The sequence below is a fragment of the Vicia villosa genome, linkage group LG3, assembly GCF_029867415.1.
Source record: "Vicia villosa cultivar HV-30 ecotype Madison, WI linkage group LG3, Vvil1.0, whole genome shotgun sequence".
NCBI classification, from domain to species: Eukaryota; Viridiplantae; Streptophyta; class Magnoliopsida; order Fabales; family Fabaceae; genus Vicia; species Vicia villosa.
Window position 1 is genome coordinate 100413016 of NC_081182.1, and position 144179 is coordinate 100557194.

The window sequence follows — 144179 nt, forward strand, 5'->3', positions numbered from 1 at the left end:
ACCTTCAGACAAGGCCTTTAACAGCGCTTTTGTAAAAAAGCGCTATAGTAAGTGAACCCTAATTCTGCAAAATAACGAATAGGGGTAAACAAGCAAATAAATTTGGCGCGATGGTACCATTCAACTCGTCTTGTTCCACTGAGTTTAACCATGTCTTTAATTTGCTTTAATTTTGGCCCTATTGAAGAACCCTAATTTTGAGCTAAGAAAACCCTAAAATGGTATATGCTACAAACAGCCATTAAAATCCAATTGAAGCTCCAGAAACGACCAGAGCTTCAAACCAAACACAATTATGCATCTACATCTTGTTAAATATGCGTGTGTTATGAGATATAAGTTGGTTTTAGTTTGAACAAACCGTGGCCTATATAGCTCGATTCAATGAGGTTTAAGACTTGCAATTGATTGGAATAGCTTCAGTGAAGCTCAGAGATGATGTTTGAATGCTTAGTTTGTATTGAAATGGACTGAAATTAAAAACTCGAATTTGAATTTTCTTTGAATTTTTTCAAGTGGTTACAAGTGTATATGAGCAAGGCTTTGTTTCTGATTCGTGTCCCCTTATGTTACTGAAGCATGCTAGCCTATTTATAAGCATTGAGTGCTTAGAATTGAAGCTAAGAAGCAACTAGTTGCCTTTGTGGAATTCTTGCATTTTTTATATTAAAAAAGCTTTGAATTATTGACCAAGTCCTCTTGTCTTCAATGCATCTGCCTTGCTCTTCAATTCTCTGCAGAAAGATGAAGATTCCTTGGGTGAGTCATGCTTGGAAGTTAAGCTACCATTTATCCATCCATTTTCCTTTTAATTTTAATCTTAAAATAAGATAAAATCAAGAAAAAAATGAATAAAAATGGTGTGGGCTTAGTCTTGGTCGTGGGAGGCCCATAACATCATGGAAATGATGTTTGAATGCTGAAAACTTGGCCCCATTTGGAAAAAATACATTTTTGAGCAATGTTGATTTCATGTATTTTCCCAAAATTTAGCCAACTTCAACAAGGTGTAAATCCCTCAATTTTTGTCATATGAAGGAGATCTTGCACTTTTTGGAAACCTCAAAGAGTCCTCTAACCAATGTCTTTGGTCTCATGTCAAAATGAGTTTTGGTGCTCCTTGTGTGTCCTTTTGAAAAAAGTGTCTTTTTGTTGACTTTGAAAATGACCTGTAATGTCTTTGATCATATTTTTCAAATGGTGAATCCAATGACCATGGGATCAATGGCATTTGAAAGATAATTTAATTTCCTTCAAAATGAGCTTTGGTTTGAATTTTTTGGATGAAGGATGAGAGAGTTATGATCAGTCAAAGTTGAGTTGACTTTTCAGGTAAAAACCCTAATTTTGAATCTTAGGGTTTTGTTGATTTTTGATCTTTCCTTGATGAATTATGATCATCCAATGATCAAATGATGAATCCTTTGACAAAATATGGACTTTGACAAAAAATTTCATTTTTGACTGTCTGTTGACTTTTTTGGTCAAACGGGTCGTCTGTTGACTGTTTGAGCTGCTGACGGTGCGTCTGAGTGAATTGAAGTTTGAAAATTTGTATGATGGTACTTTGAGATATATGGATGTGTATGAAATCCATTTGAGCTCTCAAAAACTTGTTTCTCCTGTAAAAACAAGAAAAACCCTGATTAGGGACTGTTTGTGTAGGAGACAGTTAAGCGTACCTGATTTTTGTGCAGTGTTGAGTCTCTGCTAATCGCGTGATATTCAGAAGACTTCTAGCACAAAGATCTTGGAATTTTGAATTGTGAAAGATTGATTTGATTGATGGTACAAAACACTGAGAATTGTACTGCCAGCAGTTTGGCTGTCAACTGACTGTTCAGATATTGACGTAGCAGTTAGAGTGAAAAATCAACAGTCAAAGTTAATTTTCTTTTTTTGTTGTTTTTGTTTTTGTTTTATGTGAAAAATGAAAGTTTATTTACATGACTTGTTAAAAAAACATAGACATAATAAATAACTAATATTTACGGTATGCGGGCAAAATTACCGATAATAACCCTGAAAATCATTTAATGCACAGAAATAGGAATATTTGACTGGCAGAAAACACACAAAATATTATCTTAGTAATTAAGCAATATTATGACAAATAGTACAACATTTAATACTGACAGTACAAATATTACATACTATATTGAACAGTACGACGAATAAACGGTACATTTAAGAAATAAGAAATACGGCAAATTTTAAGAATGACGATTGATAACCCATGCTATGAACAATAACATGTAGATGATTAGGAGTGCAACCATTGCAGGTCCACACTCTTCAGGACTATGCAGGCAGAAGAAAGTCATGATCACCGTAGCAATGGTGATGATTGTAAGAAACAGTGTCTCTATCCACTTTGCCATTCTTGTCAGGGAAGAAGAGAAAATAGATATGAGGTAGGAATTTGAAAGATGAGTTAGAATTTGATGTGAGATTTTATGGAAAAAATGAGAGGTATTTATAGAATGGAAAGAAGGATAGAGACGTTGGGGAATGATGTGATTCCGTACAAAAGGAAAATTTGAGTGGAAGTAAGATTTGAAAGAAAGTGGAGATAGTGTTGGGAAAAAGAGAGATTTGATTTTTGAAAAAGAGATTTGAAAAGATTTTTGAAAATAATGGAATATAGTACAAAAATTAGTGGGAAACAAAAGATAATAATAATCTACTTGTTACCAGTACAGTCTGAGTTTCCTGATTCTGCGCCTGCAAAAAAAGATTTAACTCTGTACCAATTGTGTCAGTACTATTTATCTGTAAATAAATAAATAGCATGTGTGAAGTAATAAACAGTATTTGGCGTTTGCGTAAGAATAAATTCAACTGCAAGCCAAATTACTGTATAAGAAAAATTCTAAAAACTAAGTGTTTCATATGTTAGGATATTTGTTGAAATAATCCATAATTATATGAGACTCTTAATTTTCAGATTGGAGTTTTCTTGAAAAAAGATGCGGGCAAATTTTGGGGTATAACACATGGCCAGGTGCCCCAGAATGGAACTCGCATCGAGCATTGACATCAAAGTTGGGAGGAAGCTTTTCAGGCGTAGCCAAATCTCGTAGCTCAATCAACTGAAGTTCCAGCAAGCGAGGAAGTAACTGAGCATAAGGCAACGGGATAGGATTGAGAACTTTCTGAGGTATCTTAGGCTTTTTCCCACGCATTTGGCCCCCTTGATTCATTCTAGGGACATGAACAGATTGACGTGGAGATAATGGCACTTGAAATTGAGGGAGAGCTCCCTGAGGCATCCCATGAGTGAAAAGAGATCCTATTGAAGAGAAGGAGTCAACAATTTCTGTTGCAGCAGCAGGGACAACATCACCTTCCTTTCTTAGTACCGTTTTCAGAACTTCCATGACCAGGCTCACTTGAGTCTTCAACTGACTGTTTTCCTCTTTTAGTGCATCCTGATTACAGATCAATTCTTGCATCTCCAACATAAGATGACCCATTTGTTCCTTCATCTCATCCATTTCCTCTTGGAGTTGTTCCATAGTTGATCTTGGAGTTGTGGCGGTGAGAAGTCAAATCTGTTGTTGATCTTGAAATCTGAGTGGAAAGGGTCCCATAAGTCTCTGAAAGAACTATGAAATGCATGATAGTATGAATGCATGTTTCATTTATGAGAGATCCTAAAGTCTTTTCGCACTTTCCTTTTTCTTTTTCGGAATTAAAGCTTCTTTTTTTTTGTATAAAATATCTTTTCTTTTCTTTTTTTGATTTTCTATTTCCTTTTCTTTTACATATCTTTTCTTTTCTTTTCTTTTCTCTTTTTTTTGGAAATAGACTTTAGGATCTTTCATAAATGGAGTGGACAAAGCAATGATGTTATGCAATGCAAAAGCATGGGATCAACGGTCCATATAATCTTAGTAACCACTGTACAATCCTCTAAATAACTGATACAGGTCAAATGTCACAGGATCAAAGGTCTGACACCCTTTTTGAATACCAGGAAAACCAATAGTCATCAACAGAACAGAATAATCACCAATGGTACCTGTCATGTATATCCCTCCCCACTCACAGGTGAATCTAGGTCAAGGTAGGTCGATGGCTTCCAGCGTTATCATTTCTCCTGAAACACCATCATTGTCGCAAATACATGCCAACAACGGTATCTCATTTGAACCTCGACTGGTCGTGGGTCTCATGATCGCAATCAACAGAACCTGACATTCTGTTGGCGTCATGACTATCCACTCTGTCCTAGGTATCCTATGTGTCACTCTGGCCTGGGTATTGGGCCTTTTACCTCATAGAACATCCCACCCAACCTGCAAACAGTGAAAATATATGATCCCGAAGGGGATCCCAATCTAGTCCAGATGCATGCGGAAAATAAACATGATATGCAAGCGGGAAAGTAAACAGGACATGCGAAACATAAAATAAATACATAAAATAAATAAAGGCACGTATAGACAAAACATAGCACACCCAGTAAATAAACAAACAAACGGATAGGCTAGGATCGACTCACTAAGGATGGACCCGCAATAGGTCTAGCAACCTCCCCAGCAGAGTCGCCAGCTGTCGCACGCTCGCGAAAAATGAACAGAGTCGCCACCAATATATTTATCCCATAAGGGAAAGGAATATCAGAAAACCTAACAAAGGAAGGACAAGGGTCTTGCGACCAGAGAATCAAGGTACGGGAGTCGGTTACGCGAGGGGAAGGTATTAGCACCCCTCACGCCCATCGTACTCGATGGTATCCACCTATGTTTGTTTCTATCTAAAGGGTGTAAAACTATGTCTATGTCTAAATGCGAATGAATGCAAAATGTAGGGAAAATAAAGAATTGTACTCGCACGGGCCCTACCCCGCTGCCTACGTATCCTTTTCAGGAATCAGAGTTACCGTAGCTCGGCTCACGATTTTCTGTTTGTTTTTGTGTTTTTTAGTTGGGCGGCGTTAACGCTCGCGCTCTTGCATAAGGGATTGCCTAGGATGCAATGGAGCGGAGATAACGGTGCCCTTAGGCAAAAGAAAAAGAAATGATTGGTTTGTGTCTTTTAGGGTAGATGAGTGATGAACAGTTCCTAATACCGGGCCACTCACCACTTTCTCTACTTTGTTTTGAATTTGAACCATTGTTAGGTGTTTTAAGTGTTTTTGGTTGTGTGTTTTTTAAGGGAATTTACTTTGCGATTCGAATCACATAAAATGTATAATGATCGAGAAGCAGATTAGGGAATGAATCCCACTCACTTCCACCCCATTATGTAATGCTTGAGAAACAGATTAGAGAATGAATCTCACTCATTTCTCTCCCATTAATTAATGTTTGAGAAACAGATTAGGGAATGAATCCCACTCATTTCTCTCCCATTAAGTAGTGACCGAGAAACAGATTAGGGAATGAATCCCACTCGTTTCTATGCCACTAAGTGATTGAGAAACAGATTAGGGAATGAATCCCACTCATTTCTCTATCACTTTCTTATTGTGATTCGCATCTTCCTTTTATTAAGTATTTTAAAGAGTTGAAAAGAAAAAGAATGCAATAGGGAACTAATCCTAAATTCTAATCTAAGTCATTATATTCTAAGTCTAAGTCTTAATGATAACATGGGATAGGTTCTAAGAGAAGCATACAAGCGGTATAACAACATAGGCCTAAAATAAGGCCAAAAACTAATCAACAAAGTCACGCAACAAATATACAATCTCAACATGTAAATGATACAAAAGCAATTCAAACATTAGTGCAAAATTAAACTAAAAACTATTTTTTATGAGCTTTTTATGAAGGAAATTAAATGTTAAAATCAACCTAAAAAATTTCTACTATTTTTATGGCGTTTTTTATGAAGGAGAATTCAATTAAATGTCAAAATTAGTACTAGCCTAAAGCCTAAATTCTAATAAGCCTAAACTAGTATTTTTTATAAGGTTTTTATGAGAAAATTCTAAGACTAAAAATTACTCCTAAAATCATCTAAATCTACCTAGAAAATCATGACTTTTATTGTTTTATCAAAAGAAATTTAGTAACCAAAAACTATGTCAATACCTAAATTTTAACAAGAAAAAATGTGATCAAAGGGGGGTGCAATACTGAAGTCATGTTAACAAAGTAATTCGGACACTGGCCCACAGGAAAGGCCCAACAGAATTGTTTTTTTTGTCTCAGATTTTCTTTATGCCAAAAATATGATGGGCTTAGGGGGTGGCTATAGTAATTCGTTCTACACATGGCCCAAGCTGTTAATCCGTGGTCACTATTTCCCTTCAATTTGATCTACTCAGATTATTATTACCAACTATCCCCAAATATTTGCATTAATCCCAACTAATCTCAATTAAAACCAGCTAATTGCAATTAATCTCCTTAATTAATAAAAAAGATAGCAAAAGGGATTAGGGTTACCAATTGAGACGTATCAGCTTCCTTCCCCTTTCAGACTCAGATGCGGCGAAATTCTTCTCTTCTCCGATCTCGATCTCGATTCGCCGCCGTGAGAATGTAACAACTTTGTCCCTCATCTCCCTTTGCTCATTTCTCTTGATTTCTCCCTTCATACACCTCCGATTTCGTCTCAATTCTCTTTCGTCTTCGACTCAAACCCTTCGCTTCTCCTATGTTCCGACCTCAATAATTTGCGAACCTACCGTGCTTATGGACCGTTGGATATGCGGAGGATGATATTGGATTCTTTGTCGCAGCGGTGTTGTTATAGATGAAATACCACGAGCAAAATCAATGGATGAAAATTTTTAGTTATGCCGTGCGGATGCGAGTGAGGTTGAAGATTTGTTCTCGAATTTGACACAAGTTCACGTGAATGTCGATGCGTTTCTAGAGATCGCTACGTGGAGGAATTGAACTCGCAGGTATTGCAAAGTTAACGTTGACGCATAGATGAGATTAAAGATTCAATCGGAACCAAATTCTTTCATGCTTCTGTTAGGATTTTCTTCTCTTGAAATTCTGCCGTGAGCTTTATCTTGCAATTTTCTGTTTCTTGAATTTGTTACAGGTTGGTGTATGGTGATGAAGATGATGAGTGAACGATGAAGGTTGAAGGTTGATGATGGTGGATTCTGTTAGAGGTTCAGAGAGAGCATTGAAGGTGGAGGATTGAGAATGAAGAAGAGGGGATTGAGATGGAGCGAAGCCGAGTGAAAAGAAGGAGAAGTGAAGAAGATGGTGAGGAAGTGAAGAAGATTGTGAAAGTGATGATGATCAGAATGGTGGAAGTTCAGAAATGGTGAAGAAATGGTGAATGGCTCGAGAGACTGAAATGAAGGTCAAGGGGAAGATTATATAGAGGTTAGCTCACTTCGTTTTTCTGTTATACTCCTCAATAATTCTGTTAGTAGCTGTTATGAGAGACTTAGAAAAATCGGTTACAATTCTGTTATGTTGGTTGGGAGTTGGTTACAGATCTGTTTGGACAGTTAGGAATTCTATTATTTTTGTTTGATAACTGTTAGCTACATTGGGAAATGAAAGTTAGTTAGGTTGTTTTCTGTTTTGTTAGTTATAGGAGGTAGGAAGTTGCTGGCTGAATGTTAGTTACAAGTGGTTTTTCGGTTATATTCTGTTATGGGTCTGTTGTAAAACTGTTAGAGGTTAGTTAGATGGAGGTTATTAGTTAGAAACTGAAGTTACTTGAAGGGAAGGGGAAGTTGGTCACATGGCAGTTTGTTAAAGGTTTGTGAACTAACTATTATTATTTTTGAGAGGAAATTCAGTTGCAAGCTCTGTTAGTTAGGAGAGGTCAAACAAGATAGTTTAGTAGAAGGTTAGAAATTGTTAATTGAACTATCATGAAATTGATTTATTGTATCAGTGGTGCTGAATGTATTGGCTGCAACTTGTTGCACTGTTTTTGTTTTCAAATCACCCTTGTTCTTGAGTGTCTACGGATGCATAAGCTGATGCCGTTCATGTTACAGTTCTGTTTTGAATGCAGAGTTCTCTAACGACAAGTTTCTTTTGCTTTTCCATTCTCGCTTTCTGAACTAGTGTATGTTGGATCCTGTTGAACATATTCGGATTTGTCATGAGATGAGGTTTTGAATTGTGAATGTATGGATTTTGGTTCTTTGTAATGAACTCAGTGCGGTTCGGTTAGTGTGGTAAATGGGCAATGTATTTTGACTTGTATGCTGATTTTGAAATGGTATGGATCATGGTGTATTAATATGTCGAGTGTATGATTTGTGGGTTATGCAGGGTTATGTATATGGATGTTTGTGGAACTGTTGTGAACGGAAATAGTTGTTTGTTATGGTTTGAACTAGTACTGATGCTGTTTGAATTTTAGGTTAGAGTGAAAATGATGTTAGGATTATTGTTTGGGTAGTTTGAAGGCTGGGTTCAAGTTGAATATGGTACAGGGACTGATTGTGTATTTCAAATGCTGCTGTTAGTTTATTTTTGGGGTTCTGGTTTGATGTATATTTTTTTGAGTTTTTTGAACTGAATCAAGGATGCAATGATGTGGCCTCTCAAGTTGGTTCAAATGGTGATCCGAAACATGGTCTAACATAGGTGTATATGCATTGTTTTGCAGGTTCCGTATTTTGGCGGAGTGCACTTGGCATGACAAAGCTCGAAGTGACTCATTGAGCTTTAAAGCTTTGAAGATCATGGAACGAACCTTGATGTCGGCGCGTTATAAGCATTGAATCACTTTCGTTGATGAAGCATGAATTGTGCCATGAAGGATGAAGCTGAAGCCGAGATTTTTCTAATGTACTTCCCATGTATTGGTGGTGAAATATGGTGTAAACCTTCTATTCAATGTAGCTTCGTGATGGAATATATAATGTAATTTGAATCTTGACTTTGTAATGGAATTTTGACATTCGTGAAACTGTAGCAACCTTTCTTTAAACTCCAATTTGGGAATTGTCACTTTTCTCCAATGATCAAATTTATTAGAACTTTGAACATCCTCACTTGATGGTGTGAATGCCAAACATAGCCCAGAAACATAATGATAGCCAATCCTCCAACATATGGAGGATTAAAATAAGCGGTCAACCAAAGTCCATTCACGAGTTTATATCCTCAACTGTTCTCCTCTTTTAGATGCTAAACAAAGCGATCATAAACAGGACAAACGTAGTAAAATTTTACTTTAACCAAGAGGTCCATTGCAACACTTTATTCAAACTTTGATCAAGCAACTTGCATTACAAGTCACAAAAACCTTAACCCTTTTTCGCCTTGGCCGTATATAGATGAAGAAAAGTAACTTGAGGTGTTTGAGAGGAAATAAACCTTAGCTCCTAAGATCCTCAGTTGAACCTCTTATTCCATAGTCAAATGTCCAAAGATTAAACAGATGAATCAAGCTGGAGAGGAGTAGAAACCCTAATTTCCAAGACCCTTGATCTTGAGCCAAATTTATTGATCAATGAATGCATGAGTCATGTTAATGTCCTAATGGAGATATGCACATGAATGAAAAGCCTAAGCCAGTTAAAAATTAAAGGGTAGGACAAATTTGGGGTATGACAGAAAGTATTTTGAGTATTGTACAAACAAAAATTTGGGAATTAGTCCGAAGATTAATTTATATATAGGAGAATCATGAGTATGCTACTTAAATAAAATATTAATTTAGAATAAAATTTTGTTTGTTAATGTTCTAATTATTAAACTGCTATCATAACAACTAGTTTTGTTTGTGAAGTGATCCCAAGAATTGTTTGTTGTTCCCTAATCATGGAAGCAATCAAAAGCAATAATATAAGAAAAGGAATAGAAAATCCATATCCTATACTGCTAGATTTCAATAATATAAGAATTATTTGTTTGCTATACTGTTATATCATTTTAGGAGATCGGTGTTACGCAACGCTGTCCGAGATTCACATAAACTCTAGTACTTTACACCAACAATGCACTTGGAACATGTGTATATGAAGTTAAAACTGAATTTGACTGACAAATAGAAATTTTTAGGTAACATAGTTTACATCATCATTAGTTTTCTCGCAACAACATAATTGGGATCCCTAAATGGTTTTATGTTAATTATTTTATATTGTTGTATGATTATGATAGATACAACTGTGTTATTTTGAACAATGTTACTGTGTCACTACATGAAGAAACTCGTGTAAATATGGTTGCATAGTTTAGTATTAAATTTGCACATTATTTAATTAGATAAATATGCGTTAGTGTTTTATACTGCTATATCATATGAAAAACTTGGTTTTTTGGTTGTGTTATGTTTTCCTTGTTTGGTGATAGAGCAAGTAAGGAAAACCCACCTTCTTTGTGTTATCTCAATTTTCTTGATTGTTAAATTTATTGTGTAATTACATTGTTGGAGTACACTTCATTAGTAAGGTGTGTGAATGGATCGTTTGGGGCTGAGTTGCTTTGGTCAATAGCAGTTACTGCCTATTTAACTAGTAGGAGGTTTTGTATTGATATTTGATTTTACTCAACTTGTTCTAATATTGTATCTGTAGGCTTAGTTTTGGGGTAATCTGCCAGCAATAGAATTTTGTATGATATATTATATTGATCAGTGTGGGTCTGTTTATTTAATGTAGGCAAAATCAGAAGTTGCACAATGGATGACAAAACTTATTTCTAATTATGACAAGTTGTCCATTGCATGTGGAGATGACAGGGCCACTGGAGAAAAAGTTATGAAAGATGAAGATATTCGACAAAATCATCCACTCAATCGTGAGTCAGAGTCCATTGAAACTAGTGAGCAAGCAACATTAGAGAGTTTGCAAGAGGGAGGAAATGATCAAGATGTTACTTCTCCTGAGGTGCGAATTCCACAAGAACCTAAAGCTAAAAGATCTAAAAAGGCTCAAGATGAAGCTGAAATTGAAATTTTGTGAACAAGGTTGGAAACGATCAAGATGTTACTTCTCCTTATGTTTGGTCAAGGTCGTTCATCAAGGTAATTCATCTATTTTTTGAACATTTTTCCATATACTTACTAATTCTATTGAAAGCATATATTGATGGTAACTTATTATTTTTGTTTGAATATCGAAGGAATTTGTGAGATGATGGAAGAGAGAAGTCAAGAATATGTGACTGATGTTGCAAAAGTTGTATTCGAATACATTATCTTGAATTGTAACTAATTTTGACCTATGTGATGCTTATGAAAATTGGAAAAACTTTCTTGAATTGTAACTAACTAGTATGTAACCCGCGCGTTGCGCGGTTGGTCCATAATATATTATTATTGTATATAATACTTTAAACTTCAAAATTCTAGATTATTGATTTGTTTGTAGAACGTTTTAAATGAATTTATTTAAGTAATTATTATATGTAGTTTTATAAACCCTAACGAAAAAGTTGATTTTTAAAAATAATAGAGGATCAATTGATTATGTTTATAGTATTTTTTTTATAATGAGTTTATTCGAATAATTATTATATATAAGTTTATTACAATATTTGAGAATATGTTGAATTTTAAGGAGTAATAAAAAAGATAGATGTAATTGTAAATAATATAAAAATTACATTAAAATTTATCAATTAGTTTATATCTTAAAAATTTAATTATTTTAGTGAATGAATAATATATATAACAACAACTTGATTGGTTGTCACTTAAACAGTTAAAATTTCTACCAATAATAATTAAGAAATATAATTACAAATTTTTTAATAGTCATCAATTATAGGTTTAGAATTTGAATTGATATATAATTGTCATTTAAACGTTTAAATTTTTATCAATAATAAGTAAGAAATATAATTTCAGAATTTCTAATAGTAATGAATTATAATTTTACGATTTGAATTGATATTAAATTATAGTTTGGTGGTAACTCCAAAGTATAGTAAAGTGAAATTTTAATTTTTTTTAGAGTTACAATTTAAATTGATAAATAATCATAAATATAGAGAAAAATATTTTAATATCTTTAATAAATCATTAATGGTTGAATAGAAATGTAGATTCATAGAATACTACAATTACAATGAAAAAAAAAAAACAAAACTTCATAACAATTAAAATGAAAATTAAATATTGTCAATATGCACTAATTATAGTGTAAAAATCTTGATTGTTAGAAATAGTTTGTCTAAAACAAATAGAATTTTTTTTATAAAGAATAAAAACATCAATCATTTCATGTTGTTAAACCACAAAAATATATTGAAATTAAGATTAAGAAAATTAATCCAAAGAAAAATAATACGTGGAAGAAGTCATAATCTAATTGGTATGGTTATATTAGAAAGAAATCATAAGTGGAAGCATGAAATTAAACAAAAATAATAATCTAACTGGAATGATTATATATGGACGAAGCATGTGTATTATAGTTCTAAAAACTTGGCTATCTAAATGATTACAAAAGTCATATATTTTAATATTCATTTTAAGGTTATTCATAGAAGTCGATAAACTTTTAAATTGGAAGGCCGATAAATTTATGTGCATCTTTATTATAAAGACACTAAATAAAATATATGTATATCCTAAAGAAAATATAAGTAGTGTCATTCTAGAATTGTGAAGAAAGAGGAAGGTAATTAAAAAAAACTAAAAATCAATACAAAAAATAAAAATATCTTAACATAAGCATATGTATTATAGTTTCTAGAATTTAGATTCTCTAGATGATTGCAAGAGAGTGTATTTCAATATTCGTTCTAAGGTTGTTGTTTGTAGGAGCTTGTACCAATTAGAGTGTCATTCAAATTGCAAAAGGTTAAATATGTAACCCCTTGTAATGTTAGCGAGTTTTGTTTTTAGCCCCTGGTAAAGTTTTTTTTTGCAATCCCCCCTTGTAATTTCTAGATTCCCTCAAGGGACCCCCTTGACTGCCACATTGCAGCAAAGATTCTCTCTTGGTGCCTACGTGGCAGTCCACGTGGATTTTTTAAAATTATTTTATAATTCCACGTGGAATAATTTTTTTTTTAATTTTTTAAATTTTTTTGTAACATCCCTAATTACTAGTCACCACTAATTATGCTAATGTTGGTAATTAGACGTGATTATGGTGGTTGATAATTAGAGGAGGGTGATTAGAATGGAGTTAGTAAGATTACTCTTGTGTAAGATTTAAGAGAAGATTAGTAAGGTAATGACTTGGTCAAGTGAAGATAACATGATTAGTAAATAAGGATTAAGTCTTAATCCAAGAGCTAATCTAGAAGTGGCATCATTAGTAATTAAGCCTTAGTGTCAAAGGCATTTGGGTAATTGAATGGAATATTATTTAAGTCAGAAACCAAGAGAAAAACCTCATTATCTCATTTCCATTATCTCTCTAAAAATCAGAATTTAAAGAGAAGAAAGAGTTTAGAGAGTGAGAGATTGGGAGAAGGAGATGAAGAAAAGAAGAAGAAGAAGAAGATGTCCATTTTCATCAAACCTCTATGGATTCATGTGCAAGATGTTTGAGGATAACAAGGTTTTGACCTCATGAATCAAGCTTGGTTTAGTAGTCACCTTCCTCTCTCCATCAATCAACAGAAGTCGGAATCTTCATCATCAATAAGGTGAGTTCCATTAGTTAGGAACTTGGGGTAGAATTTGGGAACCTAGCATGATTAAGGGTTTAGATTATGATCAATACTTTACATGTTGATTTTATGGATGAAATATGTGTTCTTTTGATGCTTTTGTATGTCGTGGAATGTTAATATATGATGAGATTCGTATTTGGATTGTTGCGGAACCTATGGATGAGTTAGAACACTATTGGAACTAGTTTTATGCAAGAAAAATGTGATTTTTGCTTCTGGTTCAGTAAGCAATCGATTGCAGGGGTCAAGCAATCAATTGCACTGTGAAAAATTGGCATTCTGTGCTTCTGGTTCAGTCAGCAATCGATTGCACACCAGTGCAAATCGATTGCACACCAGTGCAAATCGATTGCACCTGACAGAAAATCATCCCTTTACTGTTTCGACCATAACTGGAGTTCCGTAACTCATAATTGGGCGCCGTCGGAGGCATTGGAAAGCTAACGGAAAGGGCTACGAGATACTTAAGCTTCCACAACATTATCATACTATTAATTATTAATCCAATCCTTGTGAATATTCTTGTACATTGATTAGTAAAGATAAGGCTTGGATAATTGATTTGTTAATCATTCTAAAGGCCTTCGTGCCCGAGTGTTCCTTCAACTAGGTTGTAGACATCATGGAATGAGCGGTGATAGAAAATAAAAGCTAGCTACGTACACTAAAGATGTTGAGGTCTTATAGCTTGTGAAGCTAACCATGTGAAACCAATAGGCGAGGAGGTCTTACAACTTGGTGAAACTTGTGTACGTCGATTAACAAAATATGGATATGGTAAGGTGAACCTTAGGATACCTAAACCAATATATATGAACAGATGCTAACTTGATATTCCTTTTTTCTATCAAGCGACGACTTCCAAAATCCTACAATCTAATGGTGTAGTAAGTATGAGACGAGGGGTTAGAGAACAAACATAAGGATAGTAACTGCGAGTAGGAATGTTACATATATGTTGGCTATTTCTTGTGAAGTATTTCCAAGGATACCCCTGTGCCACATATATTGCAGGCATTCCTCGAGTGTGTGATCTCAGGAACGGGCCGTGCTCCGTAGTTCAGGAGCTATTCTTCGGGGATGAACTCCCGGAGATGTGGGCCACACCTTCTCCTTTTGTCATCTCCTTGAGGGTGAATTTCTATGTGAGATTCGGGCCCTGGGATATTGGAGAAGTTGAATCGTGCGATGCGATTCAATGTCGATTCCATGGTTCTCTATAGTCATATGATTTACTTACCATGTAGATTGAAAAGGTATGCTTTTAGGTCTTGTTTCCGAGAGCAGATAGGCAGGTAATCCCGGAATACCAGACCTTGAGGGTAGCTCCTGACAGAAGGTTGGCAGGTAAATCTGGAAGACCTATTCTGGAGGAAACATGTACCTGATATCCGAACAAGTGATAGGTTCTCAGAGAATCCAATCGGGTGGTCAGTGGACACTCAATCGTGGTGCTACGAGTTAATAGGCTTTCCTGTACTTGATAGTGATGAAACCTTAGAATCTGAGATGGATCTGTAGTTTATGTATGTACCCAGTAGAGCCGAGAGGACCCGTAAGATAGGGGAACTCACTGAGATTTAGTAATCTCGCCCCATTCATCTCATTATTTTTCAGGTACTGTGCAAGATCGAGTTTTTCTAGATGCTTGGATTGAGAGCTTTTGATCGGATACTGTGAAGATTGTACCTGATCCTTTCTTCCGCTGTGTATCTTTATCATTGTGTAGACATATTCATTGTATTGTATCCATCTTCGTGATTATTTAGAAATGTATACAGCTTATATTCATATTTCTGACTTTTGTATGTACTCAATACCAGTTATTAATTTGTTTCAGAATAGCCGTTTCATAAAACTCTTCATTTTATACACATTAATTTTGGCAATAATTAAAAAAATTGTAACAGATTTTTGTTTCAGAAATAAATTGTAATTAAAATACAATATAATGAAACTCTTTATGAATGGCCTTTCATAAGACTCTTCATTTTATACTCATTAATTTTGACAATAATTTTAAAAATTGAAACTGATTTTTTTTTCAAAAATAAATTGTAATTAAAATATCATATAATGATGATAACATTAAAAAATAAAATAAAATAATTATATAAGTTAGTAATTATTAATCAAATACTTTATATAAATTTTAAATTACTTAATTTTTAAAAAAATATGTGTAAAACTATTATTAAAAAGTTTATTGATATTTATCAAAAAAATATTATTGGTAGATTTTAAGAATAGAATAATATAATAACAATGTAAATAAAATTAAAAGTTATAATAAAAAATTAATTAATTATTAGATTAAAATCTACCTTTTAACATTCTTTTTTATTTTATATACTTATACTTGATTTCTTTTATTTTTTTAATTTTTTTACGGAGTATTCATTGTTAATTTTTTTATTTTTTATTTTTTTATATTATCATAATTGTAGTGTATTAGTTATAATTTTAGTAATTATTAATATAAAATTTATAAAACATTTTTACTTTTTGAATTAAATTAAAAAGTATGAAGAGTTTTAAGCAGTGTTTTAAAACCGGATCGGTCATCAAACCGGTGAGGGTATTAGGTCAGTGGTTCATTGGTTGAATCATTGGGTCACTAGTCGAACAGCATGACTAAATCGGATTTAACCAGATAGTCGATTGAATAAACCGGTCTCTATTGTAATACTATATATTTATTAAATCGATCGAACCGGATGACTCAGTCTTTAAAAAATATCACAAAACCTACAAAATTTTAAATTTCTAAAATATCATAATTTCACATGTTTATTTTTTACTTTCAAATTTTAAATGTAATCATCGCTCACAACAAAATAATACAAAATATAAATTTAAATAAATTTTAAGCCAGGTCTAATTTCAAACAAGGGAAAAGTTGTTCCAAATAAGGTTTGAACAAAGTCTAATTATATTTTAAAAATTTAAAAAAAACTCATGAAAACGGCATTGTTTTGTGCGGAAAAAAAGAGCATGCATTTGAACCACCAGTTCATCAATTTTTTTCGATTTTGACCGATTTTGCCCGGTTCTCATCGGTTCAATAGCATATATGGTTCAGCAATGAGACCAGACCGGTGACTCCTCCGATTCCCAGTTTGACTGACTGGTTCGGTCTGATTTGTAAAACAGTGGTTTTAAGAGTTTCATTTTTTTTAATTTATAACTAATATTAAAAAAAAATATATGAATCGTATTATTATCATTATTATTATTATTATTCATATCTCATAAATTATATCAATTTTAAGATATTAAAATAATATCAATTTTTTTTTAATTTGAAAAGAATGGGAGATTGACACATATGCTAATTTGTCTAGGGTTGCCGTCATGAAAACTTTAAATTTAAAATTAGTTATTAAAATTATTTTTACATTTGTCATTTGTGGTTTAAATTTATTATTTTGATTAATTAAGTATTTCAAAATCTATATAAAAATATGAATAAAGTAGTAAATAATTTTATTCTTACTTGATTTCTTTTTTTTTTAAACTTTTTACTGAGTAGTAATTATTAATATATTTAGCTTTTGTTTTTTTTTCTACATTTTATATTATTATAATTGTAGTGTAATAGTTATAATTTTAGTGATTATTAGTATAAAATTTATTAAATATTTTTATTTTTTGAATTAAATTAAAAAATGTGAAGAGTTTTGTGAGTTTTATTTTTTTAGTTTATAACTAATATTTAAATAAGAATATGATTTGAATTAAATTAAAAAGTGTGAAGAGTTTTATGAGTTTTATTTTTTAATTTATACTTAATTTGAAATAAGAATATGAATAGTATTATTATCATTATTATTAATCATATCTTATAAATTGTGTTAATTTTAAGATATTAAGTAGATATCAATTTTATTAATTTTTTAATTTGAAAAAAATGGGAGATTGACACATAAGTTTTTAGCTAGGATTTTATCTAAGGTTGTCATCATAACAACCTTAGATTTTTATTAAGTAGATAGATAGATAGATTTTGACCTATGAGATGCTTATGAAAATTGTGAAACTCTTTCTACATTGCAGAGAGTTATCAAAAAGAAAGATGTTATCTGAAATAGTATTATTTGTCTTTGTCAATTTAATTGATTTTAAGAAATTTTTACTATATTTTCACTGATTTTAAATTTCAAGAATAAAATAAGAAATATTGTCAATAGTTTTATTTAGAGAAATTTATCAACTTTTTTTTTGTATTTTTAAATTAATAATGAAATAAAAACAATATATGTATATATATATTTAGAAAATTTAAATTTTTTTATTATTATTTTATCAATTTTTTTTCGAATTATATGTAGTTAAATTTTAAATTTTTTTATTAGATATCATTTTTAATTTTATCTAAAAAAATTTATCAGTTTTTTGAAGTTTTCAAATTAATAATAAAATAAAAAATAATATAATTTTTAAAATATATTACTATTTTATCAAGTTTTTTTATATTTATTTTAAATAATTTTATCTATAACTATATATAAAGGGGATACAAGATTTTGGGCTGGCTCTTTTTTCATTCCTATAATACCCTATATTTTTTAGTTAATTACAGTAAATAAACAATTATTTAATTTATTTTTTATTAAAAAAAACAAAAAAAAAACAAAAAACTGGCATAAAAAAGTAAAACTGCTTCAAGTTACTCGGTGGTTTTTTTTTATCACATTTATAACAACAAAATAATTGTTAAATTCATCTATTTCTTAATCAAGTCATTGGTAGTTATAACCATTCTATTTCTTCTCAATATCCTGCTAGTTGCTTCCATTTTGAGCTATGGTTCTCCGCCTTCTCTCTAGGCTTCTTCCCCATCTTTAACCTATCTTCTAACCCTATTGCCGCCATGAACTTCCTAGATCTCTTCCCTGAAGCTGTTGCAACTGACATACCACCCTCCTCCATCTTAGTTACAGATCCATATTCCAATCCTGTTTCAGAAGAAAATAAATTGAAATCCAAAAAATCTTTTGTCGAAGCCATCTCTAATGTCTGTGTCATTCCTACCAGTCAGCTTCCCATTCCCTGTGTCAAAGGAGATAGAATCTCGATTATGATTCCTGAAGATGAATACCTTTTGGGGCTGGAATCATGTAAGCACAACCTACATGGTAGAATCCTCTGGCCTAAAGGTTCCACACCCTTCACAGTTCAACAACTCAAGACCAAGCTTCTGTCTTTGTGGAGTTCTCTCCAGAAATGGGGAGTCACCTCCCTTGGCAAGGGATTTTTCGAGTTCTCCTTCTCCAGTCTGGAAGATGTTCGTCGCGTCAGAGCTTCCCCTGCTTGGAACCTTAACCCGGGTATCCTCAAGCTTTTCCCCTGGACTAAAGATTTTGTTCCATCCAACATGAATCAGAGTTCTGCACAAGTCTGGGTCCGCATTCATGGCCTTGCCCAGGAATATTGGAGACCAAAAATTCTGTTTACCATTGCTAGTAGCATAGGTACACCCATTTGCATTGATTCATCTTCTAACAAACCCCTTCTGGATCGTCCTTTCGGTCACTTTGTCCGCGTTTTGGTTGATATTGATCTTATGAAGGAGCTCAGGGACAAAGTTCTTATTGAGCGAACCGGTTTTGCATTCTTCGTAGACTTAGAGTATGAGAAGCTTCTGGATTTTTGTGATTATTGCAAATACCCGGGTCACACAGTTCACTCCCGCAGAAGAAAGAAAGCTGCTGAACAACAGTCCACAGTAAAAAATGATGCTCAACAAAACTTTGCCAAAGATAACAATCAGAACAAACACAATTCTCAACCCCCCTTGATGAATAAAGGTAAGGAGCCTTTGATCGATAAGACCCCTCAGCTGGGAGCTGAAACTAGTGGAGTTCTCAAAGACAAGGTTGCCTTTCGAGACCCTAATCTCTCGACGCCCGTGGAGATCAGCAAACATGTCGGACCTTCTTCTGGAGGGGTGCTGAACAATAATGCGATTTTAATTCCAACTGCAGAGATAGATGATCCTATTTTAGTTGATTTAAATGCGCAGGCAAAGATTCTTAAGGCTGCTGCAGTTCTCAACCAGCTGGAGATTTCAAGTTCAGACTCTGAGTTCGTGGTGGAAACTCAGTTGGCTGCCACAAATAACCTGATCGATAATAATCATAATACTGCTAACAATTTTCTCAATGATTCTTGGGATAATTTGGCTTCTAAGGCTCATATTTAGGGGTCTTCAGGAGAGGAGGATGGGCTTTTCAAAGAAGTTATCACCAAATCTCAGAAGAAGAAGACTAGGAAAAAAACAAAATCTAAGGAGGTTTCAGTCACCAGATCTAGAGCTGGTTCTGGCAAATCTTCCCAATGAAGTGTCTTTTCTGGAACATACGGGGAATAGCTAACTCCCCTTCAAATTAGCTCTTAAGGACCTCATCAAAACTCACAACCCGGATTTCTGTCTTATTGCTGAACCGTGGATGAATCTTGTTCAGTTTCCGCCTTCTTTCTGGCATCGTCTTAACATGAAGTTGTTTGCCGTCAACAGTAGAGACAACCTCATTCCTAACCTTTGGTGCATATGCAAAAATAACATTGACCCTATGATTCACAGTATTACAGATCAACTCGTTTCCTTTTCCTTTATGGCTGACAACAAATGTTACGGCATTGCCGCTATCTATGCTTCTACCTGCCACATTAAAAGAAGGTCGCTTTGGGAGGATTTAAACCAGGTTCTCTCTGCAGCTTTACCTTGGGTTCTCGTTGGAGACTTCAACGCAATTCTCGGGGCGCATGAGCACAGAGGATCTTGTTCCCCCAGTCGTATTCCCATGTTAGATTTCAAGGCCTGGATTGATAGCAACAGTCTTATAGACTTGCCTTCTAAAGGCAATTTCTTCACCTGGTACAATGGGCGTTCTGGCAGAGGCTCTATTGAAAGAAAATTAGACCGTGCTCTTTGCAATCTTGATTGGCAAAATGCTTGTGTTACGTCCTTCTCCACCGTTCTTCCTCGTTACCGTTCTGATCACCACCCCATTTTGGTGGATTGCTCTTTCTCGCAAACTAAGCGTATCACTCAATTTAAATTCTTAGGAATGTGGACCCTCCATACCTCCTGCAGGAATCTGATTGCTGATGCTTGGTCTCAACCCTGCGTCGGCTGCCCTATGTGGGTTCTTTCAAAAAAAACTTCAGATGCTCAAGAGTAAGCTAAAGCACTGGAATTGGAATACCTTTGGTAACATTCACCACAGTGTTCAAAATCAAAAGGATATTCTGTCGGATATTCAGGAAAAAATTAATAATCTTGGCGCTTCTTCCTACCTCCGTGAGCAGGAAAAACAGGCTCAGACGGAGCTGGACACCTTCCTTAAACAGGAAGAGATTTTTTGGGCTGAAAAAGCGAACATGGAGTGGCACAGCGACGGGGATCGTAACACTGCTTATTTCCACAGAATTGCCAAAATGAAAAATTCCAATAGTGCCATCTCTTTGCTTATGGATGGTGACACAACAATTACGGATAAGGATGGTATGGCCAATCTGTCTGTGTCTTTTTTTACTAACCTTTTTGGTTTTGCAGGTGCCTCTTCCTCTCTTGACTTCGTCGGGGATGTCATCCCGCATCTGGTCTCCGAAGAGATGAACGCTATTCTTACTTTGCTGCCCTCTTATGAAGAGATTAAGAATGCAGTGTTCAGCCTTAACAAATTCAGTGCGCCTGGTCCCGATGGTTTCGGTGGTCTGTTCTATCACTCTTACTGGAGCATCATTAAAGATGATGTTTGTGCAGCAATTACTCAATTCTTTCAATTTGGCAGTTTTATTCCCAATTACAATGTGAGTAAAATCATCCTCATTTCGAAATCTCCGGACGCTCAAGCTCTGAAAGATTTTCGTCCTATAGCGCTCTCTAATTTCAAGTTCAAGATTATCTCTAAGATCTTAGCTGTCAGGCTTTCTTCGTTACTGCCTTCTCTCATCTCTAAGGAGCAACGTGGGTTCATTCCGGGCCGTAATATTAAGGACTGCATCTGTTTGGCTTCGGAAGCCATAAATGTTTTAGACAACAAGAGCATATATGGTAACATTGCCATGAAAGTTGACATTTCAAAGGCTTTCGACACCATAAGCTGGGATTTCATTTTGCAGGTTCTTCGAGGCTTTGGTTTCGGCAATGTTTTCTGTAAATGGATTAAGGCCATTCTCTCCTCTGCTTTTATGTCTATTAGTTTCAACGGGGAGCTGCACGGTTATTTTAATTGCAAGAGAGGCGTTCGTCAAGGAGATCCGCTCTCTCCCCTTCTTTTCGTTTTAGCCCAAGATGTTTTGAGTAGACTTATTTGCAAAGCGGTCTCCGATGGTGACTTGAATCTTATCAAGGCGTCTAAAGACAACTTGGTTCCCTCTCACATTATGTTTGCGGATGATATTTTGTTATTTTGTACCGGCAAACGTTCCAACCTTCTCCTTTTACAAAATCTTTTTTCCAGATATGCTTTAGCGTCGGGGCAGCAGATTAATCTCTCCAAATCTTACGTCTTTTTAGGAAAGATGTCTTTAAGATTGAAAAACCGTATTCTTGAGACCACGGGTTTCCAGCTGGGCGCACTGCCCTTCACTTACCTTGGCGCTCCTCTCTTTAAGGGTAAGGTCAAACGCAGCTATTTCGCTCCCATCATGGATAAAATTTCCTCGAAGCTTGCGGGGTGGAAAGGTTCCTGTTTGTCCATGGCAGGAAGATTAACTCTGATTAAATCTGTCATTCTCAGTATGACTATGTATAGCATTAACATTTACAACTGGCCGATTGGGTGCATTAGAGATTTAGAGAAATCCTGCAGGAATTTTCTTTGGTCTGGCAGCACTGACAAAAGGAAAGGTTGTACTGTTTCTTGGAAGAAAGTTTGCCAACCGTACTCAATGGGGGGTTTGGGTCTTCGATCGATTATTTGGTTAAATGAAGCTGCAAAGTTGAAATTGTTGTTTGATATGCGCAATAGTAATGAGGATTGGGCCAAACTTTTGAGAAATAGAGTGATTAAGTCTTACGGTTTTATTCGTTATCACATATTCTCCTCCATCTGGACGGGAATCAAGTCTCATATCAACACGGTTGCTAACAATTCTTGCTGGAATTTGGGCTCGGGTTCTTTGATTCGCTTCTGGTACGACGCTTGGAACGGAGACCCTCTTATTGACGATACTTCTACGGAAGCTTTGATGCTGAAAGATATTAACCCCCATGCCAGGATTTCTGATCTTGTTTCTCAGGGTCTTTGGGTTATTCCTCCGGATTGGTTTTTATGGTTCCCGTTTCTGATTTCCCGTTTGGCGAACGTTCTGGCTCCGTCTTCTGAGATCGATGATGCTTTGGGGTGGAAGCACACTGTAACGGGCAATCTTGATCTGAGGGATGCCTACGGTTTTGTGGCTAAGCCTGCCATGGATTTCCCTTGGTCTAAAGCTGTTTGGCATCCTATTATTCCTCCTCGTAGATCTCTCCTTGTTTGGCGTATGTTCCACCACAAGCTTCCCACGGATGATTTTATCGTTCGAAACGGTATCTCTTTAGCCTCTCGCTGCCCGGTTTGTCAGAAGGATGCTGAATCCTTCCAGCACTTGTTGTTCGATTGCTCTTTTTCCAAAAGTCTTTGGTCTTGGCTCAAGCTGAAATTAAAGCTTAATTCTACTCCTTCCACTGTTTCTGAATGGTTGGACAGCAGCCCCAGCAATAATTCATCGCAAGTGACGCTGATTCATTGTGCTGCTATTATTAATTCTTTTTGCATTCTCTGGTATGTCTGTAACGCTGCAAAGCATGAAAACCGTAAGCCCTCTCTCATGTTTGCAACGGATTGGATATTACACCAAGTTCAAATCTCCGGTAACTCGTCCCGTAAAAGTTCGTATATCAACATGCAGGAGTTTGAGTTCATTAAATCGTTCAAGGTTAATATTATTCCTCCAAAGGCTCCCGTTATTAAAGAAGTCATTTGGACTCCCCCGGCTATTGGTTGGCTCAAATGTAACTGCGATGGATCCTTTATGCCTGACATTGCCAAGGCGGGTGGAGGAGGCATTTTCCGCAATCACATAGGAGATTTCACTATTGCTTTTGCTGAGCCTATTCGGCATTCTTCTTCTATTCATGCTGAATTTGGTGCGGTAATCCGTGCCATGGAGATTGCCATTGACAATGATTAGAGTAAGCTTTGGGTTGAAACCGATTCTAGCTTGGTAGTCAAAGCTTTCTCCAATCATAATCTCGTTCCTTTTGTGTATAGGCTTCGTTGGCGCTTTTGCGTTCTTCATGCTAATTTTTCTCATCTAACTATCACTCACATCTATAGAGAAGGTAATTCTTGTGCTGATTTTTTGGCGAATTTCGCGCTCGGCATTAGTTCTACTGTTATTTTTAATTCCATCCCGATTGGGATTAGGAATGATTTTGTAAAGAATAGGTTAGGCATACCTTTCTTTAGGTTCTTGTAATCTTGGGGGCTAACTTGTTCCCCCTTTTGGTCCCTTTTCTTTTTATATATTACTATCTTATTCAAAAAAAAAAAAAATTATAACTAAAATTGCACACATAATTAATTGATTTACTATCACCATCAATTCTAATTCTGTACTCCTGCTTCATAGCAATTTGTATTCTTTGAGTTTCACCATTATGAGCAAATTTTTACTATAATTAAAATTGGTTATAACTACTAAAACAATTTGTATCATGTCGTTTCTGCATATATCACAACCAAATTTCGGATTGACACCATCAAGATTTTCCCATAAATTTACAATCTCAATCTCTCCTTTTCCAATGCATTGATTTGTGATTGAGAAGAGTGATTTAGCAAGACGACAATATGAATCAACAACACAACAATACAACATTTATATTTTATGATGATTTATATATTTTAAGATGGTTTATATATTTTTGTTGTCTATTTTATGGTGTTTTGTGTATTTGTATGGAAATGATGGTGATAATTAATAATTTTATGAATATTTAAAATAACCAAGACAATTATTATTTATATCCAAATGGTGCATAAATTTAAAATCACCATCAATTAAGCAGAGAGAAACGTGTTGCCATCATTTATTTTATATTTTGATTTTTTTTTTAAATAATCATGTTACACATGATAAGGAAAAATTGCTATATCATAGAGGAAGAAAGATAAAGAAAATCCACATTAAAAAATTCTTTTCATAGAAGAACATTATAAAAATTATTCTGCTTATAATTTATAATTTACATTTTTTAAAATTTTGTTTTCTAATTTCAACTCTCTTATGTTTTATTATTGTTTAAAAGAAGGTTGGATTAAAACCTATTGAAAAAGAAATGTCCTAAAGAAAAGAAATGAGAAAAAAAATGACATGGTCTATTCAAAACTTTTCAAATGAACTTTTAAAATGAATTTATTAATATTTGACATACAATAAACCTAAAAAGACTTGATGATGTTTTATTATTGGTTAAAAGAAGGTTGGATTAAAACCTATTGAAAAAAGAAATGTCCTAAAGAAAAGAAATGAGAACAAAAATGACATGGTCTATTCAAAACTTTCAAAATGAACTTTTAAAATGAATTTATTAATATTTGACATACAATAAACCTAAAAAGACTTGATGAAGAGACAATATTTTAGTTTGTATTAGATGTTTTATCATTTATATTTATTGTTCCTATTTTCTAAATATTTATGTTTAATTTATATTAACATTTACATAAAATATTAGATCATATAATTGAAAGGAAGTTACACTCACTTCCTTCGAAATCTATATATGCACGCGTCATTAGAGTTTAGTAAATCTAAAACCAATAAAGATAACATAAAATTGAGACAAAGACTTTGATGAAACTCATATTAGCAAATTAAAATAAAAAATAAATACAAAATATTCGTTTCTGCACACTAAAAAAACGGATGAGAGAGAGAGGGGGAGGGAAGGAGGGAGATATAGGGAGGGAGGGAGAGATAGAGATAGAGATAGAGGGAGAGAGATAGAGGGAAGGAGAGAGGGAGAGTTAGAGAGACCAGAGAGCGCGTGTGAGAGAGAGAGAGAGAGAGAGGAGAGAGAGAGAGAGAGAGAGAGAGAGAGAGAGAGAGAGAGAGAGAGAGAGAGAGAGAGGAGAGAGAGAGAGAGAGAGAGAGAGAGAGAGAGAGAGAGAGAGAGAGAGAGAGAGAGAGAGAGAGAGAGAGGAGAGAGAGAGAGAGAGAGAGAGAGAGAGAGGGAGAGGGATTGCATATCACAAAGTTTACACAAAAAATATTCATTTACATTTTGACGCTGTGCGCATTAAAAAAGCGGACAAACGGGCACTACACAAATTAATAACTTAAAAGAAAAAGGTAAAGAAAAGTGATATTATAACAAAAAAGAAAAAGGTGAAAAAAAGTGATATTGTAACAAAAGTTCTCTATGTCTTGTTTCTATTTTTTAAAGGGGTTTCTCTTCTTCGCATATACAATAGCTTAAAAAACAATGAGGTCGGAAAGCAAACGGACAGTAATGTTTTGGACAATCGTCGTCTTCTTCACATCTAAACCCTGTTGTATGACAAAAGAAAATAAAATAATGTCACTAAAATGGAGATATATCATGTAAAAAGTAAGAACAAATTTGAAAATGATACAGAAAATGGCTTGCCGTCAACATTTGTTACAATAATAATTAAGAAAAGAAATATGATCATAAGATAAACAAACTTAACAACTTCATTCATATTATTACTGAATCACTTTATAAAAATAATTTAAAAAATATATGAATTACTACTTTGTATTTATAAAACTCAGAATTTCCTTAAATCATTAAAGTAGTTTTTATGCTTATATAACCGTAAAAATAAATCCTAAAATTTAAATAGTGTTAAATATTATTTCAGTACATCAATGCGTTTTATTTGTCTCTTTAGCACATTAAGAAGGAGGTCACGTAAAAAAATTAACAATAGTACTAATAATAATAACTTTACCAAAATTTTATCCGTAACCTTTCATGGTAAAAGAGAAAATCAAGAAATATTTTTATTTTTATAAAAAAATTAAAAATATATGATAACGTTTAATCTTACATCAAAATATATGTACAGATAATAAAAAAGAAAGAGAAAAGGGATGATGTACTGACAGTGTAAAAATATTTTACACTGTCAACCAATCACGACCTTGTTAAGCGTCAAGTCATACTGTAAATTTTAAGTTACTTATATGATATGACAGAATAAAATGTTTCTATTGGATGACAGTGTAAAGATTTTTTACACCGTCAGTGCACTACCTTTTAACTCAAAAAGAAATACAATATACAATATAGTTAGAGTGGATAATCCACAAAATTATAGATATATAGGCCTATGGCCTTGTTTGACAAAAATTGCAAAGTTAAGGATTTAAACTATCAATATAACCATTAACCAATACACTATATTGTTGGATCATGAAATGTTATTTGCAGCTATAATACACTCATTAATATTATAAAATTGTCACCTTGGTTTCAATTTTGTTTGCTTTCTTTTACTTAAAGAAAAAGGAGAAATGTTTATTTGTTTGGTAATTATTAGCCAAAATAGAAAATGAAAATGAAGTATTTTCTCAAATTGAGCAAACTCTAAGATATGATGTTAACTTGAAATTGTTTTGGGATGGGAAGGGGCGTATTTTCTATCACTTCAATTTTTTAATAAGAAATCTGGATTACCAATAATAAAGTATACATACTGAATTTCTGACCTAAACTAGAAATAAATTTTTTGAATATAAGATGATATTTACAAAAAGTTGATTTTTTTTTTTTTTTCTTTATAGCACCGGTTTAGTCCGGTTCGGTGGCGAGTTCTGGCATCAAGTGGGGGATCGAACCGCGGTTCTCCCTACCAAATCCAACGCCAATCACCACTGAACCAACTAACAATTGGTTAAAAAGTTGATATTTAGTTTATTATTAATGTTAAACTATATTATTAGTGTTAATTTATAACAATTACATTACATCAAGACATTTTTTATTAATATTATTCTATTATATAATGTTATCTTTTATTTACCATAAAAATTGAATCATTCATAATTTTATTAATTTAATAACATAAAATTTTAATATTAATTTTAAAATTTTTTTGACAAAAGTATTTGTTTAAAAAACTCATTAAATGAGATTATTTAATGGTGGAATTGAGAAACTCCCTCTAGTTAAATGAGATTTTAATGGAATAGAATTCACAAATATAATAAATAAAATTTAATGACTTTACTTAAAATATTAAATTAATTAATTTGTTAGATGTCGAAGTGTAACCGACAAAATTTTTGAAATTGATGTGTGTAATGATAATTTTCCATTTTTAAAAAAATTAAAAATTAAAAAAATGTAGAAATAGGGTAATATTGAATATTAAATATTATAATAAAATTATACATAGACATATAAGGTTAGGGAAGATGCCATATAGATAATTAGGGTTAGGGTTGTGTCCAAGGTTGTCATTGTGAGAACATTAAATTTATATTAAGTAGAAATAAATTAAGATAATGAGTAACCGGATGATTATAAATAAAAAATAGATGAAATAGTAGTTAAAATGTTGTTGATATAAAAAAGGAAATAGTAGAAACAAAATTAACAAAATTTATAGTTTTAATCAATAATAAATAAAAATATAAAAATTATTGTAATAAGTAAAATAAATTTAAGTTTAAGGTAAATGACCATGAGTAATGGTAGCAAAATAATGAGTAAATAAATTTCATAAATGTTAATATAAACAGTAAAGTAAATGGATAATTATTATATAGATTGATGGTGCTCGATGACCAAAATAATGAGTAAATAAATTGTTGAGAAGTCAATATAGTAACTGAAAACGGTTCAAGCTACTCGCATGAATTTTGTTGGTTCTTCCGATTTTAGTTCTATTATCTCTTCTATTCGTATTTTATTGTTTAATTGTCCTAACTTTGAGGTAAAGTTTGTAAAGCGCCAAGCGAATTCGGTTGCTCACGCCATAACGAAGGCGGCCAATTCTTGAATTAGGCATAGTTTTTTTCATTTGGCACCTCCTTGTATTGAATCTTTGCTTATTAATTATATGAGTTGATTATCCTTTGGTCAAAAAAAATATAGTAACTAAAAACATAATTGATATTCTTTTTGTGTATTTTTACTAAAAATTTAATATCTGAAAAGGAAAAAATAAAAAATAAAAATGTTAAAAATCATGATAAATGATATATATAGTTGATTTAATTTAATAAATCTATTTAATTACAAATTTTTCTTATGTATGTAATATTTTTAAATTATTTTATTTTTTATTCAGCACTAAAAAAATTTATATTAGTATACAAAAATTATAATAATGTTAATAAGAATATTTATATAAATAATATAATAATATGTTAAAAATCATGATAAATGATATGTAGTTTTGATTTAATTTAATTAATCTATTTAATTACAAATTTTTCTTATGTATGTAATATTAATAAATTATTTCAATTTTTATGTAGCACTAAGAAAATTTATTTTAGTATACAATAATAATAATAATAATAAGAATAATAATAATAATGTTAATAATAATACTTATATAAATAATATTATTCTAAATAGTAATAGTTGAATATTATATTATTATTATTATTAGTCGATCAATTTTAAAAGAAACTAGCGAGATGTAAGTTTAAGAGTGCGTCTAAGAGGGGGTGAATTAGGACTTTGAAAATTTATCCGGTTTTAGTGTTGATGAAATTATTTTTCTGGTTTATGGTGAGATTATGAAAGCAATAAAGTGCAGAAAAATAAACGACACGGCGATATATCCTGGTTTCCCTCATAATCCGAGAGTTCTCCAGTCCGCTTACGTAGTAAGAGATTTCACTAATTGTTAGATATTTGTACAATCCTAATCCCAAGACTTATCCTACAATCTTCTAACACCCAAACCACCAAGAACAATCCTCTTTGATTTATCAAGTTGAAATGAGAACAATCCTCTCACTTTCAACTTCTTGTTTCCAACAATCCTGAAAACAAGGAATACACTTCACACAATCTTAATTCCAACAATCCTGGAAAAATAAGATGTGATACAAACAAGAATTTTTGAATAAATAAATTTGTAGTATATAAATCCTATGAAGGACTTCTTCTCTTTCAATATGAAATTTAATAACAAAATACTCTCTTAAGTGCTCAATGATGCTTTTGGAATGATATGAAAATTTTCTCAAAAAGCATCTAAATATGAAAGTTCTGTTGAAAATAATGCAGAGAGATTTTATGAGAATTTTGAAAGAGGTTACTGTAAAATAAAATTTTGAAATTAATTTATAGAGTGCAAGCAACCATTCAAAAATCATGGCAATGGTTGGAAATTATTACATAAAAAATTAAATTGAAATGGTGCCGTGAAATGGTTTGGTGAAAAGGTATTTACGTTACAACACTTTTCAAAATAACTTTGGTGCAATGGATTGCATCAAAATTGCGTTCACTTCTCTTATGCAATCGATTGCATTACCCTTTTAACCAATTGCATGCTAAATATTTTAAAAACAAATGCCAAGTTAAAAATGTCATACCCAAGACCTTTTAATTCCTTAATACATGTCATTCAAACAACTAAGCTAATTCACAATTCATTGAAAGAATGCATAAGATATATGTAATGGCAAAACAATATTTTCCAACACTTATAACAAATATTTGAAAATAATTTTTCCGAGGTTTATATAAAATAAATGCATGATAAATTTATAAATGCATGATTTTAAAAGATTGAGCACTAAGATTATATTTGTAAAAGATTTCATATACCTTGAAACTTGATCACAAAGCTTGAATAAAGTCGTGCATCTTTTTCCTTCTTCTTTGATATATGTACATGGTCTTGAGAGTCTTAAAGTTGTCTTCATCAAAACACAATGTTGGAGAAGCTTGACTTCGCAATCTCCCCCTTTTTGATGACGACAACCATTGAAAGTTGAAATGCTAGAATATCTTCAAACTTGAGAAGTTATTATGTGAATGCTCCCCCTAACTTTGATAACTCCCCCTTGATCAAAGATCTCCCTTGATTCATAGAGAATTTGACTTCTTTATGGCTGCAAAAAGTTAGAGACAAGCATACACATACACATATATCTTCTCCCCGTTTTTCATTAGCAAAAAGGATGGGAAAAAAATAAATTATTTAAATAAATAATGAATAATATTACTTCTTTACCTATGAGTTTTACCTCATGAATGACTTCATCAAACTTTCATCTTTGGTGAATATGATTTTGAAGCCTTTGTCACAAAGTTGACTTTTGCTTAGAAGATTTTGCTTCAGTCTTTCAACATAAAGTAAATCTTCAATTGGATGTGAAATTTAGTGCTCCAACTTTTCCAATGCCAAGAATTCTTCCTTTAAGGTATTCCCATATGTGAAATAACCCTTGGACTTTAGAACTAGATTTAAAAATTAGTTTATGTCTCCCATCAAATGCTTAGAACCACCACTCATCAAAAACACCATAGATTTTAAGTGGTCCTCAAGCAAACCTACAAAACAAATTAAGTTTAATTTGGTACCCAATGTGCTTTGGGTCCATCATAGTTAGTTCATTTCTTAACCCATACATAATGTCCACTTGCCACACTAAAGTTTCTAACATAGCAAGCATTAGGTGTATGGCCACTTATACCACAATAAAAACATGTAGGAACAAAATTACTTCTATATCTAGGAACATAAGATTTCTTTTTAGGAAATATTTTCTTAGGATGGTGATGAACCACTTTAGGCTTGTTAACTTTCTCTTGGGATGTTTGGTAACTAGCCTTAACAAAAATGGTTTTGGTAGTACTTGGTTTTGAGAACTTTGAATGACCTAGCCCACTTTTATCATTGGAATATCTGTGTTGCCTAAGGACACCCTCTAAACCAATTTGTCCTTTTTCATATCTTTCAAGGACTCTCTTTAATTTGACAATTTGAAAGGAAAGTGATTCACAATTATTACATGTAGACTTTTGTTTTTCTTTATCAACATATTGTTTCTTTTCAACCTCGAAATCTTTTTGTATAGTATCAATTTTCTCTTCAAGAGACTTGATTTGTTTCTCTTGTGTTGATACGGTTCTATATAACATTTTACATTCATTCAAGAGTTCATTTATGGCACCTTGTACATCATTATCATAAATGGAAAATTCATTACTAACCTCATCGTTTTCATCATCGGAATGGTGCGAAGCCATGAATGCTAGATTTGCATATTCCTTGCTTTTGGAATCAGAAGATGAACTTACTTCATTGTCATCCCATACTACATATGTTTTATTTGGCCTTTTGTCCTTCTTTCTCTTGAAGTATTTATTCTTCTTTTCAAGTGTAGGGCATTCACTTTTGACATGTCCTTTTTCTCCACATTCAAAGCATTTAACCTTCCTTGTTGGTGCTTCCTCTTTAATGATCTGCTTTTTCCTTTCTTTTCTTAGAAATTTTTCAAACTTTTTGATAAACTCATTATCTTCTTCACTAGTGGATTCATCCTCTTGATTGCTATCATGATGTTTGAATTTTGTTTTTAAGACAATGTATTTTGAATTTTTTACTTGAATTTCATGCTTCTCCAATCTTCCAAGTTCCGTTTCATATTCTTGAAGTTTACCGAACAATGTTGCTGAAGTCATTCTAGATAGATTCTTCTTCTCGAATATTGCCGTTACTTTCGGTTGCCATTCTCTGGTTAAAGATCTAAGCACCTTTAGATGTTGTTCCTCGGTAGAGAATTTCTTTCCAAGAGCACTTAAATGATTTATTAAGTGAACGAATCTTTTTTGTAAATCAAGGATGGATTCTCCGGGCTGCATTTTGAATAATTCATATTCTTGACTTAAAGTATTTAATCGAGATCTCTTAACTTCAACGGTTCCTTCATGAGTTTCTACTAACGTATCCCATATTTGTTTAGCCGTTGTACATGCCGAAACAAGAAAGAATTCGTCCATGCTAAGTGCTCCTTGAAGAAGATTGATAGCCCTTTTGTCAGCAAGAACTCTTCTCCTATCGTCGTTATTCCATGAGGCTTTAGGTTTATCTGATGCAATGCCAGCGACAATAGTTGTAGGAACAAAAGGACTTTCTATGAAAGCCTCCCATACTTCTTCTCCTTGTGCTTCTAAGTGAGCCTTCATACGAATTTTTCAAAAGTCGAAGTATTATCCACAGAACAATGGAGGTTTATTGTTGCTACCACCGTCTCTAAAATCCGGATCTTGATTTGCAGAAACCATCAAAATCTTTTAGGAACAGGTTACCTATAACCTGCTCTGATGCCAATTGTAAGTTTAAGAGTGCGCCTAAGACGGGGGGTGAATTAGGACTTTGAAAATTTATCTGGTTTTAGTGTTGATGAAATTATTCTTCTGGTTTATGGTGAGATTATGAAAGCAATAAAGTGCAGAAAAATAAACGACACAGCAATATATCCTGGTTCCCCTCACAATCCGAGAGTACTCCAGTCCCCTTACGTAGTAAGAGATTTCACTAATTGTTAGATATTTGTACAAGCCTAATCACAAGACTTATCCTACAATCTTCTAACACCCAAACCACCAAGAACAATCCTCTTGGATTTATCAAGTTGAAATGAGAACAATCCTATCACTTTCAACTTCTTGTTTCCAACAATCCTGAAAACAAGGAATACACTTCACACAATCTTAATTCCAACAATCCTAGAAAAATAAGATGTGATACAAACAAGAATTTTTGAATAAATAAATTTGTAGTATATAAATCCTATGAAGGACTTCTTCTCTTTCAATATGAAATTTAATAACAAAATACTCTCTTAAGTGCTCAATGATGCTTTTGGAATGATATGAAAATTTTCTCAAAAAGCATCTAAATATGAAAGTTCTATTGAAAATAATGCAGAGAGATTCTATGAGAATTTTGAAAGAGGTTACTGTAAAATAAAATTTTGAATTTAATTTATAGAGTGCAAGAAACCATTCAAAAATCATGGCAATGGTTGGAAATTATTACATAAAACATTAAATTGAAATAGTACCATGAAATGGTTTGATGAAAAGGTATTTACGTTACAACACTTTTCAAAATAACTTTGGTGCAATGGATTGCATCAAAATTGCAATGGATTGCATGGAATAAATATACTTGAAAAACACTATTGCAATCGATTAAATCCATATTTCAATCGATTGAATTGCTTTGATTTTGCATTTTTTTAATATGGCAGAAAGTTCACTTCTCTTATGCAATCGATTGCGTTACCCTTTCAACCGATTGCATGCTAAATATTTTAAAAACAAATGCCAAGTTAAAATGTCATACCCAAGACTTGAACCCAAGACCTTTTAATTCCTTAATACATGTCATTCAACCAACAAAGCTAATTCACAATTCATTGAAAGAATGCATAAGGTATATGTAATGGAAAAACAATATTTTCCAACACTTATAACAAATATTTGAAAATAATTTTACCAAGGTTTATATAAAATAAATGCATGATAAATTTATAAATGCATGATTTTAAAAGATTGAGAACTAAGATTATATTTGTTAAAGATTTCATATACCTTGAAACTTTATCACAAAGCTTGAATAAAGTCGTGCATCTTTTTCCTTCTTCTTTGATATATGTACATGGTCTTGAGAGTTTTAAAGTTGTCTTCATCAAAACACAATGGTGGAGAAGCTTGACTTCGCACGGGATACCCATGCGTCCGTGTAACACCCCACACATATTTGTCTAGAATAATATGTATGTAATGCTAATAATGGTACATAAAACATCATCATATAATACATGAAAGTATATAGCACCGAAACATAAGGTACATCATACAGTACATAGTACAATGACTCAAAGTACAAGTACAAAACAAGCACGATAAAAAGATAAGAGATAAGACACCTATCTACGTCAGCAGCACTAATCCATCTTGCCTTTACCTCGATCTTGTTGCGAACCACTTGAAAAAAATAAGAATTGGAATGGGATGAGATTACTAAATCTCAGTGAATCCTCCTATCCTATGAGTCCACTCGGGTCTACAAGGTACATGCTATGCCGAATTCACCATTGATTTGGGGTTAATCCTCACTTTCGGTAAAAGCACGGAGCAAACATACGACTTGTCCACCTTAGGACTCGTCGTGTCACAAATACACAAAGTATACAAACAAGTATGCCAAACCCGCACCCATGTACGGGGAATCCAGAAGCACGTTAACGCCAATCTACGAAGGTTGCACAACACACCCTCGGTGAGTAACTAAGTGCATATTGCCAAAGAGGCTCGCACAAGACCATCGCTAGATGAGGAGGATGCATCCTACATGGAATCCCATCTGTGACGAGTCATCCGAACTAAATCAGGCACAGAGTGACATTGCCTACATGGCGTCACAACCCCATCATCATCCATACGCAATATGGGTTCCGCAAGTGCGAAAACGCCTAATTGACTACACAAGCCCATTCGGGTGAGTTATCCGGGTGATATTGCCTATAGCATCACCACTCTACCATACCAAGAACGCCAAGTGTATTCCGCAAGTGAGAAAACGCCATTAAGACTCTCACAAGTACACTTGCAATGATAGCTCAGATGTGTTCTATCGTACCAAGAACGCTCGATGTATTCCGCAAGAGAGACATGCCCTATAGACTCTCACAAGTACATCTGTAATGGTACATCCGATAATAGCCCTTACGGCACGCGACTTACTACCTAGTATTGGGCCACTTCGATTCTAGCATACATCGCACGCCAAGCGTTAAATCACACAATACATCCAATCTCGAGTGTTTAACAAAAAAAAAGGGAAACAATATCTATCATGATTCATCATATGTAATTGTATCTCATCATGCACAACCAACATCCAACATAAATTGATTTATCATCAATTCTCATGTTATGCATACACATACATATAATAGGAATCACAAGCTCACATATCATAATTTACCGTACACACGGTCAACAGATGCTTAATAATAGTCAGAGAGGAGCCCGGTTCTGATTAGAGACCAAAACTGCACTCGGGGGAAAGAAGAATAAAATTTTGCTCAACACCGTGTCGCTACCGCGAAAAATGGATCAGAGTCGCCACTAATATATTTATCCCATCGAGGGAAAGGAATACCAGGAAACCTAACTCGAACAAGAACAAGGTCTTTCGACCAGAGAATAGGGCACGGGAGTCGGTTACGCAAGGGGAAGGTGCTATCACCCCTCACGCCCATCGTACTCGATGGTATCCACCTATGTTTGTTTCTATCTAAAGCGTGTATCTAATGTCTAAAACTAAATGCGAATGAATGCAGAAGAAATACGGGGAAAAGAAGGAATTATTTACAAGTGTGCTCGCTTAGGCCCCGCGACCCAATGCCTACGTATCCCTTACAAGGAATCAGAGCTACCGTAGTTCGGCTCAATAGTTTCCATTTGTTTTGTGTTTTTTAGTTGAACAGAGGTTAAGGTCGCAATCCACGATGCTCGACCTTTGGAGACTTATACGCCTAATTCTGGACTGGACTTAACTTGCTCTTAGCAGCAGAAAAAATTGGGTTTGTGTTTTTTATGTAACTACATGATGAACAAAACCCAATACAAGGCTTCGCACCACTTCATTACTTTGTTTTAATTTGAACCTTTATTAAGTGTTTTAAGTGTTTTTGGTTGGGTATTTTTTAAGGGGATTTACTTTGCGATTTGAATCACATAAAAATGTATAATGATCGAGAAACAAATTAGGGAATGAATCCCACTCATTTCTCTCCCATTATATAGTGATCGAGAAACAGATTAGGGAATGAATCCCACTCATTTCTCTCCCACTAAGTGATTGAGAAACAGATTAGGGAATAAATCCCACTCATTTCTCTCTCACTTTTAGTAAGGTGTGATTCGCATCTTTATTTATTAGTGTTTTAATGTTGAAAAGAAAAAAGGAAAAGGGGGAGACTATCTTACTTTCTAGCCTAATTGTTGTCTAATTCCTAATTATCATCTAAAGGGAATTAACTAAGAAGAAAGTTGTTTAAGTTGACTAAAGTCAACTTTAACAACTAGGGGTATTTTAGACATTTCTCAAAATATGAAAATATTCACAAAAAGAAAGAATTAAAATCTAAAATAACCATGAAAATATTCACAAGCAATTTGCATTTTTATTCATGTTCAAGACCATTTTCAACAATTAAAACTAAAACTATTTTTATTATGTATGAACCAATCAAAATTCAAAGAAAACCCCAATTAAAAATCTAATTAAAACAATTATTCCTAAAAATTCTAATTAGTAAAAAAACTATTTTTATCAATTTTATCTAAGCAAAAATCAATTAATATGCAAAAAATAAAAAAAATAAAATTGTTTTTATATTTTTTATTACCAGCATGGGGGTGTGTTAGCAAAAATGGAATGAACTAAAAATATGCTAAAAGCGCAATGGGCCCAAACTAGTGGTGTAGAAAACGAAATTAGCAAGCCCAGGTCCTTCAAAAATGGGCGTCAGTAGCAAAAGGGTGGTGCGCTCAGAAAGAAAAGCCAAAGCCCAAGCAGTGGCCCAGTTGTATCACTACCCACCTATTCCATTTTCACTTCATTTTATTCCATTTTCATTATTCCAGCATGTAATTAATATCAGACTATGGTTATCATGGAAATAACGTGACATGAAAGTATATCAATGGGGCAAGTTCATTTAAGTCACAAAAGGACAAAAAGCATGGTTTAGCCAATCACAGAGTGCCAACTCACTAACTAACCATATGAATAAAGCCAAAATAAGCAAAACAATGGGATCATGAGCCAAACAGGAGATGCCACGTCACCTCAACAGAAACGGGATCCTGAGTTTGATCAGACGCCGGAGACGGACTCCGGTCGTCTTCTCCGGCCGTTCTCACGGCGGAGCTTCAAGAAATTTTCCAGAAAAACGAAAAGATAGCCTCTCTTGACTCGGAATCCTGCCCTGAATCCGAATCTCCCATTAGATTTCTCTGATTCTAACCCTAACACGCAAACCGAACCACATTTCACAAACCCTAACTTGAACAAACCTTACTAAAACTAAACCTAAGCACATCAGTCTACTCCTAAGCATCCACAGGATATGAACACAAGGTTTAAACATGTAAACAACTAGCATACCAAACAGAACGAACCAGATCAAGAACAAGAGTTCCATAGCAACGTGATACATAGCAAAGCATACATATGAGTCTTATTTCAGATCTAAATGGCCTAGCACATGCGACTACTATGCTGAGAGAGTCTTGAAAACATACCTATTCAGATCTTGATTCAGCAATGTGAAGAAAACCGCTACTCTCCTCGATATCCTCGTTGATGCTGATACGAGTTGTCTTTGATCCAATGCGATTTCTTGAGGAGTATGTTCATTGTTCTTGAAGCTCAATCCAACTGAACCTCTTCAAAGCATGACGACGGAGTAATATTGGTGAAGATCTTCGGACGGAGCTTGCAGTGGTGGTGATTGAAGGTTGTAGAGATTGATGGAGATGTTATGGTGGTGGCTGAATGGAACTCGATGGTGATGGAGGTTGATGAAGTTTTTTACAGAGTGTAACAAACTTTTGTGGAGAGAGAATGAGGAGAGGGAATAGAGAGAGCGTGATGAGTGGAGGGAAGAGAGAATGGGAGAGTGAAGAGAAAATCTGGAAAAAATGAATCGCGTGTGTGAAATCAATGAGGAGTTTTCATATTTATAGTGAGTATACACATTGGCTTATGGTAAGGGTGCTTGTATGGTAGCTTTTTCTTCTCAACTCAATGAACAAGTGTGTGTACGTTTGTGGCAAACTTTGCATGGGCCTTTCACGTGACATTCTTGTGCCTGGCTTTTTTGTGGAAATATTACACTGCCTAGGAACCTTTCATGCTAGGATCGAACAGTCTATGTTCATGACTTTGCCCACATATAACTCCCTCTCTAGACCTCCATTTAATTCAAACTCAAGTCCTTTGTAAAGAAGTGATGGAAGTGACGAATTAATATGTTGAAAATCTCTTGAAATAACACCTGGATGGATGACAAAAAATGCTTGGAATATGGTGGTGTGCAACTGGACAATGGTTGCACGCGCATGACCTGCCCAGCTTTGGCCAAAGTCTATTTTCGTGTGCATAAGTTTGAAGCTTGCTATCTCACTCATAACATATTCAATGGGCATGGTTCTTCGACCATTCGGAAGAGGACATGTAAGAGAACATGGTTGAATTGAGATTGATTCAAATGGACGTTCACAACTCTCTAAAACTGACTTTACATATGACACGCAACCTGTTTGATCATTTGCTTACGCGTGCCCCAGATTTTAGTCCATATCTTTGGCAAAGCGTGACTTTGCGAGGGCATGACTTTGAGCCCTCACAATTTTCTCAATAAACCTCCAATTGGCTTGATTATTGGCTTGGTGAATAGAAGACATGGAGGGGAGACGAGTTATATCTTGTTTGGATTCATAACGTGCTTTAAATCCTCTAAAATGTGCCTTGAATATGGCACACCACCTGTTTGACGAAATGCTCACGCGTGACCTGGATTTGTGCCCAGCAATATGACTTGAGCGAATGTGATTCTTCAAACTTTGCACTTTTATAGCTCTCAAACCATGCTTCAAATGAAAACATTTCCAACTACAAAGTTGTTCATCTCCATGAGATATACAACTTTGATGTTGAACTTGTCTTGAAATAAAGCCTCTTGGCACGTGTAAATCAGTGTCAAAGTGGACTGCTCCTCCAATTCCAAAAGCTTCAAAAATTTTCTAAGTATTGGAATTTTCTCATTCTTTTTGGAAATTTTGTCAAACTCTCGATTTTATTTGTTTCTTTGATCTTCTTTGACCGATTTTCCACCAAAAATCATGAAATAACAAATGACCCTGATTTTGACCCAAAAGTCAACTTTTCTTGATTTTTCTGATTCCATATGAATTTCCCGATTAATTTGTTTCTGATCTAATTCTCAAACAATTTTCAACCAAAGAAGCTTCAACGAATATTTCTTCAAGGTAACCATATTTCATACTCAAAATCACCTCCTGATTAAATTTTGACCAAAAAGTCAACAGGATTGACTTTGGTCAAAACCCTAATTTGGCGATCCTGGTGAACCTGAAGCTTGCATTTTCCAAACAAGGCTCCGACTTGTAGATGATAAAATCCTGACCTCAAGAGAATGCCATTGGAGATGATGCCTGGGACCTCAGAAAAAATGTTTTTTTAATCAGGAATTTCTTCAGCCTTAGCTTCCCATTTTTTGTCAATTTTCTCGAACAATAACAATGATATGAATGAATGTATCAAATGAATGACCTACATGAAACATGCACATGGATGTGATATGAAAGCCAATTGGGGAATAAATAAGTGGGCCAATTTTTGGGGTGCAACAGCTGCCCCTATTCAATCTTCTTGGACCTGAATGTACAAACATCTTGGGTTTCGGACATTTAAGGTGCGAGTGGATTGAATACCCCGAAAGTACCATCAAAATTTGCATTCTATGGTACAACAAAGAGTATTGAGTATTATCAAAGGATACCAGCCGAAGGTGGACCTTAACCAGATTGCTAACCTCAGTTAGACTTGAACAAAGAAGAAACCAGCCGAAGGGGAATCTTAACCAAATTGCTAACCTCAGTTAGACTTCAAAAAGAGACACAGCCGAAGGGTGACTCGATAAAGGATGAAACCAGACGAAGGGGAATCCGATCCTAATTGCTAACCTCAGTTAGACTTTGAACAAAGAGACGTAGCCGAAGGACGACTCCAAAAGGAAGAAACCAGCCGAAGGGGAATCTTAACCAAATTGCTAACCTCTGTTAGACTTCAAAAAGAGACACAGCCGAAGGGTGACTCGATAAAGGATGAAACCAGCCGAAGGGGAATCCGATCCTAATTGCTAACCTCAGTTAGACTTTGAACAAAGAGACGTAGCCGAAGGACGACTCCAAAAGGAAGAAACCAGCCGAAGGGGAATCGTACCAAATTGCTAACCTCAGTTAGACTTCAAAGAGAGACACAGCCGAAGGGTGACTCGATAAAGGATGAAACCAGACGAAGGGGAATCTGATCCTAATTTGCTAACCTCAGTTAGACTTCAAAAAGAGACATAGTCGAAGGGTGACTCGATAAGGATGAAACCAGCCGAAGGGGAATCCGATCCTAATTTGCTAACCTCAGTTAGACTTCAAAAAGAGACACAGCCGAAGGGTGACTCTAGATATGAAAAGGTATGCCAATAATCATTGGACTTTACTGAAGAAGACTAGTAACGACTAGACTCTTATTGGAGATGTTGACGAACACTGAATTTGAAGGCGTGCCAATAACCATTGGGCTTGACTGAAAGAAAGGCTAGTGACAACTAGAATCAATCAGGGGATGCCAGTAAATACTGGGTTTTCAAGAAGGCATTGGTGCTTGCAGAGCACGAGAATTACATGAATCCCTAAGGCCAACAGACGGGGTGTAACCCTTCAAGGGTGGCAATCATTCGAATTTCCACACACATAGTATGGATTTCAAATGATTGAAAAATGAGATGGGTTGGATGCCCACCCTCATTCGCACTCTATTGTGCACGCAGCATGCGGGAAAATAACCAAAACAAGACTAGCAAGAAGCAAGAGATATCCCTTGTGCAAAAGGCAGTAAGGGGACTCACAAAGAGTGAATAAAGAGAGGACTGGTGACGACCAAACTCTATTAGATGATGCCAGTAAACGCTGGACTTTGAAAGAGGTATTGTTACTTGGGGCATAAGAACTACATGGTTCCCTCAGGCCAAAAGGCGGGGTGTAATTCTACAAGAGTGACAATCATTCGAATTGCCACACACAAAGTATGGGTTATCCAAACGATTGAGCTCAGCAAATGGGAAATAACCGTAGAGACAATGATCTTGACGAAGAAAAACTTTGTATCCAGTCCATATTGGAGAGAGAAAGTGAGACTTCTTCTGGGGATATATCAATTTGTCTATGTAACATATGTGAACTTGGCTTATGCATTGATGCATGTTTGGATTTTCCATGGTATAATGCTCCATATTTATGGAAATGCTACGCGTTTTTATATATGCAATGATTTCTATATGCAAGAGAGGATGGATGAACATCGGAGAACCTTTTGCCTAGAGAACTCTGTGGGGAATTCTTCTTGATGTCCTGACTTTTCCAGGCCACACTAGATGGTTCCTTGACCAACCCCAATATGTAACTCCTGCAGGGGGATGACTCGCACTAGAAGACTTGTAAGGAAGGAGGCATGATGGCATTTTTTAGAGACATTACCTTCATCATGTTTGGAAACTTGAAGATTGCACCTCCCCCTTTTGAACTTCCACATCTTTGTTGAAGGATAAGGGAATTTAATCAGCACTGCGTAGAACTTGGGCCACGGATGAGAGCTCCAAAGAGAAATAAACTCTGGTATTCGGAGGAAAAGAAATCCTGGGGTTCCATCTCGAGGGAGATGCCCGGTTGACACTCCTTGAAGCGTAGGTACTGGCATCTGACTGTGCTGAATGATCGGAGATTCCTGCAAAACAAATCAAACAAATATGCCCCAGGTATGATGGCTCGACCTCGTCCATCATCCCAAGTACTCAAAGTCTTAAGCAATTCTATCTGTTTTAGATCATGTTCCTTTTGTAGGACCTCAATGTTAGAAATGCAATGCTTACCAAAATAACTGGATGTTTTTGTAAACAAAACAGTAAAAGATAAAATGAGGTAGGAATTTTTTTGAGTGAAATATTTTTTCATTAATGAAAATTTGCCCAACATAGGCGAGTACATCAGGAAGTAGCCCCTTAAAGAGGTGGCTACCAAAAAATAAAACAAATAGCATTTACAAACATGGCAACGTAAGAAAAAGATTCCGTTAGGTTCCAATCTTGCTATGCCTTGTAGACCCTCGACGTTCCTTCTACTTTGCTTTCTGAAATGGATGAATGGATTGATCTTTACCCTTCTGAGTCCTCCAGTTGTGGTGACTAACTGTGCTCAAAGATCTAATGTGCGACGCAGTCATTCGCTTTTCGTCCCCCTTTTGCCTGGACTGCCCTTTCGGGTTTTCAATCCACCAGGACCCCTTTTTTGCCTAAGTCGCCCTTTCGGGTTTTCAACTTAGCTGGTGTACTTTATTTCTTTTTCATTCTTTTGCCTGATCTTTTCCTTTTCTTTTATTTTATTTTGATCAGGTTTATGCGAAGTATTTTTTAATTGCGTCGGCATTCACGGGAAGTGGGAAGTCTTCGCCATCCATAGTTGAGAGGATCATGGCGCCACCTGAGAAGACTTTCTTTACGACATAAGGCCCTTCGTAATTCGGAGTCCACTTGCCCCTAGGATCATTGTGAATAGGCAGGATCTTCTTGAGCACAAGGTCACCAACCTGAAAGTGTCGAGGACGAATCTTCTTGTCAAAGGCTTTCTTCATCTTCTTTTGATAGGCTTGCCCATGGCATATGGCCGCTAATCTCTTTTCATCAATGAGGTTCAGTTGATCAAATCTGGTATGAACCCAATCAGCTTCACTGAGCTTCACATCTATCAATACCCTTAATGAAGGAATCTCGACCTCAACCGGAAGGATTGCTTCCATGCCATATACCAATGAGAAAGGAGTTGCCCCTATCGAGGTGCGCACCAAGGTACGATAACCATGTAAAGCAAAAGGCAACATCTCATGCCAGTCTTTGTAGGTGACCACCATCTTTTGCACAATCTTCTTGATATTCTTATTGGCCGCTTCAACTGCGCCATTCATCTTTGGCCTGTACGGGGAGGAGTTATGATGCGTAATCTTGAAGTTCTCGCATAATTCCTTCATCATCTTGTTATTGAGGTTGGATCCATTATCAGTGATAATTTTCTCAAGAACCCCATAACGACAGATTATATTGTGTTTGATGAAACGAGTCACCACTTGCTTGGAGACATTTGCATAAGAAGCAGCTTCAACCCACTTGGTGAAGTAATCAATGGCAACGAGAATGAAACGATGTCCATTGGAAGCGGTGGGCTTAATTTCTCCAATCATATCGATGCCCCACATAGCAAACTGCCAAGGAGACGTCAACACATTCAGAGGAACTAGAGGTACATGAACCCTATCTGCATACACCTGACATTTATAACATACCACCACATGGCTGAAACAATCATGCTCCATGGTCGACCAATAATAACCTGCTCTCAATATTTTTCTAGCCATGGTGTGTCCACTTGCATGTGTACCAAATGATCCTTCATGCACCTCTTGTATGATATTTGTTGCTTCGTGTCTATCCATGTATCTGAGCAACACAGAATCAAAATTCCTCTTGTACAACACACCTCCAGCAAGGAAGAACTTGGAAGATAATCTCTTCAGAGTTTTCCTATCCGTAAGGGAAGCACCCTCATGATACTCTTGGGTCTCCAGAAATTTCTTAATGTCATAAAACCATGGTTTCTCATCAGGCACATTATCAACAACGTCACAGAACGCGGGCTCATCCAATATTTTAATCACAATTGAAGGTGCTTCATTGTCCCATTTAACTTTGAACATGGATGCTAAAGTGGCCAAAGCATCAGCCAAATGATTTTCCTCTCGAGGGATGTGATCAAAGGTGATCTCATCAAAATATTGAGCCAAATTCACAACATGTTCTCTATAAGGAATCAAGTTAGGGTGGCGTGTTTCCCAATCTCCATTGATCTGACTAATCACCAAAGCAGAATCTCCATAAACTGTGAGATTTTTAATCCTCAGATCAATGGCAGCCTCAATACCATATATGCAAGCCTCATATTCAGCCACATTATTAGTACAATCAAAACAAATCCTGGCTGTGAATGGAATATGAAAACCTGTTGGAGAAGTAAGCACAACACCAATACCATTGCCCAATGCATTAGAAGCACCATCGAACACAAGCGTCCATCGCGCCCCTGGTTCTGGTCCTTCCTCTTGATCTTGACTATTAGAAGTCTCTGCCACACACATTATATCCTCATCAGGAAACTCAAAGTGCATAGTCTGGTAATCGTCCACAGGTTGATGCGCAAGATAGTCAGCAATCACACTACTTTTAATGGCCTTCTGTGTAGTGTATTGTATGTCATATTCTGTCAAGATCATTTGCCAACGGGCAATCCTTCCTGTCAATGCTGGTTTCTCAAATATATATTTGATCGAATCCATCTTTGAAATCAACAAAGTGGTGTGAGTCAACATATACTGTCTCAGTCGGCGAGCAGCCCATGCCAAAGCACAACAAGTTTTCTCGAGTAGTGAGTATCTTGATTCACAATCGGTAAACTTTTTGCTAAGGTAATAGATTGCATGCTCTTTTCGACCAAACTCGTCATGCTGCCCCAACACACACCCCATTGAATTTTCGAGGACTGTTAAATACATGATCAACGGTCTACCTTCCACTGGAGGCATAAGGATTGGAGGCTCTTGCAAATACTCTTTAACTTTATCAAATGCCCTTTGACAATTGTTATCCCACTTTATTGCCTGATTCTTTCTCAATAGCTTGAAGATAGGTTCACACGTGGCAGTAAGGTGTGAGATGAATCTCGCAATGTAATTCAACCTTCCTAGGAACCCACGAACCTGTTTCTCAGTCCTCGGCTCAGGCATCTCTTGTATAGCTTTTACCTTAGCAGGATCGACCTCAATACCCTTTTCACTTACGATGAAACCAAGCAAATTTCCTGATCTCACTCCGAAGGTACATTTATTGGGATTCAACCTCAACCTGAACTTTCTTAACCTCTCAAACAATTTCTTCAGGTGAACAAGATGCTCCTCCTCAGTATGGGACTTTGCAATCATGTCGTCCACATAGACCTCGATCTCCTTATGAAACATGACATGAAACAAAGTTACCATAGCTCTTTGATAGGTTCCCCCAGCATTCTTCAACCCAAATGGCATGACCTTGTAACAAAATGCACCCCATGGCGTAATGAATGTTGTCTTTTCCATATCCTCGGGCGCCATCTTTATCTGATTGTACCCGGAAAAACCGTCCATGAAGGAGAAAACCGAGAACTGAGCAGTATTATCTACCAACACATCAATGTGAGGAAGCGGGAAATCATCCTTCGGGCTCGCTCTATTCAGATCTCGATAGTCGACACACATTCGTACCTTCCCATCTTTCTTGGGCACAGGCACAATATTGGCGACCCATGGCGGATAAACCGTTACAGCGAGAAAACCTGCGTCAAATTGCTTCTGAACCTCTTCCTGGATTTTCTTGGACATGTCAGGGCGTGTTCTTCTGAGTTTCTGTTTGACAGGCGGAGAATCTTCTTTAAGGGGTAACCTATGCACAACAATATCAGTATCTAATCCAGGCATATCTTTGTAAGACCGAGCGAAGATATCAGAATACTCCTTCAACATTCCAATCAACTTTTCTTTTACATCCTCTTTCAAAGAAGCCCCTATTTTAACCTCCCTTCTCATCTCTTCGGTGCCAAGATTCACCGTCTCAATAGGCTCTTGATGTGGCTCGATCACTTTCTCTTCTTGTTTCAACAATCTGGCCAACTCATCAGGGAGTTCACAATCTTCTTCATCCCCTTCTTCAGCGATGTAGATAGGATTGTTGAAGTCATAACGAGGCATAGCAAAATCGTTATCAACAGAATCTGGAGGAGAAGTGGATCTGCATGAATTATTATTTATGCCTTATTTTAGAATGGAGGGATGATGATGAATAAGAAACGTTGCCATTTTTTTATTTAACAAACCTAAAAGTAAAAAAGAAAATGAAAGACAGGGAACAAAAATGTTTGAATGCAAAAACGTCCTTTTATTAATGATTTTAACATTGAAAAACAACAAATGATGCCCTACATATGTTCACTGTGTCTTGGGTAAAACACAGGAATTATTGCATGATAAACAAAAACAAATAGTATTACTCTTGATCAAAAGCAATTGAGATGATGTCCTCGGATGACCAGTTGAGAAGCTTCTGTCCTGGGGCACATGGCTTGATCCATCCCTCGATATCATAATCGCTATCCATATCATCATCAGCAGCACAAATATGATCCTTGCCAATGCCAGCACTAGAGAACTTGATCGGAACGAAAGTTCCGGGCTTCTTGGGGGCCTCATTAGATGAACTCTGACCCACTTGATAACCAATCCCACATTTATCTTGCTTGATCGGTAAATCCAAGACTCGGCCCCATCCTTCAGGATGACCAAACTCAACCACAGCTTTAGCTTCCTTTAGTGAAGACATGGGGGCCTCCAACTTCTTATTTTCAACATAAGGGATCTTGATAGTCTGGACAGCCTCAAAAGCTTGGCATGGTGTCTCGTGGACCTCTCCTTCCACCTCAATATGCCTGAAAGACGCGATATGACTTACTACGTGTTCTTCTTCCCCACATATGGTGACTATCTTTCCTTGAGTTGCGAACTTGAGTTTCTGATGCAAAGTGGAAGTCACGGCCCCAGCAGCATGGATCCATGGACGTCCCAGGAGACAACTGTAAGACGCGTGGATATCCATCACAAAGAAAGTAATGGTGAAGAGCTGGGGACCTATCATTATTGGCAAGTCAACTTCCCCAAACACTGATCTCTTTGAGCCATCAAAATCTCTCACCATCAGTTCACTCGGCCTTATCTCAACATCAGAATAATCTAGCCTCATCAAAGACGACTTCGGTAATACATTCAAAGAAGATCCAGTATCCACGAGAACACGTGATAACATAGTCCCTTTACACTCCACTGATATATGCAAAGCTCTATTGTGGTTTCTACCTTCGGAAGGCAAGTCTGCATCAGTGAATCCCAATCCATTACCAGCGTTGATGTTTGACACCACTCCTTCAAGTTGATTCACTGAGATTTCCGGAGGGACAAAGGCAGTACTTAGAAGTCTCAAAAAAGCATTTCGATGTGTCTTCGAACACAGGAGCAACTACAAAATCGAAATCTTTGATTGAGTTTGACTCAGTTGGTCAACCACTTTATACTCACTTTTCTTGATGATCTTTAGGAACTCTTCCATCTCTTTGGCCACATTATCTTCAGAATTAGAGCTTTGCCCGTGATCCACTGTATCTTCTACCACTCTTTTCCCTTTTACTTGAGCTAAAGCTTCTGCATTATCATCGCGAGTATTCTGGGGAGGATTGAAAATACGACCACTCCTTGTCATTCTTCCAATGCCAACAACATTATCCACATCCTCTTTCTCAATCGGCGACTTGATCTCATACTTGGCCCCTTGGTAGAAAACTTCTGCCCCATAATTCCATGGGATTGCTCTTTCACTAGTATACGGGACGGGACCAGGCAATGTAATAACCAAAGGAGGTGCTCGGGCGGGAATTGGAATCTTGGCAGGAATATACGAAATGGATGCCACATTAACTTCGTTTTCAACCATTTCAGGACGACGCACACGCTCAAACTGTAGATACCCACTATCTATCAACTGTTGAACCCCACTTTTCACCTTATCACAAACTGAGGAAATGGCCATGCAATCAGCACAAAATTCCCCACAACCCGAGTATAGATCCATCCTCAATAATTCCTTCTTCAATAATGGCAACAGAGAGCCCAATTCGATCACATCCTTGACCAAGCGAGCATCTTCAACAACCTCAATGGCATTTGCAGCATGAGCTCCATGGGGAGGCATAGGATTCTAAACAACATTAGGTCCTTGAGTAGGAGTAAACTCGATGGCTTTAGAGTCGATAAGATCCCGGACCTTATGTTTCAATGCTTTACAATTTTCAATATTATGTCCAGGTGACCCAGAGTGGAACTCACATCTTGCGTTGGCATCCCAACTAGCAGGCAACTTAGCAGGAATGGCCAGAGTCGTCAATTGGAGCAACTTCAAATCGAGGAGATACGGAAATACTTGTGCATACGTCATCGGGATCGGGTCAAAAACCCTTTCTGGCATTTTCGGTCGTTGTTGATACTGACGTGGCGGATACCGTTGTTGTTGATATTGCTGAAAAGGTGCATTTGGTATAGTTACAGCGGTTACTTGTTGATGAGCATAGCCCTTGCCTTGACCATAGTAAGCAGCACTTGTTTCGCCCTCCCTTTTTTTAGCAAATCCATTGTATGGCTTCTTTCCACCAGCCCCAGAGGAGGAACTAGCAGCACTTGTATTTTGTATTCTTCCAGCCTTAATCCCACTTTCAATACGTTCACCGATCATAACCAAATCGGCGAAGCTCGAAGATGCAGAGCAGGCGGAGTAATATTGGCCCTCCAAAGTGTTAGTGAACATGTCTATCATCTCTCTTTCCAGCATAGGCGGTTGGACTCTAGCCGCCAACTCGCGCCATTTCTGCGCATACTCCTTAAAAGACTCATTATTTTTCTGGGCTAGATTTTGTAACTGAGTACGATTTGGTGCCATGTCGACATTATACTGATATTGCTTTATGAAGGCCTCGACTAAGTCCCTCCAACTTCGGATGTTAGCCCTCTCCAATCTCATGTACCATTCCAAGGATGCCCCAGTCAGGCTATCTTGGAAGAAATGCATCAACAATCCTTCATCCTCAGAGTACACATGTATTTTGCGATAGTAAGCTCGGACATGTGTCTTAGGACAAGTATTCCCCTTGTATTTCTCAAAATCAGGTACCTTGAACTTCGGTGGCACACGGACGCCAGGAACTAAACCCAAATCACTGATATCCATCCCCAGTCCTTGGCCTTCCATGGCCCTCATCCTTTCCTCCAGACCTCTAAACATCCTTCCAGCATCATGTGGAAGTCCCCATTCACTTTCAGGAAACAAATCCTCGTGTCGGTCCTCTTCCAACACAGGGATAGCAGCGGTCTTCTGATTTGTTGTGTAGGTTGTCCTTCAGGAGTAGGTTGAGGAGGCCCACACGGATTACCTTGATTGGCAGCAGGAGGAATTACACCAGGTCCTCCGTTCACAGGTTCACCATTGACACGGATATCAACAGAATTTCTTTGCGGGGGGGTCCGCAACAACCTGAGCAATTGTGTCCATTCGGATTCTGAGCTCTTCTTGGCGATCAGCCATGCCTTGCATGACCTCCATGAACTGGGCCATCTGAGAAGTAACCTGAGCTCTCATCTGGATAAGATCATCCCTTAACTGATCCATTTGCAGTGATTGATTAGCCCTTGTGTAGTAGCGATGTGTAGGTGGAGGTGCAATTGCTGAAAGAGAAAACCTGATCAGTCAAATAAGAACACCATCTGATGTACCTGTTTGTGCATGATGTGTATGAGGTGCATGTGTGCATATGATGTGAGGTTCCATTTCCAGAGTATCCAAAATTTTTAGTATTAATCAAGAATGTTTAACAATGTGACAAAGGATAAGCATCAAGAGAAACAAGGGAACTAGTTCTTTTTCATTCATAACAAAAATTTAAACTTGGGCAAAGCCATACATCAACAAGATAGTTCAACAAGGGAAATAAAAGACCCCATCCAACAAGTCTGGTGGTGGTCGAGACATACAGACTCAAACATCAATCCATCTGAATATAAAATAGAGGCCCTCCTTGTCTGAAGTGTTCATCACTCCACTTCTTGGTTTCGTTGAACAGTTTCTTGGTTACCTCTCGATCTCTTCCTTTGAGGAGACTCTGAATTACCACATCCTTTCGAAATAACTGGCTATCTAACTTCTCACAGTGGGCTACCAGGGTATCACATCCTTTGCAGTCAGGGAGGGAATCTTTCTCAGACGTACTTCCCATTTCTGCTATCTGGTTTTTGAGTTTCGCATTCTCTTCTATTACACGAGAGGTGCGGAGGTGGCTACCCTTAAGTTGAATCTCAACCGCCATCCTTTGGGTAGTTTCTTCTTCTAGTCTCTTTTTCAGACTCTTCACTTCAGCTCTAGCCTCCTTTTCTATCTTGAGTTTATAAGCCTTCAAGTCTTCTCTATACTCTCGCTTGAGTTTCTCTTCTGCCTCTTTTATTGCCTTTTTATGATCTTTTGGTGATCCTCGGCAACAACAGTAGTAGCTCTTTCACCCTTTTCAGTTCTGGTTCTCTTTTGAACTCTGGAAGATCCCCCTTTCAGCATCCCGGCTTCGTGTATCAACTCAACCCTTCTCTTATCCACAGGATAATGTCTTAGTTGTGTGTCTGGCCTCTTTTCACGCAACTGGGTGTTTTCCATATCCGCTTGGGTGTAATTCTCAGCAGGCACAGTGACAGTTAGAACCTTAGGTGGTTTCTCATACAATGGGTTAACCTTCGGGAAGGGCAATAGGCGGTCCTTAACTCTATCTTTGACCCAATCTGTATAGGCTTGTTTGGCAACGGCATTCTTCTCACCTAGAGAAGTCTGATCATCTGTATGGATGCTATTCCAGGCACTTCTTACTTTTTCCAAACCCTCTGGATCAGTTCCCTTCTCAAAGCAAACGGATTCGAATATCTCTTTGTCCAAAGGCTTGTCTTTAAGCACAAATCCCAACTGGCGTAACGCGAGCCCCGGGTTATAATTGATAACACCTTTCGTTTCTATGAGGGGAACGTTGTCAAAACTGCCACAACTAGTTATAACTTCCTCTATGTCCATTCCGATGTGACACCAGACGATGTCGTTTGCAGTAAGCCCCATGATCCTTTGAGGCCATTTCTGTGAGTCTCTTGTGGTGACAAACGCTCCGCTTTTAGGCAAATGTGAAGAAAACCATTCGTATAGTAGTGGTAAACAACCCCCAACTGACCCTTTCTTCCCATACCTAGAATGGACGGCATAATAAGTGTCGGCCAACAGAGTGGGCACAGGATTTTGATCCATAAAGAGACAGATAGCAGTAAGATCGACAAAGTTCAGAATATTCGGGAACAACACTAATCCATAGATCATGACGACAAGGAGAGCATTGAATTCTTTCCATTTTTCCTCAACAGCAAGGGCTTCAGCCTTCTTCATCAGAAATCTTACATAGAATCCATGAGTTCCACCATTAGGCTTCCAGTTATCCATAACATCCTTCATGCTCAAATAAAGAGCACCAGCAATGCGATCCATTTTTGGCTTCTCAGGTACGCATACAAAAGGGATTTTACGTTGAACCTTAATCTTGAGAATGTCAGCATACTCTTCAAGGGTGGGAGCCAGTTGGTAGTCTTGAAAGGTGAACCAGCGCAATTCAGAATCATAGAACTAAAGAAGAGTATAGAGACCCCACTCATCAATACGAGTAGTCAACATAAGCAGAATGTGGCCATAAGTCTTTCTGAACTCATCCAGATTGTGGCCAGTAACTAGGGCGCTCAATTGAACCAAAGGTGTTGCATCCTCACGGAAGAAACTGCAAGTGAAGGTACGCTTCGTAGCCTCTTTGTTGACGGTCACACTGTTAGCCATTCTTGATGAGAAGTGTTGACTTTGGATACCCTGAAAAATGGCATGCATATGAAGATTAATCTCTTTTTTCATCTTTTTTTTTTTCTTTTTTTCTTTCTTTTTTTTCTTTTCTTTTCCTTTTTTTTTTTTGAAATTAAATATGATATGATGAGTATGATGCAATGAAGACCCCTCCCCATATAGGAGAAGTGCATGTTGCTTCTGAACAAGATCGGACGTCACAGGATCAAAGGTCCGACGTAGGTACCACAGAACCATAAGAACAGCAGTCACCATCAGAACAAAATAGTCACCAACGGTACCTGTCATGTATATCCCTCCCCACTCACAGGTGAATCTAGGCCAGGGTAAGGTCGTGAAACGCAGTATACGGTCCGCCCGAAGGTAATCCATCCCGAGACGTACACCTCGAGACAAACCATGCTCCCACTCTATCCTAGGGTTCCTATGGTTCACACATAGCCTGGGTATTGGGCCTTTTACCTCATAGAGTCATCCCACTCAACCTGCAAACAGAGAAAATATGTGGCCCCCACGGGGACCCATAATATAGTCCAGATGCATGCGGAAAGTAAACATGATATGCAAGCAAGAAATAAACATGATATGCAAGCATATATACAGGATGTAAACATATAAATAAACAAATAAACACCCAATAAACGAAACAAACAATGGCTAGGATCGACTCGCTAAGAATGGACCAGCACAGGTCTATCACGTCCTCAGCAGAGTTGCCAGCTGTCGCTACCACGAAAAATGGATAAGAGTCGCCACTAATATATTTATCCCATCGAGGGAAAGGAATACCAGAAAACCTAACTCGAACAAGAACAAGGACTTTCGACCAGAGAATGGGGCATGGGAGTCGGTTACGCAAGGGGAAGGTGCTAGCACCCCTCACGCCCATCGTACTCGATGGTATCCACCTATGTTTGTTTCTATCTAAAGCGTGTATCTAATGTCTAAAACTAAATACGAATGAATGCAGAAGAAATACGGGGAAAAGAAGGAATTATTTACAAGTGTGCTCGCTTAGGCCCCGCGACCCAATGCCTACGTATCCCTTACAAGGAATCAGAGCTACCGTAGTTCGGCTCAATAGTTTCCATTTGTTTTGTGTTTTTTATTTGAACAGAGGTTAAGGTCGCAATCCACGATGCTCGACCTTTGGAGACTTATACGCCTAATTCTGGACTGGACTTAACTTGCTCTTAGCAGCAGAAAAAATTGGGTTTGTGTTTTTTATGTAACTACATGATGAACAAAACCCAATACAAGGCTTCGCACCACTTCATTACTTTGTTTTAATTTGAACCTTTATTAAGTGTTTTAAGTGTTTTTGGTTGGGTATTTTTTAAGGGGATTTACTTTGCGATTTGAATCACATAAAAATGTATAATGATCGAGAAACAGATTAGGGAATGAATCCCACTCATTTCTCTCCCATTATATAGTGATCGAGAAACAGATTAGGGAATGAATCCCACTCATTTCTCTCCCACTAAGTGATTGAGAAACAGATTAGGGAATAAATCCCACTCATTTCTCTCTCACTTTTAGTAAGGTGTGATTCGCATCTTTATTTATTAGTGTTTTAATGTTGAAAAGAAAAAAGGAAAAGGGGGAGACTATCTTACTTTCTAGCCTAATTGTTGTCTAATTCCTAATTATCATCTAAAGGGAATTAACTAAGAAGAAAGTTGTTTAAGTTGACTAAAGTCAACTTTAACAACTAGGGGTATTTTAGACATTTCTCAAAATATGAAAATATTCACAAAAAGAAAGAATTAAAATCTAAAATAACCATGAAAATATTCACAAGCAATTTGCATTTTTATTCATGTTCAAGACCATTTTCAACAATTAAAACTAAAACTATTTTTATTATGTATGAACCAATCAAAATTCAAAGAAAACCCCAATTAAAAATCTAATTAAAACAATTATTCCTAAAAATTCTAATTAGTAAAAAAACTATTTTTATCAATTTTATCTAAGCAAAAATCAATTAATATGCAAAAAAAAAAAAAATTTATTTTTATATTTTTTATTACCAGCATGGGGGTGTGTTAGCAAAAATGGAATGAACTAAAAATATGCTAAAAGCGCAATGGGCCCAAACTGGTGGTGTAGAAAACGAAATTAGCAAGCCCAGGTCCTTCAAAAATGGGCGTCAGTAGCAAAAGGGTGGTGCGCTCAGAAAGAAAAGCCAAAGCCCAAGCAGTGGCCCAGTTGTATCACTACCCACCTATTCCATTTTCACTTCATTTTATTCCATTTTCATTATTCCAGCATGTAATTAATATCAGACTATGGTTATCATGGAAATAACGTGACATGAAAGTATATCAATGGGGCAAGTTCATTTAAGTCACAAAAGGACAAAAAGCATGGTTTAGCCAATCACGGAGTGCCAACTCACTAACTAACCATATGAATAAAGCCAAAACAAGCAAAACAAAGGGATCATGAGCCAAACAGGAGATGCCACGTCACCTCAACAGAAACGGGATCCTGAGTTTGATCAGACGCCGGAGACGGACTCCGGTCGTCTTCTCCGGCCGTTCTCACGGCGGAGCTTCAAGAAATTTTCCAGAAAAACGAAAAGATAGCCTCTCTTGACTCGGAATCCTGCCCTGAATCCGAATCTCCCATTAGATTTCTCTGATTCTAACCCTAACACGCAAACCGAACCACATTTCACAAACCCTAACTTGAACAAACCTTACTAAAACTAAACCTAAGCACATCAGTCTACTCCTAAGCATCCACAGGATATGAACACAAGGTTTAAACATGTAAACAACTAGCATACCAAACAGAACGAACCAGATCAAGAACAAGAGTTCCATAGCAACGTGATACATAGCAAAGCATACATATGAGTCTCATTTCAGATCTAAATGGCCTAGCACATGCGACTACTATGCTGAGAGAGTCTTGAAAACATACCTATTCAGATCTTGATTCAGCAATGTGAAGAAAACCGCTACTCTCCTCGATATCCTCGCTGATGCTGATACGAGTTGTCTTTGATCCAATGTGATTTCTTGAGGAGTATGTTCAGTGTTCTTGAAGCTCAATCCAGCTGAACCTCTTCAAAGCATGACGACGGAGTAATATTGGTGAAGATCTTCGGACGGAGCTTGCAGTGGTGGTGATTGAAGGTTGTAGAGATTGATGGAGATGTTATGGTGGTGGTTGAATGGAACTCGATGGTGATGGAGGTTGATGAAGTTTGTTACAGAGTGTAACAAACTTTTATGGAGAGAGAATGAGGAGAGGGAATAGAGAGAGCGTGATGAGTGCAGGGAAGAGAGAATGGGAGAGTGAAGAGAAAATCTGGAAAAAATGAATCGCGTGTGTGAAATCAATGAGGAGTTTTCATATTTATAGTGAGTATACACATTGGCTTATGGTAAGGGTGCTTGTATGGTAGCTTTTTCTTCTCAACTCAATGAACAAGTGTGTGTACGTTTGTGGCAAACTTTGCATGGGCCTTTCACGTGACAGTCTTGTGCCTGGCTTTTTTGTGGAAATATTACACTGCCTAGGAACCTTTCATGCTAGGATCGAACAGTCTATGTTCATGACTTTGCACACATATAACTCCCTCTCTAGACCTCCATTTAATTCAAACTCAAGTCCTTTGTAAAGAAGTGATGGAAGTGACGAATTAATTTGTTGAAAATCTCTTGAAATAACACCTGGATGGATGACAAAAAATGCTTGGAATATGGTGGTACACAACTGGACAATGGTTGCACGCGCATGACCTGCCCAGCTTTGGCCAAAGTCTATTTTCGTGTGCATGAGTTTGAAGCTTGCTATCTCACTCATAACATATTCAATGGGCATGGTTCTTCGACCATTCGGAAGAGGACATGTAAGAGAACATGGTTGAATTGAGATTGATTCAAATGGATGTTCACAACTCTCTAAAACTGACTTTACATATGACACGCAACCTGTTTGATCATTTGCTTACGCGTGCCCCAGCTTTTGGTCCATATCTTTGGCAAAGCGTGACTTTGCGAGGGCATGACTTTGAGCCCTCACAATTTTCTCAATAAACCTCCAATTGGCTTGATTATTGGCTTGGTGAATAGAAGACATGGAGGGGAGACGAGTTATATCTTGTTTGGATTCATAACGTGCTTTAAATCCTCTAAAACATGCCTTGAATATGGCACACCACCTGTTTGACGAAATGCTCACGCGTGACCTGGATTTGTGCCCAACAATATGACTTGAGCGAATGTGATTCTTCAAACTTTGCACTTTTATAGCTCTCAAACCATGCTTCAAATGAAAACATTTCCAACTACAAAGTTGTTCATCTCCATGAGATATACAACTTTAATGTTGAACTTGTCTTGAAATAAAGCCTTTTGGCACGTGTAAATCAGTGTCAAAGTGGACTGCTCATCCAATTCCAAAAGCTTCAAAAAATTTCTAAGTATTGGAATTTTCTCATTCTTTTTGGAAATTTTGTCAAACTCTCGATTTTATTTGTTTCTTTGATCTTTTTTGACCGATTTTCCACCAAAAATCAATATTTAACAAATGACCCTGATTTTGACCCAAAAGTCAACTTTTCCTGATTTTTCTGATTCCAGATGAATTTCCCGATTAATTCGTTTCTGATCTAATTCTCAAACAATTTTCAACCAAAGAAGCTTCAACGTTTATTTCTTCAAGGTAACCATATTTCATACTCAAAATCACCTCCTGATTAAATTTTGACCAAAAAGTCAACAGGATTGACTTTGGTCAAAACCCTAATTTGGCGATCCTGGTGAACCTGAAGCTTGCATTTTCCAAACAAGGCTCCGACTTGTAGATGATAAAATCCTGACCTCAAGAGAATGCCATTGGAGATGATGCCTGGGACCTCAGAAAAAATGTTTTTTAATCAGGAATTTCTTCAGCCTTAGCTTCCCATTTTTTGTCAATTTTCTCGAACAATAACAATGATATGAATGAATGTATCAAATGAATGACCAACATAAAACATGCACATGGATGTGATATGAAAGCCAATAGGGGAATAAATAAGTGGGCCAATTTTGGGGTGCAACACACCGTCCGCTTAGCGGGCTGCTAGCGGGCTTTCCAGTGGAGGAGCTCAAACGTTCTTCCGCTTAGCAGACTCACGATTTTCTGGAATCACAAACAGCATCCGCTAAGCGACCTGAGTCCGACTAGCGAAGTAACGATTTCTCAGAAAAAATGTAGAACGCACCAGTTCTGCCAAGGGTGATCCAAACCCTCCCATTTCACCAAAAATGTAACGATTAACAACATATACAACCAGATTATAACATATATAAACAATATTGATCATCATGAACATGTTATTTGACAAGGAGTTATGGATTAACTCAAAACCCTTAACCCCTAATTTCTCCCGAACATTAAACCCCAAGTATCTAACTATGGACTCACCTTAGAGTTGGAATAGATGACAGAATCGAACGATTATAGCAGGAAAACAAGGGATGGAACTGAGTTGGGTTGCATGCAAGGCTTGAGATGGAGTTGGTCTTCTTCCTTTCCTCTCTTCCTTTCACGCTTCCTTCTTTTTCTTTCTCTAAACCATAAAATTCTGATTTGGACAAGTAAAAATGAGGAACCAAATAAACCCTTATTCCTATTTAAGTGGGGAAATGACCAAACTACCCTCATTGTTACTAATTGGCATAATTAATATAATTAACGTATTAGCCGGAATGTGTATCATATTTGTCCATTACTCATATCAATTTAAGTTAGAATTAGTAATTGGACAATTATAATACTGGGTATTACATTCTTCCCCCTTAAATAGAATTCGTCCTCGAATTCAAACTTACCATAACAAGTGGGGATAGGACTCCCGCATCCCTGACTCAAGCTCCCATGTAGCTTCCTCAAGACGCGTCTCATCCCACAACACCTTCACAAGAGGTATTTCCTTATTCCTTAGAGACTTACTAGCATGTTCCAAGATACGGCAAGGTTGTGGATCATAGGAAAGATCTGGTTCCACGGCAATAGAATCTGGTAGGATAGGATGGAAAGCAGCAGGCACAAATCTTCGGAGTTGGGATACATGGAACACATCATGTAGTCCGGATAGGGAAGGTGGCAATGCCAACTGATAGGCCACTCCACCTATCCGACTCACAATCTGATAGGGTCCCACGTATGTTGGACTAAGCTTACGTGTCTTGAACGGTCCTCCCAGTCTCAATCTCGGGGTGACTTTTAGATACACGTGGTCTCCAACTTCAAATTCCAAAGGCCTCCTTCGCTTGTCCGCATGATTCTTCTGTCGATCCTGGGATTTCTTAAGATTATCCTAAATCACTTTGACTTTCTCAGTGATTTCTTGTATAATATCTGGGCCAAGAATACTTTTCTCCCCTACTTCGGCCCAACATACGAGAGATCGACACTTCCTGCCATATAGAGCCTCATTGGGAGCCATACCCAAACTAGCATGGTAACTGTTATTATATGCAAATTCCACCAAAGGTAAATGATCCTTCCAACTCCCACCTTCTTCCAAAATACAAGCTCTCAACATATCTTCAATCGTCTGGATTGTCCTCTCCGTCTGCTCATCAGATTGGGGGTGATTAGAGGTACTCATATCCAGCCTATTCCCTAATTCCTTATGGAACATCTTCCAAAATCTCGAAGTGAACTTTGGATCTCGATCGGACACTATATTGGATGGCACACCATGCAATCGAACAATCTTCGCTATGAAAAGTCTTGCAAGGTGGATCACCTTGTGGGTCGTCTTTACAGGCAAAAAGTGAGCACACTTAGTTAACCTGTCCACTATCACCCATATAGAATCGTATCCACCTCGGGCACGGGGTAATCCCACAATGAAATCCATAGAGATAGAGTCCCATTTCCATACTGGTATCTCCAGAGGTTGCAACATCCCTCCTGGCCTCTGATGTTCAATCTTAACCCGTTGACAGATAGAACACTGCGCCACGTATTCTGCAATTTCTTTCTTCATTCCTGGCCACCAAAAGTTCTTCTTCAAATCTTGATACATTTTGGTCGAACCGGGATGAATAGAAAATTTACTCTTGTGCGCTTTGTCAAGGATTAGACGCTTTAACTCAGGATCATTTGGTACACAAACTCTCTGATGAAACAAAAGGATTCCATCCGGTGCCCTACAAAAATAAGGAAGGTTCTCGTCTGCTTGCAACTTTGCATCACATTCCTGAGCTAACCGGATCGTCTCCCGAAGCTTGTTCACGATGCTCAAATTGCTAAGCAGAACACCGTTGGGCATCCATTCGAACTGAAGGTTAAGGTTTCGGAACTTCTCTAATAAACCATGTTCTAACATCATCAACTCCGCAACCCGAAATTCCTTCCTACTTAAAGCATCTGCTACTTTATTAGCCTTCCCTGGATGGTATTTCAGTTCAAAGTCATAATCCTTAAGATACTCCATCCATCTTCTATGTCGCATGTTCAACTCCTTCTGATCAAAAAAGTATCTTAGGCTCTTATGATCGCTGAACATTTCAAAGTGGACTCCATACAAGTAATGTCGCAACACTTTAAGCGCAAAGACTATTGCAGCAAGCTCAAGATCGTGGGTAGGATAATTCTCCTCATGAGATCTCAACTGCCGAGATGCATAAGCCACGACTTGACCGTATTGCATCAACACTCCTCCTAAACCTTTCTTAGACGCAATACAAAATACTTCGTACGATCGATTTGGGTCAGGAATCACCAATACCGGTGCAAAAGTCAACTTCTCCTTAAGCTTCTGGAAACTTTGCTCACACTCGGAGTCCCATTCAAAAGCAACTTCCTTCCGGGTAAGCTTCGTCAATGGTAAGGCGAATTTAGCAAATCCCATGATAAACCTCCGATAGTAACCGGCTAGCCCTAAGAAACTTCGAACCTCCGTTACACTCTTCAGTCGGTCCCAAATCACTACCGCTTCTACCTTTGAAGGGTCTACTGCCACGCCTCCCCCAGAAATGACGTGACCAAGGAAACTTACTTTCGATAACCAGAACTCGCACTTGCTAAGCTTGGCGTACAATTGCTTCTCTCGAAGAGTAGACAACACGATCCACAAATGCTCTTTATGCTCTTCTAGAGAACGAGAATACACCAAGATATCGTCAATGAAGATCACCACAAACTGATCCAGATACGGTTGGAATATTCGATTCATGTAGTCCATGAAAACAGACGGAGCATTAGTCATACAAAAAGGCATAACTAAAAACTCGTAATGACCATACCGAGTTCTGAATGCAGTCTTGGGAACGTCTGAGCTCTTCCCCCGAATCTGATGATACCCCGACCTAAGATCAATCTCCGAGAACACACTGGCTCCTTTCAATTGATTTAGGAGGTCGTCAATCTGTGGCAAGGGATATTTGTTCTTTATGGTAACCTTGTTCAGTTGACGGTAATCGATAAACAAACGCATACTTCCGTCCTTCTTCTTCACCAAGAGAACAGGAGCTCCCCATGGAGAAACATTGGGCTGAATGAAATGCTTAGCTAGGAGTTCTTCTAACTGGCTCTTCAATTCTCTGAGTTCGATAGGGGACATCCGATACGGAGTTATAGAGACAGGGGCAGTACCAGGAACGAGGTCAATCGAGAATTCCGCTTCTCTTTCTAGAGGAAGAGAAGTGATGTCCTCAGGGAATACATCAGGAAATTCGCACACCACTGGAATCTCAGACAATTCCATCCTTACAGAAGGCTCCTTGGAAAGAACTAAAAGAAAGGATATTTCTTGAGAAAAGAGATAGTTAACCATTCTGATTGTACCTTCAATTAACTTGGTAATTGCATCATCGGAGGTAGTCTCTTCTGCAGGAATGAATATAGCCTTCTCCTTGCATCCAATATACACTGAATTAGGAGATAACCAATCCATTCCAAGAATGACATCGATTCTCTTGAGAGGTAAGCAATTCAGATCGATCGGAAAATCACGGTCATTAAAAAATACAAAACAATCCTTGCAAACTAGCCGAGCTTCCACAGAATCATCCGTAGCCGAGGAAATGACCATAGGATCAGGTAGAGGAGTTTCTTCCAACCCAAGTCGGTAAACACACTCTATAGAGATAAAAGAATGCGTAGCCCCTCAATCAACTAAAATACACAAAGGTTGGTTGTTTACGTAACACGTACCCGCAATGAGATAGTTGTTTCCCTTCGCTTTCCTTGCATCCAAGGTATACACATGACCTACGGTCTTCTCAGGAGCTTTCTTCTTTGGACAATGCCTAGCCATGTGGCCCATTTCACCACACTCATAGCAAGCAGCTCCAAAAGGCCTACAATCCCCACGATGTCTTCTCTTACATTTATCACACTGAGGAGGTATAGATGACTGGTCACCATGATTTTGCTTCTTCTTTGTCGGAAAGTTGCGGGGCTTCAGATAGTGTCCTGATCTTCCTTGCTCTCTAAAACTTGTCTTGTTCTGATTTCTCTCTTCTTGAACCCTCTTCAAACTGTTTTCAGCAATATAGTATTGCCTCAAACACTCAGCATAAATGGTGAACTCTCTCTGTAATACACTATGAGCAATGTCCGCCCTTAGTCCCATCATGAACTGATCAATCTTCCATAGTTCATCCTGAGCATAGGCAGCCTGTCGGGAGTAATCAGCCAGGTCTTCAAACTTCTCAGCATACTCCGAAACGGACATGTTGCCTTGCTTGAAGTTCTAAAATTCTCTTTCTTTCTGAGTCCGCACACTGTTAGGAAAGTACTTCTCCGAAAATGTTGTTTTGAAGTGTTGCCAGTCCGTAGGAATCCCTTGGGTAGTGAAGATTGTAGATGCCGTCTTCCACCACCTAGCAGCAGGTCCTGTCATTTTCTGAGTTGCAAAGATAACCTTCTCCTCTTCAGTACATTGGATGGCCTGAAACACTCTCTCCATTCCAGCCAACCAATCATGAGCCAATATCGAATCTAGACCACCCATGAATTCTAACGGATTCATTCTGAAGAAAGCACGAAAATCTGGTCCAGTTGCAACTGGTGGAACGGGAACTGGAGCAGGAGGTTGTTGCCCGTGTATACCTTGCATCATCTGCATCATCATCTGATTCTGCTGTTGCATCTGTTGCATTATCTGCTGCCAAGGTATACCTGCATTTCCCGCTTCTTGCTCGGGTACCACATTCCTTGTTCTGGGCCTTCTGGGACCTCTGCGTTGCTCAGCCATTTTCCCTGTCTGTCCTACACATGGAATTCAGTTGATCGGGCTCAAATACATAGTAAGACATACGGAACACTTCCGATTTACACATATGAGGAAGGATTGTACTGCTTTAAGATGTGTCGAGCAATGCCGAGAATCAACCTGCTCGGATACCAACTATAACACCCCACACATATTTGTCTAGAATAATATGTATGTAATGTTAATAATGGTACATAAAACATCATCATATAATACATGGAAGTATATAGCAGCGGATCATAAGATACATCATATAGTACATAGTACTTAAGCCGAATGTATCATGGCCAAAATAATACAACACAAAAGCTAGTAATATGTCTCAAAGTACGAGTACAAAACAAGCACGATAAAAAGATAAGACGCCCATCTACGTCAGCAGCACTAATCCATCTTGCCTTTACCTCGATCTTGCTGCGAACCACCTGAAAAAAATAAGAATTGGAATGGGATGAGATTACTAAATCTCAGTGAATCCTCCTATCCTATGAGTCCACTCGGATCTACAAGGTACATACTATGCCGAATCCACCATTGATTTGGGGTTAATTCTCACTTCCGGTATAAGAACGGAGCAAACATACGACTTGTCCACCTTAGGACTCGTCGTGTCACAAATACACAAAGTATACAAACAAGTATGCCAAATCCGCACACATGTACGGGGAATCCAGAAGCACGTTAACGCCAATCTACGAAGGTTGCGCAACACACCCTCGGTGAGTAACCAAGTGCATATTGTCAAAGAGGCTCGCACAAGACCATCACTAGATGAGGCAGATGCATCCTACATGGAATCCCATCCGTGACGAGTCATCCGAACTAAATCGGGAACGGAGTGACATTGCCTACATGGCGTCACAGCCCCGTCATCATCCATACGCAATATGGGTTCCGCAAGTGCGAAAACGCCTAATTGACTACACAAGCCCATCCGGGTAGGAGCCTAGTGGCGTAGCCTATGTGGCACCACTAGAGGTGAGTTATCCGGGTGATATTGCCTATAGCATCACCATTCTACTATACCAAGAACGCCAAGTGTATTCCGCAAGTGAGAAAACGCCATTAAGACTCTCAATAGTACACTTGCAATGATAGCTCAGATGTGTTCTATCGTACCAAGAATGCTCGATGTATTCCGCAAGTGAGACACGCCCTATAGACTCTCACAAGTACATTCGCAATGGTACATACGATAATAGCCCTTACGGCATGCGACTTACTACCTAGTATTGGCCCACTTCGATTCTAGCATACATCACATGCCAAGCGTTAAATCACACAATACATCCAATCCCGAGTGTTTAACCGAAAAAACGGGAAACAATATCTATCATGATTCATCATATGTAATTGTATCTCATCATGCACAACCAACATCCAACATAAATTGAGTTATCATCAATTCTCATGTTATGCATACACATACATATAATAGGAATCACAAGCTCACATATCATAATTTACCGTACACACGGTCAACAGATGCTTAATAATAGTCGGAGAGGAGCTCAGTTCTGATTAGAGACCAAAACTGCACTCGGGGGAAAGAAGAATAAAATTATGCTCAGCACTGTCCGCTTAGCGAGCTGCTAGAGGGCTTTCCAGTGGCGTAGCTCAAACGTTCTTCCGCTTAGCAACTTGTGTCCGCTTAGCGGACTCACGATTTTCTAGAATCACAAACAGCATCCGCTAAGCGACCTGAGTCCGATTAGCGGTGTAGCGATTTCTCAGAAAAAATGTAGAATGCACCAGTTCTGCCAAGGGTGATCCAAACCCTCCCATTTCACCAAAAATGTAACGATTAACAACATATACAATCAGATTATAACATATATAAACAATATTGATCATTATTAACATGTTATTTGACAAGGATTTATGATTAACTCAAAACCCTTAACCCCTAATTTCTCCCAAACATTAAACCCCAAGTATCTAACTATGGACTCACCTTAGAGTTGGAATAGATGACAGAATCGAACGATTAGAGCAGGAAAACAAGGGATGGAACTGAGTTGGGTTGCATGCAAGGCTTGAGATGGAGTTGGTCTTCTTCCTTTCCTCTCTTCCTTTCACGCTTCCTTCTTTTTCTTTCTCTAAACCACAAAATTCTGCTTTGGACAAGGAAAAATGAGGAACCAAACAAACCCTTATTCCTATTTAAGTGGGAAAATGACCAAACTACCCTCATTGTTACTAATTGGCATAATTAATATAATTAACCTATTAGCAAGAATGTGTCATATTTGTCCATTACTCATATCAATTTAAGTTAGAATTAGTAATTGGACAATTATAATACCGGGTATTACAGTCCGCAGGGGTACTGGTGTGGACCGCGCATTTGTCACCAGTTAGATTTTGAAATTTAAATAAAATAAAAAATGTTTAAATTTAATTTTAAAAATAAAACATAAAAAAAAACGTACTCAAAGATAAATATATAAATGAAAGACATAATTTTTAAATAAAAACAAAAGGTGACTCCTCCGGCTCCCAGTCTGACCGACTGGTTCAGTCCGATTTTTAAAATAGTGATTTTAAGAGTTTTATTTTTTTAATTTATAACTAATATTAAAATAAAAATATGAATCATATTATTATCATTATTATTATTCGTATCTCATAAATTATATCAATTTTAAGATATTAAAATAATATCTATTTTATTTTATTTTTTAATTTTAAAAAAATGGGAGATTGACACATAAACGGTTTTGTCTAGGGTTGTCATTATGACAACTTTAAATTTAAAATTAGTTATTAAAATTATTTTTATATTTGTGATTTGTGGTTTAAATTTATTATTTTGATTAATTAAGTATTTCAAATTTTATATAAAAATATGAATAAAATAGTAAATAATTTTATTCATACTTGATTTCTTTCTTCTTTTTTTTTTTTTAATTTTTTACTGAGTAGTAATTATTAATATATTTAGCTTTTGTTTTTTTCTACTTTTTATATTATCATAATTGTAGTGAATTAGTTATAATTTTAGTGATTATTAATATAAAATTTATTAAATATTTTATATTTTTTGAACTAAATTAAAAATTGTGAAGAGTTTTATGAGTTTTATTTTTTTAGTTTATAACTAATATTTAAATAAGAATATGATTTGAATTAAATTAAAAAGTGTGAAGAGTTTTATGAGTTTTATTTTTTAATTTATACTTAATTTGAAATAAGAATATGAATAATATTATTATCATTATTATTAATCATATCTCATAAATTATATAATTTTAAGATATTAAATAGATATCAATTTTATTAATTTTTTAATTTGAAAAAAAATGGGAGATTGACATATAAGATTTTAGCTAGGATTTTGTCTAAGGTTGTCATCATAACAACCTTAGATTTATATTAAGTAGATAGATAGATAGATTTTGACCTATGAGATGCTTATGAAAATTGTGAAACTCTTTCTACATTGCAGAGAGTTATAAAAAAGAGAGATATTATCTAAAATAGTATTATTTGTCTTTGTCAATTTAATTGATTTTAAGAAATTTTTACTACATTTTCTTTTATTTTGAATTTCAAGAATAAAATAAGAAATATTGTCAATATTTTTATGTAAAGAAATTTATCAACTTTTTTTTTTGTATTTTTAAATTAATAATGAAATAAAAGCAATATATATATATATATATATATATATATATATATATATATATATATATATATATTTTTATAAAAATTAAAATTTTATTTACTATTATTTTATCAAGTTTTTTTTTTGAATTATATGTAGTTTAATTTTAAATTTTTTTATTACATATCGTTTTTAATTTTATCTAAAAAATTTTATCATTTTTTTGAAGTTTTCAAATTAATAATAAAATAAACAATAATATTATTTTTAAAATATATTATTATTTTATCAAGTTTTTTTATATTTATATATATATTTATTATAAATAATTTTATTAAATATAAATTAAAAAGTAGAGAACACAAATTAATATCTTAAAAAAAAAAAGGTAAAAAGAAAAAGTGATATTATAACAAAAGTTCTCTATGTCTTTTGTTTCTATTTTTTAAACTCTCAAATAAGGGTTTCTCTTCTTCATCCTCCCCTCCCTTTCTTTTCTCTCCTCTCCTAAGTCTTTCTCTCCTCATATTTTAAAACTCTCAAATATAACCTAATAGAATTGAGCAGAACTTTGGGCGCGTTTACCACTAAAATGGAAATTCAGTTCATAGAAATCATATTGAAGGAACTAATTTGAAAAACAAAGTAGAAGATATCTCTCTCAATATATACTGCAGAAATATATCTCCATGGGAAAGACAATGTGAAAGCCATGAAGATATCTCTAAAATGAAGAGAGAAGGCAATCAAGATAATATATTGAGAAAAAGGGATATGTACGGACAGTGTAAAGTATTTTTACACTGTCAATCAATCACACCATATAATCAATTAAAACACAATATTAATCTAAAAAAAAATTATATGACATGTCCATGTAAAAATTTTAATTTATTATATGTATAAAGTTAGTTTACATACTCACTGCACTACATTTAAACTCTAATATATTTGATGTTTTATTTCATTTTATTACCCTCGTCATAAATTACAAAGGCATAACTACAAGGTTCTTTTATATTAGGAGAAAAATAATCATTGGGTGGCAACAAAAATAAAAATTTAATTGCTCATAGAATACTCTGTAAAGGTTCTTTATATGATCTATAGCATAAACCTTTCACATATACAATAGCTTAAAAAACAATGAGGTCGGAAAGCAAACGGACAGTAATGTTTTGGACAATCATCATCTTCTTCACATCTAAACCCTGTTGTATGACAAAAGAAAATAAAATAATGTCACTAAAATGGAGATAAAATATATCATGTAAAAAGTAAGAACAAATTTGAAAATGATACAGAAAATGGCTTACCGTCAACATTTGTTACAAAAATAATTAAGAAAAGAAATATGATCATAAGATAAACAAACTTCACAACTTCATTCATATTATTACTGAATCACTTTATAAAAATAATTAAAAAGATATATGAATTATTACTTTGTAGTTATAAAACTCAGACTCTCCTTACATCTTTAAAGTAGATTTATGCTTATATAACCGTAAAAATAAATCCAAAAATTCAAATAGTGTTAAATATTATTTCAGTACATCAATGCGTTTTATTTGTCTCTTTAGCACATTAAGAAGGAGGTCACGTAAAAAAATTGATAATAGTACTAATAATAATAGTTTTACCAAAATTTTATCCTTAACCTTTCATGGTAGAAAAGAGAAAATAAAAAAAAAATTATAAAAAAATTAAAAATACATGATACCGTTTAATCTTACTCAAAATATATGTACAAATAATCAAAAAGAAATACAATATACAATATACAATATAGTTAGAGTGGATAATCCACAAAATTATAGATATATAGTTTAACGGTATTCCCATTCTCAACCTGTTGGACATACATGAGACCTTGTACATAGAAAGTTATAATTCTCATTCCTATTTGAAAAACTTTGATTTAAAATAAAATCGTTTAGAAAATTATAATTTGAAAACTTTTTATAAAAAAACATAAAGAAAGTAAATAGAAAGTAAAAAAAATAAGGGAATAGAAATGACAATAGAGAGTTGTACAGGTTCAGTAAAGAAAATTTAATTCTTTCTCCAAAAATTAATCTTGAGCATCAAGTATGTTTGAGAGTTTTTAGAAGGTCATGAACCCTCTTATATAAGAAAATAAAATTTTAGACTAACTTCCAACCAAAGAGCAAACAGGAGTTTGAAGCGGTTAGTCTTCGAACCAAATAACTGTTAAAATTGATTAAAAATATACTATTGATACTCTTTATGGTGGAGTATGATTGTCGGTAAAGACAATGAAAGTTAATGTATTATTTTCAATCAAGGTGGAGATTGTTGGGTTTAGTTGAAAATATATATGTTGAAGAAGTCTCACGTCGCTTAATTTTGTGAAGGAAGAGGGGGTCCAAGGCTATATAAAGGATTAAAGTTCTTCGTTACAAGATGCATCAGTCAAAAGCACTTTAAGCTTGTATTTGATTTTCTTTTTCTCTTATGCTCTTGTATTAGAGTGTTGTGAGATGTAGTTAAATATTTGTTTTGGAATGTGTGGGTGTACTGGGGGGCCTGTGTTGAGGGTATATCATGTGTTGTAATAATTTTCACATGGTGTTATTCTCTGGTTGTCTATTGACAAGGGTCGTGGTTTTTTCTCCGGATTTGGAGTTTCCACGTTAATCTCTTGTGTTGTTATTGTGTTCCTATTTTTTCTCTATGTTTGTTATTTTCCCAACAACTGGTATCAGAACTTTTGGTTTGATCCGGGGATAGGAGTTATTAGTATGCTCTGTGGTTGCAGCTTTGTCTGATCTTCCACGTCAAAAATGAAGGGTGGTGTTGTGAAAGAGTTGTTGAGCTGCAGTCACAAGTTCCACTGTGCAGTTTAGGTTAGACAAATTCGAAGGAAGATGTGTTACTACAATCAAGATTACACAAGGTGCAAGATTATGTCGGTAGTTGAAGAGCTTCCTGCCAACAAAGAAGTTACACCATAAGTTTTCAACCTGGTTTTAGGCATGTGAAAACTCTTAGAGTGGTTTAGCTTCAAGTGAAATTTATTCTTCATGATAAAGTATATTATTGTCGGTGATGACAATGTGAAATTCTTGAAGTGGTTTATCTTCAAGTGAAATATATTTTTCATGAAAGAGTATGATAGTTTTTAAAACCATGATTTTCGGTGAAGACAGTGTGAAAATTCTTGAAGTGGTGTAGCTTCAAGTGACTATACTTTTATGGTAAAGTATGATTGTCGGTGAAGATAATGAAAGTTGATGTATTTTTTTCAATCAACATGGAGAAGACATCTTCAACAAAGTATGAGATTAAAAAGTTCACCAGAGTGAACGATTTCAGTCTGTGGCTCTTGAAGATGAAAGTCATACTGGTTCAGCCGGGTTGTTTGGAAGCGTTGAAGGGAGCGGCAGCTATGGACGATGCGTTAACGGAAAAAGAGAAGACGGCCATGATAAAGAAAGCCCACAGCATAATTTTGTTGAGCCTTGGTGATAAGGTTCTTCGACAGGTATCAAAGAAGACGACGATATCAAGATTATGGGTGAAACTTGAAAATTTGCACATGACCAAATCGCTGGTAAACCGACTCTACTTGAAGCAAGCTTTATATTTATTCAAGATGATTGATAATTAAGATTAACAGTTGGATATGTTCAACAAGCTGATTCTTGATCTTGAAAATATTGATGTGAAGATCGATGATGAAGATCAAGCGTTGTTGCTATTATGCGCTTTGCCTCGAACACATGCTCACTTCAAAGAAACTCTCTTGTATGAAATGGAGTCCCTGACCATTGAAGAAGTTGAATTAGCCCTGTATTCTAAAGACTTGAACGAACGAAAGGAGCATAAACCTTCGACTGTTGGTGAAGGTTTGGCCATTTAGGGAAAATGCTTGCGAAATGAGGGTAAGTTCGACAAGAAGAAGGGCAAAAGTCAGCAGAAGTCTTATAGTGGCGAAGCATCTGGTATTCGATGTTATCATTGTAAGAAGGAGGCTTACACAAGAAATGTTTGCTCTGAATTCCTGAAATATCATGAAGGTAATGATAATGGAAATGCAACCATTGTCCAAGATGAGTTCAAATCATCTGTTGTTCTTATGGTTTCAATCAGTTACTCGAGTAAGGAGTGGATTTTGGATTCAGGTTGCACTTGGCACATGACTCCAAACAAAGAGTTGTTCGAGGAATTATGTGATCAAGATGGTGGATTTGTATTGCTGGGAAATAACAAAGCATGCAAGATTACAAGTGTTAGATCTGTGAGATTCTAGCTCCATGATGAGTCAATAAGGTTGTTGACTGAAGTCAGGTATGTTCCTGATTTGAAGAGAAATTTGATTTCTCTTGGTGAATTCGACAAAAAAGGATATGTTTTCCAAGGAGAGAAAAGTATCCTAAGAGTCATGAAGGGGTCGAAGGAAGTCTTGAGAGCCATGAAGAAACAAAGCTTGTATACCCGTGAGGCTAAAGTTATAAGTTGTTTGACAAATATTGCATCCACGAAGACTAAGGATGAAACTTTTGAGAATTTAAAAAGTTGGAAGACTCTGGTCAAAAATCAAGTGGCAGAAAGTTCAAGAAGTTGATAACCGATAATGGCCTTGAATTTTGCAATGAGGCGTTCGACAGTTTTTGTACTGCCTCTGGTATTGCAAGGCACAAAACTACTGCAGGTACTCCACATCAAAATAGTTTGGTTTAAAGGTTTAATCGAACTATTTTGGAGAGAGTCAGATGCATGTTGACTAGTGTTGGGTTAAAGAAGGTGTTTTGGGCTGAGGTTGTTTCAAAAGCAACATATCAGATAAACAGATGTCCTACGATTGCGTTAGATATGAAGACACCTGAAGAAGTTTGGTCGGAACATCCACCAGATCTCGAAAAACTGAGAGATTTTGGCTGCGTAGCCTATGCTCACATTAGGCAAGACAAGGTCGAACCTAGAGCTCTGAAATGCATGTTCTTGGGGTATCCTGAAGGAGTCAAAGCTTATAGGCTATGGTGCCTAAAGTCAGGTCACAAGAGGAGTATCACCAGTCGAGATGTAGTTTTCAATGAAGCTGAAATGGCTTTTAAGAAAATTGATGATGTTGGTCGAAGTGCAGAAATATCTGACGAAGATTTAGAGCAGGTAGAGATTCCTATTGAAATGGAGCATGTTGATGTTGAATTGTATATCCCAGATGAAGTCAAAGAAGAAACAGAATATTCTGAAGAAGTTGAGGAAAATGTTGATGACTACCTATTGTTAATATATAGGTCGAGAAGAGTCATCAAGCCACCTCAGACACTTCGGTATGCATATCTTATATCTTATGTCTTAATCTCTGCAAGTGAGGTTCTAGACGAAGAACTTAGAGACTATAAGGAAGTTATGAGGAGTTGAAATAAGACTGAATGGCTGAAGGCCATGAATGATGAGATGAAATCTCTTCATGATAATCACACCTGGGAACTAATCAAGAAACCTGTTGGGGCAAGGTTAGTCAGTTGTAAATGGATTTTCAAAGTTAAGGAAGGAACCGAAGGAGTGGCGTCGAAGAGATACAAGATAAGGTTGGTCGCAAGGGGTTTCACTCAAAAAAGAAGGTATCGACTTTGAAGGTGGGGAAAAACACAAGAAAGGGGGAGATTGAATTGTGTTCTTTACCAAATTAAAATTTCCCTTTCTTAAAATCTTTTCTTTCTTCTAGTGTCTCATCTTCTAGATATGCTTTAATGATGCGGAAGCACGTTTGATATAGTGTTGCATAACCAATGAGACATTCTTTTTAACTTCTGTATATTATCAGAACTTCTGACTTGACTCAGTACAGTTCTGAAGATTTCTGCATGGATGTTCTGAGTTAAAAATGAAATGTACAGAAAGTAAAAGACACATTCATTTTATCCTGGTTCACCTTCTGAATAAGGCTACCTCCAGTCCACCCTCCTCAGGTGCTTTGCCTCTCAACAGAGGACTTAATCCACTATAACCAAACTTGATTACATCTGCACGATCAACCATCGTGACTAACAACCTGCACAGCCAACTGCTGTGACTAACCCTGCACAAGCTACCCGCGAGTGACTAACCCCTAGATGACTGAACCGTTCAGTGATTTCAGCGAGATATATCGTTCATCAATCTAGTAACCCTGCATAAGCCAACTGCTCGTGACTAACTGCAATGGACTTTTCAGTGATCTAATCCACAGATATAACATCCATTGACTCCTGCACAGCCAACTGCTGTGACTAACCCCTGCACAACCAAACTGTTGTGACTAACCCTGCACAAGCCAACTGCTCGTGACTAGCCATAGATGATGAACCGTTCAGTGGTCCCATCAGGATATAACGTTCATCAATCTTCTGGAGATTACAAGTGTGCTTCTTAGTTAAGCAGATTTTCTCCTATTCTTAAGTACATATGTTTACGAAACACTGACTAGAAGTCACTTCTGGTGCCTAAACAATCTATCAGAAGTTTCCTAAGATAAAACACAATATGAGCAACAACTCTATGTGTTCTTACATATTATTACAAGAAACAAAATATCTTGCAGTCTTCTTTTTTTCAACTTCTGGATGAAATCTTCGTATCTTTCTTTAAGACTCCATTGGAGCATACTGCTTAACAGCAAGATTTTCTCTTTTTCACTCTTTTGTATTTTCTTCACATAGGCTTATGATTCGTGTATAACAACACTATTGCTTATTTCATCACATACTGAGTACGTGTTGCCTCTAATGTATCTTCTGAAGCATGATCTCACATTTCTTCGTTTTATACTTTCATGCTCTTTCACTCTCTATAGATTCACAGATTGAGATCCACACATTCAAGTTGGAAGTTTGCTCTATATATATAGCTTGATGTGTTACCGTTGGAATCTAGCCGTTGAGATTTGTTTGAAGATTTCTTTGAATGCTTTGTCTCGATTGAATCAGTAATGATAAGTGTTGTTCACGGAAGAATCTTATCTCTAGTGAGATCATGACAGTTGGTAGCGTGTTTCCTTGGTTAAGCTTGTCTTTCCAACACGCTGCATGTGGGTTGCTTCTTCAATCAACCTTGGGAGTTGTTCCATTAATTTTTTGCAATCGTTTTGCTAATGATGATGCTTGTAACGTTTTTTCTTTTGATTCTGAACTTTTTCACTTTGTAGGCTGAGGTTGTATTTTCTTTTCTTGTCTGCGTGTGAATTTGTTGTTGTAGCTTTTTGTATGTCACTGCGTTACTTTATCAGAACTTATGATCTTCTATTCATGTGATCTTTTTGTTGTAAAGGATCTTCATGTATATTGATATTTTTGTTTAAATCCTTAACTCTTGTCTGAGTGATTTTCTTGTTGTGACTTTAGACTACATGTATCTGATATTAGATTTTACTTCCTTAAAGCTTGTCTAAGTTTCTTTCCGATGCTGTATGTTCCTGATGTTGTGCTTTTCTGATTGTTGTGCTTTTCTGATGTTATGCTTTTCTAATTGTTGTGCTTTTCTGATGTTGTGCTTTTCTGATTGCTGTCGTATAAGGCTTATAGCATAATATCTGCACACTCAATGAAATCATTAGTAATAAAATTGTTACTCACAAAATATATGCTTGTTATCATCAAACCCAGATTCTGAACATAGATTCTCAATCTTGTTCTAACAGACTTCAATGATGTGTTCTCTCCCGTTGTGAAGCACGGATCTATTCGAATGTTGCTTGCCATGATGGCACAATTCGATCTTGAACTGGAACAATTGGATGTGAAGATTGTGTTCTTGTATGGTGATCTAGATGAAACGATCCTGATGAGGAAATCTGAAGGGTATGTCGAAAAGGGGAAGGAAGATTATGTGTGAAAATTAAACAGATCTTTATATGGACAGAAACAATCTCCTCAACAGTGGAATAGGAGATTCGACAAGTTCATGACACGCATAAGTTTTGTTAGAAGTCAGTTCGACCATTGTGTTTAGTTCCTATTTCGACCTGGTAATTCATTTGCTATTTTGTTGCTTTATGTGGATGATATTCTCTTAGCAAGCAAAAATGTCGAAGATGTAATGAGGGTAAAAGCTGAAATCAAGAGGTTGAACTTAGGATTCTTGGGATTGACATCCGAAGAGATAGAAAGCAGACGAAGTTATGCTTATCTCAAGAGGCATACCTACGGAAGATTCTCTACAAGTTTGGTAAGTCAAATTCAAAGCACCAATTTGTTATGAAAAACGATGTCGGAATCACAAAGTATAATAGGTTTCTTTTGGCAAGAAACCCACAAGGGTAGGAAAAAGTATGGTAGCAATAAGAACATAAAGGAATTGGTTATAACTGTTATTCTTTACTTTCTCTTTAAATCAAGATTATAAGTGTTACAAGAATAACAAATAACTCTTTCACCCTAAATTAGGATTTGTCGTATGCAATGATGAGAGACTAGTAGGCTATTTATAATAAAGCTAGCATACTAAATTAATGGGTTTTTTCACAAATACCCATTATAAGCCAACTTAGGGTACAAGAACTTAAACAATTGGACATAACAAACAGGCTCAATTCGAAATACTAACAACCCTAGCATTTCAATACCCACACACTAGAACACACTTTGACTACAGTATGTAGGTCTTCGACACATTCTCTATCGAAACAGGAAGCTACACTTCGACCCACTAGAGTTCGATCAAATTCTCACAATAACAAATACAACTTGTAGCAGTTAGTCATTACAACAAACTGAGATTTTGCTCAGGTTGACCTCGAACCAAGATGAAGTTTTGAGTTGGCTATCCTCCAAACTGAATCGGGTTTCATACATGTTAACTACGAAAAAGAGCCAATATTTATATCTAGATAATCTCGAACCTACTAAGTTTTTACACCGGATTGAACTTGGAAATCAATAGATTGTATATCAGGTTGATCTCGAACCAATAGAGCTTTTAACGGGGCTGACCTCAAGAATCGTCGTGGAGATTTTTACTGATTGATTTTCACGAACCAAAAAAGAGATTTTTTAAGTATAAAACTTAGACACAATTATTTATGTGGTTTTTAATATTTTCTAATGAAAATATGACTAGTGTATAATTTCCTCTTACACATGCAATTTTCTCATATTTTCACTCCTTAAATTATATTTAAATACACTTGTCATATTTTCATTGGAAAAAAAGTAAGAACCACGCATAAAGAATTGTATCTAAATTTTCTCTATTTTTTAATGGCGGGGCTAATGAACCAAACATAGACTTAAATCAATTCTCTGAAAACAAACAAGAGCTTTTTCAATGGTTTATCTCTCAAACAAAAAGATAACTTCATCAAGAAGAATTATTTACTCAACCGAAAAATCTACTCTTGGTGAATTTTCAACTATGTCATTTCCCAAAATAATATTTCTCACTAATCCCAAGAACACTCTTAAAACACTATGACTAAAAATGAGAAAAAATTATGAAATATTTAAAGAGATGATGAGAGAAATAAAAAGTGAGATTTTTTCATGTTTTTTGGATGATAAAAAATGATATAGAAACTCTCTGTTTATAGATCAAGAAATTGTGTAAATTTAAAAACAATCCATGTGTCTCATTAATGACCTAATCGATTAGGCAGTGCAAATAATCAATTGTTGATTCGAATATCTTTAAGTTTTGGATGGAGATTATAAATTATAGATTCGAATATCTTTAGGTTTTGGACTGAGATGTGGTGTTTCCCTCCTCCTCTAATGGTTATGAAACATTGGTTCCATTATCGCCGTCGCCTCCCCGAATTCTCCTACAAGAGAAAAGTTCCCCCAGATTCTCCAACAAGAGAAAGAGTTATTTTGGTTTTTCTTTAATGTTTCTCCTTATAAAGAGCTTCACAAATTGTTGGATCCTATATATTCTCACACACAAAATCAAACATGATTATTGAATTTCTAAGGTGAATTGTCTTTTACTGTCATGTATAAACTATATTGATTCCATGAAGAAAAAGTGATCAAGAGTTCCTCTTTATGCAGGTATTGTAAAGTGTCTCTCAACATTGGCTCTCCGGTGTTAAATTTGGTGTGATGCACCATGTAATAGGTTGAATCAAGGTAAAATCAACATTTAGCCATTTTCTAAAATGTGAATAATGGCTAATCCTTACCACAAACTCTTCACAATGTGTTAACCAGTTGTGTGCTGAAGTGCATGGATCATGGATTTTTAATTCAATAATTAACTTTTTGCAGCACAATAATTCAGGATTGAGAACAAAATTCAGGATTCCCTATATATTGCAACACTTGTGCATATATCACAATAATTCAGGATTCTCTATAGTAATGCAGACACCCTTTAGGATGGAATGAATTTTGCAAAGGTTCTGCACAACAAATCATTGATATAGTAATGGCTGTGGCCTGAGAACTAAATGTATTTATACTAATACAACAAATGCACTTGATGAACCTGTAAAGTGATTAATTGATCCAAATAAGCCCTTTGCAGCACCAAAATGACTTATTCTGTACACACCAGGAGTCACGCCATGCGGTATCCTCCATTCCATGGTTGCTTTACTCATAGGACTGAGCTTAAAACGCCTTGACCACTTAAAACGCAGACAGAAATCGTCATCGTCATAAGCAGGAATCCAAGTGTCTTTTCCTTGGAGAATTTCCACCAGGGCATAGGTGCCTTCTGTCAAAAGGTCATTTCGAGGGCACGCAGACCAAAACGAAACTGTCACAATGTCACCGCTTGTAAAGGTGGAGTTCTGAGGTACGTCGGAGTAAACGTCGCCAAAATTTACTCCAAAAGGGGTTCCGTCCACCACAACCGGTGGTAGCAAGCTTACTTGCTTATCCAGAAGATCAGGGGGCAGTGGACCCGATTCTACTGGTTCACCGCTGATAAGAGCCTTTGCAAGCTTCCGAAACTCTTGAATGTATGCATTCAGTGTGTGCGGGCCGTATAGTGTAGAAGCACCCTGATAACATGAAAATTGAAGTCAGAAAGAAAGTTTACATAGACTAGATACACAGTAGAAATATTTGCTCCAAGGTATATGCAACTGACCTCATATCTTTGCACCTCGTATTCTTCATATGTAGTTGCATACTGCGAATAAGCATTGCTCAAAGATGCTATAACAACATGTACATTTTCAAAATCCTTGTGATTACTTAGTACTGTCTTCACTGCATCGCGTAGTCTCCTTCCAGCCATTGTTGAGATTTCTGTCAGAATTAGAAATGTTATGAAGTATGAACAAGTTGGGCTTGTGAAAGATAGAGATCCTAAAAACAACAATTACTCCAAATAAGAGTGTAGGAGACGATTTGGTACCTCCTGGTAAAGACAGAATAACAAACTGCCCAACTCGGAGGATCTGAATCGGAAGTATTGAAGGCTGCAAAATCAACATGAATGAAGAAACTTTAGACAAGTGAAAAAATGAATTTATATATGCACGACTGAAAACAGATGCGGTAAAATAAAATTGATACATGGAGCTTCTGTTGGGACAGAACATGATTACGAGGAAAGTTAAAACACATAACATTAATATTATAAGTGATGTAATTCAATACTACTAGATCAAAATATAGAGAAGAAAACTCGTGAACCTATGGGCGATAAAATCATGACTTTCAGATGAATGAATAACTTACCGCCCATTCATATGGTATGTTCATTTCACCGGTATCAAGCAAAATAGGCTTTGGGTGCTGACAATCAATTTGTTTCTTGCTTATTGTCTTAACTAGGTTGCGGACTAGCTTCCAGAAATGACTTCCCTGGTGTACAATCAGAACAAATAATAAGTATAAACCATAATACATTATTTGGATAAACAGCATAATTAGCCGCTTATAACATAAGTGCTTATCATATAAGTGCTTATATATAAGTTTTTTCTATAAAATAAAGTCAAATTGTTTTCATATAAGCTATAACTCATTTTCATAAGATATAGGGCCCGTTTGTTTTGGCTTTTTTTAAAAATGATTTTTAGTGTTACATAATTTTGTGTAAAATATTTTTACAAAGAAACTTTTTGTAAAAGTTTCAAATAAAAAATTGGTTTAAATAGTTATTCTTAAAATGTGATTTTAGGTATTTCATCTATTTATGGGGAAAAATTTTGAATATCAAAATTTCAAAAAAATCACTTAATTTTGAAGCTATTTCAAATAGATTTTTGTAAAAATCATTTTTGAAATACAATTTTTTTTAAAAATTACGATTTTGACTAAGTTTTTGTCTTCTTCAATAATGTATATTTATATTATAGGATGTCAAAATTAGTGTTTTATTTTAGAAAAATCAAATATAAAAAACTTGTAATGTTTTGAAAAACAGTTTTGAAAAATCTATTTTCACAAATACAAAGAAAAAATCCATTTTTTTAAAGTTGAAACAAACAGGCCAATAGTAGAAAAGATGGTGGAAAATAGACTTAGGAAAGTTTGGTCGTGTAGAGGGCAGACCTGTAGATTATGTGGTAAGGACATTAGATCAGATAGAGAGGAGTCAAACAACTAGAGGTAGAGGAAGACCTAGAAAAACTCGAGATTAACAATTTGGATAGAAATATGGTCGTGGATAGAACATTATATGGAAGATGATCAATGTAGCCAACCCTGCTTAAGGGATAAGGCTTGGTTGTTGTTGTTGTATCTTGAAGAGCTTATGGAAATAAGTTGAAAACAGCTTATGAACATGTCATAAGTTATTTTCATAAGCTCTCTCAATCATACTTACTAAGTCACAAGTGTTTCTATTACTAGATAAACTCAAATAAGTCAATTCAAATAGACCGTAAAACTACAAGTCATAAAAATTAATAGGCAAACATGAGGTATAAAACATTAATTACCTTATCGTCACCTTGCTTAAAATCAAAAGATCCAGGTCCATCGGTTGTTCCGGCAGCAAATGCAAAACCCATAGCGGCAGGGCATGTCTTAACAACCTTGTCAACTCCTTGATCAGAAATAGTCACCTCAAGTTTAGAGAAATCTATATAGGCATGTCGAAAATCAACCTCCCCATCAATCTCTTCAACTGCTGAACTGAAGAGATCCGCTGCTTTTCTAAATTGTCTTTCCCCTATAATACGGGTACTTTCAAATTCATCTGGATAACTGTCATGTAAGTTATTTGATGCAAATTAGTGATTTTATAGGATTTAAAAACATTGCGTAAACCAGAACAAGATAACAATTACCTAGGTCCTTGGCCGTAGCAGAATTCGTTCCTCCCTCCACATGTACTATGATTGAAGTCACAAGGTAGTCCAGTGTCTAAACAAAAAGCTCCAAGAACATTTGGACTGACATCTCCAGAATTCGATTGGCAGAATGCAGCAACAAATCGAGGCTTGTCATCATTCCTAGGAGCACCTCTAACCCGTCTGGTAACACTCGTACTTTTGGTAACTGGCCTACCAGGAGGAGACTGGAAAGACGAAGCAAGTTCCAGTAATTCATGATCTGCATCAATGTATTTTTAATGAGAATATAAATATGATTAATTTTTTATTTTCAGATACCCCTTGTACTAGTTACCTAATTACAATAATTAATACAAAGCAAGGTAGCACTCATTTATGTTTCATCAGGCTACTCGGTCGGTCACTCATAGCAAGCATATTAGGAGCTTGTTTGGATTGACTTAATTGAGCTTATCTACTGATATAAACACTTGTGAGAATGTTTAGTAGAGCTTACGAAAACAACTTATGACATTCCATAAGTTGTTTTCAGCTTATTTTCATAAGTGCAGTTAGCAAACAGGTCTACATAGTACTTAAAACTACAATCTTCGATGCTACTCATGTAAGATATTATTTTGTTTATGAAATCTGTAATGGAAAAGAAGCTAATAGTTTCATCAATGTTTGCATTATACCTAAAAGAAAAATGGAAGTAACATACGATTATCACGAAGTCCAGGAATTATACTTGAGATTCTTTGAGGCAAGCCATCATTTCCGACTACACCAGAATCCATTCTTCCAGAATCTTTTTCCTCAAACCAATCTTCCATAAACCGTGAAGCCGCACCTTTATTATCCCCGCTGATTAACGAGTTTCTACGACCCATTGAAGTCGGGTGAGTAGCAAACCAACTGAAGCTTCCAACAGGTCCCCTTTCATCATCAACAAACTTCAAAAGAGTCATTTCTTTATCAACATCATACTTATATTTGCTTCTCTCCGAAGCAGGATTATTGAGATAAGCACTCGGACTACGGTTCACACCAGCATCTAAAAGCTCTCCTTCATCAACAAATATTGATCCGGGACGGAGATTTTCATGAGCCTGAATAATACTTTTCTCAATTCCATCGACAATAACATCAAACGACTGACGCACAAATCCATAAGACGTTATAATATACAAAAAATATTGAAGATAACCCCCAGGACCCGCGTGAGTGTGAGTTCCGCTAATAGCTACATTCTTTTCCGTATACATCTCACCATATCTGTCAAACAAAACAAAATTACGAAATCAACACCGCGACTATTTCAGATCAAAACAACAGCCATCAACTAATCATACTAACTCTACCTTGCTTTCAGCCTCTCGATTACTTTGGTTGTCACAATCTGCGAACCCATACAAGCATCAAGGTTCACAAACACAACCCTATTACCCTTCGACGCTGCTACAATGAAAGCACGAGCGCGAAGCCTAAAGTGAATACCAGATGCAACTTGTTCTATTTTAGCATACCCCATCAAGTTAACATCAGCAGCAGGACCAGTAATGTCATAGCTTCCAAGACCAACCGAGTAACCCGAACCACAATACACAACAATAACATCACTCTTCAGTAACAGCAAGAGTAGCAAAACTGTCCAGATTCTCATTTTTGTACATACCCTCCAAATATTCAAATGACAAAAAGTATGAAACTCCATCACAGTCACAAACCCTTCAATCTCAGCAAGCTCTTCTCATTTTGCTTCACTAAACACACCACCAAAAACAAAAACAGCAACAATAACAGCAAATAAACAAAGATTCAGTTTTTATAAAAATGAATCACAAATAAACAATTTTTCAGTATAACAGTTTCATTATCAATCACCAAAAAAAACAATTTTTCAGAACTACATGATAAATGAATAGGGAATTATAAAGATGAAATTTTTAAGATACCCAGATAAGAAAAGTTGCGAAATTTACATGAAAATAAAGATGGGGTGGTCTTGAAGTGTGATTAACCGATTGCTGAAAGAGTGACCTGGGAGAGAAACTGAGAGAGAGGTTCCAATCTGAAAATGGGGGTGTGAAAGGTGAGAAAATGAGTTGGTGGAGAAGTTGGAGCGATGTAGAATGGTGAGGAGCATGAGATTTGGATGTTTCACAATTTGTCATTGTTGTTGTTCTTGTTTCATGTCAACTCAAACCAAAAGAGGAGAATTTAATAATATTATCTTATTTGATTTAATAATTTAATTTTCGGTTTTTACAATTAATTTAATAATTTATTATAAACAAGCAAAATATTCCTTTAAAACAAATATTATGATGTTTATTTTAGATCTATCTTTATGTGATTTGAATAGTATAGTAAATGTTAAAGTAAAAAAAAAAAAACATATAATTGGATATTTAACACAATTTTAATTGGAAATATGATATTATTTGTTTTTTAATGTGTGAAAATGATAGAAGATAAAATTAAAAATGTATTATGATATTCTAATTTAAATAAGATAAATATAGAGTTTAACGAAAATGCACTGAGTTTTACATTGTTAATAAAAATATAATATTATATCACGTTAAATAAATAATTTAAAAAATTTATTTGATTTAATAGAAAACATAATCATTATAATTAATGCACGTAATCATTCATTTATTATAAAAATATGGGTAATGCTAACTTGTGCCCTTGGAGCACAAGTTTAAAAATTTATAAATGGAATGTTTGTATTGAAAAAGTAAATAAATAAATTAACTATGAACTTGTAATCAAATTAATGCACAATTTTCAAACACAAAATTTCTATATCCAAACAGAAACATTCCATTTATAAATTTCTAAACATGTGCCCTTGGGGCACAAGTTAGCATTACCCTAAAAATATTATTGTATTCTTTATAACACTCATTGATTAGTATAAATAAATAATCATTTTAACACCATTTATAAAAGTTAATTAAAGATAATTAATTTTTTAAAATTGATGTAAAATCAAAATAAAATTTACTATAATTTAAAGTTAATAATCATTTTAATAATAATGACTAAAATTTAAAAAAAAAAGTATTGTTTTATTAACCGGAGAGAGAGTATATATGCTATAAAGATTTTCAAATTTTACTCTTTCCAATATTTTCCCATTCAAAGAAAAAAAATTTAAATAACTAGGTTTAATAAAAAAAATACAAAAAAAAACCATGTTTTCGGAGTATTTACCAAACTGTCTAGGTTTGGGATTTCAGTTAACTGAATGCGCCAAATGAAATGGCGTATAGGTGTTAATTAGGGATGCATGCGCCAAATGAAATGGCTAACCCTAAACTTCCTAAAGCTTGCGCCAAATGGAATGGCGCATAAGTCTAGGGTTTTGCCCTAGATGCCAAACCATTTGGCGCATAAGGGCAATACCTTTTTTTTTTCATTTTTTTTTTCATTTTTTTTTAATTTATTTTAGTTAAGATTTATGAAAATATTTATTTTTAAAAATCCTATTTTATTTTTATTTGTTAAGATATATACATAAATAAAATTGTAAAATATTTTTTTCGTCTTAAAAATGTAATGCAGAAAACGAAAATCGAAATTGTAACATCGATTACAATATAATTAAAAAACTAAACATCGGTTACAAATAATTTGAGAAACGATACAACAGATTAATGAAAATACAACAAAATGATCAATGACGTCCATCACCAAGATAGCCATCCGTTCCGCAACCTGGTCTTGTAATGACACGTTTACCGCGATTGTTGATTCCGCCGCGAATATTGACACCGCCTCTTTCCCTAGCTCTACCCCTACCCCTGCCCCTTTGTGCTTCTTGTTGGGTTTGTGTCACGGGGCCTGGTACTGGGATGTCGCGTGGATCGCTGTCTATGAATTCGTCGACGCCCCCATAATTATCCGGAAAACCGCTGTTGTAAAGTCGGTTACCCATTCCCTCAAATGTGTTTAGTCGTGGTGGTGGAGTGGGTTGGGAAAAGACTTCGGGTTCATAGCATCCAGCAGCACTAGAACTACCTTGATTAAAGCCGAATTGGTTGAAGGTGTTGCGAAGCCGGAGGGGGTGCCACGGTAAGAGGATTCACCATGAGGACCATCGTCGGGACTAAGATGAAGGCTAGATGAACCGGGAGTTAGGTTTTGGTCGAATCCCCTTGTGGACCCTGCAAATGCTCCAAATCCGAATGGTTGTGAATGGGTCTGATATTGGTCCGAGGAATGATGGTGGTCTTCATACTCTTGTAATGGTTGAGATTGGGATTGGAAAATATTCGATTGGCGGAAGTTGCGTGCGGAACGGGATGGAGTACTGAAAAGATTTTGTTGTTGTTGCTGGAGTTGTTGTTGTTCCTGGAGTTGTTGTTGTTGCTGTTGTAGGAGTTGTTGTTGGCGTTGTTGTAGGCGTTGTTGTTGTCGTTGCTGTTGTCGTTGTTGTTGCCGGAGTTGTTCTTGTTGTTCTTGTTGTTGTTGTTGTTGTTCCTCTTCCGGTTGTTGTTGTTGTGGCAAGATGTAGTTCTGTGCACGGGGATCAATTAAATAGAACGGAGCTGCAAGAAACAAGTTAGGGGATGTGGCTGTACGATACCAACTCATGTATTCAGGAGAAGGTTTCATTTCATGGTCACTAACGGGGAAGTTCAGGACATACTGGCGACGGTCCTTCCACATCTGGCGATGATCGGGTGCAAAATCCTTCCAGTGTTGGTGTGTCCATTGATGGTTAACTCTTCTGAGGTGCCACACTCCCAAGTCAACTGGAGGGTCGGGTATCCGTTGACGCATCCCAAACTGAAGCATTACCCGGTCACTTTGATGCATTTCTATGATGTTGTACCGGATTAAGCAACACTTTGTCGTCCAAATTTCTGCATCCTGAGCTCTAGGCTCATACTCGCACTCGAGATACGGTCGCCATATGAACTGCATGCATGAGAGTTATACATTACTTCGGGAAAAATTATTTATAGAAAATACTTAAAAAAAAGAAAAGAATTAGAGATAATACTTGATGGGGTCCAAGGTGATCAATTAACGTGCGGTACATTGTGATATTTGACCGCGGATTAAGTGTGAAGTCCATTTTTTTCACACAAAATCTACAACGAAAATATAATAATTTAGTTAGAATGGAGTAGAATGTGTAAGGAAAAAATGGTATACTAAAAACTTACCTCAGGGCATACGGAAAGTCCCAACTTCCATTGTTAACCGGGGCCAGTATGGGCATCCTCCACCACCCCCACACCTGCACCAACAGGGCACATCCATAGAATGTGCAGGACTCAGCTCTTGCGTTCTTGCACAGTGATTGGTACACCGTAGCCAGAACTACATACCCCCAGCTGTACAAACCAACTCTAGTAAAATCCATTAGTAAACGAAGATACATAAAGTTAACAGTGTTACCAGTGCTATCTGGGAACAAAACGTTTCCAATAAGCAATAGTAGGTAACACCTAGTTTTCTGCAGTATGGTCTCTTGGGGAGACGCATCATTCAAGTGAAAATTGTCATAATAAGTCCTTAACCTCTTAAGGTTAACACCTTGCCCCCTAGCACCAACTGCTCCTTCTATCAAGTCTATCCCAATTGCCTGAAAGCATAAGGAATTCGCCTGCATAACACAGCCATTAATTGCCTTACCGTCAACAGGAAGGCCAAGTAGCATATGAACATCTTCAAGGGTGATGGTGCACTCCCCTGTTGGAAGATGGAAGGTGTGTGTCTCTGGCCTCCAGCGTTCTAGCAACGCAAGAACAAACTTGTGGTCAATAGAAGACTCGACGATTCTGCTAATCGGACCGAAACCAGCAACGTTCAGGTATGGCATAATGCGGTCGTCCGGAGCGATGGTAGAGTGACTACGAGTGTGAAAACGTTGAGCGTTCTGAAAATAGTATGTATGCAAAAAAAATCAGTTAGTTGATCAAGGACAGTTGCATGATTTTAAAGTAATACTAATATACTTACGTAGGTAGCGATGTTCTGGGGGGTTCCTCTGTGTGTTTCGCCCATTGTTAGGAGAGACATGGTTGAAGGCTGTAAATTCGTAAGCTGATTGCAAAAGGATTGTTGTTAGAGTAGATGAGTGATAATGGTGAGGTTTCTCCAGAATTCTAAGTGCTTTACATATTCATGAGGCAAAAAACGGTAACATCCTGCATGCTGGACATGTCAACACATCCATAAGTGCTAGGTGTTGCTTCTGCAGAAATTGTTGGCATGCATGCAGTCAAACTTTCGGTGACAAGGCATGGTGTCATGCATGCAGCTCAGATCTAGGTGACAGCTCGGGTAGCATGCATGCAGGAGTAGGAGGAATCCTGGCAGGAATCTTATCATGAATCTTATCAGGAATCGTATCAGAAATTGTTGCAGGCGCATGCTGGTTAACAGTAACTCCTTTCAGGAATCATTTCAGCAATTGCTGCAGGCGCATGCTAGTTAACAGTAACTGTTTTCAGACGCATGCAGGTGGGGACCATGTGGGACCAGGAGTGGTCCACACCAACAACATATGCGCCATTCCATTTGGCTTTTTTTTTAAAAATCCTTCTTATGTGCCAAATGAAATGGCGACTTGCAGGAAATAAAAAACACTAATGCGCCAAATGGAATGGCGCATTAGAAGGACCTTTTTTTTTTTTCAAAATTAGGGTTTTCGTTTTTTGACCTGCATGCAAAACCCTAGATGAAACCCTAATGAAGAAATGGACCTAAGGCAAGACGTCCATGCCTCTATAAATTAGGGTTTCGTGCGCATCAGTACCCACACTGAAAAATGAGATCTCGAATAAGGCCAGATAGCTCGCACCGGACTTCTGAGCCTCCACCACCTGTGAGGCGTCTGGTCTATCAACCGGACGTTCGTAGAAGGAACGGATACGTTATCTTCTCTGCCGTCAAACCTCCCATGCAGGTGATGTTTTGGAATATCCAAACCATGGACCAGCTTAAGAGAAACATCCTTAGGTTTTTGGACGGGGAGTGCAGTCTAGGCGAACAAATCAGATCTATCAAGAGACTTCGAACAAGGGGAGGTGTTTTTCTCGAAAGGCAACGTTGGTGGGAGAGTATGGAAGACGACATCCAATGCACTCTAATGATGGAGGACAGAGAAGACATTGTTTTAACCGTTGTTATATCCTAGACGCTACAGTTTCTATTTCATTTCAGTAACTTCTGTACCGTTCAATTAAATGCTCTTAGCATATCTGTACCTTTCAATTAAATGTTGTTAACATATTTCAATGAAATGATATTTTATTGTTACAAAGTTTCCAATTATTATTTAAGTTATTAATAATTAACAATAAAATTTCCCTCTGCCTTGCACCCGCTATAAATAGAAGTGTGTGTGTGGAGTTGAAGTACTAACTCTTCTTTCATTCTTAGTGTAAACACTAAAAAATGAACTCAGTTTGGGTTGTGGTCTTCTTTGAGGAAGGTAGTCACATGCGGGTTTGCCTTAACCCTCACTGGAATTTCCAGAGAATTGTTAGAGCCATCAACACTGGGTTTCGTCAACTAGATGGTCCAACCAGAAAAGTTAAACAGCTAGATTACCGATGTCCATACATTATGTTGACGGATAATAACCCTGAAGGCACGTACATGTATTATTGGGATCGTGTGAAAGACGATGTGGACGTGGATCTAATGTTTTGGACACACAGTGGAGAAGTTAACCGAGGCGTTGAAGATCCCCTCGTTATTGCAGTGACACTTGAGTAGTTTAGATTAACTGTTGTTTTATTTGTTGCAAAGAGTGAGCGTGTACTACCAGTTGTTCTGTGTTCTTTTCTCTTCTTTTCTATTCTGTAACTTAACATCGTGATTTACCGATGGTTTTGTGTTGTCAACGCAGGGTCATTGAATTGAAATAAATGTGGTTGTTGTGTTAGTTGTTTTCGTCTGGACAATAATTACCCTAGCGGATGTGTACAATAATTAACATACATATAATTGGTAATTTATATACGTAATTATTAACTAAATTTATAATTAGTAATATATATTATTAAAATACATATAATTATTAATTACAATATTTACATTTATTAAATAAAATATATATACGTAATTATTATTTAAAATATATATACATCCTTATTAATTATATATATACAGACCTAGATCAGTGTGTCTGTCTTTTATAATCAATTTGGAATCTGGTGGCAGACATAGATCAGTGTGTCTGCCTTTTATAATCAATTCGGAATCTGGTGGCAGACCTAGATCAGTGTGTCTGTCTTTTACAATCAATACGGAATCCTGTTGCAGACCTAGATCAGTGTGCCTGTCTTTTATAATCAATTCGGAAGATAGTGGCAGACCTATACTAGTGTGTCTGTAAGAACCACCATATATTAACATAAATATATATATATATATATATATATATATATATATATATATATATATATATATATATATATATATATATATATATATATATATATAAATAAATATTTATATATGCATAAATAAAGATATATATATATATATAAAGATATATATATATATATATATATATATATATATATATATATATATATATATATATATATATATATATATATATATCTTTATTTATGAATATATAAATATTTATTTATTTATATATATTTATATATATATCTTTATTTATGTATATATAAATAAATATTTATATATATATATATATATATATATATATATATATATATATATATATATCTTTATTTATGAATATATAAATATTTATTTATTTATATATATATATATATATATATATATATATATATATATATATATATATATATCTTTATTTATGAATATATATATATATATATATATATATATATATATATATATATATATATATATATAAATAAATAAATATTTATATATTCATAAATAAAGATATATATATATATATATATATATATATATATATATATATATATATATACATAAATAAAGATATATATATATATATATATATATATATATATATATATATATATCTTTATTTATATTTATATATATATATATATATATATATATATATATATATATATATACACCTAAATAAACATGCATGCTCTGCTTAGGGGAATCGTTACAGGAATCTTATCAGGAATCCTTTCAGACGTGTGATGGGGTACAGGACATAGATCAGCGTGTCTATGTGTTGAGATAATGCAAGGATGTAAGAAGCACAATTTATAAGACATCCAATATATACTAAACATTACAACTCACACCAACAATTTTACCTAATCTGACTTGAGCTTACAACACCCACACACTTTCCCCGTCAAAATGACTTCATCTACCCAGTACCTTGTGCATGCCCATCTAAACGGTGAGACTTACTCTCATGAGATAGCCGGTTTTGTGATGAGAAACACTCAGGTTGTACCATTGTTGTTGAGCAAAAGAGCAACATTTTCATACTTCATTCAGCGACTATACTCTAAGATTGCAATGGGTCCCATTGCAAGCGTTTTTTACCAATGTCCCTCTTTCAATGAAGACAACACCGTCAAGTTTTACGAGATGGAGATTGCCACTGACGAAGACTTGCAAGATATGTTTACCACCCACGAATACTCTGGGTTGGATTCCATCGAGTTGTACGTTACTCTACAGGTTGAGACACAAGAAACTCATGTTGTCCAGTCACAAGTTATTGACCCACCAATCAACGAGCAAGACGAGGTTGACGTCATAGACGAGGAAGAAGATGATCTGGAAACTGAATTTGACGACATGGTCAACGAGGAATCCGACGACGAGCAACAAACGTTGGTGCCTCCAGCTCATACGTACGCACCTCCAGCACATATGAGTAACTTGAACCTGCAAGGTGACGAACCATCATCTGACATCTTCTTCACACCCTACATCCAAAATGACGAAGAATTAAAGGAAGGAGACAAGTTTCCTTCTAAGGAGGCTTGTCTGAGAAGAATAAAAAAATGGCACATGGCGAACAACGTTGATTTTGACGTAGATCGTTCAAACCTTGAACGGTATGTAATCACTTGTAAAAATCCAGAGTGCGGGTTCAGACTGTTGGCTTCTTATAGGAAGAGAAGTAATGTATGGAAAATAGGGTCGATTACGCAGAAACACACGTGTGTCAACCCTAACAATTCCCAGGATCATACAAAACTCAGTGCCGATCTTATATGTCAGGAGATCTTGCCTCTCATAAGCTCTGATCCGTCTCTGAAGGTTAAAAATATAATATCACACATCGTTACAACCTTCAACTACACTCCATCTTACAGAAAGGCGTGGGTTGCAAAAACAAAGGCAATTGAGACAGTCTACGGCAACTGGGAGGAGTCATACAAAATTCTTCCCTGATACCTCAATGCGCTACATAGTTACGCACCTGGCACTGTTACTATTCTAGAGACACTGCCCGCGCATGCCCCGGATGGAAACCCTGTCCAAGGAAACGGAATATTCCATCGGCTTTTTTGGGCGTTCAAACCTTGCGTCCGAGGGTTTGCACACTGTAAACCCATACTTCAAATTGATGGGACATGGTTATACGGCAAATACAAAGGAACCATGCTCATGGCGGTTGCACAAGACGGGAACAGCAACATATTTCCAATGGCATTTGCTATCGTCGAAGGTGAAACTGCGGCGGCTTGGAGTTTCTTTCTAAGGAACCTCCGAGAACATGTTGCTCCCCAGCCTGACATATGTTTAATCTCTGATAGGCACGCTTCCATAGAGAGTGCTTACAATAATCCAGCGAACGGATGGCATGACCCCCCTTCAAAACACGTCTATTGTATTCGCCACATCGCCCAAAACTTCATGCGGGAGATCAAGGACAGACATCTAAGAAAGGCCCTGGTCAATGCTGGTTATGCATTGACCCAACCCACATTCCAGCATTATCGGAGTGAGATTGTAATGACAAATCCAGAGGCAGGTACTTGGGTAGATAATCTTTCCAGGGACAAATGGACAAGGGCTTACGACAATGGCGTGCGATGGGGCCATATGACGACCAATCTCGTGGAATCCATGAATGGCGTTTTCAAAGGCATTCGTAACCTTCCAATCACAGCACTGGTGGAGGCCACATACTTTAGGATGGCTTCACTCTTCTCAACAAGAGGCAGGAGATGGGGTGATGTTAGGCAAGCTGGTCAACTATTAAGTGATAGTTGCATGAAATTTATGCAACAACAATCGGCAAAAGCAAACACTCACCAAGTAACTTCTTTCGACCGATTCAATCGCATGTTCAGTGTGCGCGAGACAATTGACCACAATGAGGGACTGCCAAGGCAACAATATAAGGTTCTTCTTGACAAAGATTGGTGCGACTGTGGAAGGTTTCAAGCTTTTCGTATGCCTTGCTCGCACGTCATAGCTGCATGTGCGTATGCCCACCGCGACGCTATATCACTACTGTCTCCGATTTACAAGACTCAGACATTGCTCAGAGTTTACAGTGTTGCGTTTCCTGTGGTGGCCAAGGAGGATTACTGGCCTGAGTATGATGGAGAGGTGGTTTGGCACAACGACGCAATGCGGCGAAAGAAAAAAGGGCGTCCCAATAGTACACGGATTAGAACCGAAATGGACGTCCACGACAAAATGGAACGAAAATGCAACATTTGTCGTCAGGTGGGGCACAATAGAAAAAGATGCCCTAATCGTGGCTCGACCTCGTCGCAAGTTTAGTATAATCTGTATTTTTTTTAAGGCAATGTATCAGTTTCGCTTACCACCTCTTGTAACCGTTCATCGGTCTTTCATCAATAAACTGAGCTTTAGTGAAAAACCGATATCGGTAACGCAAACATTATATAGGGTTAGTAAAAATTTTACGAACTCGATTTCTCACACGTTTTTACGAAAATAAAATACCGGAATAAAAAACGGTGCGCGAAAATACCCAAAGGGGTTTTTTTTAAAAAAAAAATAACCCAACACATAGGAGCCAAATGAAATGGCGCCTATCTGTGGGAACCAATACCCATGCGCCATTTGAAATGGCTTAAAACTTTTGCCCTAATTTTTTCTTCTTTTGCGCCAAATGATTTGGCTTGCAACACATGAATGCGCCATTTCATTTGGCGCATCCACTTGTCTGGGGTCCCAAACCTAGACAGTTTGGTAAATACCCCGAAAACATGGTTTTTTTCGTATATTTTTTATTAAACCTAGTTATTTAAATTTTTTTTTCCCATTCAAAAGTCATTAAATAGAGGATGATTGTTTCAAATATACTATTACAACATTATATGTAGTGTTATTATTGTTTTTTGCTCCACTCTTCGTGCAACATAAATGAAAGGTAAAAATAGTAGATGAATTTGAAGTTTGATTTAGAGAAAGCTTATGATGACGTTTAATGTAGTTTGTCAAGAACACTACGTGGCTAATGAGATTCCCTAATACTTCTCTGACTTTGCACTGTACTCTATGTCCTACTTGGCTACTAGTATATGCGAGATGAACGGTTCAGCAAAAAAAAAAAAACAAACGGAGGTGGATCCACTTTAAAGTTTCCACTCTACAAGAGTTTTTCCGTAGAAAAGATAAAAGACATGTTCCGAGAAATGGATAATTAGGAAGAAGTTAGTTCTTCTTATTCGATGAAGAAAGTTAATCAAGTCACATAGATGTATTCTCTCAATCTCAAAATAAAAGTCTTTTAAGATTATTACACACACATCAAGAAAAATAATTAAGAAAAATAATAATTGAGTCAATAAAAATAATGTTTTTATAAAATTACTCTTAATTACTATTAAATGTTGTATACTATTGTTATAAGTTACTCCATCCGTCTTATAATAAGTGTTTCATTTGCATTTTTTCTATGTCTCTTTAGAATATTAATTCAACATTTATTATTTTTTCCACTACTATGCCCCGATTTATTAACATTCACGTTTTTCAACTACACTACCTATAATAAATACGAGTATTTTAGTAAATGACACTAATTTTATCATTAAAATCAATCTATCTAATCATTTTCTTAAAATCTGCGCAGAGCTCAAATCAGACACTTATTATGAGACGGAAAGAAGTAAAAAGAATGTAGACAATAATTATTAGGGGTAAAGTTGGTAAAAGTTAATTAATATTGCATTGGAAAAGTAAATAGACAATTATTTTGAGACAACTTTTTTTTGCTAGAAAGACACTTACTTTTGGACAGAGAGAGTAATTTATAAGAGGGAATGAGGTCATACCTAGTATGACATGAGGTATGGCTTATAACCCGATCAGATCTAAGAGTGGCCAATGTAGGAGTAGTTAAGATCAGGTGTCTAATTCTTTGACGGGGTTCCACCTGTTTACATGTCTTTCGTTATGACGTTTTGGATTAGATCCTTGTGATTGGGCCTGCTTCTTTGAGCATTTGGTCAGTTTTGAATAATTGTCCCCTAAGTCCTTGCTACCACTTGGTGAAACAAAGATTGTACTGGCGGATATTGTAACACCCAAATTCTACTCGGAAAATATAACGAAAAATCAGAGTATTTTTAAAATTTCATACTGCACATGGGATGTCACATTTCAACAACACAATCAGATCAGATACATAACACTTTTTAATTTCGGAGGATCACATAACAACTTACAACAACTTTCAAACAAAATAGCCTTTTTATTACTAAGCAGCGGAATTCATAGTTATACAACTTAAAACAACTGATCGTCTTCATCCACTTAAAAACAACTTGAAACATCATGGTACTTTTAATAGTATTCAACTTAAAAATGCAACAGTAATAACAACAACTAAAACGACATAGACAAAATATTCCCCCCGAGTGCTACGTATTAGAGCAAGACCCTCTTGACTTATCAAAAGGCAACTCAACGACTTCATAAAAATACTTCAACATCCACAGCTATGCTTGAGTACCTGCCCATTTCTCATGGTAGGGGAAACATCAGCAGAAGGGGTGAGATATCGAAAAATATAAATAGAAGAATGATAATCAATATGTATTAGATGAGAATCATACAATTTTACTACATTACAACAACGACAAGTAATCACCAAACAACAACATAATAACAACAACTTTATCACAACAGCAACTACTCAATAACAACAGCAACTTATACAACAATAACAACTTAATAACAACAACTTAGTAGTAACAACAAAATAACATACAACCCATTATGCGACTCAACTATGCATATGCATGTGGTACCATTGGAGCAGAACTCCCAACTTAAAACATGTCAGGTTATCGAGGCATCAACAAGGCATAAGCCTTCAACTTAATTTTGTCAATACAGACCAACGTGGTGAGCATAGCTCCAACTTAAGAATTTGTCAATCCAGGCTAACTTAGTATGCAAATGTTATGAATGCAACAATCACAAACAACAACAATCAACGCCACAACATAACAACGTATCCACATTGTACCAATAAAAGAGGTACTCAACGTTGCTTCAACACTGGCCATAGGCCTACAACTTAATCAACAACAACACAACAACAGCTACATAACAACAACATATCAACGCGATTCAACAACAATTCATAGCAACGACATAATTCACCATATATTCACTAAAATTCATGTAACACTCTATTTATTTTCATAATTTAATTTAATTAATTTAAATAAATTATGGGGAATTATTTGGAATTATGGAAGACTATGAGGAATTAAGCAATTGGGCTTGTGTTGTAGTTAGTAAAGAGAGGGTGCATTGGTAGGCCCTATTACTAATTAAAATAAGTTTATTTCAATTTTAATAAAATAGGAGGAGTTGTGGAATAGAGAGGGTTACAGCAATTTGGAAAAAAAGAGTCTGAACGTGAAAAGAGAAGAGGAGTGGAGAAGGCGACGCGAGGAAGAACGAAGAATCAACCTTCAGGTAAGGGGGGACTCTTCCGTTTATCTTCTATTATGGGATTATAGGTAGTATGATAGAATTTGATCGTGTTATTCGGATCAATTGGGTTGTGCTTAGGTTGTAGAAATGTTAGGTTTTGGGAGGATTGATGCATAATGATTATATTGATCATGTATTGGTGATAATTGGATGGTTGAATGTATTATAATGTGTTATAATATGTGTTATTTCACTGTATGCGAAATCTGGTTGGAATGAGACTTGTATGGTAGTGATTCGGTGAAAGGGGGACGAAATCGCAGGCTGTTTTCTGCTATTCGGAGCGCAGGAAATCGCCAGTTCGCGCCGCGTCCAGGAGTTGGCGCCGCGAACTGCTTGGCAAAGGCCAGGAAGTTTTGTTATGCTCAGTACGCGCCGCGAGAGAATGGTCGCGCCGCGAAGGCGTAGTTTCTTCTCGTTCCGCGCCGCGAAACCTTGTTTGCGCCGCGAAGGCGTAGTTTCGATTCGTTCCGCGCCGCGAACGTGTGTGGCGCCGCGTGCTGTTAGTTGTTGCGACAGGTCATTCTGGAAATGTTTAAAAATGTGTAACTTTTAAACCGTAAGCCGGATTTTGGTGCCGTTTCGAGTACACTGAAGCTAATAAAATAATTTATATGCTCAAATGGTGTTTTGTGTTGTGGCTTGAATTATTTTTAAAACACTCGATCTTATTTGTTGTGGTGGGATATGTTTACAGGTACACTAATGAATGTCTTACCTGTATGATGTTGTGGTTATAACTGGTGTTTATTATACATGTATTGTTGGTATGAAATATGTGTTTTATTGATGATTATGACATTGATCGATGTATGTGGGTGATGAGCATGTTATGGTTGATGCATGCATTCATAATCATTTGTGGCTGGTCCTTGACGATGGTGGATCAGTAGTAGCTAATTCCCATTGTGTGGAATTAGTGAGTGGGTGTTGCCGTATCCTTGACGATGGTGGGTCGGTGAGTTGGGTTATCCCAGATTTTGGTACCACATGCATGTAGTTGCATTGCATTAGGCTGTTTTGATGTTATAACATGAATGGAAGATTGTCCAATGTTATAATATGTGTTAATTTGGTCGTTTGCTTACTGATTGTATGTTTTGAATCTGATCATAACTGTAATTGGGTGAATTGCATGTGAAATGATATTTTATTATCTATATCTTATAACATTAGTTAAATGTGAATGAGACTCACCCTTACTGTTGTTATTTTTCAGATTAAGGAGTAGCTCTCGTACTTGGTGAGGATTAGCTCGTCAAGTAGTTCGTTAGAGTCAGTTGGGTCCGTGTCATGCTCTGGTCGTGTAACACTGGGGGCGTCGTTTAGAGTTACTTGTTAAACTTTTTATTTGGATGGATTTTATGTTAACGCCTTAAGTCTGTGACTTGGCTGTTTGTTATTCAGATGTTAAAGATAATTCCGCTGTGTTAACATGATGAATCTGAATAAATTTGGTTGACGTTCTCCTTTATGGCATGACATGAGTATTATTGTTTAATTATTTGGAAGTTGTAATGCCCTTTTCATGTTTACTCTGATTATTATTTATTATTTATGCGGGGTATTAGAAGGGTGTTACAATAGTGGTATCAGAGCATTGTTGGTCGTTTGAGTCAGAGTCTTAGTGTCGGTTAATCCCTCGTATACGATTAGTGTAAGGTTGACACTGTCGATACTTCTTGTTCTAATAGATATTGTTTGATATTAGCAGAACAATGGCCGGAAGAGGAGGAAGAAACGATGATGCTATCGCTGAGGCTCTGGGCATGATTGCTGGTGTGTTGGGAGGGAATGCCAATGGAGCTGGAATTGGTGCTGACAGGCAGCTGAATAGTTTTCAGAGGAACAACCCTCCGTTGTTCAAAGGCACTCACGATCCCGAAGGCGCCCAGAAGTGGTTGAAAGAGATTGAAAGGATCTTCCGGGTGACTGATTGTGACGAAAATCTGAAGGTGAGATATGGGACTCACATGCTGTCTGAAGAAGCCGATGATTGGTGGATGGCTAGTAGGGACGAACTGCAAGCTGCAGGTGTTGCAATCACTTGGGCTGTGTTCAAGAGAGAATTCTTGCGGAGGTACTTTCCTGAGGATGTTAGGGGCAGGAAAGAGATTGAATTTTTGGAGCTGACACAAGGAAACATGACTGTGCCAGAGTATGCGTCCAAGTTTGTGGAGCTAGCAAAGTATTATGTCCACTACAATAATGATGAGGCTAGTGAATTCTCGAAGTGTGTCAAGTTTGAGAATGGTCTTCGCGATGAGATTAAACAGGGTATCAGATACCAGAGGATTCGCAGGTTTGTCGATTTGGTTGACTGCAGCCGAATCTTTGAAGAGGACAATATTAAGCTGAAGTCGTCGTACTCTCGCGAGTTAGTCGACAGGAAAGGGAAAAAGCATATGGATCGTGGTAAGCCGTATGGTAAGGGTAACCAGAAGGCTGGAGGTTGGAAGAAGCCTAGTGGGGGAGACTCTAGTGCCCCTATCAAGTGCTTCAAGTGTGGAGAACCTGGACATCGCATTCACGAATGCAAGAGTGAGGAAAAGAAGTGCTATAGATGTGGGAAGGCAGGTCACATTGCTATTGAGTGCAAAGGGAACACTGTAACTTGTTTCAACTGCGGGGAAGAAGGTCATATCAGTCCTAAGTGTCCTAAGCCGAGGAAGAATCAAGCTGGTGGTAAGGTGTTCGCCTTATCTGGTTCAGAGACTACTCCAGATGATCGGTTGATTAAAGGTACGTGTTTTATCCATGGCACTCCTTTAATTGCAATAATAGATACTGGGGCAACTCACTCGTTTATTTCATTGGATTGTGCTAAACGTCTGAACTTGGAAATATCTGAGATTAATGGAAGTATGGTCATTGACACTCCTGCGTCGGGTTCAGTGACTACTTCGTTTGCCTGTTTGAACTGTCCAATTGATATTTTTGGTAGAGAGTTCGGAATGGATTTAGTATGCCTTCCGTTGGAACAACTTGATGTTATCTTGGGTATGAATTGGTTGCAATTTAATCGGGTTCATATCAACTGTTTCACGAAAACGGTTATTTTCCCCGAAGATGTCATTGTCGAGGATTTAGCAATGACCGCTAGACAAGTGGATGAAGCCATGAAGGGCGGGGCCGCCGTGTTTATGTTGATTGCATCCATGGAAGTGAAGAAGAAAGCGGTGAGTAGTGATTTACCAGTAGTATGTGAATTTCCAGAAGTCTTTCCAGAAGATGTAAGAGAGTTACCGCCAGAGAGGGAGGTAGAATTTGCTATTGAGTTAGTCCCTGGGACTAGTCCTGTGTCGATGGCGCCGTATCGTATGTCGGCATCTGAATTAGCAGAATTGAAGAGTCAACTGGAAGAGTTACTGGAAAAAGAATTCATTCGTCCTAGTGTGTCGCCGTGGGGAGCGCCGGTGTTGTTGGTAAAGAAGAAAGAAGGCTCTATGAGACTGTGTGTGGATTACAGACAACTCAACAAGGTTACTATCAAGAATCGGTATCCCTTGCCAAGGATTGATGACTTGATGGATCAACTAGTTGGGGCATGTGTGTTCAGCAAAATTGACTTGAGGTCGGGATATCATCAGATTCGGGTGAAGACGGACGATATTCAGAAAACAGCATTTAGAACGAGGTATGGTCATTACGAATATACAGTGATGCCATTTGGAGTAACTAATGCACCGGGGGTTTTCATGGAATATATGAATAGGATCTTCCATCCTTATTTGGATCAGTTTGTGGTGGTATTTATCGATGACATTCTAATATATTCTAAGAGTGAAGAAGAACATGCAGAGCATCTGAGAGTGGTATTAGAACTATTGAAGGAAAAGAGACTTTATGCAAAACTGTCAAAGTGTGAGTTCTGGTTAGACGAAGTGAGTTTTCTTGGGCATGTAATTTCTAAGGATGGTATTGCCGTTGACCCAACGAAAGTAGAAGCAGTGTCTCAGTGGGAAACTCCGAGGTCAGTTTCCGAAATCCGTAGTTTCCTTGGTCTGGCGGGTTACTATAGAAAGTTCATTGAAGGTTTTTCAAAGTTAGCATTACCGTTAACTAAGTTGACTAGGAAGGGTCAAGCGTTTGTTTGGGATTCGAAATGTGAAGAAGGATTCCAAGAGTTGAAGAAGAGGTTGACTAGTGCGCCGATCTTGATTTTGCCGAATCCGGCGGAGTCTTTTGTTGTTTATTGTGATGCTTCGTTGTCAGGATTAGGAGGTGTACTGATGCAGAAACAACAGGTAGTCGCTTATGCGTCGAGACAACTCAAGGTGCATGAGAGAAACTATCCGACTCATGACTTAGAGTTAGCAGCAGTGGTATTTGTGTTGAAGTTGTGGAGGCATTACCTATATGGTTCGAGATTTGAAGTATTTAGTGATCACAAGAGTTTGAAGTACCTCTTTGACCAAAAAGAGTTGAATATGAGACAAAGAAGATGGTTAGAATTTCTCAAGGATTATGATTTTGAACTGAATTACCATCCGGGTAAAGCAAATGTTGTTGCCGATGCATTGAGTAGGAAGTCCTTGCATATATCTATGCTTATGGTGAGAGAATTGGATTTAATTGAGCAATTCCGAGATTTGAGTTTGGTATGTGAAGACACTCCTACCAGTGTTAAATTGGGTATGCTGAAGCTGACTAGTAGTATTCTGGAGGAAATCCGAGAAGGTCAGAAGACTGATGTAGAGTTGGTTGATAAGTTGGCTCTGATTAATCAAGATAAAGGAGGTGAATTCAGAATCGACGAGAATGGTATAATGAGGTTTGGTAATCGTGTTTGTGTTCCTGATGTTGCCGAATTGAGGAAGAGTATTCTTGAAGAAGGACATCGTAGCGGACTGAGTATTCATCCTGGTGCTACCAAGATGTATCACGACTTAAAGAAGCTGTTTTGGTGGCCGGGAATGAAAAAGGAAATAGCTGAATTTGTCTATGCTTGTCTGACTTGCCAGAAGTCGAAGATTGAGCATCAGAAACCTTATGGAGCTATGCAGCCGTTATTTATTCCAGAATGGAAGTGGGATAGTATATCTATGGATTTTGTTTCCGGTTTGCCGAGGACGGTGAAGAATTGTGAAGCTATTTGGGTTATTGTAGACAGGTTGACAAAGTCTGCCCATTTTATACCAATGAGAATGGATTACCCAATGGAGAAGCTGGCTCAATTGTATATTGAGAAGATAGTGAGTTTACATGGTATTCCTTCGAGTATTGTGTCGGATAGAGATCCAAGGTTTACATCCAGATTCTGGGAAAGTTTGCAGAAGGCTTTGGGTACTAAGCTGAGATTGAGTTCTGCTTATCATCCGCAGACGGATGGACAGACAGAAAGAACTATTCAATCACTAGAAGATTTGTTGCGTGCTTGTGTGTTGGAAAAGGGCGGTGCTTGGGATAGTTATCTACCCTTGATCGAATTTACTTACAATAATAGTTTTCACTCGAGTATTGGTATGGCTCCGTTTGAAGCTTTGTATGGTCGGAAGTGTAGAACGCCTTTATGTTGGTACGAATCTGGCGAAAGTGCTGTGATTGGACCGGAGATTGTTCAGGAGACAACAGAAAGGATCAAGATGATTCAGGAGAAGATGAAGACGTCTCAGAGTCGTCAGAAGAGTTATCATGATAAAAGAATGAGGACACTTGAATTTCAAGAAGGAGATCATGTGTTCTTGAGGGTGACTCCTACAACTGGTGTTGGTAGAGCACTGAAATCAAGGAAGTTGACTCCGCGATTCATTGGTCCGTTTCAAATTTCGGAGAGGGTGGGAGAAGTGGCGTATCGTATTGCGTTGCCACCGACGCTTGCGAATTTGCATGATGTATTCCACGTATCACAGTTGAGGAAGTACATTGCTGATCCATCTCATGTGATCCAAGTCGATGATGTACAGGTAAAGGATAATCTGACAGTTGAGACTTTGCCTATGAGGATTGAAGATCGAAAGGTGAAACAATTGCGTGGCAAGGAGATAGCGTTGGTCAGAGTAGCTTGGGGAGGACCAGCAGGTGGGGATGTGACTTGGGAATTGGAGAGTCAGATGAAGGATTCCTATCCAGAGTTATTTGCCTAAGGTATGTTTTCGAGGACGAAAACTATTTAGTGGGGGAGAGTTGTAACACTCTATTTATTTTCATAATTTAATTTAATTAATTTAAATAAATTATGGGGAATTATTTGGAATTATGGAAGACTATGAGGAATTAAGCAATTGGGCTTGTGTTGTAGTTAGTAAAGAGAGGGTGCATTGGTAGGCCCTATTACTAATTAAAATAAGTTTATTTCAATTTTAATAAAATAGGAGGAGTTGTGGAATAGAGAGGGTTACAGCAATTTGGAAAAAAAGAGTCTGAACGTGAAAAGAGAAGAGGAGTGGAGAAGGCGACGCGAGGAAGAACGAAGAATCAACCTTCAGGTAAGGGGGGACTCTTCCGTTTATCTTCTATTATGGGATTATAGGTAGTATGATAGAATTTGATCGTGTTATTCGGATCAATTGGGTTGTGCTTAGGTTGTAGAAATGTTAGGTTTTGGGAGGATTGATGCATAATGATTATATTGATCATGTATTGGTGATAATTGGATGGTTGAATGTATTATAATGTGTTATAATATGTGTTATTTCACTGTATGCGAAATCTGGTTGGAATGAGACTTGTATGGTAGTGATTCGGTGAAAGGGGGACGAAATCGCAGGCTGTTTTCTGCTATTCGGAGCGCAGGAAATCGCCAGTTCGCGCCGCGTCCAGGAGTTGGCGCCGCGAACTGCTTGGCAAAGGCCAGGAAGTTTTGTTATGCTCAGTACGCGCCGCGAGAGAATGGTCGCGCCGCGAAGGCGTAGTTTCTTCTCGTTCCGCGCCGCGAAACCTTGTTTGCGCCGCGAAGGCGTAGTTTCGATTCGTTCCGCGCCGCGAACGTGTGTGGCGCCGCGTGCTGTTAGTTGTTGCGACAGGTCATTCTGGAAATGTTTAAAAATGTGTAACTTTTAAACCGTAAGCCGGATTTTGGTGCCGTTTCGAGTACACTGAAGCTAATAAAATAATTTATATGCTCAAATGGTGTTTTGTGTTGTGGCTTGAATTATTTTTAAAACACTCGATCTTATTTGTTGTGGTGGGATATGTTTACAGGTACACTAATGAATGTCTTACCTGTATGATGTTGTGGTTATAACTGGTGTTTATTATACATGTATTGTTGGTATGAAATATGTGTTTTATTGATGATTATGACATTGATCGATGTATGTGGGTGATGAGCATGTTATGGTTGATGCATGCATTCATAATCATTTGTGGCTGGTCCTTGACGATGGTGGATCAGTAGTAGCTAATTCCCATTGTGTGGAATTAGTGAGTGGGTGTTGCCGTATCCTTGACGATGGTGGGTCGGTGAGTTGGGTTATCCCAGATTTTGGTACCACATGCATGTAGTTGCATTGCATTAGGCTGTTTTGATGTTATAACATGAATGGAAGATTGTCCAATGTTATAATATGTGTTAATTTGGTCGTTTGCTTACTGATTGTATGTTTTGAATCTGATCATAACTGTAATTGGGTGAATTGCATGTGAAATGATATTTTATTATCTATATCTTATAACATTAGTTAAATGTGAATGAGACTCACCCTTACTGTTGTTATTTTTCAGATTAAGGAGTAGCTCTCGTACTTGGTGAGGATTAGCTCGTCAAGTAGTTCGTTAGAGTCAGTTGGGTCCGTGTCATGCTCTGGTCGTGTAACACTGGGGGCGTCGTTTAGAGTTACTTGTTAAACTTTTTATTTGGATGGATTTTATGTTAACGCCTTAAGTCTGTGACTTGGCTGTTTGTTATTCAGATGTTAAAGATAATTCCGCTGTGTTAACATGATGAATCTGAATAAATTTGGTTGACGTTCTCCTTTATGGCATGACATGAGTATTATTGTTTAATTATTTGGAAGTTGTAATGCCCTTTTTCATGTTTACTCTGATTATTATTTATTATTTATGCGGGGTATTAGAAGGGTGTTACAATTCACGCCATAAGGCTACCCACAGAAACAATCAGCACAAACAACACAACATTGGTCATAGGACCTATAATCAACAATGTCCATTAACCGGACGAATTAACTTACCCTGTTGTACCTGCAGGTCAGCATTTTCCACATAATTTCAACAAAGCAACACAACCATAACTATCTAATAATTAATCTTAGTTACCCCGTCAATTTTCATTAAATTTCAGACAACTAATTATACCGCCTATTTCGACTATTCGGCTAATCGGTACTATTCTGCACACTGCTAATTACTACTGGTCAATACACTGCTACCACTAACCATAGAAAACACTACTAATTTATAATTCTCTGAAGTATTATTATGTCTCCCATTAATTATATCCACTATGTATATAACTACCACTAATTTTCCTAATTAAAATAATATGTTATAACACATATACACACACAAAGAAATGAGAGGAGAAAGGTGGAGTGCCCACCCCCAAGCACTGAGGCGCCCACCCCAAGCACTGGTGGGGTCCACCTCTCTTTCCTTCATATATGGGACGGTCGTCCCTAAAACCTTATGTACCTTCTTCCTCTTCAATCCAGTGTCTATCGCTCTTCATTGTATTACCTAGAATGGCTTAAGGTTTCTAGAAATTAACTTCGATTCACCAATATATATTACATTGATACCATATATGAATCTCGCAGCAACACAGTACTAGCAACATTAACAACAGAACAACATAATTTTAACATAGATTGATCGATACACCATAAACCTTCACAGAATCACAATTTCATCATTAAGCACAAAATTGACAGCAAAATCATACAACCCTAAATCCCACATAAAAATTATCATACTCCCCGTTATATAATTCGAACCCCACCCTTACCTTGGTTTTATGGTCGGTCGAATTTCCGATCTTCGCCGCAGTTTTCTATTTTTCCATGGCTTCAACTTCTCTCGCAGCAATTTCTCCTCGATCAACAAATCCTCTTGCTTCCAAACCCTCTCTCTGCCTTTTCCCAAAAAGTTGTGTGACCTAATTGTTTTCTTCTATTGATGCACTTCTCATTCTAATGACTTAATAAAATATTCTATTTTGTCTTATGGTCTTATTGGGTCTACTAATTACACCACCATATTTGCTATTTCTCACCCAACAATTAAATCCAATTTAGTTAAATAAATAGTCCAACATGATAATATTATTTTTAATATTGATTCTCCGATTAAACTAACTATTTGATCTGACTGTCAATTTAACCGCTCAACTCAACATTTTAATCCAATTTACGCCTCTTAGAATGTTATCGATAATTCCCAGCTTCGGATAATTCCAACAAATAATTCCTCAAATAATTTAACTAAATAAATAATTAAATTTAGGGTGTTATAGATATGGGATCAATCTCGAAAATATTCTCCTCTACTGCTTCAAGTTTCTTGGGTAGATTTTCAACTTTAAAAAAGGGGAGCAAAAAAAATGTTGAGTGGGAGTAATTGATTGCGGGAGCATGTGCATTAAATGTTTACCTTGTAATCAAATTGTTTCGCATAGGGAGCCTTACATGGCCCTAGTGTCATACCCCAATTTTTGACCTAAGATACCACCTCATATCATTTGCATATGCATCATTTGCATCTCTAACAAATTGCATAGTTTGTGTTTGCTACTTGTGCTCAGCAGGATTTAATCAGGAAATCACTCATCAGTGCAAATAACACTCAATTAGGGTTTTGTTCTCCCTTCATCTCAAATGAATCATCTTCATCAATAATCAACATTTGGTCCTCAGAGACTCATTTCAACAAGCTCAACAGCTTTGAGTCGACTGAATTAGGGTTTTCACTAAAGATAGCACACTCCTGACTTTTGCTCAGAATTTGACCTAATGGCTTGGGACATGATATCAAGACCTCAAGTGCATCATTTTGACCTAATCCATTGGCTCATAACATCTCCTACACAAAGATTGATCAGACAAATCCTCAGATCAGGGTTTTGAACTATCAGGGACTGAAATCAGGGATCACATTTGGGAAACCCTAAAAATCCCCAGGGAGTCAATCAAAGGTTTCAATCATCTTCAAATAATCCCTATGACAACATCCAATGGAAATTACATCTCAATTCAAGATCCACAGTCATCAATTTCATCAGGTCGACAATTAGGGTTTTTGACCTAATTCACTGAACCACTGACTTTTTAATCAGGACATGGTGTCACAACTCAAACCATGGCTCAATATCCTCTAATGCTTCAATCTGATCCATTCATACCACTCATATGGTGAGGATAGCCTGTTTCATTTGAAATCTCCAGAAACGCGATTCGTCTGAAAAAGTCAACTCAACAAGATCACCATTGACTTTTGGGGAATTTTGGTCAACCATGACTTTTGAAGTTTTAAATCATCAATATATGATATGAGAAGTCATTTGGTCAAGAAAAATCAAGAAAATCAATCAAGAATCAAAAAGTCAAAAGTTTGACTTTCATACTTAGAAAATTTTTCTAAGTGTTTTTCATGGTTTTTTCCAAACTTTGGGAGGGAATTTCTCAAAATTTCACCTACAAACTGAAAAAAACTTCCAACATGAAAGTTGTAGATTTTGATCCAATGAACAACTTTGTCACATATAATTTTTTTCCATAAGATCAACCATTTAAGAGATATGGAGCTTCAAAGTTGGCATCTTATGAAAATTTCACTTAAAACCTCATTTTTCTCAAAGTTCATGGATCTTTTTCACCCACTTCCTTAAAGATCTTGAAGAAACTTTCAACTAGGGTTTTGAAGTATGTAATATGAGCTTTCCAAAATGTCCAAGAGCATGAAAAAATATGGAGTGTAGCTATGGTTTTGAATTTTGACATTAGTGACCATTTTCACTTGAAATTTCAAGCCATTTTTGCAAAGTTATGAACCAATTTGCCAAATAATGCAAGTAATGACACACCAAAGCAATGATTGAATGATATTTTCTGGTTTAAGATCAGATAGGAAAGAGATAAGAAGCTTGGCCAAAATAACCATGGTTTAGTTACTTTTAACCATTGCATTAAATGTGAAAGATTCCTTTCTATCCCTTAAGCCAAATCATCAAACTTTGAAGCAAGTTGCAAAGCTCTGAGTGCAGACTCTTTGGCCTATAAATAGAGGTCCAAACTCCATTCAAAATCACACCAAAGTCACACAAATTATAGGCTTTCTCTTTCTTTCTTAGAATGCAAGTTTCTTAAGTTTCAAAGAGGTAAAATGCTCAACCTCTAAACCTTTGAATTTCTGACCAAAGTGATGCTTCCCACAAACCACAAATATCATATGGGATGTGTTTGATCCACTCACACACTCTAAAAACATCTCAAACTCAAAATCACTACCTCACTTCTCAAATATGCATAATCTAAGCCTTATCATGCCAAAATCCATTCAAGATCATTTCTGTCCAAAATAACACTTCTAACACCTCACATATATCACACATGAACTATCCAAACACTCACATATGATCTGTAACCTCATAATCTTCAGATTCGATTCACACTCCAAGGTTATGCAGTTCGGGTACCACAGCTTAGCACAGATGAATTCATATGGTTCCAAGCATCCAGACACCTTCCATAATCATCATTGAAGCTATTCGGATTGATACAAAGCATCTGTAACATCTCCAGATCAAAATCCAATTCTCAGTTTGGCCGTTTTTGAGGTAAGTGCACTTGAACTTCAAACTCATACTTGCACGCATCATAAATGAAATATGAGCATACCATCTTGTTTCTGCACCTATGAGGATCATTAACCCTCAATCAATTGCATCATAACATGATCATACACGATTTCACATTGAATTTCAGTTCTAGGGTTCTTCGTGTTCATCAGAAAATTAATGATCTTAGAGTGAAAATAAATAAAATTAAATGATACCATCATGTTCCTCGTCCAAAATCGAGCAAGATAGGCTATTCACTTGATCAAAATGATTCAGTTTTCAGATTTTTCAAATTCAAGTTAGGGTTGTGTTCTTGGCGCCAGATTTTGAAACTGAAATTAGGAATTGATTCAAAAATATAATTCATTCATTGCAAATGTTAAACAGACCACGCGCGTGGTCCAGTTGGTAGTGTTTTTGAGTGGTAACCCTCAGGTCACGAGTTCAACACCTCTAGGGGCCAAAACATATTTTTTATCACTATTTTTCTTCCATTTTTTACACAACTTCATCAATTAATTTAACCAATCAAAATTCATTATTTTCACTTCATTTTTTACACACTTCTTATTTAATATACCTATTTTGACAATATTAAAAAAAAATCACAAAAAAGGATTTATTTAATATGCTTTTAATTAGGTTTAAAATGATGCATTTTTAAGTGTTTTTTAAATACTTTAAATATTGTTTTTCATCTAATTTTCAAAACTAATCACTTGTAAATATTTTTGTGATCAAACCCTAATCACTTAGGTCTTAATTGAGTATTAAAACTTGTTTTAACTTAATTAAGTTTGTTTTCTTTCAAATTCAAATCGTTTTAAAACAAGCGATCGCGATTCTCTTTCAAAACGATAAACCACTTCTTTTCGATTAAATCTTTTTTAATTGATCAATTGATTTTCAAAACGAAGTGGGGCCTCTCGAATATTAGAGAGTGTAAGTCCCATTTCTTTTCTTTTTGTACAGTTTTCAAAACAATAAAACTTCTTAACAAAATCTTTTCAAAACAATTTTCAAATCATTTTCAAAACAACGAAACTCCAAAGAAACAAAACTTTTCAAATATACCATGGGCCTCCATGTAGGTATAAGCCCCAAGCCCTTTTGTACATACCCACTCAAGTACATGAAATTAGGTATTTCATTGTACGCCTTTTGTACATATCTCAATCTGTTTTTTTAACTTTGAATAACAAACCCAAAATGAAGGTTTCTTTAAATCTTCCCAAAAATACCATGGGCCTCCATGTAGGTATAAGTCCCAAGCCCTTTTGTAAATACCTGTTTACATAGCTTTGAATAAACTCAAGTGGACTTCTCCCCGAGTGTAAGTCCCGAGCCCTGTGTATACAAATGGATCATGCTTACAGGTATATTTCCTTCATAAACTCCATTATATACACACACCTTGTCATATATATGTAATTGTTCATACTTGTTCATGTTTGTTCATACTTGTTCATGATTGTTCATATGTGTGATATGTATGCTTGTTCAACTTAGTATAACACTAGGTTCCCCATAGCCTCCTATTGGGCTTCGTGCAAAGAATCTCCCCTAGTTTAGGTTAGGACATAGAGTATGGTTTCCCGGTGAAATCGCTCTAAGAGCTCAAACCAACTATACCATGCCTCCCCTTGGGCTTTGTACAAACGAGTGACCCGCCCATAGCCTCCTCTTGGGCTTACAATGCAAGGACCCTGGATTGTCCCTCCCATAGCCTCCTCTTGGGCTTACAATGCAAGGACCCTCGGATAGCCTCCTCTTGGGCTTCGTACAAGGACCCACGGGCTTCTTATAAGCATCCCCAATATCCAAAACAAATACCCTAGGAGATTAGACATTTTTCATCTCTATGCTAGGAGTATCTCTTCTATATCATCACAAACAATCAATCAATCAAAATCAAACTTTTTTTGCCACAAGGCTGGCTAATCAATCAAACTGTTTTACCACCGTACTGGATGATTAATCAAAGTTTTTGTCACAAGGCTGACTTCATTGAAACTTTTGCCACAAGGCTGGCTGATTAATCAAAGTTTTTGTCACAAGGCTGACTTCATTGAAACTTTTGCCACAAGGCTGGTTAAACACAAAAACATCTTTATCATTCTAAGCACCCTAAGTGGCATAGCCCCGGGCTTATAATGAAAAGATTTTCAAACAAAAATCAAACAGGTGTATGTGATGATATAGATTAGATACATCTAGCATTTAGACGACATTTGTCTATTTTCCTTTGCTTCCACTAGCATAAGTGGGAACTACGATTGCTCTGACTTTCTCAACATCCCTTTGAGAATACGTAGGCACAAGGTCGATCCTTGGCGAGCAAAACAAAACAAAAAAAACCATTCAAACCTTAGCACCCGTAGACCCCGAGCTACAGATGCTCTGATTCCCTCTAGGGGATATGTATGCAGAGGATCGCGATGATCTTTGCGAGCATAATCAAACAAACACCTTAGGTCCCACCTATTTCACAAGAACCTCCACCACAACAAGAATGGAATAAACAAAACAAAGAAACCTATAGAGTACTATAGATACGTTGGGTGCTAATACCTTCCCTTCGTATAACCAACCCTCTTACCCGGAATCTCTCCCCCACTTTTTAGGTTATTGCAGCTTTTTTCCATTTCCTACTTTGGAAACAATAAAAAGTTTGGTCGGTACGAAAGAAAAATCATTTTTTTGAGCACTCGAGCCCAAAGAAGGCATCAGGTGTCTCATCCACAAAAAAAGAGGAACAAAACGATTTTTCGCCCGCGACAGAAAAATGGCGACTTCACTGGGGACTAAACTTTTTGTTGTTTCCAAAGAAAGGGTTATTTCTATTTGTTTTTATTTTATTTACATGTGTGGTTCTTTGGTTCTGTTACTGGTGTGATTCTGTTACAAGTGATACATTATGGACAAATCCTAACCCGGATTAAGAACACATAAGAATTAGGTGGAGGGTATAGTCATGTATGGCATACAAGGAGTTAGTCCTTAAAAAGTCAGCATGAGAATCCTTCCGCTCAGTGGAGGTTCCTTGTTTGTAGTATATGTTTAGCAAGTTCAGTTGCGAAGACATTATTGCTTTCATTGAACTGTAGAAGCTGAGTTGGCTGTAGAACCCCAACCCATCCTGGCCTTATTAGGACGTGGTGCAGAAACGATCCAGGTGAAGACTTGGATAGTTGTCATGCGGAGAACCACACTCAGACGAGTTTTTCTTGAGAATATTTCTAGCTCACAAGTTCAGTTGTGCAAGCCGGTAATATCCGAAAGAAAAATGTAGACTCTGATGTATCAGTAGAACATGTTTTGCAGGTGATAAACCCTAGTACTATCCCATGTTTGGTTCTCTGACCTCATGCTCGTGACGCTGGACCTTTGAACCTATGTGTACTATGTTTGAATTACCATGTTTGTAGTACCATGTTTGCGTTACCATGTTTACATCACCGTGTTTGCCTTCCCATGTTTGAATATGTGGCATTCATGCATCCATGCATTCATACATTCATTAAAAAATCCATCTTTTTCCATAAAAACATGATTTTTCCAAAAAAATTTAGAAATTTTCCTTGCAAACATTATAGGATTAAGTTATGGAGTGGGTAAAAAGGCATACCAAGAAGTACGATTTCAAAATGCCTAATGTGGAAAGGCTGAAAGAGTTAGCATCTTCTGTACAAGATCCTTCTGATTTTAGGAAAAGCCATGGAAAGCTTTTGCCTATCTTGAACACTCATGTTGATGAAGGACTTCTCAAAACTCTGGTTCAGTTTTATGATCCCGTCTACCGGTGTTTTACCTTTCCAGACTATCAGTTGGTACCAACCTTGGAAGAATATGCCGATCTTTTGGGTATTCCTGTATCTGACGAAATACCTTTCAATGGTTTGGAAGCCATTCCTAAGTCACCAGTCATTGCAGCAAGTATCCACTTGAAGAAATCTGAAATAGAAAGTAATTGGACTACCAAAGGAAACTTTCCGGGTTTAACTTCGCAGTTTCTAATAAAGAAAGCCTTTGATTTCATTGACACTGGTAGCATGATAGCTTTTGAAGCTGTACTAGCCTTGCTCATCTATGGGTTGGTTCTGTTTCCCAACGTCAACAACTTTGTTGATATCAACGCCATAAAGATCTTTCTGAATGGAAATCCTGTTCCGACTTTGCTTGGTGACATGTATTTCTCTGTTCATCATAGGAATCGCCAAGGCGGTGGAATTATTGTATGTTGTGCACCTCTTTTGTACAAATGGATTGTTTCACACTTACCTAAGTCTCCTATTTTCACGGAAAACCGAGAAGGCTTGCGTTGGCCTCGAAGACTCATGTCTCTTACTAATAATGATATTCATTGGTATACCTTGGCTCGCTGTGGTACAGAAACCATTGATAGTTGTGGAGAGTTCGCCAACGTACCTCTCATTGGCACACAAGGAGGAATTAACTATAATCCGGTCCTAGCCCGACGACAACTCGGGTATGCAAATTCAGTTAAACCAATTGGTCTCGCAATGGAATGCTACTTTTACCGAGAAGGGGAGGATCCTCAAAGGTTGAAAACAAGAATGGTGAGAGCTTGGTGCGACGTCCGAAGAAAAGAAAAAGGTGGGATAAGGAACTGCATTGCTACGAACGCCTACACCAGCTGGGTAAAGAAAAGAGCAAAGGAGTTTCAAATGCCTTATGATTATGAAAAACCCATGTTCCCTTTGGTGTCTCAACTACCCAATGTTCCCATTAACAATGTGGAAGAATACCAAGAGATTTTAGCCAAGATGAGGTTAGAAAAAGACGCTTGGGAAGAAAAGTTTCGTAAAACTGATGAGGAAAATAGAAAGTTGAAGAAAAGAGTGAAAGATCACGAAGAAACTCTCTATTATCAAGATGGATGGCTCATGAGCAAAGATGAGAAGATCCGTCAGAAAGATGCCGCAATCAGAAGATACATCAAAGAAAGCAAGAAGAATCTTGAAGCCTCGACAAGCAACGCTCCGACTCCTGATGATTGGAAGAATGTTGTCGACGAACTGAGGGCTGAAAAGGCCAAATTGAAAGCTTACTATGGGAAAGAAATCATGAAGCTCAAGCTGTACAACGCATTTGGTTCTTCGTCTGATGAAGATGTTTAGGATTTGTTTAGCTTTTTTATTTATCATTTGCTTTTGTAAGGAGCTACGCTCTAATGTTGTAACATTTCCCATTATTGCAATAAAAAAATGAATGAATAAAAGATTTGTTTGTGTTCAAATGTTTGCAAGGAAATAATCTTTAAAATAATTGGAAAAATCATAAATTGCTTTTTGCATACATTATTCTGCATATCGAGTCTGTTGTATAGAGTCTCATCTTTTGGATCTTTCTCCATTAGATCGTCAAGCTGTCGCGTCTCAAAGTTTCTCGACCGCGCTCGCAATCAGATCACAGATACAATACTCGTTCAAATAGAAGAAGAGTAATGGAACACTCTGAACAAGAGAATATCGAGCTTCGTGGTACAGTGACCACCCTTCAGGAAAAGTTGGAAAGTCTCACTACTTTGGTTGACTCTTTAATGGCCGCACAGAATCAGCCGCCGCCACCGAACAGCCAAACAACGGTAACATCTGAAGTCACTACTCCAGTTTCTACAGTTGCATTCGGTATTCCATCTTTCTCTATGCCAGAAGGTTGGGGCCCGCCTTTCAGTTTTGGTACAGGTTTCCGCCATAATTTCTCTGGGGTTCAAACAGCTACAACTGAAGCGCCTGCTGCGCAAGGTTCAGCATTTATTCCACATTCAGGGGTAACTTTTTCCCAAATCACTATGGCACTTTCTCAACCCACTATGACAGTTCCGACCCCTACGGTTCACACTGTTCCTTATGATGGCAATGAGATTTATCATGATCAAGGTGACAGCACGAATCAGCGTAACCTTGTGGGAGATCTCCAAGAGCAGTTTAACAAGATGCAACTGGAAGTTAAGGCTATCCGTGGAAAAGATTTGTTTGGAAAGAATGCCCAGGAGCTATGTTTGGTTCCCAGTGTACAAATACCTGCTAAGTTCAAGGTCCCTGACTTTGAGAAGTACAAAGGTAGTTCTTGTCCACAAAGTCATCTCGTGATGTACGCCAGAAAGATGTCTACTTATGCAGATAATCATCAGTTGCTTATCCATTACTTTCAAGACAGTTTGACTGGTGCCGCACTGAAGTGGTACACAGGCTTGGATAGCACTAATATTCGAACATTCAATGACCTAGGTGAGGCCTTTGTCCGACAATACAAGTATAACTCGGATATGGCTCCAGACAGAGATCAGCTTCGGTCCATGGCTCAAAAAGACCATGAAGCTTTCAAAGAGTATGCCCAACGATGGAGAGAAACTGCTGCTCAGATTAATCCACCGTTAAAAGAGAAAGAGATGACAAAAATCTTCTTGAATACTCTCAGTCCCTTTTATTATGAACGCATGATTGCTAGTGCTCCAAGTGATTTCACCGAAATGGTAAACATGGGGATGCGTCTAGAAGAAGGAGTCCGAACCGGACGTCTAACTAAAGAAAGTGGATCTTCAAGCGGAACCAAAAAGTTCGGAAGTGGTTTCCCAAAGAAGAAAGAACAAAGTGTTGACATGGTGTCCCAAGGGAAGTCAAGAGGAAATGTCAGTCGTCAACAACAGGTTTCTGCTATTGCGCCAGTCGTTAATACAGCGCCAAATTCGGGATTTACCCCGCAGTTTCAACAACAACAGCCTCGACAACAGGCTCAACAACTTAACAACAATCATAATCGTGTACAAAGAGCTCCACAGTTTGATCCAATTCCAATGACTTACACAGAATTGTACCCTGCCTTGATTGAAAGAGGCCTTATTCAAACTAAAGCACCACCACCAGTACCTGAGAGACTCCCATGGTGGTACAAAGCTGAGGTCTCATGCCCTTATCATCAAGGAGCCCCTGGCCATGATCTTGAGCATTGCATAGCTTTGAAATATGAAGTTCAGAGGTTGGTTAGATCTAATCTTCTCTCTTTCAGAAATTTGAATCCAAATGTGCAAGCAAATCCGCTGCCCAATCATGGAGGGCATGTTGTAAACATGGTATATGGATGTCCTGGTCCATACCGGGTCTATAATATCAATTACTCAAGAGCCGATTTGGTACAAATGCACGCTACTCTTTGTCGGGGGCCGAATTTTCGCCAGCATCAATACGGTTCCTGCAGAATATGTTGTGTAGATCCTCACGGATGTTCAATTGTGAGAAGAGATCTCCAAGTTCTGTTGGATAATGGTACTCTTCAGATCTACCGAAATAGGGATGAAAATGAAGTTAACATGATAGGATGTTATCCGCATGAGCTTTTAGTCTCAGATATCAACTCGGAAATGCCTACAGTTAACGTCATCGTTCCTCATTTCAACATGCCTGAGCGCATGGAAGTTACTTACAACAAGCCAAAGGTTCCTATTGCTCCTTTGATCATTTGTCTACCTGGACCTGTTCCTTATGACTCTGACAAGGCAGTTCCATACAACTACAATGCAACAATGATAAAGGATGGACAAGAAGTTCCTTTACCAACTCTCTCATCTGTCGAAAACATTGCTGATGTGAGTCGAGTAACAAGAAGTGGACGTGTGTATACTCCACTACCTCCAAAACAGCCTGTTGCTCCTGTAACTGGGCAAAATCCTGTTAATACACCAGTGGGGAATCCTGAGGAAACTCCTGTCAGTAATACAAACACTGATGTTGGTCAATCCAGTGGAACCAATGTCAATCCTGACTTTGACGAAATTTTGAAGCTTATCAAAAGAAGTGAATACAAGATTGTGGATCAGCTTATGCAGACTCCTTCAAAAATCTCAATACTTTCATTGCTGTTGAATTCAGAAGCCCACAGGGAAGCCCTGATGAAGGTCTTGGATCAGGATTTTGTAGATCATGATGTGACTGTTGATCACTTTGATGGGATAATAGCCAACATAACAGCTTGCAACAATTTAAGCTTCTGTGATGAAGAACTCCCCGAGGAGGGCAGAAATCACAATCTTGCTTTGCACATTTCTATGAACTGTCAGTCAGACTCTTTGTCCAATGTGTTGGTAGACACCGGATCTTCCTTGAATGTGATGCCAAAGACGACTCTCGCTCGCTTGTCTTACCAAGGAATGCCTATGAAGTTCAGTGGTGTAGTTGTCAAAGCATTTGATGGATCGCGAAAATCTGTTATCGGCGAAGTCAATCTTCCCATGACAATTGGTCCACATACATTTCAAATCACCTTCCAGGTCATGGACATTCAAGCTGCTTATAGTTGTCTGTTAGGACGACCATGGATCCACGAAGCAGGGGCAGTAACTTCTACGCTCCATCAAAAGTTAAAATTTGTAACAAACGGAAAATTGGTAACAATAAGTGGAGAGCAAGCCTTGATGGTGAGCCATTTATCCAATTTCTCTTTCATTGGTGCTGATGATGTGGAAGGAACTCCGTTCCAAGGTCTCTCTTTAGAAGACGAATCTTCCAAAAAGAAAGCATCAATCTCTTCTTACAAAGAGGCGGTAAAAGTAGTGAAAGATGGAACTACCACTGGCTGGGGGCAAGTTGTGATCCCTACCAAGAATGAAACTAGAGCAGGTCTCGGATGTTCACCAACATTCTCAAACTGCACCAAGAAGGATGAAACCCTTCGACCGATCAAAGAAACATTCATTAGTGGAGGATTCCTTAACCCAATTCCTCAAGAGGTTAATGTCCTTATCGAAGAATGCATTGAAGAAGGTCTACCTGATCCTGAAGAAGAATGGAAATGTTATCTCAATGACTCGGGATATATATCTCAGGAAGAACCATATCCTCCTTCAGAGAAAACAAGTGCTAAAGAAATTCCGCCTATTCCTGCAGAAGTTTGGGACACCTTGGGACAACCAAGTGGAAAATTTGATTACATGGTGAAATACACTGCACCTGAAAGTTACAAGATTGCGATTGAAGATATCCAACCAACTGGATGGGGAGATTCCTTTGAATATAATAGTCAACCAGAAGAGGCCTATCAGCCATGTCAGTTTTCTCAGCAGCCTGAAATTACTGAAGGTTTCGGCTTCAATGCACCTGCCAAGGTTTATAATCCTGAAGATGGTTATTATCACATAAATGCCATTTTTGAAGATGAAGGGGAAGATGGTCCCGCAACTGACTCAGAAAGTGTCGCTGACAATGAGTCTCTTCATCCTGAAGACTGGGAAGTACATCCTGAAAATTCTGAAGATTGTGACTCGTCTTATGCTCTTCAAGAAGTAGAAGAAGACCGTTTCAACTCTACAAAGAACAAGAGTGACAAACCAGGACCTTCAAATCCTGCTCGACCAGCGGTCAATGTCAATACTGAAGATAATTCTGAGGAGAATTTTCCTGAATACATAATACACAGAGGAGTTCGTTGCTACTGGAAGGCTGTCGACGTTCCGAATGTTGTTCGCCGCTCAAAGTAATCACTTCGCTGTTATTTTGACCTCCTGCCTTGCCCAAAGCAGAGAGATGTTTTATAGGGCTTTGCTTTTAAATGTTCCGCCCAAATAACTTTGTGTATAGGGCTTTGTTTTAAAAGTTTCCCTCTTTGTCCTGCCCAAGACAAATGAGTTTGTGTTTAGGGCTTTGTTTCAAAAATGAATCATAAATAAAGTGTCATTTTGAATTCCCTACATTATATGTTTTATTTTTGCTTTTTTCTGGAAATGGTAATCCTAAAAAACCAAAAAAAAAAAACCATAATAATAAAAAAAAAAAAAACTTTTCAAAAAAATCTGCATACACTCTTGCATTCATAAATTTTCTGAAATAAATATAAATCACATGTGCAGATTAACTATTGATAAACCCATTGAATGCAATAACCCTATGCCCTCTCCCAACTTTGAGTTTCCTGTGTTCGAAGCCGAAGAAGAGGAAGGAGAGGAGATCCCGGACGAGATCTCTCGATTACTTAAGCACGAGGAAAGAGCCATTCTGCCTCACAAAGAGCCTTTAGAAAAGATCAACTTGGGTTCTGAAGAAGACAAAAAAGAAGTGACCATTGGATCGCTGCTTGATGCTGATATCAAGAGTAAGTTGACAGACCTTCTCAAAGAATATGTTGACGTGTTTGCCTGGTCCTACCAAGACATGCCTGGGTTGGATACCAATATTGTTCAGCATTACTTGCCATTGAAGCCAGAATGTCCGCCAGTTAAGCAGAAATTGCGAAGGACTCACCCTGATATGGCTAACAAGATCAAAGTGGAAGTTCAAAAGCAACTCGACGCAGGTTTTCTTGTCACCTCAGAGTATCCTCAATGGTTGGCTAACATAGTGCCAGTTCCGAAGAAAGATGGCAAAGTCAGAATGTGTGTTGACTACCGTGACCTGAATAAGGCCAGTCCAAAAGATGACTTTCCCTTACCACATATCGACATGCTGGTTGATAACACCGCTAAGTTCAACGTCTTTTCTTTCATGGACGGGTTCTCCGATTATAATCAGATCAAGATGGCTCCTGAAGACATGGAGAAGACATCTTTCATCACCCCATGGGGTACTTTTTGCTACAAAGTGATGCCGTTTGGATTAAAGAATGCAGGCGCAACTTACCAAAGGGCAATGACTACTCTCTTTCATGACATGATGCATAAAGAAATTGAAGTTTATGTGGACGACATGATAGCCAAGTCCAGCACTGAAGAAGAACATATTGAATACCTTTTGAAGTTGTTTCAACGACTAAGGAAATATCAGCTTCGCTTGAATCCTAACAAATGTACTTTTGGGGTTAGATCTGGAAAACTCTTGGGTTTCATTGTCAGCCAAAGAGGTATTGAAGTAGATCCCGACAAAGTCAGAGCTATTCAAGAGATGCCTGCACCAAAAACTGAAAAGCAAGTAAGAGGATTTCTTGGACGATTGAACTATATCTCCAGATTCATCTCTCAAATGACTGCTACCTGTGGGCCAATTTTCAAGCTTCTCCGCAAAGATCAAGGGGTTGTATGGACTGAAGATTGCCAGAAAGCGTTCGACAGTATCAAAGAGTACCTGTTAGAACCACCAATATTGATTCCTCCAGTTGAAGGAAGACCACTAATCATGTACCTTACCGTGTTGGAAGAATCCATGGGCTGTATGCTTGGACAGCAAGATGAAACCGGTAAGAAGGAGCATGCCATCTATTACTTGAGTAAGAAATTCACAGACTGTGAGTCTCGTTACTCCATGCTCGAAAAAACATGTTGTGCTTTGGCCTGGGCTTCAAAACGTCTCCGCCAGTACATGATCAACAATACTACTTGGTTAATCTCCAAAATGGATCCGATCAAGTATGTCTTTGAAAAGCCTGCCTTAAAAGGAAGGATTGCCCGATGGCAAATGTTGTTATCCGAATATGACATTGAATACCGTGCTCAAAAAGCGGTCAAAGGAAGCATTCTCGCCGATCATTTGGCGCATCAACCAATTAATGAATATCAATCTCTCAAGTTTGACTTTCCTGACGAAGATGTCATGTACTTGAAGATGAAAGATTGTGACGAACCGTTACCTGAAGAAGGTCCTGATCCTGGATCAAGATGGGGCCTAATTTTTGATGGAGCAGTAAACGCTTTTGGCAATGGAATTGGGGCAATCATCATCACTCCCAAGGGTACTCATATCCCGTTCTCCGCCAGATTGCTATTTGATTGTACCAACAACATCGCAGAATATGAAGCTTGTATCATGGGTCTCGAAGAAGCCATTGACTTAAGGATCAAGATCCTGGACATATATGGAGATTCAGCCCTTGTGATCAACCAAATCAAAGACAAGTGGGAAACTTTCCACCCTGGCTTGATTCCCTACAGAGATTATGCAAGACGTCTGTTGACTTTCTTCAACAAGGTTGAATTGCATCATATACCTCGAGATCAGAATCGAATGGCAGACGCCTTGGCTACTCTATCTTCCATGTTCAAAGTCAGTCACTGGAATGATGTGCCTAAAGTCAGAATTACACGCCTTGAAAGGCCCGCCTATGTGTTTGCAACTGAAGTAGTCATCGATGATAAACCGTGGTTCCACGACATCAAACGCTTCCTTCAAACTCAAGAGTACCCACTTGGGGCATCAAACAAAGATAAGAAAACTCTAAGGAGGCTTTCTGGCAGTTTCTTCCTGAACGGAGACGTGCTATACAAAAGAAATTTCGACATGGTTTTGCTCAGATGCGTGGATAGACACGAAGCAAATATGTTAATGCATGAAGTGCATGAAGGGTCCTTTGGAACTCATTCAAATGGGCATGCAATGTCCAAAAAGATCTTAAGAGCAGGATACTATTGGTTGACAATGGAATCAGACTGTTACAAACACGTGAAGAGATGTCACAAGTGCTAGATCTACGCAGATAAGATCCATGTGCCACCGACTCTACTCAACGTTCTCTCATCTCCATGGCCTTTCTCCATGTGGGGTATCGACATGATTGGAATGATCGAACCGAAAGCTTCAAACGGTCATCGTTTCATCTTAGTGGCTATTGATTACTTCACTAAATGGGTCGAAGCAGCATCTTACGCCAATGTTACAAGACAAGTGGTTGTGAGGTTTATCAAGAATAACATCATTTGCCGATATGGTATTCCCAGCAAGATCATTACTGACAATGGTTCAAACCTGAATAACAAAATGATGAAAGAATTGTGTGAGGAATTCAAGATTGAGCATCATAACTCTTCTCCTTACAGACCAAAAATGAACGGCGCGGTTGAAGCTGCTAACAAGAACATTAAGAAGATCGTCCAGAAAATGGTCGTCACTTACAAAGACTGGCATGAAATGCTGCCATTTGCTTTACATGGGTACCGTACTTCAGTGCGTACTTCAACAGGGGCAACTCCCTTTTCTCTAGTATACGGCATGGAAGCTGTGCTCCCCGTAGAAGTTGAAATCCCGTCAATGAGAGTCCTCATGGAGACTAAGTTGTCAGAGGCTGAATGGTGTCAAAACAGATATGATCAATTGAACTTAATCGAAGAAAAACGTATGACTGCTCTATGCCATGGACAGTTATACCAAGCAAGGATGAAACAAGCTTTCAACAAAAAGGTTCGACCTCGTGAATTTCAAGAAGGCGACCTCGTGCTTAAAAAGATCTTGTCTTTTCAACCAGATTCTAGGGGCAAATGGTCTCCTAATTACGAAGGCCCGTATGTTGTCAAAAGATCATTTTCTGGCGGCGCCATGATTCTTGCAACCATGGATGGTGATGAACTCCCACATCCTGTGAATGCTGATGCAGTCAAGAAATACTTTGTCTAAAAAATACAAAAGAACAGCTCGGTAAGTCGAAAACCCGCAAAGGGCGACTTAGGCAAAAATGAGCGTCTCGGTGGACTGAAAACCTGAAAGGGCGGTCCAGGCAAAAATTAGAGACAATAAACAGAAAAAAAATCATCCTGGTAGATTGAAAACCTGAAAGGGCAATCTAGGCAAAAATTAAGGAATTATGACAAAGTAACTGCATCAGTCTGTACTTCGTCACCTGAAGAGTCTGTACTTCATCAAAGGATCTTCAAACAAATCATTGCCAATCTGAAGCAACAAGCACAGTTGGAACTCAAAGTTGTTGGGGGGAATAATGGTTATTGCTTTCAATGTAGTCTTTTCCGCATAAATTACCATTTCCAACTTTTGTAAATACTCCATGGAATCACGCCTTTAGCTGATTACCATCCTATTAAATAAACTTGAGCCTTGTGCCCATTTGTTTGCAATCTTTAATTTCTTTCAGCTTGCAAAATGACGCTTTAATTGTGTTATTTACTTTTGAAAAAAAAAGAAAAAAATAAGTTTTAAATGAATTTACTTCACTTTTCTTTTTCAAAATAAAAGCGAAATTTTCCTTTGAGTTGTGAACAACGGAAGGAACATCAGCAGTCGTCTCCATAGGATGAACAAAAGGATTCTCCCTGAAAAAAATTGTTGAGACAACGGTATTCTTGTCCCAGAAAGGAATTCTTGAAGCAATTATCCCTCGAGGTAAAGAAGCTCTTCTATCCCTAGTGAAGAAGGTCTTTTATCTTCAGTGACGAAGATTTTCCATCTCCAGTGAAGAAGTTCTTCCATCTCAATAAGAAAAGATGATCATCTTCCCCAGAGAAGTTGAAAACATGCAACACCATTCATCACCTGTGTTATCTACACCGTGTTGAAGAACATTTGCCAAGTATCTGGTTGTATTGCGACATCGGTCCTTCTCCAGTATATACTTCATTGTCTGTCAGTATTGTTAGCATGCATGCGACATTCATGACATTCATCATTCATACATATTTGCATCATTTATGCATTCTTGCATTTTTCAATAATCACTTGTTTAGGATATATTTATCCTCAAAAAGAAGAAAAAAAAAAAAAAAGAAAGAAAAAAGGAAAAAAGAAAAAGCGAAAAAAGAAAAAAAACAGGTATGGGTGTGTCATCTCTCCAAGTAGGTTGTCACCCATAAGCAGAAAGAACATCTTCTTTCTCCAGTTCCCCACTGAGATCATTCCTCGTGGAAGAAGGTTGCTTTAGTTTCTCCTCTCAAAACAAAGGAGAAAATACCCATTCGAGTTCATTCCTCATGGGTACAAAGTCTTGTTTGACTGTCTCTTTCCAATTCATTCTTGGTTAGAACCTTGTCTTTACCAGAGATTCAAATTCCGATTCTCCAAATAGAGTCAAGAAAAAACAGACAATAAGCAATAGCCTCATCATCCGAGCAGCTTATGTCTCTTCCAAAAGACTTTTCCTCTCTAGGAAATCTATCATGAAGACCATTTGACAAATCAGGGCCTTATTACTGTTCACAAGGCTGAATAACCAGTAATTTCCCTAGCAAAGTCTCCAGAATCATTTTATCACTTGGCTGATAATTGATCATGTCTTCAAAACCACTATCACAAGGCTGGTAATCGGTAACCTTTTTGTTCTGGTTATATTATTAAACATGTCTATCACCATGCTGATAGTCGATAATATTAACCGAACCTTTGAAACTCTTTTTACCTTGTCAAGTCTGTCACCATGCTGATAGTCGGTAACACAGTTTCATACCTTTCACCTTCGCATTATTAAACAAGTCTATCCCCAAGCTGATAGTCGGTAATGTCGATAGGAAAGCTTTTCTTACAAAGCTATCATTCCCCAGTGAAGCATACACTTGCTTTCCCGAAAAGATAAAACGGATTCTCTTCCTAAAACGGATTGAGACATCCTTTCCAACCTCTTTTCTCCAGCGGAGTCAGTTCTTGATATCCCCTCGGTAAAGATATCCTTGCATCATTCGCAATTTTGGTATCTTAGGTCCAAAATTTGCGTCTTCTGATATTTAAGTCTCTTCCACCCTATCAAAACGAAGATTTTCAATCTTCATGTCTCAGGTTGAAGAAACTTAAATAGGGGCATCTGTCATACCCCAATTTTTGACCTAAGATACCACCTCATATCATTTGCATATGCATCATTTGCATCTCTAACAAATTGCATAGTTTGTGTTTGCTACTTGTGCTCAGCAGGATTTAATCAGGAAATCACTCATCAGTGCAAATAACACTCAATTAGGGTTTTGTTCTCCCTTCATCTCAAATGAATCATCTTCATCAATAATCAACATTTGGTCCTCAGAGACTCATTTCAACAAGCTCAACAGCTTTGAGTCGACTGAATTAGGGTTTTCACTAAAGATAGCACACTCCTGACTTTTGCTCAGAATTTGACCTAATGGCTTGGGACATGATATCAAGACCTCAAGTGCATCATTTTGACCTAATCCATTGGCTCATAACATCTCCTACACAAAGATTGATCAGACAAATCCTCAGATCAGGGTTTTGAACTATCAGGGACTGAAATCAGGGATCACATTTGGGAAACCCTAAAAATCCCCAGGGAGTCAATCAAAGGTTTCAATCATCTTCAAATAATCCCTATGACAACATCCAATGGAAATTACATCTCAATTCAAGATCCACAGTCATCAATTTCATCAGGTCGACAATTAGGGTTTTTGACCTAATTCACTGAACCACTGACTTTTTAATCAGGACATGGTGTCACAACTCAAACCATGGCTCAATATCCTCTAATGCTTCAATCTGATCCATTCATACCACTCATATGGTGAGGATAGCCTGTTTCATTTGAAATCTCCAGAAACGCGATTCGTCTGAAAAAGTCAACTCAACAAGATCACCATTGACTTTTGGGGAATTTTGGTCAACCATGACTTTTGAAGTTTTAAATCATCAATATATGATATGAGAAGTCATTTGGTCAAGAAAAATCAAGAAAATCAATCAAGAATCAAAAAGTCAAAAGTTTGACTTTCATACTTAGAAAATTTTTCTAAGTGTTTTTCATGGTTTTTTCCAAACTTTGGGAGGGAATTTCTCAAAATTTCACCTACAAACTGAAAAAAACTTCCAACATGAAAGTTGTAGATTTTGATCCAATGAACAACTTTGTCACATATAATTTTTTTCCATAAGATCAACCATTTAAGAGATATGGAGCTTCAAAGTTGGCATCTTATGAAAATTTCACTTAAAACCTCATTTTTCTCAAAGTTCATGGATCTTTTTCACCCACTTCCTTAAAGATCTTGAAGAAACTTTCAACTAGGGTTTTGAAGTATGTAATATGAGCTTTCCAAAATGTCCAAGAGCATGAAAAAATATGGAGTGTAGCTATGGTTTTGAATTTTGACATTAGTGACCATTTTCACTTGAAATTTCAAGCCATTTTTGCAAAGTTATGAACCAATTTGCCAAATAATGCAAGTAATGACACACCAAAGCAATGATTGAATGATATTTTCTGGTTTAAGATCAGATAGGAAAGAGATAAGAAGCTTGGCCAAAATAACCATGGTTTAGTTACTTTTAACCATTGCATTAAATGTGAAAGATTCCTTTCTATCCCTTAAGCCAAATCATCAAACTTTGAAGCAAGTTGCAAAGCTCTGAGTGCAGACTCTTTGGCCTATAAATAGAGGTCCAAACTCCATTCAAAATCACACCAAAGTCACACAAATTATAGGCTTTCTCTTTCTTTCTTAGAATGCAAGTTTCTTAAGTTTCAAAGAGGTAAAATGCTCAACCTCTAAACCTTTGAATTTCTGACCAAAGTGATGCTTCCCACAAACCACAAATATCATATGGGATGTGTTTGATCCACTCACACACTCTAAAAACATCTCAAACTCAAAATCACTACCTCACTTCTCAAATATGCATAATCTAAGCCTTATCATGCCAAAATCCATTCAAGATCATTTCTGTCCAAAATAACACTTCTAACACCTCACATATATCACACATGAACTATCCAAACACTCACATATGATCTGTAACCTCATAATCTTCAGATTCGATTCACACTCCAAGGTTATGCAGTTCGGGTACCACAGCTTAGCACAGATGAATTCATATGGTTCCAAGCATCCAGACACCTTCCATAATCATCATTGAAGCTATTCGGATTGATACAAAGCATCTGTAACATCTCCAGATCAAAATCCAATTCTCAGTTTGGCCGTTTTTGAGGTAAGTGCACTTGAACTTCAAACTCATACTTGCACGCATCATAAATGAAATATGAGCATACCATCTTGTTTCTGCACCTATGAGGATCATTAACCCTCAATCAATTGCATCATAACATGATCATACACGATTTCACATTGAATTTCAGTTCTAGGGTTCTTCGTGTTCATCAGAAAATTAATGATCTTAGAGTGAAAATAAATAAAATTAAATGATACCATCATGTTCCTCGTCCAAAATCGAGCAAGATAGGCTATTCACTTGATCAAAATGATTCAGTTTTCAGATTTTTCAAATTCAAGTTAGGGTTGTGTTCTTGGCGCCAGATTTTGAAACTGAAATTAGGAATTGATTCAAAAATATAATTCATTCATTGCAAATGTTAAACAGACCACGCGCGTGGTCCAGTTGGTAGTGTTTTTGAGTGGTAACCCTCAGGTCACGAGTTCAACACCTCTAGGGGCCAAAACATATTTTTTATCACTATTTTTCTTCCATTTTTTACACAACTTCATCAATTAATTTAACCAATCAAAATTCATTATTTTCACTTCATTTTTTACACACTTCTTATTTAATATACCTATTTTGACAATATTAAAAAAAAATCACAAAAAAGGATTTATTTAATATGCTTTTAATTAGGTTTAAAATGATGCATTTTTAAGTGTTTTTTAAATACTTTAAATATTGTTTTTCATCTAATTTTCAAAACTAATCACTTGTAAATATTTTTGTGATCAAACCCTAATCACTTAGGTCTTAATTGAGTATTAAAACTTGTTTTAACTTAATTAAGTTTGTTTTCTTTCAAATTCAAATCGTTTTAAAACAAGCGATCGCGATTCTCTTTCAAAACGATAAACCACTTCTTTTCGATTAAATCTTTTTTAATTGATCAATTGATTTTCAAAACGAAGTGGGGCCTCTCGAATATTAGAGAGTGTAAGTCCCATTTCTTTTCTTTTTGTACAGTTTTCAAAACAATAAAACTTCTTAACAAAATCTTTTCAAAACAATTTTCAAATCATTTTCAAAACAACGAAACTCCAAAGAAACAAAACTTTTCAAATATACCATGGGCCTCCATGTAGGTATAAGCCCCAAGCCCTTTTGTACATACCCACTCAAGTACATGAAATTAGGTATTTCATTGTACGCCTTTTGTACATATCTCAATCTGTTTTTTTAACTTTGAATAACAAACCCAAAATGAAGGTTTCTTTAAATCTTCCCAAAAATACCATGGGCCTCCATGTAGGTATAAGTCCCAAGCCCTTTTGTAAATACCTGTTTACATAGCTTTGAATAAACTCAAGTGGACTTCTCCCCGAGTGTAAGTCCCGAGCCCTGTGTATACAAATGGATCATGCTTACAGGTATATTTCCTTCATAAACTCCATTATATACACACACCTTGTCATATATATGTAATTGTTCATACTTGTTCATGTTTGTTCATACTTGTTCATGATTGTTCATATGTGTGATATGTATGCTTGTTCAACTTAGTATAACACTAGGTTCCCCATAGCCTCCTATTGGGCTTCGTGCAAAGAATCTCCCCTAGTTTAGGTTAGGACATAGAGTATGGTTTCCCGGTGAAATCGCTCTAAGAGCTCAAACCAACTATACCATGCCTCCCCTTGGGCTTTGTACAAACGAGTGACCCGCCCATAGCCTCCTCTTGGGCTTACAATGCAAGGACCCTGGATTGTCCCTCCCATAGCCTCCTCTTGGGCTTACAATGCAAGGACCCTCGGATAGCCTCCTCTTGGGCTTCGTACAAGGACCCACGGGCTTCTTATAAGCATCCCCAATATCCAAAACAAATACCCTAGGAGATTAGACATTTTTCATCTCTATGCTAGGAGTATCTCTTCTATATCATCACAAACAATCAATCAATCAAAATCAAACTTTTTTTGCCACAAGGCTGGCTAATCAATCAAACTGTTTTACCACCGTACTGGATGATTAATCAAAGTTTTTGTCACAAGGCTGACTTCATTGAAACTTTTGCCACAAGGCTGGCTGATTAATCAAAGTTTTTGTCACAAGGCTGACTTCATTGAAACTTTTGCCACAAGGCTGGTTAAACACAAAAACATCTTTATCATTCTAAGCACCCTAAGTGGCATAGCCCCGGGCTTATAATGAAAAGATTTTCAAACAAAAATCAAACAGGTGTATGTGATGATATAGATTAGATACATCTAGCATTTAGACGACATTTGTCTATTTTCCTTTGCTTCCACTAGCATAAGTGGGAACTACGATTGCTCTGACTTTCTCAACATCCCTTTGAGAATACGTAGGCACAAGGTCGATCCTTGGCGAGCAAAACAAAACAAAAAAAACCATTCAAACCTTAGCACCCGTAGACCCCGAGCTACAGATGCTCTGATTCCCTCTAGGGGATATGTATGCAGAGGATCGCGATGATCTTTGCGAGCATAATCAAACAAACACCTTAGGTCCCACCTATTTCACAAGAACCTCCACCACAACAAGAATGGAATAAACAAAACAAAGAAACCTATAGAGTACTATAGATACGTTGGGTGCTAATACCTTCCCTTCGTATAACCAACCCTCTTACCCGGAATCTCTCCCCCACTTTTTAGGTTATTGCAGCTTTTTTCCTTTTCCTACTTTGGAAACAATAAAAAGTTTGGTCGGTACGAAAGAAAAATCATTTTTTTGAGCACTCGAGCCCAAAGAAGGCATCAGGTGTCTCATCCACAAAAAAAGAGGAACAAAACGATTTTTCGCCCGCGACACCTAGGTCTGAAGGTATAAGTAGCATTTTTAGGGTACTTGAGTATTATAGGAAACCGATGGTCAATTAGAGTCGTAGATAGTGCTGGCGTATTTCCTTAAAACTCATATCGTTGATCGTGTGGTAAATGACCAGATAATATATGAAGGTTAAAATGTGAATTTAATCTTCTTTCAACTTTCGTAGCTTGGGAAGCTTAGAGATTCTTGTGTTGCTTTATTTTTCTTTCAACTCCATTCTCTGTTACAATTCCATGTCGGTTATTGTTTCAATATTTTCGTGATGCTCATGCAGCCTGATTCGTACGCATCTCAAGGATTGTTCATATTTTACGGTAACGAACAATTTTTTTCCATACACTCATTTATCATTCATTTTCCATGATCCTTGTGAAGACAATTATGGAAGAATCAAAAAGAGATATCACTGTTGGGAATGGAAGGGTAGTCGTTGGTCTCGATTCTAGGGAGATTAGCAAGGTTCTCCTTCCTAGTTTTTCCTTCGACGAATCCAATTGTCATAAACGACTCTAGGCAAAACGAAAGGCTCAGACTTACATCAGAGCGCATTATTATGGTTTTGGCCATGACCCTACAAACTGTAAAGTAATGTGGTGGTTAGAATCTCAATCTTGTGCTTATACTTGTGGTTGTTCTTTTTAATGTATTGGTAGTGAAACTGAGATGGACCAAAGTAGTCATCAAATTACTTGGGATGAAGACCCCATATCATGGCTGGACTAGGAGGCATTGGGTACTATTAATGTCTTTGTTGGTAAATATGGACACAAAGATGTCTAGAAGGGGGTTGAATAGACATATCCCCTAAAAGACAATTTCAAAAACATTTTAGGTCTCATAAACGAAATTAGAGATTTTTATAAGCGCGGAAGTAAAACACAATACTAGGAGAGCTTGGAAGAATCTCAATGAATTAAACCAAGTAAAATAATACATGATATCACTAAGGAATTAATTGCTTCAAATACAAGTCAATCAGAAGACAACTAAAGCCCCTTTAAACAAAGCATTTAAAAGCTCTTTACATAGATGTTTTTTCAAGACATAATTGGCTTCTTGATAATTCAATAAGATTGATATACCATAGACCTAAGCTTATTCATTAAGTCTCTATAAGCAAAGTCTAACCTAAATGGCATACAGACGATGAAATAATGCACTGACACAATAGCAATATTAATTAATACTATAAAATTAAAAGGAGATAAGGGAAAAAGAAAAGATACATAGAGATATATAGTGGCTCGACATTCATCTTCGCCTTGCCCACTCCACTCTTAAATGGTATTAAAAACCATTGGAAAATAATTATGATCTTCCACTATTTTGATAAGTTTGATACAAGCATTTTGATTACAACGAACTATCACACGATAATTCTCTCTGTTGATGTAGATACTCAAACTGCTAACAAAAATAAGACCTTTAAAGATCTCGATCCAATAATCTTGTTATCCACAATAATCTACTCCAAGTATTCATGTGTGGCAATCCACCCGATCCCACAAATTTCTTGTATAAGCGATTGCCATGACCTAATCGTTTATTGGACAATTCCCAACTTTGTCTACGATCAATCTTTCTCCAAGTCCACCAAATATGGATAACTTCCAACTCCGCCTTACAGACAATTGATACTTGATCTAGCCAATGTCTTTGGAGTATATTGAAACTATCTCCTTGATAGATAACAATAAAGACCAAACAACATTCAAGAAATTATACCTGCACCTGTTACAAACAGAAAATTTCACACAGAAAAACATTAGATACCCTAATGTACCACTAGTCTCCCTTAACACTCCATCTTTAGAGGTGAAGGTGTATAACAATGGAAAATGACTAATGATAAAGATTATGAACACTTATAGGTTATCTCACAAACACTCTAATACATGAGGTGTTAGTCAAGGGATTGGATGAATGTGAAAGTAACACACACACACACAAGGTTCTCTCTAATTTCTAGATAAATGGGTTTTTGTTCTTGATTGATATCATGAGCTTGATTAATCATGAACAACCTTACAAGATTAATCAACCCACTTTCTCTAATTTATTCAAACAACAACAAATTGCACAAGAACAAAATGCAACAAAAAGAAGTGAACCTGACATAGAGTAACACTCAAAAAAGTGGTTTTAGAGAAGAAGAGAAAGATTCATGGTGTTAGGTATGTTGCACCCCAAAATTTTCCCTCCTAATTTTATTTCTAACTAGCCTAAGCTTCACATTCATATGCATCTCCATTAGGACATTAGCATAAATACATTCACTAATTAATAAATCTGGCACGGCATCAAAGATTTTGAAAGCTTAGGGTTTTTTCTACAACTTTGAGGTTCCTATTTCATACAAACTTATTTCAACTGGATCTCTTGTATGCATTGAACTGTGAAATTAGGGTTTGGATTCATGGTTACTGTGGGCTTCATTGTCATTAAGTTACAAGGCTTGTATCATGGTGAAGTTGAAAAGGGGTAAAGACATCAACGTCAAAGACTTGTGCTTATTAAGTTGTTGTGCTTCCAAATGAAAGTTAGTTTGAATTTTAAATTTAAGTATTGAACTAAAAGTTTCTCTAAAGAGCAAGTATGGGATATCAAATTAATTGGTTCGCAAGGGCTCATGAAAGAAGAAAGGTCATTCAATTCAAGAGGCAATTAGAGAAGAAAAGCTTTAAGTCTCATGGAGATAATATTGAAAATCGAAAGAAAGTCATTTGAAACACTTCACTTCTCATTAAATTCAAGTTTCTTCACAAAGGAAACTACAAGCTTTATCTCATTGTCATTTCAAAATCAAGAGGGGAGATATGCAATTCAAGGATGAGACTTTGAATAATGAGTTCTGTCAAGATAATTACAAACAAGAGCATTACACTTGGCCATTACAAGTTCGATCGCATCATTTGTGCTAAATACAACACAAGGAAAAAAGCTTTACAAAAGAAAAACTATTTTTACAAGTGTTGATTTCCTAAGCTACACCAAGGGCTACGTTTCCTTCACATTAGCCAAACTAGTAGAAGACCCGTGCGTCCGCACGGGTAAGTCAAATCTTAAGATGAATAATGTATTACAAACGTAAAAAAAAATTTAAAAACTCGAATGAGGAAGGTTAATTTAAGATTAAAAAAATATAATATAGATGAAATGAACTTATATATAATAACTATGGAAAAAAAGAACATGGAAATACAATAGTCATTCATATCTTAGGTCATTCGATAAAGTTAGGTTGTTAGTGTTATATAATTGTTATTATAAAATCACTAATAACTGAAAATATTTAAAAAATATATATTTATCAAATCACCAACATGATAAATTTAATATGTCTAATATCTATAAATATTTACAAATATGACTAATAACTATAAATATTTACAAATATCACTGATAATTATAAATATTTATAATATTTTGTTGTTTAAATAAAAAAGATATTGTGATGATAGTGTCCCATGAAAATAGTGAGTTTATGCTAATTATAAATATTTATAATATTTTGTTGATTAAAATAAAAAAGGTATTGTGATGATAGTGTCCCGTGAAAATAGTGAGTTTATGCTAATTATAAATATTTATAATATTTTGTTGATTAAAATAAAAAAAATATTGTGGTGATAGTGTCCCGTGAAAATTACTTAAATAAATAATTTTCAATTTTAATTGATATATATTTTATTTTAAACAAAATATAATTTTTAAATGAATTTATAAAGGGGGTGTGCTATTTTGACACCATTTATCCCTACACCGTATATGACACAACAAAGTAAAACATCATGCACATAAACTAAAGTTAATTAAATTAATAACAAATAAAATAGTATGTTTTATGCATTAAAATGTGGTGTATGTGTCAAAAAAAATAGTGTAACTTCTAACAATCTAATTAAAGTAAAATATCTTTTATCTTTATAAAGATTTTACAAACAAACACATGAATATAAATGAAAGTCTGTTGGTATTAACTAACTTCTAACAATCTAATTAACAAACTAACAAAAGCTAGTTGTTCTAACTACTAACTGATTTCATTAGTTTAGTATTACAAAACTTAACATGTACAAAGTATAATGGAAGAAAGTTGAGTGGAAACAAAATGACACAAATTAGAACCTCAAAAGCTGCTTTAGCAAATAATAGCTCCCAAGGATACCGGAGGATATACTCATCATACTGGTATTGCAGGTTATTTATATGGTTTAAATTCCGGGCACCAAATTCATCTGGTCTATAAAATATTAGAACCAATTGATTAACAATCATATACAATTATCATAAAAAAAAAAATCTTAAAAATGAAAAGACACATGCAAGCAAGAAAACTAATATATTTACATCAAATAAAAAGAGCACGATTCATTTACACATCCTTTCATCGAATTGGATCATAATTTAATTAGGACTCTAATCTCAAGACATTAATGCAAAAACTAAACATGTACGGGGAGTCCTTTGTAGATTAGTATACATTAAGGTGGATATCCTTCACGTAACTTATAATTGTTTATGATATCCCACACATAGTTCCACTCCATACATCTATTATATCACCAAGAGGAAAATCCGTAGACATATTCAGAGCAATAGGACAGAATCTAGGACTTACATTACGTGCAATAATGTAACTTAATTGCTTCTTTTGATGCAAATCATTGCAAGAGGTAAGCACCTTCCTCACATAATATCAACAGTACCGCAACTTGTTTGTTCCAAACCACAAGCATTTACAAATTAAAATATAGATATTACTTTTCTTAAGACCATGTAGAATTGATAAAAAAATAAGATTTTAAAAGAATCACATACCACAATTAAAGAAATATTTCAAAGATAGACTGACAAAATTTCCTCACACTTCAACCACACAAAAGTTGCAAAATATAACACTATATATAAACACTCCTACAAGAAATCTACACCAAAATATTCAATTAAATTAAACTATAGTCTATGGTATATAGTATTGACCTGGTCAAGGTTCTAACACCTGCTTGAAATATTTACAGAAATCAGGAGAAAATTGATCATGTCTTAAGGTAAAAGCTGTACATAATAACCAGTTAATATAGATATTCCTAGTATTATAAGAGGTGGAAGAATCTCAAATGCTCATATAGTTGCAAAAAAAGTTGAATCATTTCTTTGAGAAACTTTATTTAGATAATTTTGTCTCTTGATATTTCTCCTTTGTGAAGTTGTTAAGAATTTTGCACTCACTTTCTTCAACTATTTACCATTAAGCTCTTTTCAGCCTTTTTAAAAATCTCGTTTTTTAATTATCGAACATACATGTTTTTTCATTATACTACATCAAGATCAATCCATCACAAGTAGAACAACATATTGTGATAATCCATTTCATAACAGAGTAACAACATAAGCAAAAATAACATTGGTATATTAATAAAAAAACAACTGTATAAAGTTGCATTGACATCAAATGATCAAATGACATGATAATGGAGTACCAAAATTGAAAGGGGAGTCTCAAAATCGTCCACCAATTGACAATATACACGCGGAAAGGAATTGGTACATGTCGTCGATCGCCGCCATTGGTGCATTCTAACAAACCAATGACAGAGTGAGGTTCTCAAATCTGTAATCAATTATGAAAGCTAGAAAATGGATTATTGTCAATATCAAAAGAAATAAAAATTAAACCATTAATAGAAACTCAAAAGCCAAGTTTGATGTTATATCTGATGGTCACTGAACTAAATCCATCAATATTTGATGTAAAAGCAAATAGGTGATGAGGAAGTGATGATGAAGTAAAGGATATCAACCCCTTTTACATTTAAATAAGCACTGGCAAAGAGAATAGAAATACCTGATAAGCAACACCAAAAATACCGGTACCGACACGTTCTACCATGTATGAGATTAAAGAATACATTTACTGGATCTGGATGTATCTTCTTGCTACGCATAAATGGAAAAAATGGGAAAAAATCAAAGAACACAGCAAAGTCAAACAAAAATTAGAACTCAGAACAAATTAATCCAAACAAAAACATCATAAACCATAAAATAATAGCTTCAAACCAGTTGAAATCCATGTTAACACAATTAAGACACACAAAAGTAGATCTATACATTTTCTTCAAAGCTATTTTCCAAACGAATACCTTTGAATCTTCAAACACTACCTTTAAATTTTGAATAATAGCTTCAAACATGAAAATACAACAAAGATATGAGAAATCAATAAAGATGACAAAACTGATTTATCTTCTGTGCTTCAACTGTTTGGACGGCGGGGAGGCGTGTCCTAGGTTTTGCTTGTTCAATCACTTTTAGGGTTTGAGAAGAGAGAAGAGAGAAGAGAGAATGATAATTTGAATCGTGAAGAGAGAGGAAAGGTGAGGAGGGAAATGTTAAAGAAAGTACACAATTGTAAAAGTAGACGAATGAATAGACAACACATGGCAAGTGTAAATATTCAATTTGTTAATTACTTCACTGACCTTTTGCAAGGGTAAAGTTTATTTTGGAGAAGGTTAAAATTGGGAGTTTGGTCAATTTTATAATATTGGGTAGATAGTAGAAGACTTGCAGCTCGCAAACTTCAAAACATTGCATTGAAACCATTAACCTGCAAACGTACAAGAGTTCAAAAACAAAAGTTAATTCATCATGATCCAGTACATTGCTTACAAGACAAAATGCATCCATATCAGTCCACATCATCAACCCATTATCATTAATTTAATTAAATTAAAAACTATTAATTAAATAATTAATAAATCAATAAAAATACCCATTCACTCACCACCTTTTCTCTTTAACTTATATCTCTCTTATTTATTTCTATTCAATTATAAATTAATTTAATTCATTAATTAAAAATAAAATAGGTTTAATAAAATAGACTTTTAATCTCTCCACTTTTAACTTTCTATCTCTCATGCCTTACCTTGATTTTTTTTTTTTGACTAAACCTTGATTTTCTTATTTAATTTAATTTTTGTCAATTCAAAAAATGGTTAAAGCTTTCCATAACCCACTAAACCCATTACTTCATTGCTTAACCAACAAAACCTCAATTTACAACGCGCATAAACTATGCTACATCATTTAATAACTATAAATTCATCCACTAACCACATAGCACTTCTAACACAATTTAAAACTACCGTTTTTACTTTTATTATTCTTGACAAAGAATCACAACACAACCTCAATTTGTTCTCTTTTTCTCCATATTCTTTTCTCTCATCTCAATCCATTTGTTATCTCTTTCTCCATGTACTTTTCTCTCAATGCAGTAAATTTAATTTATTTGTACTTCTCTCTCAATGCAGTAAGCACTCAAAGCAATACTCCTTGCAAAATTAATCGTATATTATTTCATTTATAAAATTTAATAATGACCATTTTTCCATTTTATCTCTCATATACATGTTGCATAAATTGAATTGTGAAAGATGGATGATTAGAAGATGAATGTCATTATTATATTTGTTGTCCCCATTACCTGACTCGTCTACATATTTTATAATCAGGGAAAACCCAAATCCGATTTCAAACCCAATCAAAGCGGTTTTTTTCTGTCAACTTCGAGACGGATTCGGGTGGGTATCTGCGAATATGAATTTTGTTGACATGCCTACTTTTGAAGTAGGGTACAATTGGAATTAGTGTTTTTGAAAGCCAAAACTTATTAAGTCGGTTTCTAGCTAACAGACCTATTAAGTATTTATTAACTTAAGAAGTCAAAATTTCTTATGTCGGAAATTCTTAGGTCAGGCACGGAACCGTCTTAAGTTGTTTTTAACCGACCGAACAAGTGTTTTTTCTACTAGTGATAGAATAATATTATTAAATGGCTTTCACCCCCCTGCAGTAGTAGCGAGATTCGGTTTACCCCCCTTTTAAAAAAAATTGGATTACGCCCCTGTAATATTTGAGCACCCCCCTAAACGTTTAAAAATCAGGGGGGAAAATAAAAAATATATATTTTACAGGGGGTAATTTTCCCTCTTAGGGGGCAAAAGACTTACAATTTTAATATAATAGGGGGTAATCCAATTTTTTTTTTAAAAGGGGGATAAACCGAATCTCGCTACTATTGCAGGGGGTGAAAGCCATTTAACCATATTATCTATTTATTTTGATTTTGTTTATATTGGTATTATCTAGTAATAAGTATAAAAAAATTAGTCATGTTGATTTAAAATTTAATTATATTTTAAATTCAATATTTAAAATAATAAATAATATTAAAATATTTATATATAAAAATCTACAACAATAAATTTTTAATTAATGTAATAGCATTAATATTCAATTAGAAAAAAATCTAGATTCTCTAATTTCAATTATTAAACAAATATTTTCAGAATCTAACTTAGGTTTATGAAATAAGAAAAAAATTATTATCTAAAAAATTTACACAGTCTTATTTTGATTGGTCAATTATACAAAAATAATAACAATCAATTACCTAACTAATAATAAGATATGCTACTAAACACCCTAAAACACCTTTTAATGCAAAATAAAATTGCACTAAATAAAGGGCATTTTAGTAACTTGCTAATTCAAAGAAATTAATCAACCAATGATATTATCCCATTCATCCAAGTGGCACACAATTTTTTAAATTGTAGAGTGTTTTTTATTTAACTTCAATAGGAAAAGGTTGCAATATTGGATAGTGATTTGTATGTAATCCACCTTTTGCATGTTTGTTAAATAGTTTCCTTTTTGAGTTTTACGATAAGAGACTTTTTTTTGTTGAAAAAAAAGACATTTGGATTAGTATATATAAAGTGTAGATAGCTAGATCTCAAATCAACCTTATAGATTATTTAAAGACGATTTAGTGAAAACAACTACCTAACTAATTATAAGACATGTCACTAAACACTTTAAAGACGATTTACAATTCACAAGCGGATAAATTGAGTTTTTTTTTAATTTTTTTATAAAGGTTAATCCTGGTATTATATATATATATATATATATATATATATATATATATATATATATATATATATATATATATGAGTTTAAGAACCTAATAGCAGTAAATTCCAGCAAGCTATTCGATGAATTTTATTGCTTGTTTGTTCAATAGGTTATGAGTTATCACTTTCCAATTTGTAGTTAACGTCTCATTTCCATTTTTGAAATTTGAAATTTTAAACTATTGGCATCATAGTATAATAGTAACAAACACATGTTCATATCATATTTTTGTAGTATAGGATTATAAAAATAGAGGAGCCTTGGTTAATGAGGCATTGAGACTAAGGCTCCTCTGTTTTTATAATCCTAGACTACAAAAATAAACAATAGACAATACTGCTAAAGAGTACTTCACATATATTTTAATATATTTGTTTCAACATGATCAAGTTGCAGGATCAGCATGATGAAGTTGCAGGTTTGAGAAAAGAAATAGGCAATATTGTTATATAGAAGCCTTTTGGTTTGAGCTATGTGGATCTGAATGGTACTCTTCACAAGTTTGTAGCATGTGATAAAGTAATTCGGTTTGAGCTATGTGAATCAATTTATTAAAAAGAAAATGTGTATATTATTAGTAATTTATCTTTTGTGAGAGAAAATGTATGTTGATGTCAAATTGAATATCAAATATAGATGCACATGCTATAACATTTATTGGCAACACTTTTTTATGCAACATGTGAAAATTGTTGCCTATAAAAAGATTAGGCAACAATTTTTATATGTTGCCAAGATAATTCTTGCAACACCCCACAAATGTTCCCTAAAATATTTATGGGAACGATTTTCAAACGTTTCTATAATTTATTTTTGGCAATAACGCATAAATGTCCCCTTAAATGCTTACGGGCACATTTTTAGATCGTTGTGTTATTTCTAACAAAAGATTCCATTTCTCAATTGTTGCATATTTTTTTTAACAAAAATAAGTGGTTATTTTGGTTGCAAACACCGTAACATTTTATTTAACATTTCTTTTAAATATTATAAAATTGATTTAATTTAATAATAAAAATATATATTTTTAAAATTATATTATTAAAAAAATATTCAGTTAATTATTTTTTTAATTGGGCCATCTTGAATCTAAGAACCACAATCGATACCACCACCACACAGTGAAAGAAGGGAAAGAAATGCGAAACCTAATACAAACTGAGCATTTCTTCTTCCTCCCCCAAACTCTAGGTATCCCGCCGCCACTCTCTTTCTGTATTCAACCTTGTATTCAACCATGTAATTTCAAGCTTCCATCTCAAACCCTTGCATTGGGATATTTTCATCAAAGCCTTATGTTTTAATATGAAAGTGAGAAGACTAAACAAGAGCGAGAGTTTTATTGCACACACATCGCTAGCCTTTCTTCTCGGATCTTCAATTTCTTCACTCAATTTCAACCTTTAACAGAATCTCACAGCTTTTGATCGAGTCTTTTTTGTTTTCCGTGGACCAAGTAAGTTCAATGCATTTGATTTAGGTTTCAATTTTCAGTTCGTTTTGCTTTAACACTCTCTGATTTTTATTTTTGCGAATCTCAACTCTGTAGTATGAAAAGGTTGAGAAGATTGGTGAAGGAACTTACGGTGTGGTTTACGAGGCTCGTGACAACGTCACCAATGAGACTATAGCTCTGAAGAAAATATGATTCAAGCAGAAGGATGAAGGAGTTCCTAGTACTTCCATTCACGAGGTTTCTCTTCTTAAAGAACTGCAACATAGGGACATTGTTAGGTATAACTCTATTTCTATTTATTTCTATGTTAACTTAATTTTATGATTTTTGTTTGTTATGTATTTATATTCAGAGTGTCTGTTTTGATGTTTAATATTGGCAACCAATCCTTATCCCGCTTGGTAGGGTTGGATATGTGGATCAACTAACAACCTATTTTTGATAGTTTGATTCCATTCAGTGAATGTTCATGTTCGAAAAATTGGCAGAATTGGGAAAGCTTTCGTTAGTACTTGTTGGATGGATTTATGCTCTTCATAGTTCATGTAGTTGGAGTGATTGTTGGATGCATTATTAATTGTGTAAACAATTTCATTATAGAGTCTTACTTTTGAACTTACTAAATTCCTATAATAACTATACTATGGTGGTTGTTTGTGTGGATGATATGTTACAGGATGTATTACACAGTAAGAAACGATTGTATCTATTTTTCGAGTATCTCGACTTAGATATAAAGAAGCATGTGGATTCATCTCTCGAGTTTGTAAAAGATCTTTGACAAGTAAAAGTGAGTGGCTTATGTAATTTTCTTATCTCTCCCCCTCTCTGCTTCTTTTAAGATGTCACTCATGTTTTTAAACAAATAAAAGGAAATCGAGCTTCCATCTCGAACATAACTTTTATTTGTAGGTTTTCTATTTTCAAAAATTTAGAGTTTTCTATCTATTTTTCATTGAGTAAATAAATTATTGAGGAACCACATTATCATTTTCATGTTCCTTTGATGTTACTACTGCTGCCATATCTACATTTTAAGTGATTTAATGATTCTGTTGTATGCTTATTAGTATTTTGAAAAGTTAATGGATTTGAGTATATACTTGTTCAAAATGATTTTCAACTTTCAACAGTTAATAGTATTTTTACAAGTATATTAATAGTAAGCTTGTTCAAAAGAATTAGAGAAATTACAACTTAATGGTAATGCTCACAGTAAAAGCGTGTACATTTATGACAAGTGGTCACTGCTACTAAGTAACACTAGCTTAGATATTCATGTTGGACAATCTCCTTTTTTTTCCTAGTAACCATGGATCATAATGCATGTTCAGATCACTACAATATAGCAAGTGCGATGTATGTGAGTGAATCACCTTGTTATTTAAATTTTTTTCTTCTGGAAAAGAGTTATTAGTGTTGGTATCTTAAATTATACAAATTTCTTTAAGAAAGCAAAAGGTCATTTACTAGCAGGTATAAATGGTCAATCCGGCAATGTCATCTTGTGTAATCTTGTATGGTTTCTCCTAAATTTCTTGGTGCAGGGGAACTTTTGACTATGAGAATTCAAGTCTTTACAATACTGTAAGAACACAATTAAATTTAAGCCAATTAATATTATGTTAGGTGAAAGCTCAATTGATTGGGACAAGCCCAAGCTCAATTAATAGTGTAACAATACTGTTAAGAGATCCTTAGTATCGTGAAAGCTAATTAATATTATGTTAGGTGAGAGCTCAATTGATTAATAAGACTAAGTTTGATTTAATATGTTTTAAATAGGACATGTGTAGGAAACTTATGTCTTTCGTGGTTTTAATTAGCCACTCTAATTATTTTAGGAGATTACTTTTATTAGATGTTTATTGTTCCTACTACATAATTGTTCTATCAATTATATTTATTTTATAATTTTATTCACTAGTCTTTTAAATACCAAAGATCTATCAAATTCTAAAATAGTAAAAACTTAATAAATGTTATTTGGTTTCCTTAATACTTCTCATTATAGTTGTTGGGTTTTATTTTGCTCTTTTGTTTGTTTAATGGTTTCTCTTCCTTGTATCAATTTGATGTACTCTTTTGTACATTATCTTGTTAATAATATATTTGTAGTTAAAAAAAGGTTGTGATTGCTTTTCTTTGTCTTGGTTTTTTATAAGAATTTTTTGGGTTGATTTTGTTTCCATTTTCTTATGATTCAAGGTATCAATGAAGATGATGAAGATGACGACGGTGTAAGTGACAAATTTCAAGAGGATGACGCAAGTTATGAGGATGACGTAGATGATGAATTTCAAGAGGATGACATAGATGATGAATATCAAAAGGACGACATAGGTGATGTACTTCAAAAGGACGACATAGGTGGTGAACTTCAAAAGGATGACATAGGTGATGACGAAGATGAAAATGAGTTTGACAAACTTAAATGAGTTGGATGATGTTGTGATAGGCTTGTACTTAAGTATTAAACTTTAAGAAATGGTGTATTTTTCCATTTTGCTAGACTTATACTTCTAAGTATTAAACTTATAGTAGTATTAAGAAATGTTAATTATTTTGTGTTTGTTGTGTGTATTTAATATTTTAAGATTTTATGTAAAAAATATTCCATGTAACTCATAGATACAATTATTTAGTGTTCTCACTATTTCAATTTTAGGGAACAATTTTTAGTTGTAGCTAGATATGGCAACATTTGAAAATTGTTGCCATAGAGTGTTCTCATTCTACCTTTTTTTAGGGAACATTTTATAGTCATTGCAAGTTATAACAACATTTTTAAAACGTCGCCTAAGAGGACTCGGAAAATCGTCCCCTTTTTCTATAGTTTAGGGGACGTTTTATAAAAGTGTAGCCAAAGAGTGATAAAAAACGTTGCCATAAACAATAGGCAACGCTCATATAGAAGACGTCTGAGAAACGTCCCCTATTGTTTTAGGCAACATTTTTCACTGTTCTGGCAACATTTTTCAATTGTTGTTAAAGAGGAAAAATATTGTATATTTTTTTGTGAGATAGATGAAATGGATGATTTATTTTAAGTAATTATTTCACTCCTCCCATATATATATTGGTGTACAAAAGGGTGGTATAGGATGATTTGTATCTAACCTCTTTTATATATATATATATATATATATATATATATATATATATATATATATATATATATATATATATATATATATATATATATATATATATATATATATTGTTTGTTGCTTTAGAAAATAGAAAAATATTTTGTATCTAGAAAATGAAGGTAGATTAGTATCTATAGTGCCTCTAAAAAATTAGAAGAGTCTTGATTTATATCATGTAATTTTTTTATTGTTTTTCTTTTAATTTTACTAAAAGTTGAGTTCACGTTGTCTTGTCTTGTCTAATGGTGTTGTAGCTGCAATGAAAAAAAAGGCAGAAAGTTTGGAGAAAGAGCATTGTAAGTTGTGTTTTGTAAGTTTTTTTTCAATTCTTTTTGATAAGTTCTATTTTTTATTTTGTTTTAATTCTCTTTGATAAGTTTTGTGTAGGTAGGATTTATTGTTGCATTGCAGTAGCCTTGATTTGTTCTTGTGTCTAATAATACACTATTATCAAATGAAACTAAAAAACCGAAGCTTCAATGTAGAAATTTGCTTAAACTTGAAACACATATGAGAGCTTGAAAGTGTTATCGAAGGACGATTTCGTTAGATTTGAAGAACGATTTCGTCGATTTTATTCCTATTTTAGAAATCCATAATTGTGATTTGAACGATTTTGTTAAATTTGAAGTACAATTTTGTTGATTTTGGGATTAGGGTTTTGAAGTTGAAGGACTGGAAGAAATTGTATTATGCGGCTAGGAGAAAGAGTTGAATCTGACCTAAATTTTGGTACCCAGTACAAAATATGGGTACCAGTTTTTTTAAAGTTATTAAACGGGCCACCAGTTTTAATAGTATTGGGTTGAATTTTAAAATTTGGATTTATTTTGATGGTAATTTGATTTATGGGTATTGATTTTTTTGCACACATGCTCGAATTATATGAAAATATAACCATGAATAAAATCTGGGGCACTATGGCCCTATTAGTTGAAGAATATGTATCAAACCAAATGTTTTACAAAGAAAAAGAAAACAAAATTGAATCTCTATAATCTATAACATTCTAAATCATCAATGTCTTAAGTATGAGAAATACTTGTATGGAAACGAACTTAAATTCATATATTTATAAACAACTAATAAGAAAAGAGAAAATTTAAATTTATTTAAAATTTAATTTTGTTTTTAATTAACAACATGGAGGTGGTTGTGATAATGGAGGAGAGAAACCATTTTAATTTTCTTATTTAATTAATAAAAAAATTATGATTGATTGTGTGTAAGTCCAAGTTTTATGGTTGTGTCCATCTAAATATTTTCTCTTACGTATATCAAACATAAAAATTTAAAATCATCTGTAAAATTATCATCATATATATATATATATATATATATATATATATATATATATATATATATATATATATATATATATATATATATATATATATATATATATATATATATGGGATGTATCAAGTAGATTTGTTTTAAAATTGGAGATAGGAGGAATAAATGATAATCATTGAATTAGATATACAATCTTGATGAAGTCACATGCAAGCATAAACCATTAATGTTCATCAAGACCATATATCTAATCTAATGGTTATCGTTTAATCCTCCTATCACATATTTTAAAAATTCTCCTACTTGATACATCCATATATATATATATATATATATATATATATATATATATATATATATATATATATATATATATATATATATATATATATATATATATATATATCCTTTGACAATAAGGAGAAATACAAAAAAAAAAAGTCAATTATTTTAAATGATATCATATTCCTAAAAAGATCCTAACCTATTTTATCAATTTCAGTATAAATGGTTCATCAAAAACATCAAAAGCGTCATATTTTTCTTTAATATAGTTAATCTAAATGTATCTTGAAAAAGCATTCAGATACACGAAGACATATATTTGTACTAAGGAGGATTTTTATATATCTAAATGGGACTATAAACTTGAGAGTTCTATACAAGAGGAGCGAGAAGATGGTGCTATAAGTATGGTCAGATTCAGACTATGCAGAAGACAGTGATGACAGAAAGAGTAATATAGGCTATGTTCAAGCTTGGATCAGACTTGATTCATGGTTTTCAAAGAAACAACCCATAGTGACTCTGTCAACCATTGAAGCTTAGTTTGTTGTAGCAACCTCGTGTGTTTGCCAAGGCATGTGGTTTAGAAACATTCTTCACTAACTTGCACAAACTCAGAATCATAGCACAATCATAATGTGTGACAACAGTTCTATAAAGACCTAACTAGAGATAAGTATTTAGATATTAGGCTTCACATCCTTAAAGACCTAACTAGAGATAGAATAACTGAATGACTAACTCGGATAATAGGAGATATTTTTTATTTCCATTATTTTTTTTTGTTTTTAAAAAATGAAGGACTCATAGCACATTTTGAATATGCATATCCGAAACTGGTGCATGGTATTTTCGGATATGCATATCTGAAATATTTGAAAGTATGATAAGTGTGCCTTCGAATATGCATATCCGAAGAGTATCTTGGGGTTTTAAGGGATTTTTTTCACCTTATATAGGTGCAATGAGAAATTCTCTAATTAAAAGGTACATTTAGGAAAAGATTGGTGGGATTGATTGATGCAAAATAATATTGGTTTAAATTTTGCTAGGATTGAGAAAAAAAACTTGTTTTTGAACCGGCATCAGTTTGTATTAACTTACTCTCTATATTTGATAAACAATGATGTATGTTAGTATTACTTTAATAACAATTGATAGTATTAACTTACTCTCTATATTTGACAAACAATGATGTATGTTAGTATCACTTTAATAAGAATTGATAGACATTAATGATTTGTTTGGATGACGAAAAGAGGTTAAGAGAAAAAAATAATAGAAAAAAAGTGAATGGAAAGTAGAATGATATCAGTTTAATAAGGCACTATATTTAATGATAGTGATTTTACTCAACAAATAGAAAATGATAGTGATTTTCCTGAAATAGAAGATTATGATTATGATAATGGTAATGAGTTTCCTGAAATAGAAGATTATGATAATGGTAATGAGTTTCCTGAAATAGAAGATTATGATAATGGTAATGAGTTTCCTGAAATAGAAGATTATGATAATGGTAATGAGTTTAAATTAAGTATTAAAAACATTGAATTAAAATAAAACAAATCCATTAAAAAAATAGAAAAGTAGTGTATTAAAGAAATACTACATGATTTAGTAGTAAGGATTTATACTGTCATTTTATCATCTGAGATGTATATTGCATATTGCATGTTTTCTTCTCAATTTTGGATGGAAATTTTTTAGAAATGGGACCCATACAATCAAGACTTTTTTTCTTCTATGAGATAGTAACCAAAGGAAGGAAGCATAAGGATTTATACGTTATTTTATCATCTCAGATGTATATTGCATATTGCATGTTTTCTTCTCAATTTTGGATGGAAAGTTTTTAGAAATGGAAGCCATACAATCAAGACTTTTTTTCTTCCATGAGATAGTAACCAAAGGAAGAAAGCATAAGGATTTATACGTCATTTTATCATCTCCGATGTATATTGCATAGTGATGTGATATGCACGCTTTTGTTTTCAAAATATAAATAAGAAAAACAAAATTGTTTTACTAAAATAGTTTATTATTTTTATAAAAAAATTAAATTAAAAAAATTATTTTATATCAATAATATATATTTCAACTTTTCATATATAATCTTAAAAAATATTAGTAACATAAATTAAAAATGATTTTAAAATAAAAATATTAGTAACATAAATAATTCAAATACAACACATTTTTTCGTATTTGGATTCATACATTATTTTAAATATATTTATTTTTCTTTTTTTTTTTAATTTTACAAAAAATGTAACAATATGTGGATTCGCATAAATTCTAATCTGGATGCTCGTGCGTTCGCATGAATACTGGTGTTACACACGCTTTTGTTTTCAAAATGTAATAAAAATAAAAGGATAGAAAGAGAAAATTGCTTAACCAAAAAGTTTATCATTTTTATAAAAAAAATGCATTTTTTTATATTTGGATCATAAATATAGTTTTTCCATATATACAAATATTTGGATCAATCGTATATTTTCCCGTATGTAAATATTAAATTTGTTTTGATATTATTTATAAAACTATTTATCCAATCATTTAATTTAATAAATATCAACTAATAATTTGTTTAATTGTATAAATAAATATTAGTAATATAAATAAATACATTTTCCACGTGTTCAGATTCATACATTATTTAAAATATATTTACTTTTATTTTCTTTAATTGTACAAAAAATAAATAATCATGAGGAAGTATTCAATGTGGAGGGACTTGATCTCGGTTATGAAGAATAGATTGGCGGTGTGGAAAGGTGTGCATCTTAACATAGCCGGTCGAGTGTGTTTGATAAACGTCGTGTTAAGTGCTTTACCTATTTATTCTCTCTCGTTTTACAAAGCCCCTTCCAAGGTTCTTAATGAGATTTCTACCATTCAAAGAAAATTCCT

The 144179-nt window shown here is 35.8% G+C and overlaps 6 protein-coding genes across 7 annotated transcripts; 2 read left to right on the top strand and 4 right to left on the bottom strand.

The window, feature by feature from the left end:
* Window positions 1-18399: 18399 nt before the first annotated feature.
* LOC131658665 (uncharacterized) lies at window positions 18400-19731 on the top strand. Its single transcript, XM_058927934.1, has one exon. It carries the CDS (start codon window positions 18400-18402, stop codon window positions 19729-19731), a length of 1332 nt encoding a protein of 443 aa, XP_058783917.1.
* Window positions 19732-46529: 26798 nt separating this feature from the next.
* Window positions 46530-48281, bottom strand: LOC131658667 (uncharacterized). The gene is made up of 2 exons (XM_058927935.1): window positions 47612-48281; window positions 46530-47473 (listed from the first exon to the last, which is right to left on the bottom strand). Exons 1-2 carry the CDS (start codon window positions 48279-48281, stop codon window positions 46530-46532), a joined length of 1614 nt encoding a protein of 537 aa, XP_058783918.1.
* A 6-nt stretch (window positions 48282-48287) lies between these two features.
* On the bottom strand, window positions 48288-50442 carry LOC131658668 (uncharacterized). The gene is made up of 3 exons (XM_058927936.1): window positions 50286-50442; window positions 49614-49804; window positions 48288-49454 (listed from the first exon to the last, which is right to left on the bottom strand). Exons 1-3 carry the CDS (start codon window positions 50440-50442, stop codon window positions 48288-48290), a joined length of 1515 nt encoding a protein of 504 aa, XP_058783919.1.
* Window positions 50443-50573: 131 nt separating this feature from the next.
* LOC131658669 (uncharacterized) lies at window positions 50574-61701 on the bottom strand. Its single transcript, XM_058927938.1, has 6 exons — window positions 61179-61701; window positions 59079-61103; window positions 58414-59009; window positions 57842-58329; window positions 54483-54564; window positions 50574-51779 (listed from the first exon to the last, which is right to left on the bottom strand). Exons 1-6 carry the CDS (start codon window positions 61699-61701, stop codon window positions 50574-50576), a joined length of 4920 nt encoding a protein of 1639 aa, XP_058783921.1.
* Window positions 61702-75686: 13985 nt separating this feature from the next.
* LOC131662233 (neutral ceramidase 1-like) lies at window positions 75687-81225 on the bottom strand. 2 transcript variants are annotated; one of them, XM_058931957.1, is made up of 9 exons: window positions 81014-81225; window positions 80393-80794; window positions 79780-80306; window positions 79044-79308; window positions 78693-78960; window positions 77485-77610; window positions 77159-77222; window positions 76889-77049; window positions 75687-76799 (listed from the first exon to the last, which is right to left on the bottom strand). In XM_058931957.1, exons 2-9 carry the CDS (start codon window positions 80743-80745, stop codon window positions 76248-76250), a joined length of 2316 nt encoding a protein of 771 aa, XP_058787940.1. In that variant the 5' UTR covers window positions 80746-80794; window positions 81014-81225; the 3' UTR covers window positions 75687-76247. The 2 variants fall into 2 exon arrangements, with proteins under 2 accessions (XP_058787940.1, XP_058787939.1); XM_058931956.1 differs by having other exon boundaries at window positions 75691-76799; window positions 79753-80306.
* A 4764-nt stretch (window positions 81226-85989) lies between these two features.
* LOC131658670 (uncharacterized) lies at window positions 85990-97351 on the top strand (the record flags this gene model as incomplete). The annotated part of the gene is made up of 2 exons (XM_058927939.1): window positions 85990-86172; window positions 96443-97351. Coding segments are annotated over exons 1-2 (1092 nt in total), but the record flags the coding sequence as incomplete, so codon positions are not given.
* Window positions 97352-144179: the final 46828 nt, after the last annotated feature.

What these genes read in the sequence shown, in the direction of transcription:
- LOC131658665 (XM_058927934.1), top strand. Translation starts at nt 18,400, where the DNA reads ATGAACTTCCTAGATCTCTTCCCTGAAGCTGTTGCAACTGACATACCA.
- LOC131658667 (XM_058927935.1), bottom strand. Translation starts at nt 48,281, where the DNA reads ATGCCTCCCCATGGAGCTCATGCTGCAAATGCCATTGAGGTTGTTGAA. An exon ending in CCTAAAGATCATCAAGAAAA is followed by an intron (nt 47,474 to 47,611) that starts GTGAGTATAAAG and finishes CGGAAATCTCAG; the next exon opens with TGAATCAACTTGAAGGAGTG.
- LOC131658668 (XM_058927936.1), bottom strand. Translation starts at nt 50,442, where the DNA reads ATGGCGGTTGAGATTCAACTTAAGGGTAGCCACCTCCGCACCTCTCGT. An exon ending in TGATACCCTGGTAGCCCACT is followed by an intron (nt 49,805 to 50,285) that starts GTGAGAAGTTAG and finishes TTTCTCTTTCAG; the next exon opens with CAATTGCACCTCCACCTACA. An exon ending in GAATGGACACAATTGCTCAG is followed by an intron (nt 49,455 to 49,613) that starts GTTGTTGCGGAC and finishes ACAACAAATCAG; the next exon opens with AAGACCGCTGCTATCCCTGT.
- LOC131658669 (XM_058927938.1), bottom strand. Translation starts at nt 61,701, where the DNA reads ATGTCCGTTTCGGAGTATGCTGAGAAGTTTGAAGACCTGGCTGATTAC. An exon ending in AAACAACTATCTCATTGCGG is followed by an intron (nt 61,104 to 61,178) that starts GTACGTGTTACG and finishes TTATCTCTATAG; the next exon opens with AGTGTGTTTACCGACTTGGG. An exon ending in AGGATCCCGTTTCTGTTGAG is followed by an intron (nt 51,780 to 54,482) that starts GTGACGTGGCAT and finishes ACTCTTCTTTAG; the next exon opens with TTCTATGATTCTGAATTGCG.
- LOC131662233 (XM_058931956.1), bottom strand. Translation starts at nt 80,745, where the DNA reads ATGGAGTTTCATACTTTTTGTCATTTGAATATTTGGAGGGTATGTACA. An exon ending in ATCGAGAGGCTGAAAGCAAG is followed by an intron (nt 80,307 to 80,392) that starts GTAGAGTTAGTA and finishes TTTGTTTGACAG; the next exon opens with ATATGGTGAGATGTATACGG. An exon ending in TGCTACGGCCAAGGACCTAG is followed by an intron (nt 78,961 to 79,043) that starts GTAATTGTTATC and finishes CTTACATGACAG; the next exon opens with TTATCCAGATGAATTTGAAA.